The sequence below is a fragment of the Paramormyrops kingsleyae genome, chromosome 23 (assembly GCF_048594095.1).
Source record: "Paramormyrops kingsleyae isolate MSU_618 chromosome 23, PKINGS_0.4, whole genome shotgun sequence".
Taxonomy (NCBI): domain Eukaryota; kingdom Metazoa; phylum Chordata; class Actinopteri; order Osteoglossiformes; family Mormyridae; genus Paramormyrops; species Paramormyrops kingsleyae.
The window spans coordinates 18,328,383-18,444,604 of NC_132819.1; the positions used below are offsets into that span (position 1 = coordinate 18,328,383).

The 116,222-nt window shown below is 45.5% G+C and overlaps 3 protein-coding genes across 18 annotated transcripts; 2 read left to right on the forward strand and 1 right to left on the reverse strand.

Moving 5' to 3' along the window:
• Positions 1-377: 377 nt before the first annotated feature.
• On the forward strand, positions 378-54,542 carry nfatc1 (nuclear factor of activated T cells 1). 8 transcript variants are annotated; one of them, XM_072705441.1, is made up of 11 exons: positions 378-394; positions 1,651-1,768; positions 5,050-6,079; positions 7,598-7,757; positions 15,723-15,925; positions 18,951-19,123; positions 19,468-19,608; positions 27,325-27,380; positions 29,115-29,247; positions 35,898-36,557; positions 51,200-54,542. In XM_072705441.1, exons 2-11 carry the CDS (start codon positions 1,750-1,752, stop codon positions 51,253-51,255), a joined length of 2,631 nt encoding a protein of 876 aa, XP_072561542.1. In that variant the 5' UTR covers positions 378-394; positions 1,651-1,749; the 3' UTR covers positions 51,256-54,542. The 8 variants fall into 8 exon arrangements, 7 of the variants coding, with proteins under 7 accessions (XP_072561542.1, XP_023683947.2, XP_023683955.2 ...); XR_011984885.1 differs by lacking the exon at positions 378-394 and having other exon boundaries at positions 1,267-1,768; positions 35,898-36,194; positions 36,370-36,557; XM_023828179.2 differs by lacking the exon at positions 378-394 and having other exon boundaries at positions 1,266-1,768.
• A 594-nt stretch (positions 54,543-55,136) lies between these two features.
• Positions 55,137-62,522, reverse strand: LOC111852365 (ubiquitin carboxyl-terminal hydrolase 37-like). 4 transcript variants are annotated; one of them, XR_011984886.1, is made up of 18 exons: positions 62,339-62,522; positions 61,308-61,438; positions 61,118-61,220; positions 60,912-61,024; positions 60,712-60,795; positions 60,466-60,597; positions 60,182-60,296; positions 59,862-60,007; positions 59,572-59,671; positions 59,327-59,406; positions 58,935-59,135; positions 58,645-58,775; positions 58,231-58,274; positions 57,967-58,066; positions 57,560-57,699; positions 57,281-57,336; positions 57,157-57,203; positions 55,137-57,114 (listed from the first exon to the last, which is right to left on the reverse strand). XR_011984886.1 is itself a non-coding variant. In XM_023828240.2 (17 exons), the coding sequence occupies exons 1-16, from the start codon at positions 62,399-62,401 to the stop codon at positions 57,322-57,324; spliced, it is 1,698 nt and encodes a 565-aa protein (XP_023684008.2). In that variant the 5' UTR covers positions 62,402-62,522; the 3' UTR covers positions 55,137-57,203; positions 57,281-57,321. The 4 variants fall into 4 exon arrangements, 2 of the variants coding, with proteins under 2 accessions (XP_023684008.2, XP_023684017.2); XR_011984887.1 differs by lacking the exon at positions 58,231-58,274; XM_023828240.2 differs by having other exon boundaries at positions 55,137-57,203.
• A 14,752-nt stretch (positions 62,523-77,274) lies between these two features.
• LOC111851975 (chondroitin sulfate proteoglycan 5-like) lies at positions 77,275-94,669 on the forward strand. 6 transcript variants are annotated; one of them, XM_023827401.2, is made up of 6 exons: positions 77,275-77,694; positions 84,707-85,478; positions 87,711-87,899; positions 88,735-88,813; positions 93,173-93,229; positions 94,047-94,669. In XM_023827401.2, exons 1-6 carry the CDS (start codon positions 77,613-77,615, stop codon positions 94,215-94,217), a joined length of 1,350 nt encoding a protein of 449 aa, XP_023683169.1. In that variant the 5' UTR covers positions 77,275-77,612; the 3' UTR covers positions 94,218-94,669. The 6 variants fall into 6 exon arrangements, with proteins under 6 accessions (XP_023683169.1, XP_023683176.1, XP_023683186.1 ...); XM_023827408.2 differs by having other exon boundaries at positions 88,738-88,813; XM_023827418.2 differs by lacking the exon at positions 93,173-93,229.
• Positions 94,670-116,222: the final 21,553 nt, after the last annotated feature.

A 116,222-nucleotide genomic window follows, 5' to 3' on the forward strand; every position in this document is an offset into this window, starting at 1 on the left:
GTTCTATCAATGGTGAATTTGCCCTCGATTTCTGGGGTTTTGAGCTCTAATGAATGAGTGGAAAACAATATAGATTCATGGGGGGGGGGGGGGGGTCATTGTTCAGATTCACTGTCTGGTGAGAAAACATCTGTAAAAACGTTCCTTTCAGTGCCTTGCAAATGTCTTCATACCCTTCCAGTGCTGTCCAATTCTATAAAACTGCAAAACTGTGTGTGTGTGCTTTTTTTCTTTCTTCTTCTTCTTCGCTCACTTCCTAGGAAGCCTCGATCTGCAGACTCGCCCGGAGACTTGCTCGTGGACAGCAGTCTCCAGTCCATTCCTGACACCTGGTGTGGGGTGAACGTCACGCTTTGCAAACTGAAGGTCCAAGACTCGCTCTATTAGTGCTCAGGTGTGATCATCAGCACTTTACAACTGATTTACCTGAAGTTTTTCAAACGGATTTAGAGATGCGGGGTCTGAATATACACTATCGTGGAATCTTCACAGTTACCGTAATTGCAACCATGTAGCTACAGTACAGCAAACTATGCTACATATATTTGTTTTTATTTGGAGTATAAATGCTTCTGGTACTGGATTGAATCTCGGTGTTCACAGACAGGCTGCTAATGTGACGGTACTGACAGGAAGCATAAAAACTGGTTATTGGACCTATTTCATTGATTATTGTCAAATCTGGGATAAACTTTCAGGATGTCTGGATATCAATATCACAAGTGCACCTACGCTATTATTTAATTTCAGATGTATTAATATTAAATGTTTGTTTGTGCTGACATTCCTCCCAACCTCAGTAATAAATAATCAGACTTGATTGAGCCGGTAATTTAAAAACCAGTGGCCTGTTATTAAGGAAAACTTTGCTCAAACTATCAAAAAATAATAGTTATGGTTCCTTATAAAAAGCTTTATTCTCTGAATGTGTAATAGTATGTTTATCATTGTCAGTCGTTAGAACAATAATTAGTATAGATACTACGTCATTTATAGTAATCCAAAACATGAGCGCAGAAATTAATCTACATTATTAATCTCTCTTTATGTTTCTGTGTTATAAATGTATGCATAAAATATGTTTTATTTTCCGGCGTTACGCAGCAAAGACGGTAAGTGATTTGCTCCAAACCTCCAGCAGAGCGCTTGCCTCACAGCCGAGCTCCCACATCGCAGCCCTCTGAGCCGGTCGGTCGGCAGGGGGTGAGCGCGTCACCGCCGGAGGGGCGTAGCGCCGCGCGGGAGGTGTTTTCCAGCTTTATAAAGGCGGCTGTCCGCGCTCCTGACAGCCTGTGCGTCACTTACACCCAGGGACGCCGGAGGGAGCGCGCGTAGAAACCATCCCATGTCTGCCTGCCTGCCTTTGAAATAAACTTCGCTTCTATTGAAAAGCTCCCGATATAAGCTTTTATCGTACTCTTACTTGGATTGTGTCTTTCTGTATCTAATCGGTACGCGTTTTATTAATCACTCAAAATAGTATCTTGGTTTCGAAAACCTACTTTTTTATTTTTATTTTCTTTACTTTTCCGCTCCATAAATACCAGTAAGGGGATTTGGTCCCGCGCGTTTGCTTCCCAGAAAGAGGACAGTTTGATATTATCAATATTGCTTCATATAAAAAGGAGACTTGCTGCTTGTTGAATGCAGGAGGATAGGTGCCTGGGAATCTCTCCGAAGTCGGACTTGCTGCCGCACGTTTTCCCTGCTGTGGGGAGAAAAGCGCTGGGATTGCAGTTATACCACAACATGAAATCCGCTGAAGAAGGTAACGCTTATTTAAGTCTCGTCCTTAATGCCGCTTCTCGCTTTATTTATATGCTTCATGCAGTGTGTATGTGTGTCTCTAAAAAGTGTTTTTTTTTGTGTGGAATTCATTGAATTCATAACACTGGTATGCCCACCCTCCCTTCCCACTCTCTCAGGATGCTTTGGTCTCAGGAAAGTATTCTTCAGGTGGTAATTGTTCTTCACATGTGGCTAACTTTAGATCCGCACTGGGGCAGTAAACTACATCCGTGCTTTATCCTTTTTTAGTTATGACGAACGTTATCGTTATTGTTGTTCTTATAAGCAGCAGCAGCAACAACTGTAATAATAATAATAATAATAATAATAATAATAATAATAATAATAATGGGTGTTGTTGTGTAAGATGCAGGTAGGGATTCCTGTCTAAATAAACTGGTCTTGATCTTGATCTTGATCCTGGTCCTGGTCCTGGTCCTGATCTTGACCTTGGTTCTGGACCTGATGCTGGTCCCAGTTCTGGTCCTGGTCTTGGTCTTTGGTGACCCACTCTTTGCTGGTTCAGGTTCCACACAACGTCTTAAACATTTAGACCTGATTGACCTGACAGTTTGAAATTGATTTTCATTATAAAAATCCCGGAGTTGCAGATTTTTTTAAAGAAAACATAAAAGTGCTAAAAGTCAGCTGGACTTTATCTCCGTCTCTTAAACTCCTCAATCTACCCATGTTACAACATGAATCAAAAGAAGTCTTATTAATTACTTAATTGAGTAATGTCTTGGGAAAAAAATCTGTACTATAGCTAACACTTTCTAAATATGTGAGCGGACTGTAGAGGCACAGATGTTAAACAGTTTCTTTGTTATTGCTATTGATGGATTACCAGCAAAATGTTTGCCAATGTCTTCCAAACTTTCCGAGCCTCATTGCTAAGCTCTATCTCAATCAGCAGCTCATTTGAGCGCAGTTACTTAGGAGCCCAGCTGGGGAAGCACAGGTCTCCACGACCAGCGCAGGGCAAACCCTGGAATAAATGACGTGAAGCAGGGGTGGCCGAAACCAGTGCACTGGCCACCAGTGGCACAGCACGCTCCCCATATCCTGCTGGCTTCCTGTATAAGTGGTGCAAACGTTCAATGGCATGTTTCTGATATATATTTTTTTTTACTATTTTAAGTTATCAATTTTACATAAAAAGCAGTAAGCATGGGAAATCTTATTATCGTTGTGATATTCCACGATCTTGGCCAGAAAGGATGGAGTGATGGACGGATGTTATATTACCCACCGGCTTTTTAGCATTAAATTTGGGAGACTTGAGGAATATCCTAATCAGTCAATTCAAATCATTAAAAAAAAGATTTGAAAATGTTTTGAAATGTGTACTTGTGTCTTAATTTGACACGATCTGCTTCCTCAAACTATCATTTCTAGTCAGCGGAAGGGAAGCTGAGGTGGATCTTGTGTGGTTTGGATGTCTCTTGGATGATGCGTGCTCCGTAAGTGATATCATGTGTGAATGTAGTGGGACGCTTGCTGCCGTAGAGTTACAAGGGATCTTTAACTTCTGTGCTGATGTCATGGGCTTTGCGGCTCTGCTGCATGCCTATTGGTTCCTATTATTAATTCTGGTCTTGGTGAATGTTGACTCGTGAGTTCGGTAATGGGTTGCAGACTGGAGTCCAGGCGGCTGGGGGCCGTTCAGGCTGAGGGAGGCGAGTCGCTGCTCCACGTTCCCGTCGTGCCCCCCCACTCCCGTCCCCCCCCCCCCGTCCCCCCCAGCTCTCTGTGGTGCAATCTCCCAGCACCGTGACCAGATCGACGTGGTCGGCCGGCTCCTCTGCCGTGTGTATGTGCAGTGTGAGCACACGGGCCCCGGGGCTCTCGGATCCTGTTACGCCGAAAATCTGATGGCCTCCTCAGACATGCAGAGCCAGCCCAGAACTTCCCCCACAGTCTAGTGTTTCTGGAATGGTTCTTCTCAAGACCCACTGTGCAGTTTCCTATTACAGCCTGCGTGTGGCATTAGAGACAACAGATATATGATAAAACGCTACCGATAATTATAACACGGTGGCATCTGAGACGTGTGGTTAAGATGAACAAATGGCTCTCTTTCCCTGGGGGAGTGATTGTGTTATCATGCAGACCTCGAGTAGTGAGGCGTTTCATTGAGGAGGCTCCGCCTTAAACCTTGTGTTTCCCAGGTTACGTTATGGTCCAGTGGCGACCTAATTGGATAAGTGGCTACTGAAATTTGCTCGTTGATTATGTATTAATGATACTTGGAGGGAATATCTGGAGATGATTCAGTGTGGTCTGCTCACCAACCGTGAACCAACAGCATAACGTCTCTGTAACCACAACAACACATGACTCTTTAGGACTCTGAAGTGTGTACGATGTGTGTTTTGGTATATATAACTGATGGACGTTTTTACCGGTTGTACAGATTCCTTCGCAGCCGGTTTCCTCAGAATTTCTGATCTGAATTTCTGATTTTTCACTTTTAATCGTGCAGTCGTGGACACCTAAAGTCTCATAAGTCATTAGAGGAATCTGTCGGTCCATCACTTACAAGCATTGCCATATCAGCCACTGCAGATATCCTGTTATATATCAAGCAGTCCTGTGTTGCAGGAAATTTGTTACTCTTTGAGAAATAAACTGACAAGAAAGTACAGCATATTATGCACTTAGGCTGATAAATATTAATGAACAAATGGGAAACAATTCGGAAAAGATCTTTACAACTTAAGGGTACAGATGATGACAATCATCCAGAATAAATGGTATTTACTATACTCAGCATGGCCTGAATGAATGGGATGTATATTACTAGTAATTTACACAGAAACAAGAATGAGCATCTATTAAGTACATTGTGTGCCTTGAGGAAGAGGTGTATGAATGGTCCCCATGAATGGCTTTATGATATTATATCAGCTTGTAATATCTGGTAAGTCTCCTATCGGAATGTGCGTACCGCGGTGCTCAGGCGTGAGGTCAGGCGTGAGGTCAGGCGTGTTATCGCCATGGTGAGGTGTCTGCCAGGCCCAGATAATACAACCTCCAGCAGACGGGGCAGCAACAGACTTCCAGCAGGGATAAAAGGACGCGACTCCGTGAAATATGAAGTGCCGTCGACGTCCTTATCTGCTTATCTGAGTGTTTCGGGGGGTTTGGCTGGCTACTCGCCGCGTGGAGAGCCGTAAGATGTGTGTGGAAGTGTAAAATGATTATTTTTATGGGAAGGTCTTTGTATCCCATGACACGTCCCTTCTCTTTGCGTTTCAGATGCCTATAACTGTGCTCCGAATGCCAACATTTCGCTGCCGTTCAGTGTTGGCAGCTTCCTGCCCACACACAGCCTGCAGTATCACAGCCTGCAGACCAGTCCCGTCATCTCCATGCCGTCGGGCCACCAGACTGGCTATGGCATCAGCGAAGATGTCGTGCCCTCGGGGTACTACCTGTCCCCCGGCGCCCGTCCCAACGGAGCCCCAACCCTGGAGAGCCCCCGCATCGAGATCACGGCCTACGGACAGTTCCCCGAGGACGAGTCCGAGGAGAACGACGTCCCCGTGGGGAAGCGGCTGAACTCTGTGGTGACGCTCACGCTACCCAGCGCCGACGGCTACCGCGACCCCACCTGCTTGAGCCCCGCTAGCAGCCTGTCGTCCCGGAGCTGCCACTCTGAAGCCTCGTCCTACGAATCGGGCTTCTCTTACAACTACGACAACTCGCCGGCCACCTCGCCTTGGCAGTCACCCTGCGTTTCTCCCAAAGGCTCCTCCTCACTGCCCTCCTGCGCCCAGCTGGGATCTCCCCAGGCCTCGCCCTGCACCTCCCCTCGCACCAGCGTCACCGACGACAGCTGGATGGGCCTGCGCGGCTCGCGGCCGACCTCCCCCTGCGGCGGCAAGCGGAAGTACAGCTTCAGCGAGCGCCCGGCACCGTACTCGCCCAACCGCTCGGCCACGCCCTCGCCGCGGACCTCGCCCCGCGTCAGCGTGACGGACGACACTTGGCTGCCCAACACCAACCAGTACACCAACTCCGCCATCGTGGCGGCCATCAACGCCCTGACCACGGACAGCGCCGTGGATCTGAGCGAAGGCATTCCGGTGAAGTCTCGCCGCACCAGCCAGGAGCTCTGTGCTGGCATGAGTCTGAAGGTGGAACCAGGAGAACAGGAGCTCGGCCTGGGAGAACCTGTCCAGGATGACTGCTCCGGGCTCCGCGCACCTTTCAAGAAGGAGAGCTACTGTGGAGGGTTCCTGGACGTGCCCCAGAACCCCTGGTCCAAACCCAAGCCTTACGTCAGGTAAAATAATCCAGCTCTGCTATTGACGTAGTAGGAATTCTGGGATAGCATGTATCCCTCTGCATGCTGGGAAACGCTCCAGGTTCACTGTGACCCTATCCTGGATTAACGCTCACAGAAGATGCATGGGCGGTCTTAGTCATGGCAGAGGACAGGCACGAAATACCGCCAACAAAGTATCGCTTTTTGAAAGGGTCGGTTTCTGTGTTGTGTTTGTTCGCCGTAGATCTTGAAGCCGTTTCAGGAAAGCGAATTTCAAGCCAGGCAAAATGAGATCGATGTCACGGGTAAAGCTTTTCTCTTTAATGTTACGTGACTGGCTGGCCCTGTGAGCAGTGGGTGTTACTGGCACAGCTGTAGCTCCTTACCGCTGCTTTAGCGTATTACTGCTGAGCCTCGGTGAGCAACTGGAGCAATAAAGGTGGCTAGAGCCATCATCACTTACAGGCACTGATTACCAAAATATAAAAATTTAATAAGTATATATTCAGGGAATTATTCTTAACTGAAAATGTCCTATAATTATAATACATGAAATGCAATTCTACTTCTGAATATTTCATAAATCTGGAATTATTATTAGTTTTTAAGGTGCTCGCACATGGACAAACATAATATTGAATAATATAACAAAATATATTTTTTCTGTTTTTACAGTGCATAAGAAGTGGTATATTCTGTTTATTCTGTCTCAAGGTCTCTGTTGACCCTTTAAGAAAAACCAATGAAGAGATCAAGTGTATTTAAGTGGAAGAAAATGTACTTATTTCTATGGTTTGTAGCTATTAAATCCCAAAATAAAGTCAGAAGCCCATGTTAGTTATTGCGAAGTTCTAAAAAATGGTTCTCTGTGGAAATCATAACATATAATCAATATTTAATGGAGGACTATAGCATTACATGTACAGAGTGTTATGGGACTGGGCCAAAGATACACACATGCACACACACTTCCTTTTATGAAAAGTTTCTGTTTACCTTTTGATGGCCATTATCCTGGCACATTCTATTGTCTCCCTTTGGCCCGTTATCCTGGGAAAAATGAAACTCCTGATGATGTTAGAGGCAGGAAGTGGGGGGGGGGGGGGCGACCGGCGGACAGGCGGAGCGGGTCGGATGGGTGTCCGCGTCACCCGGCGATCTGTGACCCGGCCCATTCCGCTGGACTCTTAATGCCACAGAATTCTCAGGCAGGAGATGAAAAAATAGAAGCATTTCACCTAGTCAGCAAATTCACAAAGGATATTAATTCTATTTATCATCTGACAGCATTTTTATGCTCAACAACTATACAATACTGTGAAGTTACTGTACGCTCTCGTATTATACTGGTCATATTTTTCTTGGATATTCCCTTGGTTAAATTCTCTCTCAGGTTGTGGGATTGTGTTTTGCTGTAGCAAAGAGAGACATTTTCTTTTCTTTTTTTGTCCTATCCGATGTGCTTTGCCCTCACTTACTTTTCCTGGCTGCTCACGTTGCTCTTCCTCCTCGTCCTCACTGGTGTCCCCCCCGCAGCCCAAGCCTCCCGGCCCTTGACTGGCAGCTGTCTTCGTGCTCCGGCCCCTACAGCCTCCAGATCGAAGTGCAGCCCAAGTCGCACCATCGCGCCCACTACGAGACGGAGGGCAGCCGCGGGGCGGTAAAGGCAGCGGCCGGGGGCCACCCCGTGGTGCAGGTACTCGCCGCCCCCCTACATCCCGCTTCACACCTCAGCCTTTTCGACCAGGCTGACCCACGACTGCAGCACCGACCTGAGAACTACAAGTTCCCATCTCGTTATGTTTACGACGTGTCGCTAATGCTAAGCTTTACGTCAGGTTGGTAGATCTGGCCAGGAAAGCTCCCGTGCCGCCACTGCCCCCCGACTCTGAGGCATTCCGCGATGAGGAGGGTCTGCCTGGGACAGTCCAGCTGCTCCTCATATCTTCTCAGGCACATGCAGCACTGACAGCCTTTTGTATTGTGCTTGGCAGCCATTAAACAGCCCGCCTTGATTAAACGAATACCGATCGCATGATATCCATCTGAATGCTATAAAAATAGACAGAAAACACTGATATAAAAGCTGATTGAAGCCACGATACATTTAGAAGGTCAATTTTGCACTTGAGAGGGGCTTCATTGCATGGATGTGTAGTTTATACAGTCAAAGGCATCATCATTTTGCAGAGGATGAGCTAACATTTATATCGTAAGCTCCTGATTGGCTGGTGGGACGGCTCAGCACGTGAAAGTGCGTTCCGTCGGTCACATGGCGCATAACCACGCCGCCTACCGTTCGAGACAGAGACCCTGAGAACCCGGCGATGCGCTGTCTACGTGTCTTTGGCGTGTGGTGGCTTAGCTGGTGAAGTGCGCAGAGTTGCTGGCCTTACGCCGTGCTCGTCAGTCTGAATGGGGCTTCTGGGGGGCCTCTCAGCACAAACGGGGGGGGGAGAGATTAGCCTGACGGCGGGAGAGCGACTGAGACTTGTCACGCCGCCAGCTCAAGATAAATCAAGTGTCCTCTCCCACGGACGGTTTGAATTATGCTCCTACTAAGTGACTTTACAGCAGCCTTCTGTGGGATAAGTGTCGCGCTGCATAGACTGGAGTGTGTCTGTGCCGGATAATCAGCGTCTGATTACGAGCCAAGCGCTGACGTTTCCGTTCCTCTGATTCTGTGCCTTCTCTTGCGTAAATTGTCATCAGAGCGATTCTGTCTTTTAAATCAACACAATACTGACTCCAGAATGTTACATTTTCTGGGGTCAGGGAATTGCACAGTGGCAACAGCTCCCGCCTTTGACTGTCCGTCAAGCGGCCTGCCGCCCAATCAGAGGCTGCCTGGCCTCCGCACCACATTTAACCTGGAAGTGTTCTGTGATTGACCTTATTTGTAAATTAATGAGCTAACGGAGGAAGGTGGAAGGCAGACTGGGAACCGATGAGTTATTGCGGCATTGTTGCGAGAGCAGGCCGTCGTGCCAGGCGACTTGGAAGCCGTTCTACCATTTCTAAATGATTATGGGATGCCATCAGCATGCCTTTGTGTCGTACCCAACAGCCTGCGCCGAGTTTTAAATGTGTTGGACGATAATGAGCTCCAGGCCTGAAGAAGTCAGCTGGAGGAGATGCTAACTAGGGAGTGAGGGCGTGGAGGAGCAGCGGGCACCTGGAAGGAGAAATGGACCCCTGGATGGTATAGAGTAGGGGGCCTCTGGATGGTACAGAGTAGGGGGGCCCTGGAAGGAGCAGTGGGCCCCTGGATGGTACAGAGTAGGGGGCCCCTGGATGGTACAGAGTAGGGGGCCCCTGGAAGGAGCAGTGGGCCCCTGGATGGTACAGAGTAGGGGGGCCCTGGATGGTACAGAGTAGGGGGCCCCTGGATGGTACAGAGTAGGGGGGCCCTGGATGGTACAGAGTAGGGGGCCCCTGGATGGTACTGAGCAGAGAGCATCTGGAAGGAGAAATGGGCCCCTGGAAGGAGAAATGGGCCCCTGGGTGGTAAAGAGCAGGAGGCCCTTTTGATAGTACAGAGCAAAGAGATCCTGGATGGAACAGAGTAGGGACGGCACTGTCACCTGAGGCTCTGCATCCCAAGGTTCCCCTTGTCCCTCCCACCAGGGCTCCCACCTGTTAAGTTCTCCATAATGTGCCTCCATTGATTCCAGGGATAAAAGAGGCTGCTTACTTACAGTAAGGTGCTTTTGAGAGCAGCTTCCAGAAAAGGCCATGGATTTAGCTTCCTGAGGAGCTTCCTGCTGGATAATCGTGCATCGATACTCAGAATCTGTAAGTTCTGTAGGTGCTTCTCCCTGCCCGTGTGCCCCTTTGTGCCGGCAACACCCACCTACCATAAAGAAGTCCATTTCTGAACGCCCTCTCTGACGATGACATCATAGCTGGCGGCATCCTATCGAAGCCTGCCGTCTGAACCGCACGTGTCCCTGGCGAGGCGAGCGAGGAGATGTTGGAGGCGGCCCGGAACAAGCCACAAAATCATGGAAGGCTCCGGATCACAAGGCCGGCCTTGCAGCAGACGCTCAGAAACCGCGCCCCTCCTTGGCAACCCGCCAAGCTTACCCCTAGACTTCCATCGTCTATGGATGCACCTCCCTCACGCTGTAAGGCTTAGCTCCTCTTTTATAGCACGGCCCAGCGGACCGCAGAATCATTATGGCAGTGGCAGACGTGGTGCCCACACTGGGGATGAAGTAGTCTCCTCCTACCACAGTTATGTTCAGTGTCTACGCTCTGGTTTCAGCCTTTCTCGCCAGAAGAAATGTCCTTTCCAGGGGATTCTGCTTCACGCCTGAAAGGTTTTCTTCTCCCTTCATGACGGCGACGGACCCATGATGTGGCGAATTGGCTATTACTTAATAGTAATAATTATAGTAATTAGAAAAACAAACGTGGAGCGCAGTCAGAGGACCGAATCTATATATAGAACACAACGTTCTTCGGGGTGCCTGTTTAATATGGTTGAAATTTGAGTCTTTTTTTTTCATTTGTCTGAATTGGCACTTGCGTAATTTCATGTGTAAAATTACACATGGAAAATGCACCAGTACAACAATGGACCTTGTCTGTGCGGAGAAAGATGTCCAGCACAGATTATTGAAGTTGAGGGAATTGTTTGTGGGATTTTCAGCGGTACGCTAAGCTGTGAAACGCTAGGTGAGGTTGATCAAAACAAGAAGCCCTTCAGGTAGTCCTAGTTTCAAAAGCATACTTTTTAAAAAAGCAGATGAATATTGTATGCACAACATTAGATTTTTCTAGCTGATTTGTACAGAAAGGGTTTGGAGGTCACCAGGAAATGCTGATCATTATGCACAAAACACATTTTCCTCAGGGTGGTTTGCTTTGGTTGTTTTCTATGTTAGACATGTAATGTGGGTTTGAGGCGGGACTTTACAGAGGGGCGACAGGAGCCCAGGACAGGCAGAGGGGGCCATGGGGATGAGCTGGGGAGGCTCATGGTTTCATTTTGGTCACCACTGTGCCCCGTCAGCGTTTGCGGGAACATGTGATAGGCAGAAAGGCTTAACCCCCCCCCCCCCCCCCCGCCCTGTCAGAGCCCCGCCACGTGGAGCCAGGAATCCACACATTCCTCTACATGGTGATAAATTGGGCAGGGTGGAGGGTGAGTGGGGGGGGGGGGGAGTAGCCTCCCAGCATCAACCCAGCTCACCATTTTTGGTTCCCAGAACTTTCCAGGAACATTATTTTTTGGTTATGGGAACATTCCCTGAAGGCTTGTTTGGACAATGTTTCTGTTTGGTTGTAACGTTCCCCTAACCACTGCAATACAAGATACCTTTGGAAAACCTTATCACAACATTCCAGTTAGATTGTCTATAGGAACGTTCATGTAACGTTAGAGTTTTTAGGTCCTGAAATGTTTGGGGATCCTTCTGATGCTTAATAATCGGGATCACTCTTACTCTAAATGTTACGAGAAGGTTTTTTTCCAAACTAACCATAGGAGAACCATTGGCTAACGTTAGCTGAATGTTCCATGTTTGCTGGGAAGCTTGCCTGCACAATTTGAGTAAACCACAGGACAAGCGTTGGTCTTAAATGGAAATGTAGTTTGACGATTCTGAAGAGCACCGTAATGAGGAAGACGAGGAGCTGACCACCTGCCGGGGCCACGTCCCACTAAGTGGGGGAGACACTTTCCGCTAGTAAGAAATGACAGTTACTATACAGCCCAGCTTTCATCTAGAATGTTCTGCTGGGTCTTTAACTTGGATCCAGTAGCAGGATCCCCCCCCCCAGTGTATGAAGAAGAGTGATACATCTGGATCATTGTTAATCAGGAAATGCAAGACAGGACCGCATGCGTCAGACTAGTGGAACTGGCTGTTATCCATATGGAATGTAAAAGTTTTCAGCTGTTCAAACTTTTAAAATGACACTGATAGAAAACTTAGTTAATGATATAGAATAATGTTCAAAGTAGCTATTATTACTGAGGCCTCAGAGCACTCATACATACGATGTGTCTGTGTTATTTTGTGTGTGTGTGTGTGTGTGTTTGTTCTGTATTGTGCTATGCTGATGACTCCCATGTTGCTGGGACCCCTTTTAGATGTGGATGTAGATATGATGTCTTCATGACTTCAGGTGTTGTTGGTTTGTGGTTTGGTGTTAAGAGGTCTGTGCAGTTCAGGCTGCTGACCTCACTGGGAATGAAGCCACATGTGATGTGTTGGTAAGTGGAAGAGGCTGGCAGACTTATGATGCAACCTTTTTTAGTTTTATTGTTCATCTGCTGACAGAGATAAGCTATAGGTACCTTTTCATGGTACGGACCCCGTGATGTACATTTCTATATTTCACTTGTATGACTGTGAGATTTTATTAGTTTATATTAGAGAGTAGATTTTAAAAGCTAGCTGAACATATATTTCTTTTTGCATTCATATTTAATATGTGGTGAAAATTCATTACTCGACAGGACATTTTAAAGATGATGTGGTGTAATACATACAATAACTACTCACCAAACTTTAACTCCGCCTCCCAGCCAAACAAGTTAAATGTTCATTAATTACATCACTAGTTGCATGTGGTTTGTGTTGCATGACTGATTTTGTTAAATGAATACAGTATTTTTACTTTTTTTGATGGACACACTGTTTGAATTAGTCACAAATGTAGCTTTCTTACACTCCGCTTTAAAAATACACGCATATTCAAACTTAATTGAGTGTAATTTGTGGGATATGATTCAGAAATAAGCACCTCTTTTTTCACAACAATCTCACATGTGGTCAAAGGTTCCCTTTGTTCACTACCCAAAATGTCGTTCTTGGTTCCAAGGCTGAGTTTACGTTTAACTTGCGTGTTTAATGGGCCTTATTTACCCCCAATTTTCTTAATGTTTTGGCTTAGAGTGCATTTCCAACGGTTCTCACATATGTGAACAAATTTAGAATCTGAGGATAATTACTGTGAACCACGTTGCTCTTCCCAGATACATTTTGCTAGAAGCTTCCTGCATCTTCCTGGTTCACTTAGTAATCACCACACAGGTATCTGGCACCGCGGCTCCAAAGAAAAGTTTAGCCCTGCCAAATAATCCCCATTTTCCCCCGTGTTGTACTGCTTTCAGACAAACTGTTTTTGAACTTGCTGAATCATTCTCAAGCAGTAGTTGTAACTTTTTCTTTTTTTTTTTTGTCTTGGCTTAAAGACTGTTACCCATGATGCCCTATTTTCTGTGACACCTCTGGATTGCTTGTGCCATTCCCTGGCATGAACTAGACACTGCGATGCGAGAGGGACTCTGGGGCGTTGTGGTCAGGGAAACAGACCAGAGCACGGATTTGAAACCAACAGAAAGGAACATCTCAAGAAGAGTTATGTGTCCCTGTTATCATCCATTCTTAAAACTCTGTCGTGGGACCAAGAAAATTACAGTATGAAGATGGGATTATGGGATTTCTCATACAAATGGATTTGGAGGAAAAAAATAAGCAACCTGTAATTATGGCATTTTATATTTAATGTTCATTCCCACATAGTAGACAGTCCTTGGCGTAGAAGGAAAAAAATGATGAAACAAAATCTTGAAGAGGGGCTCTGTTCCACAAAAGGCCCATTCCGTCCATGTCCAAGGACACTTTTCGCCCATCAGTGGTTCTGACAGTTGAGTGAGACTTTATGGTTCTTCACATCATACATGGCACATGTGTAGTAAGATTCTATGTTAACCTTTCAGAAGTTTGGTTGTATTAACGTTCCCCTAACCACTGCAATACAATGAACCTTTGTCTAAACATTACACGAACGTTCATGTAACATTAGATTTTCAGTTCCCAAAACATTTGGGGATCCTTCCGATGCATAATAACCCACAGCAAGCTGCGCTTTTCAATCAAGCTGTGCAGCAGTGAGCTGGCTGTCGTGGTCCTTGTGGGAAGGGAAGATGGAGTCTGATCCGATCGGTGCGCAGGGCACGCATTGGGGGATACGTGGCGTGTGACGGAGCACGAACTTACGAGGTTAAGCGCTGCCAGCTCGTCAGCGGCAACCCCCGCTCTTCGAAGTCAGCGTAGTAAAATAAATGGATCTTCTTCAGTCGGCGTGAAGCTGTTTTTCTATATGCCACTAGATTAACACCAGCTTTGTCCTACTTTCCCAGCGTTTGGCTCAGACGCCGCCGGAGGACGCAGACTCGCATCCGCGTGTTTATTCAATTATTGGCGTCATTTTCCAGCCGGAGCAGGAAAACGCCAGCGCTAGGCTACGCGGCAGGCAGTTAGCGGATGCCGTTCACTTTGCCAGCAGATGTTATAGGTACCTGCGTATCTGCTGATACCCATCGACACCACCACACGAGTTTTACATTCTTCAGTCTTCCAGTCTGCCATCCTCTGTAAGTTGCGGACTCACTCAGTGCTGGATGGTCTCTCCTCCCACCTTGAGCGTCTCCCACACACCCAGCTGCGGAGCTTTTCCTCTGTGCCGCACTCCTTACTCACACATTTCCGAGTCCCGTGTATCTCTGTGCAGCGGCTGTTTATATTAGTCCTCTGAACTTCATATTTTGTTTCACTATATCATTTTTTCATATTTGAATGTCATAACCCTAACCCTATTTTTCATTGTTTACGTTCATCTGTAAGTTCCTATATATAACCCCAGAAATGGTTAGTACTGCGATATTATCTACTGTAATTCTGTTCATTTTATTATGAAAGCCCATTTGCAGTATATACAGTTTTGAAAGCTTTGAAATGAATAGGGCTGTTTATCTGGGCCAATAATAAACAAACGTCCATGATTTTGACTTGTTCCTTCTCACAGTAGCTGCTTACAATGCTTCAAAATCTTAGATTAACCACATCTGGCTGTAATCCAGTCAGTGCCCCATGTGAATGGTTTGGGCGGCGCTCATTGTATGTTGATAAGCCATATTTCCCATTCCTTTCCTGTTATTGGAGGTGACAGTAGCTGTTAAAGGTGATATATCAAAGGAAATCACACCTGCTTTTAAACTGGGGCCTTTTATCTCAGTATGACATGGAGGCTGGCTCCCGGCAAATGCTTTCATCATACATATTCTTTATGATGTCATAATGAAGCAGGTACAGTTTTTTGGGAAGCGCAGGCGAGTGTTTTACATACACTTCGTATGCAGTGAGGCCTGCAGAAGGTCGCCATAAATTGCTTTCAAATAAACAGCTGATTTAAGCAGGCAGAAAGGAATATCCTGTAACGTTAAAACATGTATGTTTCTATTACGTGATATTTCCCTGTAAAGGAGGTGTGACACGGCCAGTCCACCATTCGCCTGAGTTCATTCAGAAAATTAAGATGATATTTTGGTGCACGTCTGTGAATAAAATAGAAAAGACAGCCTGAAATATCATCAGATGCTGTAAGTAAAGTCAGGAACTAGATGTGGAAATATTGTACTGAGTAGCTTGTTAAACGATTTCTTGAAATCACTTCTAATGAATGCAGTCCTTCTTCAACTTTCCATTGCATACTTTGTTCTGTAATATTTGGACTTCCATATGTTCAAAAATCACACTTATTAATATGAATAAACTATACGGCGTGTGGGTATGGAATAACCTTCATCTTACATAGGTGTTAAAGATCACTGATCCTCATCCTGACCGGTCCTGTCTGTCTTCAGCTGCACGGCTATATGGAACGCGAGCCCCTGACGCTGCAGCTGTTTATTGGCACTGCCGACGACCGCCTGCTGCGCCCCCACGCATTCTACCAGGTGCACCGCATCACCGGCAAGACCGTGTCCACCGCCAGCCATGAGGTCATGCAGTGCAACACCAAGGTGCTGGAGATTCCCCTGTTACCGGAGAACGGCATGCGTGCCATGTGAGTGTCCCAGCCGACCTCCTGTCTCCTGCCTGCTTCTGTCCCATTCTGTCCAGTGTCCACCTGACTTGTTAGGACACAGAACTACGTCACATGTGCTTATTACCAAGAGCCAGCAGGTGGCCTAGTGGTTAAGGATTTCTAATCTGAAGTTTGTCTGCCCAAATCCCTGAATGGTCCTAGTTACAGTCCCAGGGTACCCGCAGTCATGGAAAACCTGGGAAAGTTTTGGAATTTTGAAATAATTTTTCCAGGCCCTGGATAAGTTTTGGAATTTTTGGATAGAGAGGAAGAGTTTTGGAAAAGTTTTGGAAACTGGCCTTGTTCATTTCTGTTTCCCGCTTCGTTCTGCAAAGGAAATGTACGAGCGGAAGTCAATAGTTAACTACCTTATATAAGCACTATTCTATCTACTTTAGTTTTACAAACTTGTGGGTTTTGGAAAATTTTCTTATGGTCCTGGAAAAGTTTTCGAAAAGTCATGGAAATGTATTCTGCCAGAATTGGGGGAACACTGCAGTCCATTACTGTCCATCCCTCATCCGTGCATCCATCTTCATAACTGCTTCTCCAACACACTGCAGCTAACATCAGAACGACCAAGACGCCTGATCTAAGGGATCTTAAATGTGGTATGATTATTGGTGCCAGACATGATGGTCTTTCGAGATTATAGAGAATGGTGCGATGAACAGAAAACCCCCAGTTATAGAAGAATGGCCAGACTCGTTAAAACTAACAGCAAGGCCAAAAGTGCAGAAATAACAGCTGAGTACAACAGTACTCGGCAAACCTTGAGGTGGTCCTCAAGCCAGAAGCGCCTCCTATGGAGAGGTACCCAATAAAACGGCCACTGAGTGTATTTTCTATTTCAGCTGTGTAATTATACTTGGCCAGCAGTCTATGTCCTATTTAAGGAGGAGCGTCGTTAATCACTCTAGATAGATAATGGGTTAAAAATACTTTTTGACTATGAGCTGTTTATTATCTTGAGTGGGATTTTACAGATGCACAACTAATCAGCCTCGGGTGAACTTTCTCCATCTCCATGACAATTAATCTTCTGTTATATCTGGCATATCTGTTACCATAGATACCATGCCTTCCCACGTGGCTGCAGTAATAGCAGTCAGGAACACAGATAAGAGCAGACAGAACGCTAAACAGCTTTCGCGGCATCTAAACTTCAGGCAGAAGCTTTTTTGGCCGTCGTTGCTCTCTCATCAGTCCCGTTCAGCTGGATCCGTCTTGGCGTTACTCACTAGGGACCAAATGTGCAAAGCCTATCTGAAGCTATCTGATTGTTTCACGAAAGCATTTCATTCACTTATTCAGACAACACTGTAGCGTCCAATAGAAATGCATTATGACAAGAATTTCCAGTTTATATTTTAGAATTCTTGCCTTCATACATAAATACAGAAGTGAACTGTTGGGGTTTTGTGGTTCAAGATTCAGTTCTTTATTGTCATTGTACACGACAGACAAACAAAACACGAGACAGGACAAGTAACATTTATTAATATGTGCAAAATACGAAACTGTCAATAAATATGTGCACATGGACAGGTTGTATAGGGTGGGGCAGTGTGTGGGGGCTAAGTCTCCTTAGTGGAGTCCTTCAGTGGCTGGTCCAGCCTTCTACGAGATATGATGCACCATCAAGAATGTCTGTGGCTCTGTAAAGACAATGGGAGATTAGTTATGGAGAGTTGTGGATGACTTGCACGCAAGGTAGCAGTCATCATAATGTTTGAGATAACTGAAACCAATATATAACAGTGGTAATATTCCCGTGTTAATTTCCATGAAGATCAATAAGCAATAGTTAGTTCGCTCTTTGCGTCCACTGGAATAAAGTCGCATTTAAAGTCCTACCACTTAAGTAAAATTGCGCTGGTGCAAGAAACGTGATCTGGTGGCTACAGATGGTCAGGTTTTCTCTCGTTTCATGCCATCTTCTTCATTTGTTTCTTCCCCATTTCGCTTGATCTCCAGGTTTTCAGTTTCTTAGAAAGAAGAGTCCTTCTGCCATGTTTCATTGCTTAAAATGCCTAAAATATATAATGACACAGCTTAGAATTAGTTCTACATCAATACTTGACTGAATTAGTAAAATTGGTTCTAATCTACTTAATGTAATACATATGTGATGTATATTATTATGCAAAAATATAATATTGTGCATTTAGTAATGCAGCTCAGTGACAGGGGTGAACACCGTAGGCTTGCATGTGAGGGTTTTGGGTTCAGATCCCACTTGTGGTACATGTGCATGGAGTTTGTGTGTTCACCCTGTGTAATCATGAGTTTGAGTCCACAAACATATATTTGGCTGGATTGTTGGCTCTAAATTTGACATAGTGTGTGTATGTGCCATGCAATAGACTGGGATCCTGCCTCCACTGTTTCCCGGGACGAGCCCTAGGCTCACGCTGACCCTGAACTGGTAAAAGGTCATGGGAAATGGATGGACAAATTAGGCAAAGCACAGTTTGTAGGAGAAACCGAACTTACTGAAAATAAATGACACTCTCATCGTTATCTTTTGTTGAATGTAAATGAACATAAAGAAGAGTATGAACATTCCAAGATGGCACAATGCAATGGAAGCAATTTTCTTTAATATTCTTTATAAAAGCTCAGAGTGAAGCAGTCTGAAAGCCAGAGTGAGCAGTTTTCCAACCAGAAAACTCAGAGACGTATGAAGGGGTTTTGGTGAGGACATTAACAAAGTGTTTAATGACCATCAGAGCTGGGTGTAAAAAGTACATTGAGAGCCAAGGAATAGAAAAAACCATAGAAAGAATGAAATTACTGGTCGTTCTCAGAAGTGCATATTATGTAGCATATTAAGCTATTGCTGTGCAGAACAGTACACAGTGTTAGGATGGAGCCTTGAGGTACCCCGAGAGAATGAAACGTCTGTGGGATTTGAGGATTTACACAGAGTTCAGTGCAGAGATCAGCCCTCACTGGAGCTTCAGCAGCCAAAAGCGTGACACGGCCTTTACTCCCACGGCAGAATCGACTGTGCCGGGATCCTGAAGCTGCGTAACTCGGACATCGAGCTCCGGAAAGGCGAGACGGACATCGGGCGCAAGAACACACGCGTGAGGATGGTGTTCCGCGTGCACATCGAGCAGCCTGGTGGCAGAACCGTGTCACTGCAGGCCGCTTCCAACCCCATCGAGTGCTGTGAGTGCTGCTCTCTGTCTCGTGCGGGTTACAGAACCCCGCCAGTAATCTATCTGTGCAGTTTTAGCTATCTCGAAGCCATTATACATGGCTAGTCACTTGTTAATGGCTGAATATGTAATTGCTATATTTGCTAGCAATAAGAACATTGTTACTTAGTGGTTGGGTCGTGCATATGGCTTCATTGCTCTGACATTTCCCAGTGCAAATTCCCTGCTTCTATAACCTAGCGTGTAAATAATAGCAGCATTATACCGCTGCACCTCCACGCTCTTCAGTGCAGTGGTGTCTGGCACGAAGCTCGAGGGGCTGACAGATCTGCCCCTCTGCCTTTCCTTCCACAGCCCAGCGCTCAGCACAGGAGCTGCCGCTGGTGGAGAAGCAGAGCTTGGACAGCTGTCCCACCACGGGAGGCAAGAATATGCTCCTGAGCGGGCACAACTTCCAGGCCGACTCGAAAGTGGTGTTTGTGGAGAAGGCCCAAGGTATGCAGCAGGAGTTGGTGGAGGTCAGCCGCACGCGGGTCTCTGCAAAGCCCAGTCAGAGGGATCACCCTCACTCGCTGCCTCGCAGTCCTCTGTCAAAACACTTATCGTCGTGCTGCGGAGGCACACATGGGGAGCATTAGGCCCCTGTATTTTTAACCGAATGTATTTACATTTTGCAGAGTTTCCACTGCCCGCCACAAGTTAAAGGATGAGTCACACAACGGGCATGTGCTGTTTCACGTGCGCCAAAATATTTGTTTTGATTTTTTTCCCTTTTTGCCCTTTACTGCCTTTCAATGGGAAGGAGGAGCTGCTCCAAGATGTTGATATTAAAGGTTTACAAACAGCAATTTCCTTGATTCAGTTTGTGGAGGAAACTTGGGCCTAACCTCAGTTGTGGAAATACATACAATTGCCTTCATTGCATGGCTGAAAGGGACAGGGAGAGCGGTAGATCCGTGCTCAGCCGTACGCGTGACTGTGTGACAGTAAGAAGCTTGTCCTCGCCCCCCCGCTGGAGAGAGGAAGTCGCCTTCCCCACGTCCATTAGAGAAGCCTGGATTTAACGGCCCGTCTAAGGGCCCTTGCCGCACGCTGGCCTGGCCTTGATTTGTGTGCTCCCTTGTTTTTGAAGAGGGTTTCCCTGCATCTGGCACCGGCTCTGGATTCCTTGGCCAGACTGCCATGGAAACGCCCTCCAGGCTCCTCCCCCCCCCCCCCCCTTCTCCCGCCCCGCCGGGCTCTCCCTCCCAGCCTTGCTCACTCTGGCCGGCTTGGCGAGCCCTCAAAATGCTCCGGTGCCTCAGCGTCCCAAACTAATTAGCCATCAGTGTTGCAGATCTCTTGGGGGGCGGGGGGGTGCACACAGTACTGCCTTCCGGTGCCCCCGCCTTGTTATTACACCAAGAGGCTCGATGCTGATGGATTCCGGCTGAGGGGAATCCCCGTGAGGGAACCCTCAGGAGCCCCCCTCTGTATCCTCCCCCTCCCTCCATTTTCCCGCTTTCTCCGCCAGCTGCCGACCTGCTAAACAGATTAGAGTAGCGCAGTCCGGAGAGCCTTAGGGAGGCCTCCCCCCCCCGCCCCCCCTGCTCCCTGCTTGCACCCGCCCCCCCCCATGCCCCGCCGGGTCTTTCACAGCTTGTTTGTCATCCCTGTGTCCTGAGAGACATGTGCAGCTTCCTTATGCAGAGTGTCTGTCTCCAGGCCACTGATGGACTCCACCCCATGTGGAGGGGAACAACCAATCACAGCAGTCACATAGCTGCATGCCCCGCCCCCAATGTTGTTTTTGTAGTAAAATTACAAGATTGGACCCCCTGTGAATTTGCTTCTACAGAGTGGTACACCCCCCCCCCCCCCCAATCAGCTATATCTAATGAGGGGGACCCCCCCCTTTGGTCGGTGAAACCTACTGAGCTGCCGGACTCCCCCACAAAATGTATTTTTGGCTGAGGGCCTGGAAACGACCTGTGGATGCTCATCTGAGCGAAATGAGAACCACACGTCGAGCTGCAACCCAAAGCCGTTACTCTCAGACGCAGTCATATTTGTTGTAAATATCTTGCAGTTTGTCGCCCCGTCTTTACAATTGTTGCATAATTTTTCAGCTTCGTCTATTAAATGTTTTGGAGTATTTTTGAAAATTTTCCATATTCTTTTTTTCCAGTTTCGTAATACGAAAACAATTGTATTAGCTTTGTGATGCACAACACTATATAAAAACCATTATTTCATATCATTCTCTGTCATAAATATGGAATAATTTAATCTTGGAAAGTTGAATAATACCAATAAATTGTACCTATCCTGTATAAATCATTGTAATTATGGCCTGCTGGACCTGCAGACAGCCATTACTAGCCCTACAATCAATGTAAGCATACTCTTATTTTTCCAGGATGTTTTCCAGTAAACACCTTCCAGAAGTTTCCTGGTTCTAAAGTAGTAACAGTCTCCTTTTCTCAGTCTTATGTAGACGTGAGAATATAAACTCCATCTTGAGCAGTGCTCTCAGTGTACCAGCCTGCGATGTGTATTCCAGTCATCAGAAAATCCAAAAGAAATGACTCCATAAGCTTCCCAGTACCCCCACCCCCCGCGTTGGGGATTGGGGATTGCAATTATTTCCCATGAACGAGGAATTCCCAGTAAGCGCGGGTCATAAGCTCGCGTTGATTAAGTCCCTGCCCTTTGTACACATGTCCAGTACATTTTAACGCCGCCTATCTATCAGATTATTTGTGCATCCTTTAAAAAAAAAAAAAAGTGGTCCCATCTAGAACACTGATCTAAAACGCAACATAGGATTTCAGGGCACCAAGGAAATGCTAGAATATTGTGACTTTTCGGTCACTCTTGACAATACGTATGAATCCATACCTACACTATATGGACAAAAGTATTGGGACACACCTCTTAATCATTGAATTCAGGTGTTTCATCCAGACCCATTGCCACAGGTGTATGAAATCCAGCACATAGCCATGCAGTCAGGTTTACAAACATTTGGGAAAGAATGGGTCATTCTGAAGAGCTCAGTGAATTCAAGCATGGTGCTGTCATAGGATGCCACCTTTGCAATAAGTCAGTTCATGAAATTTCTTCCCTGCTAGATATTCTGCTGTCAACTGTAAGAGGTAATATTGCAAAGTAGAAGTGTTTAGGGACAACAGAAGCTCAGCCAAGAAGTGGCAGAACATGTAAAGTAACAGAGCGTGGTCGCCGAGTGCTGAGGTGCATAGCATGTAAGAGTCACCAACGCTCTGCTGGCTCAGTAAGTGTAGAGTTCCAAACTTCCCGTGGCATTAACCCCAGCACACAAACCGTGCACAGGAAGCTACGTGGAATGGGCTCCCATGGCCAAGCAGCATGCAGGCCTCACATCACCAAGTCCAACCAAGTCATCAGATAGGGTGGTGCAAAGCACGGTGCCGCTGAACTCAGGAGCAGTGGAAACGTGTTCTGTGGAGTAACGAATCGCGCTTCTCTGTCTGGCAGTCTGATGGACGAGTCTGGGTTTGTTGGATGCCAGAAGAATGTTACCTTTCTGAGTGCACTGTGCCAACTGTAAAGTTTGGTGGAGGAGGGATAATAGTATTGGGTTGTTTTTCAGGGACTGGGCTAGGCCCCTTAGGTCCAGTGAAGGGAACCCTTAATGCTTCGGCATACCAAGACATTTTGGACTATTCTCTGTTTCCAACTTTGTGGGAACAGTTTGGGGAAGGCCCTTTTCTGTTCCAGCATGACTGTGCCCCAGTGCACAAAGCAAGGTCCATAAAGGCATGGTTTGGTGTGGAAGATCTTGACTGGCCCACACAGAGTCCTGACCTCAACCCCACTGAACACCTTAGGGATGAGCTAGAATGAAGATTGTGAGCCAGGTCTTCACGTCCAACATCAGTACCTGACCTGACAAATGCTGCTCTGGATGAATGGGCAGAAATTCCTACAGACACACTCCAAAATCTTGTGGAAAGCTTTTCCAGAAGAGTTGCAGCTGTTATACAGTAGCTGCAAAGGGGGGACCAACTCCATACTGATGCCTATGGATTTAGAATGGGATGTCACAAAAGTTCCTGTAGGTGTCCCTGTACTTTTGTCCATATAGTGTATATTTCACTTTGAAGTTGCTCACCAGTCAGTCTGGTGCCATTTATGTGTGAGGGTGTCAAGTGCCAAGGGACTGTAGGAGACATGCTGTTCTATTCATGGACAAGACATGTATGGAAAATGTACTATTTAATAAGTCAGTTTGTAGAAGAGGGTGAATGACTCAAAGCCACAAGCAGGAAAGAGCCACGGGATTCAATCCCACAACCTTCCAGACATGATTCTCTAACCTGCTGAGCCTCACACCACACGGCTGCTGTGCTCCAAGGAGGGCCGCAGTTAGGTGTTGATTCAGCTGTCCTTTTCTTTCCTTTATTTTGTTTCCCTTTGCTATCATTTTTCTTATGTTTTTTAGTTTTAGTCAGATTTAGGTTAGCAATAATTAATAGCACTGAAATGGGAGTGAGTGAAATGCGTGCATGTGTATACCCAAGCATGTGCGTCTCAGACAGTGATTCATCCCGAAGGGAATCCCGGCTGACTGAGCGCTCTAATGCTTAGCTGTCATTTGGAGTGCCCTCATTTTGACCTTAATATAAATTCCCTTTAAAAACAGCTGCACTCTCCAGCAGTATAGTACATTTGCTGTTCCTTGGTCCTTTGGCTACATACTGAACCGTGATAGCATGATAGCATCGGCGACTCCCATTTTATAGTTCCTTTCAGAGGATTATGGTAATCCATTAGCATTGAAATCGGAGCACTGATAAATCATTCTTTGAAACCTCCTTGACTTAAAATGTTGGATGGGTTGTTGGCCTCGTAGAGAAATAACACAAGAAAAAACGACTGAGTCACGCTTTAGCATTATGATTGAAATCATTGAGAAAGTCGCAGGGATTTCACTATTTTCAGGAAGTCTGAACGTACATAATTACATAATTACTGATCATTTTAGTGAACATCAGCTACTATTCTGTGGTCTACAGTAATTAGAGTATAGATTTATGAGCTTAACAGTCCTCAAAGCTAATCTGTAAAAAACATTGTCAGCCCTGTCGTTATGGGCAGAGAGTTGGGCTGAGAAGATCTCTAAACCATAAGGTCAGCCTCAGTGAACTATTGTGTTGAGGTATTTCCACAAACCCCCTCAATTTTGTTATAACTTGTACTTCATTGAGAACTAGACCTTTTGAGTCTCCAAGGGATTGAGCTTGACGCAGGAGGTATAGAGCTTCGTGTTTCTCCACACACCGCACTGTGCGTTGGGATGGCGTGTGGGAGGGAGCAGTGGGTGGGGGTGGTGCTTGGGGTGGGGGGGGGGGGTCTTTTCAGTGAATCAGACGAAGAGGAATTCCCTCATGAATGAGAGCGCTTTCGCATCTGGGCGTGTTGGACGTCTGCCGGGACTTCTGGAGGACGCATAAAAAGTAGAGCATCCCCACACCGTACATGGCAGCAGATCCCCCGGAGCTCACGTCCCTCGTCCCTTAGCGTCACCAGGGGCAATCCTCCACGTGTTCCCCCCTCCCCCCTTTGCCACATCCAGAGACGGAGGTGAGGTGGCTCTCTTGATGAGATGGACGCGTCAAACCCAGACGCTGAGGATTATTCTTGGCCGAGGGGTCTGTCTAGCATGACTTCCAAGTGTAATTTTCAGATTTTCGTGGTGAGGACTTGCAGCTGAATGTACACATATGTCCATAAATATATATTTAGTACATACATAAAATTTAATAGAAGAGATGGTTAAAGGTTTACTGGAAACAAAAGATGAAGTTAAACTATGTGTTTCTCTGATAATGATGGATAATCAGCGTTGCTGTTCCTAAGTGTCGGGTCCAGCAGGCCATTTGTAGGGTCAGTCGTGTCCACTGGGCTTCCTTGTCGTTATTGGCGGTTCACTTTCTGGGCGTGTTAGTTGCAGTCGCTGAACAATGGCGTCCACACAGCCGAAGAGAGAGGCTGTGTGAGTGAAGCCAGAACAATGGCCGTCTTCATGAGATAATCACGAGAGAATCTCCGCCGAAGTGCATTTAGCTGAAACTCCATGTCGTCTTAATGTAAAATATAAACATATGTCGGAGAGGACCGACAAACGCACATTTTCTCTCACAAACGCTAGGGGAGAAAGGTTCGTTTTTAAACTAAACGCCGAGGTTATTTTTCATCAGTGCCATTTTTATGTGCACGCGGCAGCGAATAAATCTGGGAACGTGCGTATATTTGATCATATTTCAGTTTGGCTCCGGCTGATTGCATGGGGCTCTCCGAGCCGAGGCCCCACAGTCTGCCATCTTCCCAGAGGCCTTTGCGGCGCTCCAGCAGGCAGTCATCTTTATGGGGGCTTCACACACAGACGCGCACATTCCTGGTGCTCACTGCGGCTCCCTACAGTTTCTCTGCCCTTCTTAGCCGCACAGGTAGCCGTTTTGTTTTCCTCGCCATGCCGAATGACGGAATCCGCCGTCTGATCCCCGCGGGCCGCCATTACGGCCCGAAGCCGCAGCTAGTCTCCAGCTACTTTGTGTTATGTCTATGAAGCTCATTATTTTGCTTTTCAGCCTGGCTGGAGGGAAAAAAAAAATAAAATAACAGCCCAGATCTGATTGAAAAAATCTGGGAAGACGGCAGGGGGGGGGGGGGGGGAGTGGGAGTGCGGGAGGCGGGGGTGCCGGTGATTTCAGAATCCGGAGCGTTCGGCAGATGTTGCCGAGAGCCAATGGAACAATTTGTGGTTATCGGCTCTCCAGCTCATTCGGACACAAGAAGGTATCTCACATATGTGGCCTCGGTCCAGCTCATCTGGAAGGGAGAGGAACTCACACTGCTTTGTGAGTTCAGTCCCAAAGAGCAATTTCCCTGCCTGACAGAGCCCCTGAAATCACTACCTTCTCATTTCTGCCCCTGTTAGTTAGTAGTATGCGTTGATTAAACCTCCAGATGCATAAATGCTGTATAGAACTCAAGAGGTGTGTGTGTTTTTTTTTTTGGGGGCTGAAAAACCATGTTTACTCCTAGATAGCTGACAGAGTGGTCCTACATTTTCCTGCACAGGGACAGCAAGGTCCCCTCTCTTGGTGTTACAGATGGAACGGTGCCATTTCACAGCCAGAGAATGACAGGCACCTGCAGTCACTGTCGGCCGGGGGGTGGGGTGGAGTGGGGGTGGGTCACTTTTCAGTCTGCACATCCTGGTCATCCCCTTGCCTTCAATATTTTACTTATTTCTTGAGAGATCAGACTCAGGCAGTCCCTAGAGCAATTTGGCTTAAGGGTCATGCCTAAGGGTCTAACTGTGAAATCACTCTGCCAACCTTGGTGTGTGAACCTGGGACCTTCTGAACATAAGTTCTAACTTACGCAAGGCTAAAGCGTTGCTTGTAAAATCTATTCATTCACTATTCATTATGTTGTGATGTCTCAGTCAGACTGTTCCAGTGAGTGACTGGTAAGACGAAAACGACCATTACAAAGAAATATGTCTGACCGTTCATTTTGCTGCTCTGTTAGGTAATATCCAGTCTTCCCTGATCAGTTTGTTTCTCCCGACAAGTTAAGGGAGAATGTTAATGGAATCAAATAAATAGTTTAACGGTCCTTTCATGGGCGCAATAAAGGCTATATGAAGTTTAAAATGCAGAATGTCACTTAATGATATCCTGACTGTTTATCGCTGTGGGATTTTGGCAGCGTTCGTGAAAGCTAAACACGGGTGATTTATGAACAGCTGATTGCGTGACAGAGGTAGGGATCTTCCTTTGGCCGCGAGATGTGGCCCAGACCTTTAGCCGGATCCATATGCTTGGGGTCCCCCCCCCCACGCCAGCAAGTCAGACAAGAACGTGGCAGGAAATTAGCTCAGAGCAGTCCTGGCCCCCCCAGGCTGAGGGGCCTGTGACAGCACAGTGACGTAATCCCATTTTCTCTTTCATTTTTAGACAGTGATGTAAGAAAGCAGCTCATTGAGTGCCTTCTGCTTGTAATTCGCTTCTCTCTCTCTCAGCGTCTCTCGAATAAATTCAGTGCCTCTGTAGAGGTGTTCTATAAAAGATTGGCCCTTTTTGTGTATTTCAAGAAACCGTAAATTTAAGACGCTTTCAAAAGTTCACCAGTCCTTTTCATTTGTCTCACCTCTGTGTTTTTCTGTTTTTTTTTTAGATGGTCACCACATATGGGAAACTGAGGCCAAAGTTGACAAGGATTCCATCAAATCGGTCAGTCAAATGAAAATTGATAATTAATCCTCTCAGTTATGTATATTCACGGTAATCCATGTGTTTTTTTTTTTACCAGTTGAGATACATTCTTAGTGTTGATTAATACTGATTGTGCTTTTCAAATGCTTATGGGAGTTTTACTTGCACAAAAATGTTCTGAAGGCAGAACGAAATATGATTGGCTCAAAGAGATAACCAATGAGATTGTAGAGGTGGGTCAAACAAATAGAAGATGCAGGACCAACCAATCAGATGTCTTGATGTTGCCCCCTGTAGTTGCTTTGATGCACCTCCTCTACAATCTGATTGGTTATATTTCTAAACCAATCATTTTTTGTTCTGCCCTTAGAACATTTTTGTGTAACTAAAACTCTCATGAGCATTTGCCTAAATATATTATTTGTGACTGTTAAGAGCGGTTGTTGAGGTTTATTGAGGTGTGAATTACAGTACAATCCCGTTATAACGGACTTTAAGGGATCTTGCAAAACAGGGCACGCACTCAGAGGAGTCCCTCAAAATGGAGTAGCTCCCTCTTCTGGTGCTATATGGGGGGGTGAGGTAGCTCTCAGGAGCAGAGCGAGTGCTGGTGAGTGTCCGTGTCTGGGGGTCCTGGGATCGCGTGTTTCTTCTCCGAAGGCCTGGGGGCATTTCCGGGCGCACGGTCCCCTCCTGTCATAGCAGTCTGCTGGGCCACTCAGCACCCTATATGGCGCCAGGCAGATTCCCCCCCCCCGCGACACGTGACTCCTCCACCTCCATCCGGAAAGCCTCCAGAAGACGATCCCCTGTGCAGTCTGCCCTTTAATGTGTCATTTCATATTGTGTGTAGCATTTTAATGTAATCCATTTTCTACACAAGCTGCTAGAACTGGACGTAATTCAAGCTGCTGCCACCTCATTAATTTTCACCTAAACTGGGTTTTATTCTTATAAGAAAGGAGAGTCTCACGGCTCACTTTCCAAGGGCTGTTTTTATTTTGGGAATAATCCTCCTACTCATCTTTCATAAAGAGGAGATTCTCAAGCCTTCTATGAAGCAGAGAGACACTTCATTGTTGCGTGCGGCGCAGAGCCATCTGTGAGGCAGAACAATCAGCGCTTTTAGCCTTGTCGCCAAGCTGCAGCTCCCTGCTCCTCATCACTTACTCATTTTATTCGTTTATTTTTTCCTTTCCTCTTTTTTCCTTTTTATAAATCGGGAAGTGTCAGCGCACGTACAGAAAACGTCTTTGCTCACTACGGATGCCTTGGCTAGAGTGTTAGGGTTATGGTGAGACTGTGAAAGGGTTAGGGTTAAGGTTAGGCTAAGAAAAGGTTAGGGTTAGCCTGGGTAAGGGTTAGGGTTAGGCTCTGGTAGGGTTAGGGTTGGGGTTGGGCAGAGTTTAGGTCACGCGAGGGGTTAGAAATTCGCTACTCGCCAGTGTCCGATAGTCGAGGCTGGGTGGCGGTCAGGAGGGGGCCTTCCTGTGAAAATAAGAAGCCTCCAGAAGAGTTTGGCTAAGGACTGAGCACATATGTGGCACTGTTCCTTGCCTAACCCTTTGACAGATATGTCCTTACGGTGAACGAGAGCCAATGAAATAGGCACCGGCCAGGGTGCAGACTGTGTACATCTCACACAGCCAGCTGAGTGGCCGAAGAAGGCAAAGGGCTCATTTTAAGCAGCAGTACATGCCGCTCTGCGTTTCCTGTGCGTACTCAGAATGGCATCCCTTCATTTCGTTGCAGAGCGTGATGCTGGTCGAACTGCCACCATACCGAAATCAGAGGATATCCAGTCCCGTGCAGGTGAACTTCTATGTCTGCAACGGCAAAAGGAAGAGGAGTCAGTTCCAGCGTTTTACATACCTGCCCACCAATGGTAATGTCTCCATCAGGGTAACCTTTCATCTAAATATCACAACAGATACATGTGGAGGTCAATATAGAAAGGGGTTGGGCGATCTTATCCGCCAAGGGCCGCTGTGTATGCAGGTTTTTAGGATAAGCTTTAGGTCAGCTATTCAAACCCAGGTCTGAGCACTCTTCAACCAATCAGTCCTCTAATTAGCAATCTAATTAAAGATTTGCAGCCAATTATCACACAACCAATGGCCCTTTCTGGATAAGACTGCTCACCCCTGATATAGAGTATATAGAGTTATTTCTTTAAATTCTTTAAGCATATTTATCAGTCTCATGTAACCAGTTTAATCTAAGGTAAGATGAATTGTCACATTGGTCTATATTGGTGACCTAGATCAGAGACATGTGGTGACCCAGGGTTCCATGCTACTAGTATAACACGGTTCACATGCTGTCGACCGTATCGTGTCAACCGCATGGTCACGATCGTCCCATTTCAGAGTCACCTTCAGAGTCCCTTGGGCCGTCTATCAGAGTCCCTTAGGTTCAAGAGTGTGTACGGCGTGATGCAGATCCCATCTTAACGGAACAAAATTTGCATTCAGGTTTTCCCCAGTAGGAAAGTTATCAACAGCTGTCCGCGGGGGCACTGATGTGGGGTTAGCATTCAGGTAATCTGGGAACCCTGGACTGGTATGAGTGTGCAGCGTAAATAATAACACCCGCAATGCCACGCCAGCAGGGCCCTTAGCAGCCAACAGAAGGGCAGCGGGATGCTTAAAATGAGATGGCTTGTCCGTTTTTGCATCCCAGGACTGTTTCCCTTTAGCATAAAATACCTACGCACTACAGATCTGAGCAAACCTCGGAAGCGTGCCATTTTCTTTGTCGTACTTTCCTATGCGGCCAAAGATAAATGCAAAGAATGGATTTTAAAACACATGACGAGGAAGGTGCAAGACATGTTAATTACAGCATTTAAGCCTCCTTACAAATGAATATGTAACAGAAAATGGCATTAATAGCCCACAAAAAATTAGACGGGGTGTCATCAAAACTACGGTCCGTCTGTTCCAACATTATTTTTCAGCTGTATAACGTACCAGCTGCCACTGTCGCAGTCTCTGCTGCCTGTCAGCCGTTTCGTGCCGTCATACCACGGGGAAAGCGAATGGAGGTTTGATGCAGCTGCTTTTCTTGCTGTCCTCATTGGTTTTTGGTTTTAGCACATATCCGTCAGTGTCACAGGGAACTGTGTTTGATTTGCGGTCGGCGCTTGCAAATGGTCTGCCGACTGCTCTTGGCATGTAGACTGCCGTGTTACAGTCACATCGACTGGTTGATCGTACTTTTATTAGTTTTATTAAATAATATGGAGTTTTTTATGATTGCAACATCTGCTGAACATAGTAAACATAGAACATAGAATCTTCCAGTTTAATATGCATCATTAGAAACCATATGTCTTTTGAATGGATACTTAACTTGATGTTTACCAATTAAAAAAAGATATTGCCTTTTCTTTGGTTTGGCAGTTGGTTATGAATTTTGCAATTTGATGGTTTTTTTCCACTGATGAGTTGGAGAGTTTTGGTGTTGGAAGCGGAGGATTCTGTTTCCAAAGCTGATTTTCAGGTCATTCATTTAACGATAAATCAGCTATTGGACGATTATTTGCATTTTGTGTTAGGAACAACAAAATAAAGGGTACACAAAAAGCCTGCTTTTACTCTTGGTCTATACTCAGCTTTTCCAGCCTGTTTCCAGTAACTGCTGGGTGAATAAAATTGTGACGTGGCGTCCTCTTCGTTTATTTGAAATTAGAAAAAATTCACAACCACAAAAAACACATCTTAGAGGGCCTGGCGGCATGAACGCCAGCCGCGTCGGTTCTGGGAACGCCTCGGCCTTCGCAGATGGCATCCTCCGTGAAGGTGAAGGGAACAGAAACAGAGAGAGCCCACCGTCTGTCGGGAAGCCCAAATGGAGGGTGTGTTACTCATCAGGTCCTCGTACTGCCTTGGCTGCAGAGTAGGACTGAGAAGGAGTGTTTTCTACACAAAGGGCTGGAGGAGCTTCGGTTGTAGGTGAAACGACAGAGAGGCCAGGAAGAGCCGGTCCAGGGTCCATTTGTTTCCAAGATGACTGAAGTGTTTGTTTCTCAGTCAGCATGTGGTACAAGAAACTTAACTAACAATCGCCACTCCCTTTTTCTGTATTTTTATTTTAATTATAATAATAATTAATAATAATAATACTGTAATAAGTACCTACATACGGTACAGTATTATATTTTAAGCCAACGAACAACTGGCGTGCAATGTTTTTACAAGCATCACAAAGTTACGTTTGTTATTACGAACCACTGTATTTAACCCAAATCTTTAATATATAGTTTTATGGAAGTCCATTCGTTAGTGTGAGTTGTCAATAAGTCAGATATTCTTAGATGTGGGACTGCCTAAATTATTATTATTAGAATTATTATATAGCTAGGGTGACCAGGTAATCCATGTCAGGGAGACACTTTGAGCTATTTCAGGTTTTACAAACTACTTTCAAACTGAAAGGCTCCTGTGTTTAGCTAAATAGTTCAGCTCTTCTTATGCTTTGACTGGTTTGTTTCCTTGACTGAAAGACTCATCCAGCTGTTTCACATTAGCATTAGTGACACGTGCACGATTATAGGAGACTGGCCAATTAGCGCACAGCGAGAACTCAGTGCTAAAGTGAAATCCAGGTCCTGTCTGTATCATTAGCTCCCCTCAGTAGCATTAGCTCCCCTCTGTAGCATTAGTTCCCCTCTGTATCATTAGTTTCCCGCTGTAGCATTAGCTCCCCTCTGTCACATTAGCTCCTCTCTGTAACATTAGCTTCCCGCTGTAGCATTAGCTCCCCTCTGTAGCATTAGTTCCCCTCTGTATCATTAGCTTCCTGCTGTAGCATTAGCTCCCCTTTGTCACATTAGCTCCTCTCTGTAGCATTAGCTCCCCTCTGTCACATTAGCTCCTCTCTGTAACATTAGCTTCCCGCTGTAGCATTAGCTCCCCTCTGTCACATTAGCTGCCCTCTATTTTTAGTTCATCTCACTGTTGCCTCATTGCTGTGAGCATGTTAGCAAATTTATAAAAGGAAGTAAAAAAAAATCGCTTACGATAAGGAACTCACTGGCAGTAAACAGGGCCTTAAAACAGAGATGGGTTGTGAGGTGTTTTTGGACTTCTTCTCTGGTTTGTGAGGGCTTCACACAGCTTCTTAGAAACGTGTGCTGTCTCTGAAGGCCGTGCGGCTGTGTGCATAAAGGTGGGGGGAGGGGGTGCTGTGGGCCGGGTGGCCTGGCAGGCAGTGGTTCCTGTAGCACTTATAGCCAGGAAGTTCCCTCAGCACTGGGGCCAGCCTGGGGGGAGCCACGTGGACTATTCCCTCACTCAGACCGATTAGCTTACATTTCTCCCAGCTAAGCCCCTTTACAATGGGGCAGCATACGTCCCAGGCTGCTTTTGCAGTGATCAAAAAGGAAACGGTCATCGGGGAGCATTGACTAAAACAGCCTTTTGATCTCATTCAAAAAATACCTGTTACACTTCTGTCCAACTGCATATCAGATGTTGAAGGGAGAAATGAAAGCTTCTCAGTTGAAGTCGAGTCAGTAAAGCTGTAAGCTGGCAAGAACCTTGCGTGAACCTGTAAACCCCCAAAAGAGACGCACACCTGGCACTTGCCACCCGGGGTATTTACAGAAGTCCTTCCTCTATCATAACATCCGTTTTCCCCCCTTGTTCCAGGCCCACCCAGTGCAGCTTTCAGTGCTATTAGCAGCCCCAAAACACGGCAGCAGGTCCTACGGGAGTGATGGCACTCTCCGACTTAGTCATCTCTGTCGTCGTTCGAGGGTGCTTCACGCGCCGATAGACACACTTCCTCTATCCGAACACAGAAATAGACGAACACGTGCTATTTTAATGCTGCCGTTGCTGGGACTTGCCTCACTGCGGTCGGCATCTGAACGCTGGATGCGTCGAGTGACTGAACACTGTTGTTCAAGAACTTCACGGACTGATCAGTGCACTCTAATGAGGCAGCTGGCGGGAGGAGTAAACTCTTCACATTGTCTCATTGATCCTGCCGCTTTAGCGACTATGGCTGCGGTTTAAGGCCGTCGAAAGAGAAACGCATTAAGCTATCAACATAGCTAGAGTACCAACCAAGGAGCTAGTTCCTTATATAGATGGGTATAGTGTGTAGTTGATGTGACTATAACGTTTTATAGCTATAATGTTTTAATTCATAGCTGTCCAGCTAGAGTTGGTACCAGTAGCAAGGGAGGATCTGTTTCGTAAATAAATGGTTTTACGATCCGGTAGCATCAGGGATATCCTTTCTATTTTCCATTACAATTTTTCATTTAGCCCAATTGCCGGACGTTGATTCCGATTAAATTTGGGTTGTAGCAGAGGGAGGCAAACCAGGCACTGTTTGAACGCAGGGCGGCCCTGGGTGAGTCAGTAACTTGACACACCCACTGTAAATGGAACGCAAAGTCGCACAGAACACTAACCCCTCTGTCTGGGCTAAGTTGGCCAGAGGCGTTCTGGGATGCCCTTGGCAGCGGTAAGAAAACAGCCGCAGCGGAACGTTTTAAAGGTCAGGGAGGAGGTGAAGAACAGCGGCTATCAAAGAAAATGCTGGCCGTTAATGAACGCGCCGCGAATTCACACAGCGGTACCGCAAATTAAGCCCGAAAGCAAGAGCTGCGGAGCGAGCGTAGTAGAAAGCTGAAGCACAGCCAAGAGGTCGGCTTCTAGATGAGTAGGGATGTGTCAGGGTAATCACACACTGTACGGCTGTAGGGATGTGTCAGGGTAATCACACACTGCACGGCTGTAGGGATGTGTCAGTGTAATCACACACTGCACAGCTGTAGGGATGTGAAACGTTTGTGAGTTGCCCATTCATAAATATCATGTCAGACATGGGCTGTTTTATCCATCCATACATTCTCTGTAATTACTTGTCCTATTCAGGGGAACAGAGCTTATAGCAGAATCTACAAGCACAAGACAGAGAACAACCCAGTACAGGGTGCCATAGCACAGCATGCTCACACTGGCAATTTGGTAACCTCAATTAACCTCTGCATGATTTTGGACTGTGGGAGGGAACCCGAATACCTGGGGGAAACCCCACGACAACAACATGCAAACTCCACACGCACAGAGCCAAGGCAGAGACTCGAACCCTGGGCCCCTGAGGTGTGAGGCACCAGTGCTAACCACTACACCATCATGCCGTCCCAGCTTGTGTTTATTAAAAGAATAAAAATCACCATAAGCATTTTAAAATCACTCCATAAATTTAAGGCCTAAGGCCTCAATGTGATTGGCTCACTCGTCCCTGTAGCCCCGCCCATAGCATTACCAGGGAACAAAGCCGTGGATTATATGGTCTTTTATTGATTTGGAGCCTGGCCAAGGTTGGAGTTTTGATCAGTGGCCAAGCAATCTGTGTTGACAAAAACTGGGGAGCAGGAGGGTAGGGAGGGGTCTGGGTGGTCTTGTGTTCGACTGGAGCCTCCGCTGGGTTAATTTATGTAGCCCTGTGTGCTGCTGTGCCCACCCAGGTCTGTCAGTGTAGTGTATCCAGACTTGGCTTGCGACCAAACTCAGGATAAAGGCCCATTACTCTGATTTTCATGTGGATCCTTGCGAATGATACCAGGCTTTGAGAACTGACCCTGTTTTGGTATCATGAGCCCAGTAAGAAGCATTACTGTGAACTTGCCTATTCTTTAATGTTTGTTTTTTTATTCGATTTGATACCCGACGTTTTTGTGAGAACCACTTATAACCCATAGCAGTAAGTGTCAGCTAAGTGAATGAGACGTATCATTCCTACACAACGGACTGAAATGCATACAGTTGTTTATTTTATCATTAAACTCTTTAGTAAAGACCTTGACCAAGGCAGGTCACAAAATTCTTATATTTATTTCTGTACTGCAGAGGTTATACTTTAAGTAAACTGATATCACCTATACAGAGCCCTAATTCTATCACTTAGCTGCACTGCGTTACTGTAAAGCTAGCTACACAGATTCCTTCAGTTAGATTCAGCCCACATTCATGCTTATAAAGTGCCTTTTCCTGAACATTTCTCCCAACTTGCTTGCATTTTAGTTGGGAATAAAATTTGTGGGACATCAATCCTGTCTGACCCCCCCCCCCCCCTTGCCCCCCCCCCCACCATGAGCTACTACCACTTTCACTCACTGATAGCCAGCAAGCAACATTTTATCCTAGCGAGCGGTAATTTGCTTTTAAAAAAGTGGAACCCTTAGGTCGAGATCTCCTGCATAAGAATATTTTATATTTCTCTTTAATAGAATATTAGAGCTGGGGAATAATCCAAGGATAATAGGCTTTTTCAGTATTAGAAGCAGCTGTGATCCTCTTGCGCTGATGACTCATCCGTTTTTCTTTTTTTCTGGCGTTTTCCGCAGGGTGGGTGAGCCCAGCCTCTGACACAGACTCTCATTCAGAGGCTGTTTATTTGGCTGAGGGTATCCTAGCCACACACCCACTTAGTCAGTCACATGAAATCAGGACGTGTGTTTGTTCACTTTTTTTTTTTTCTTCTTCTTCTTCTTCTTCTTCTTCTTTTTTTTAGTACCAATAATAAAAACGGAGCCGAATGATGACTATGAGCCCACACTGTGCAGCCAGGGGGAGCTCAGACTTCCGGTGACTTCTAAGGCCTTCTACAGCCCCCCCGTGGCCCCCTCGGCGGTAGCGGGAGAGCCCCAGCCCGGCCTGGGCGGGTACATGCCCTGTGCCCAGCGCCACGTGACCGTGCCCTCGTCCCCCAGCTCCAGCCCCAGGCTGCACGACCTGTCCGTGGCCTCCTACCCCAAATGCCTCTCCGCCGGGCCGCCGCAGCCCCCAGGGCTCCAGCCTTCTCTCCCAGGTGTGTCCCCAGGCGCCACCCCGGGCTCCCTTTGCCCCCTAGTCATGCTGCAGCCTCAGGCCACTTCCCAGCTCTCTGGGTCCTCAGGCGGCCGCCCTCACGGTTATCGGCGCTCCGCCGTTTACCCGGACAGCAGCCCCGCCTCCTCTCCCACTTCCCACCCCTCCACCCCTAGCACGGCGCCGGAGGTTCCGTTCGGTGTGGCCTACAGCCCGCCCCGGCCACCTAGCACGCTCGACCCTGTCACCCCCCCAGCCGGGAACGGCTCCTCTGCCCTGATGCAGGGGGCCGATCGCCCCCCCGCCCTGCCCGTCAGCGTCAAGCAGGAGCCCCAAGAGCTCGACCAGATGTACTTAGATGACGGTGAGTGACAGAGAACATCCGCCGTCCGAACCCACTCACGTTTCCAAACATAGATCCTTGCGCCACTGGCTAATCGCTCTGGGGTGTGTCCCAAACCCTAAGCCTAACCTAGTAACTTTATACTTAAAGAGTCATGCATGGATGTTTCTCCATCCAGATCAGTGCAAACAGAAGTCAAAACATGGTAAAGATATAGGCTTTATGCATTTGACGCGGAAATGGAGGGATTCATTTCTTGAAAAAAGAAACAAGTATGGTCTTCATAATATACTGCTCTGCAAAGGGAAAACGCAGTAACTGCGCTAATACTGAGAAAAAGGGATTCGGAGTTTTTTCGCTCTCCATCCATCTGCGTAGCAGGTAGGTAACTGATGGCGTTTTCTTCAAAACTGGTCACAGTCCAGCAGTGTAGGATTGGAAGTCTATGAATCTGCAGTGAAAAGATTAATTTGACGTGCAGTGCAGATTGTTACTCTTCATTTCTGGGTATATTACTATGTAGACAAAGTATTAAGACCAAATAAAGTAAAGCAGTATGATATTTTTCAGATGGCTCTTGCTCATAAGAGCTGCACCCACTGAAATCGCCAGCCTCTGCTGTCTTGCGTTGCGATGCGTTCCCAGGTTATTTTTCCGTTGTCATTAGTATTGAGTGATTTCAGACTTCAGGCCCCTTTCAGCCAGTGAAGAGTCTGCTCTGGTTTGTTTCAGGGTAACACCATTTCATCATCTCTCTCTCCGCTCTTTAGCGCTTATCCACAGTTTGCAGTGTGCGGCACAGCGCTTTTAATTCCCTTGTCAAACAGTAGGTGGCGATGCCCTAACACCCGCACTCTCCGGCCTGATTTCAGTGGCACATGTTATACTGTTTTTCTTCATCTGTTTTTTTCTGGCATCAGCTGCGGTTGTTTTTCCTGGCAGGCCTGGCTGTTACTGATTGCACACGCACTCCGCTGCTCTTTTCCAAGGGGTTCCAAGCTGCTGATATGACTGTGCACACTTTCTGTGCAATGGTTCTGACTGAATTCCTCTTTTCTCTCAGGGTCCAAATTGCCTGCTTTCCTTTCACAGCCATATTTCTGGCCCTGCGGCTGGTTTATGTCTGACTCGAAAGGCAAGAGCCAAGGTTAAACCCGTGAGCACATTCGTGGCTTCTTTAAGTGCACGACCGATGCCTGCTCATATGAAACACCTGCCAGCCAAGTGTCCCAATCCTTATTCTCACCTAATTTGGCGCCACTGAATACAGAAAGTGACATTATTCTAAAACGGTTAAGCATACACCCTTTAAATTACGTATTAATTATGATCTGTTTCTGCCTTCCATTCGTCTTTAAATCACAAATCCAAACTGTTTGATTATACACCAGAAATAACAAGCTAGATCTCAATGTCCCAATTCCTCTCTAAGGTACTGCTGGCCATCGTAAGCTCTGTGAAGGGCATGAAACCCAGTGGCGCACAGGAAGTGCGATCCACTCACACGAAGCTGATGAGGGAACAGTTTGGCTAATATGCTTCTAGGCTGCCGCTGCCTTTTGCGTTCCAAGATGGGAGACTAACCGACAGCATTCTTGCGACGGGCCGTTCTGAATTTCTCAGCTTGCTGTGGAGCTGGAAATCAGATTTCCAGGTCAAAGGTGGCCCTGGGTTTGAGCCAGACAGATTGCAGGGTGGGTTTCTCACCACCATAGCCTATTCCAGCCCTCATTCCAGGAAATCAGAAACGTTTATATGCTTGCATAAGACCTATAATTTGAATGTACATATATTAAATGTCTGCCATTCATATATAGCACTGTTGCCTCATATGTTCAAGGCTGTGGGTCCAAATCCCACCACTGCTCTGTGTGCATGTGGGGCTTGCATGCTCTGTCCCAGTTGCTTGGTTTTCCTCCAACAGTCCAAAGACACGCAGTCAGACTATAGTCCTGCATTGGACTGGCGTCCCATCCAGGGTGTTCCCCAGCCTGAAAGAAAGACAGTGTTATATATTAAGGTATAATACAATCATCTCACCTAACAGATGTTTAAACAGAGCAGACATCTTTGATCCACTAGACAGTTGTATTCATTGTACAAATAATGGATGCATGAAGAACTGTCTGGAATGCAAGCAGGGGACAGCAAGTGAATACACAGCTCTGTGGTTATGCTGGGAAATGAGGGGGTCACAGCAAACCTTAAAGGCACTTCTGAGGATAATGGAGGGCAGTGTGCACGTGTGCAGTCATGTGTGTGTGTGTATGTGTGTGCGTATGTACATTTGTGTGGGTTTGAATGCAAGTGTGTTTGTGTGTGTATGCATATATGTGTGATTATGCAAGTTTGCATATGTGTACATTTGTGCGCGTACGTGTGTGCACATGAGTTTTTGCACATTTGTGTGCATGCATGTGGATGTGTGCACTGTATGTGAGTGCGTGTCTGTCTGTGTGAGCGCACATGCATGCAATTTTGTAATTATTACATTTATGGGGACTGGATTTCCCCACAATGTGATAAAAACCTGTAACTGTTTACCTTGGAGGGACATTTTTTAATAAAAAAAATTATAAAGATATGTGAATGCAATCAAAAAACTAAAAATGCCAAAAGTCTTGTATTCTGCTTGGTTACTCATGGGTAAGGTAGGATTAAGGTTGCCATTGTTGAGATTAGTGTTTTTCCCAAATCAATGCATGGAGAGTTTCTATAAAGATACGAATATGTGGACTTTGCATGTGCATCGCATTTGTGTGTGTGTGTGTGTGTGTGTGTGTGTGTGTGTGTGCATGTGTCCGTGTGTGTGCATGTGTGCGTGTGTGTGTCCGTGTGTGTGCATGTGTGCGTCTCTGCGTGCATGAGCAGCCTTCCTTGTGGTTCCAGGTCCCTGTACTGAATGAAGGGATCTTCGGAAATGCAATTATATGAGCTCACTGCTCTGTGATTTAACGCTCACCGCTAAGAGTCCCGGCCGGCTGCGCACAGGCTGCCGCAGCGAGCAGGACACATGAGCCTCCCCTGAGCGAGACGGTAGCAATTGGCTCCATATTTCACCAGAAGGAAACAGCTTTAAAAGGGCCGCATGCGAGCACAGCACCGTGTACCTTCCTGGGCTGCTGATGCAGGAGTGTTTTTTTAAGGCTCCGCAGAGAGGTGCTCCCTGGTTTCGGAGCTCCGCCAAGTTCCTTCGTCCTTCCTGCTCCTGCCTCGGGCTCCTCTGACACCGGGTCGGCCGTGACGCCTTACTGTTTTTAAAATGTCTTTGGGGGGATGTCGACGAGCAGATTTATATTCCTTCTGATGCGTGTTTCTCGCCCAATATAGAGGCAGTTATATTATGTCAGGCACTTCTGTGCCCCATTTCGGAATTTCTGCCGTTTACTTAATGGATCTGCTTTGACACGGAGGACCAGGGGCTTCAATGAAAGGCTTTCGATTTTTTTTAAATCCGGACATATATTCTTAGACAGTTTTATCCTGCACACTCACAAACTTATATATCTGAATGGACTGCTGACAAAAAAATACTAAACTAAAATACAGAACCCCCCAAAGCCCTTCTGGCATCGCCTGTGAATGTATTTTTCTTGTTTTTCTGATTCATATAGTGAATCGAGCCGTGCTCAGATGAATAGATGTTTAGATAAACTGTTGTGTTCCTATCATGAGAAATCAGGAATCACCATAATTAGCTCCCAACGTGTAACAAAAGCAATGACCAACTGAACTGCATTTTCTCTGGATTGTCAGTAATATTTCTTTATCAAGACTGTGTCTTTTAACACATGATAATGCTTAGCACATTGTTTGACGTGTTCACTTGCTGCAAATCCATTTGCAATGGGGTCCTCTGCTTGCTACTCACTATGTTTATACGGGTATTTTTTTGCATTATACACATTTTTTAAAATTAGTCTTCTACGTTACATTGACATATGCTGAGAACTTTAATTACTGTTTATACATAAATGTGAATTGAGTTCAATCAGTTGGGCGATTTGGAGGAGCTTGTGGTCACTTTAAGCCGTCTAGACCAGTGTTTCCCAATCCAGTCCATGGGGAGCCACAGCCGGTCCACGTTTTTGCTCCCTCCCAGCTCCCGGAGCAAAAAGGCTGTGGGTCCCCAAGGACCAGACTGGGAGACATTAGTCTAGACACATGTTTTAAAAAGTGCCAACTGTCTCATCAAACTCCACATCCATCCATCCATCCATCCATCCATCTCCTAACCACTTATCCTGGTCAAGGACCCTGGTTCTTCTAATTCAGGCTTCTGAATGTCTCCTGCAGCCCTTTGGCAGAAGTGAAAGTCATGGAAAGTTTTACGAATGCTGGCCTCGTGCCGAAAGCGCCTAAGAAGGCCAGCGATGACGCGATGAGTCTCTGGCCAGGGGTGGGGGCTCCTCGCATTGAGGGGGACGGGCTCGCTTTACCGGCTTACTGCGGCGGTCGAGTCGCTGACAGCGGCCTCCCAAGCACTCTGCCTCTGATCTCCCTTGGCTCTTTCTTATTTGAACTATTTTTGTTTCTGACATTAAGTTGCATTTGCAGAGCTCAAAATTTCACAGTCAGATCGGTGCTTTGGAAAAAACAAAAAAGTAACTCATTGATAAAAAAGGCTTTTCACTCTAGTTTTCACTCCATCTCCTTATATTACAGTATGATTTTCTGTTTCCTGTGTTTATTTTGTTGTAATGCGGACTATGTGAAAAGGTAGCTGATTACGAGAAAGATCTCGGTGTGTATGTTGATGCTTCCATGTCCCACTCTCGCCAGTGTGGGGAAGCAATAAAAAAGGCCAATAGAATGTTGGGTTATATCTCTAGGTGTGTGGAGCTTAAGTCAAGGGAGGTGATGTTACACTTATATAATTCCTTGGTAAGACCCCACCTAGAATACTGTGTGCAGGTTTGGTCACCATACCTTAAGAAGGACATTGCTGCCTTAGAAAAGGTGAAACGGAGGGCTACGAGAATGATTCCTGGTCTTAGAGGAATGTCTTATGAGGAGAGGTTAGCTGAGCTGAATCTGTTTAGCCTTGAGCAAAGGAGACTAAGAGGGGACATGATCCAGGTCTATAAGATTCTAATGGGTCTGGATGCTGTTCAGCCAAATGGCTATTTTAATATTAGTTTAAATACTAGAACTTGTGGTCATAAGTGGAAATTAGCGAGAGAACATTTTAAAACAAATTTGAGGAAGTACTTCTTTACACAGCGTGTAGTTAGAGTATGGAATAGTCTTCCTGCTAGTGTAGCGGAAGCTAAAACCCTGGGTTCCTTTAAATCAGAGCTAGATAAGATTTTAACAACTCTGGGCTATTAGTTAAGTTCTCCCCAAACGAGCTTGATGGGCTGAATGGCCCCCTCTCGTTTGTAAATTTCTTATGTTCTTATGTTCTTAAATCCTTTAAAAGGTTATGCTGTTTACCACATTGCTACAGTTAGCAGATTTTCACAATTCTGAAGGCACAAAATTTCCAATCACTTGCCCATAAATTGTGTGTCTAGTATTTTTTTTTTGTTGTTGGTGTTTTTATTACGTCATTCTTTTCTGGGTTAAGCAACACTTGTGAAACTTATTTAAGACACAAAAATGGCACGAAGGAAGTGAAATTTCGATGGGGCTTTTAGTTATTAATAGAAGTAAATGATAAATCTGTGTTTCTCGCATGTGACTGTTGAACTAAATTTAAACCGTGGGCAGATTGAGTAAAAGTCACAAGACTACAGTAAGGCGTATGCCATGCGGTGACACGGAGAGTACCGATGGGTGCCGGGACACCTGTCACCTGTGCGTTGTTCCATTTCGTCTTCTGGTGCACGGACACTTTTTCTGGAGAGACGCGTGCCTGTAACTGCGTCTAACATGGTTTGGTGGGCTAGTTTTTGAAATATCTGTGTCTCATGAGATTACAACAAAAGTCCCTGAACGTGACACATTTTCACAGTTTAAAAGAGCTGAAAGACGTAAACAAAATAAAGAAATCTTAGCGTGCTTGTGATATTCAATAAGTTCCTTTCATCCATTGATCCTTCCATCTTCTCAAAATCTTAGAGGGGTGTGATACAGAAAGGCAGAAGGTTAGGGACACCCTGGATGGGATGCTCATCCATTACGGGGGGAGGGGGGGGGCACACATTCCAGTCCTTTCTGGAATGCTGTATGGAGATGCTGACAACATCTAGATTTCAGTTTTCATCCCTCTGAAATCCATCCATATTCCATAACTGCTAATCCAGTCCAGGGTCACTGGGACACTAGAGGTGGCTGGTCCATAGAGGTAGGCATGATAGAGGCAGGCGTGATAGAGGCAGGCGTGATAGAGGTAGGTGTGATAGAGGTAGGTGTGATAGAGGCAGGCGTGATAGAGGTAGGCGTGATAGAGGCAGGCGTGATAGAGGCAGGCATGATAGAGGCAGGCGTGATAGAGGTAGGTGTGATAGAGGTAGGTGTGATAGAGGCAGGCGTGATAGAGGTAGGTGTGATAGAGGTAGGTGTGATAGAGGCAGGCGTGATAGAGGCAAGTGTGATAGAGGCAGGCGTGATAGAGGCAGGTGTGATAGAGGTAGGTGTGATAGAGGCAGGCGTGATAGAGGCAGGTGTGATAGAGGCAGGCGTGATAGATGCAGGTGTGATGGCACCTGCACTGCTTTTGAGATTAAATTCTAAAACTTTTATAAAACTTTTGAAATAACGTACAGGTGTTACTATACTGTTATTGTTGTTTAAAAACACATTTTCTCTCTTCTTTGGAAACATTCACTATTGTAACATAGTGAAATTTATTATCTTCAATTTTTTTAGCCACCTGCTGAGTGTCACCCCAGATAGGATGTTATTGATCATATTCAGATGGATAAAAAATGGAAGAATTGGGCGGCACAGTGAATAGCAGTACTGTAGGTATGATACAAACCTGTTACTTTGACATTGTCCCCAGAAAGGGGAACTCGAGTTTATAAAAATCTGTGACTGCAGTCAAAAAACTAAAATGTCAGAAGTCTTGTATTTTGTTTTGTTACTTATGGTTAAGGTCAAGGCTGGGTAGGAGTTAAGGTTGTCTTTGCGCAGATTAGGATTTTTCCCCAAGAAATGAATGGAGAGTCCCCACAAAGATATAATTACAAACCTGTGTCTCCAAAACGCTGATATCGCTTACGAGGGTGGGCCCTGTGTTCCCTGGTATGGGCCCCAGTTTCATCATGATCCTATGCTGGATAAGTGATTTATGTATAATGATCGGAAAATATGATAGCATTCAGTGGCTCTCAAATGAATTTGCCGCTTCCTGTGATGCTCCATTTTATCAAACTGCAGTTAAAAACGTCAGTTTTTTTCTGATCTGAAATCCCGCCGTTCAGTATTCGGTGAGAGCACCTTAGACGGCAGGGATGCTGTTGATAGGTGATGCATTGTGCTGAGTCTGTATTAACTGCGTCATTTAGCCTCTCCGAGCCTATTGCTGTCTCCGCAGGTCCACTGTTCCAGGTGGCTTATTTTCCTCTTACCACCTAATCCACATTTTATCATACATTGTGAGAGGTGGGATTTTCTCCTAAGGTGCCTATGTACTTATTTGCTTGGTCAGTTTGTGGGGATGACGTGATCAGGGTGGTTTCTGGTTTCTGTAGTGGAGCACAAAGAAAGGCTGCAGTCCAAAGCAAAAGGCCCGAGCTTCACTGGGGTTTGGACGTCCTTGAGTGGTCCATTGAAATGCTGTCACAAATCCTAGCGAGAACCTGCGGGAAGATCTCTCCTTACGCAAATGTGCCAAAGAGAACGGGGGGGGGGGAGTGGTAGCCTTAGTTGCTGCCAAAAGTGCTTTCACCAAATATTGAGCTTAGAGTTTTTGAATATTTATGCAATCAACATATTTCACTTCCCCTCTTAAGTTACATGTAATTCCAGCCAGAATCATTGAAAAAAAAATCGTGATAGTGTGTGCATCATTTTGTAATTTCACAAAATGGAACACCATAACAAATAAGGCATCCAACAAAATCATTTTTCAGACAGAAAAATGGACAGTTGCCAGGTGAAACAAGACTGTAATCGATTCTGCTGGTGTGTTATTGCGATAAGAGTTTATTGAATTAGACACTGGGCCAGCTGAGCCCTGTGAATATCAGTGGGGGCAGTTAGTTTTTCTCATGAAGTCAGATGGACAATTTGACTTCAATCAAAGTGAGTAACAAGAATACCATCCTGTCTAAACAGACTTCATACTGTATAACATGATCCATTCAGGATATCAGTAAAGTCATTGAATTTGTGCCCAGTCTCACCAGCAAACTTCCTGCAATTCCTTCTGTCCTGTGAGGTTAAAGATCTCCAGTTTCTGCCTGAAGGTGGTTCCACTTCAGGCTGGATTAGGGTCAGGCTTTCAAGGACCCCTAGGCCTCAAGTGGTTGATACAGTCATCTGGAACTCAATGTTTGCCATGATGATGACAGAAATGTCTGTTTCATGTGCCCTTCGGCCTCCAACAAGCAATTCTGTCAACGCCGTGTGGTTACTTAAAAAATAATGTGAGACTTTTCTCCCAAAAATTGCAGCTTCGTGCCCTTTCACTTGGCTTTTCAAGAAGTTAGTCACAGATAAAACCATACATAACCATGTGTCTCTGTCATTCGTTGATAGTTCTTTTTTACGCTGCCCTTTGTCCTGGTTCTAGGGAGCCTGAAATCAAACATCTCCTTCAGCAATATCAGACTAGTGCAGCCGCTGACCTTCCTTGCTGGGCCGGACATAGCCCCCGAGTTTACAATGTTTGCAGGCTCACCTTTGGCTTCTTCATTTCCCCCCCTACTTTGTCAAGTTTCTGTCTTAAGGGGATAATAGAGTGACTTCTAATACAAGCTTTAAATATTGTCTTTGCTGTCAGTCAGTGACGATGCTGTTGTTCTGATGCGGGACAGTGTTGTTTGTTTGTGAAATTCTTCATTCTTTACTAAGTGTTTATCTCGAATGTTTTTCTATGGACTTGCACCCTCCCTAGCAGATCGGATCGTGAGAGATTTAATGGCACCAAACCCAGTGTGCTTAAGTGTCTGTGTAATGTGTTCAGTGCGAAATGCAACAAGTCTGTTTCTGTGTATTGTTGAGGGTGCAGATCAGGAGATGTCCATAAACATGAAGATCAACAGTTGTATTTTCAATTATAGTTGCCGTATGAAATGTGTTAGCACCATGAAACGTGTCCCTTGGCGACAGACGTCAGGGACAATATTTGGTGGGGCAGATTGGGAAAGGTTCTGTCTTTTTCTGCGTCTGGTCAGTTGGTCACCCTGCCCTTTCTGGGATCAAATCGGAACAAGTCATTGGACAAAAATAAGTCCATCTTGTGCTGTTGGCTCGTACTCTATGCTTAGCATTCGCATATAAATGCACGATCCTGCTAAAGCCATTACCGACCCCCCCCCCCCCGCCCCCCCACATCAAGACTAAAACCAAATTCTTGGTGGCGTTTTGAATCTCTCCGTCATCTTTATTTTCTCTAATCTCCATCTCACTCCAATTACCAGGGCCCCCACATTCCTCTTTGTTGACATTGGCGAGATGCAGTATTTGACGTAACAAAGTAGACTGTCGGGACAGTGCTGTAATTTACCGGGCTTGGGTGTGGGATCCGGGTCTAGGGCCAAATCGTCAGCACATCTCTGGTCCATCTATGAGCCAAGACAGTTTCATGGCAAATGTGGGAGCACTAAAATGCAAGGTGAAGCTTCAGTGAATAGCCCCCCTACCCCCCCCCACACACCAATGCATTGGTGTTGCTGAAGTCAGTACCATAAAAAGAACAGCGGGAAATACTTTTTGAACTCGAGGTTTTCATTTTATTAAACACCCTCCTGATCATGAGCGAGTAATTATGGAGCCCCGAGGACTTCACATTTAATGAGGATTCATAACCTTTCACCATTTTACTATCCAGCAGTGATTCCAAGCCATGTAAACTGTAAATAAAAGGGTCCCTGGTCTAATAAAAGTGTCGTCTTGCCTGAAGTTCCAGTACATCTTACGTTGCCACTAGTGTCCGGTGGAGCCAGAAAATGCCATTGTCTGTAGCTGAAGATGAAGTGTTCCGGGCAGACCAAGTAATTTCAGTGACTAATGGGTCGATTCTTTGGAAATAATTCAGATAGATGTGAGCCCCCTGTATAAATAACACTCTTTTTTCACTTAAAAAGTCACCATTTTCAACTGCCCTTGTAACATATATCCTGAATATATTTGTAAGAAAGATTTATTAGAAACGTGTGTAAATTCCTTTCTGGCAAATGAACATTATGCTTTTCAGTCCTTTTCTGGATGCAGTCCAACCTGGATCAGTTTGGAGATGTGCAGCCTTTCAGATTCGTGAGACAGATATACCATAATGTACGCAGATGACACAATGACGTTCGTGTAGCTTAGTTAGTAGTTCTGACTGATCGATTAAATTGTGGTGTGTCTGTGTGGGTGTCTAAAATTTGGTAAGAAACACTTTCTTTGTGGGCTGCAGCATTAAGATAGCGAGTGGCTGTTTCAGAAGTGCTGGATTAGAGGATGGGAGCTAGATAAGGAGAGATGTGCCACAGACGGAGACGTGTGGCAACCACCAGGAAGGGGATGTGAGACTAGACCGGCAGTAGGAAAAGGGCTGAATCTGTTGGAGTAATGCAGCTGGAGCCAGTTTGAAGACCACCCTGCGAAAGCGGTTTGATTTAAACCGGGACTAATCGTTCAATGTGCATATTTGCAGTAGCTGACTACTGCATGGTCACTTTTCTATCTAATAGCGGAAGCACTAAGGACGGCAGGTCCAATGTTCAGCGTCTAAGGATTTATTTCCCTTTATGAGCAAAAACAAAAACCGCCGCCAGTTTTGGAGGAAAAACGGTCGATGATTCTACCTCGCCATCTCAAAAACGCTGGCTTTCAGATTCCCTTATCGAGATTTCAGTGACGCATCCAATAGTCGCTGTGAGATACAGCAAACGTCTCTTCTTTTCTGAAGAATGTTTTCTGGAAGCTTTCCTATATGGCGCTGCCAGTAAACACTTCGAACAAATGTGAACATGATAATATAACATCTGCAGTTGTAGTGTAAGACCTCTGCTCAATATGTCACTCCGGAATTGGGTAATTATTCCTGATGTTTAATCTGATGGGCTCCAAAAACACTTTGGTTTGTTATAATCTGATACAGTCTAACATATGAAGTACAGTCAGTATTATGAAACATCACAAAAATTCAGACTTCTCTGCTTAAATTTTCTACATGTAGAACAGGTTTCCCCACTTCCGGCCCTGGAGAGCCAGAATCCAACACAGTCTGCAGATTTCCCTGCTCAAGGACACCTACTAAACCTGCTAATTAGCTGATTAAAATGTGTTAAAGCAGGGAACTCTGCAAACTGTGTTGCATTCTGACCCTCCAGGACTGGAATTGGGGAACCCTGATATAGAAGTTCAATAACCAAATGCGGAATGAAATTGACTTCTCGCTGTTCTGCAGCAGTAAGATTACAATCATCTTCGGTTTCTGGCACAATCGGTGCACTACTAGCAATTTTCATAGAGATGAGGGAATCGGAAGCCCATGCATTCATCTCAGTGGCTTGTGTTGCAGATGCATAAGTAAACAAATAAGAAACATAAATTCCACTACCAGAATTCATAAAACACTGATATTTAAAGGAAACCCATTAGTGTCTATCTGGGTCAAGCTGAAGCATGGGTACCGATCCAAAAAAACGTAATTTTATGGCTTTTTCCTCTCTCATGACACAAATGTTCCCTCGCAGCAGATGACCGATAAATTCAATATGGCCTAAGAATTTCCTGAAGCAGTATCAATAGGTTGTCCATTCTTGTTGCTCCTTAGATGTAAGATATGTTTAATGTCACGTATTTTCTTTGTCTTGGCACGACGAGATATTTGTGAAATTACATGAGCAGTTATTAAATTTGCAGCAGAAGATTCTTCAGTGTTTGCATGTTAGGTGGCTGATTGTTATGCAGTCAGAGTACTGGGGCTCGGTTTTGATCCGCCAGGAAAATGCAGCGAAAATTCAGGGATAAAACCCCAGAGATCTGTATTACTCCAGAGACCGGCTAACCGGGCCCACCCCAGGCCAAGCTGGCTGGGAAGAGAGGTATCTGGACTGGGCCGAAACGGGGAGAGTCTGTGCTTGGAATCACCGAGACAAAGGACGGGTTTCTTCTGTGCTTCTTCAGGGTGAAATCCAGGCTTCGGAGCGATGAACCAGCCCCTGACTGTGGGAGTCGGGGTCAGGGGGAATTCCTCCTTTAGAGCCAAGGCCTTCCCTTGCCAGCGTGGCTCCGTGCTAATTCACCCCCCCCCGCCCCCCCTCCATTCTATTGTTTCACTCCTTGGCGCAGTAGGAGTCAGCTTGGCCTGCGACTGGCCAAAGGAATAGACTGCAGCTGTCCAGATGGTGGAGGGCGGTAAATCTAGCAGGAGCTGCACTGTTTTCTCAACCCTATACTCCAAACAAATCACACTTTGTTCCCCTGCTTCTCCTACAGGCCGGAGCATGAGGGCTTCCACATGGGTGTCTGCTGCTGCACACCTTGCTTCTGCCTCCATCTATTTAACGGCGTCTGCAGAGCGTTTGCTTAGCTGCCTCTTGGTTCATCTGCAGCTTTCTGGCAGCAGTATATTACCGAGTTTTCGCCGTGGCTGTTTTCAGAAGAGTCTAACGGTCACCCTACAGTAATGATGAACTCATACTTTAATGCTCATGTTTAATGCAAAGATGCTATATTTCCACCAACGTACTGTAAGTGCCGTACTCAAATTCACTGAGGATCCAGGCCACTCTCTTGACCCCTAAGTCCGTCTCACCTTGCAATCCGCCTGCAAAGCAAGGCTTTATTTTACCGCCAAGTGTGGCAGGCCTGATCTGCGCTCACACAGCAGATGAGGCCTGCCACAGAACCGTGTTGGTGGCCACAGATCGCTCATGAACCACCTATGCCAAAACTTAGAGACTTGAAGGGTTGAAGTTCTAGGAAGCAAGAAGCTGTCTGACCTGGGAAGTGTCTCATTTTTCTCATAGATATTCAAGCTGATAAGACACCATGGTCTGTACCATGCTTGATGTTTGACTCTTTAAAGGATTAGTGCTTGATGACAGTGTGCGGTGTAAAAGTCCCACAAGAGCGAATCATGTGGCTACGCATTTCCTCCAGTCTTTGGTTATATATGAGTGTCTTTGTGCCTCCCAGATCGTTGGGATGTGTGTCAATCCCTAATCCCTAACCTTAACATCCATATATGTAATAGTATCAGTTAGAGGTAAATAACCACAGCCTGTGATAAAATCAGTGATGGTCTGAAACACTGAGATAAACATTTATTCTGCATGTTCATTGGTAGAAGCATTATTGATGTCACACATACTTAGGTGTATCCTGGTAGAAGGTTGGGGGTTTTTTTATAGGCTGCATCTGAAATTGGTCCTGCATGATGAGTCTGAACAGGATGGTTTTAAATTATAATGGTGACCTCTGAAGACTTCAGGCATTTCATTCACAGATCTTGGGTAGGTTAGCCTACGACACTGTCTGGCATCGCTTGTCCTGCTCTTGTAGGTCTTCACACAAGAAGCTGATCTTCTTGCAGCTAGGAGATATCAGAGCCAGTAGCCTGGGTTGTTTGCTTGGATGTCCAGTAGCTGATAAAGAGATTGAATGTGCTTTGTGTGGAGAACGGGGGACTTCCTCCCCTGACATGGCTATGGGCTACTGACGGATTCCTAGGAGCAGCTTGCTGGACAGCCACGCCCAATCCGTCCCTTATCACCAGGCTGTGAGGTGTACCCGGGCTCCCTTTGAGCCGCTCGGCCTCCGCTGGCTCGTCATTTCCATCTCATCTGCCAAAGAACACAGGCGATAAAGCGGAGATTGGGCTTCTCGAGTGTGGGAACGGTGTGGGCAGGAAAACAGGAAAGACAGGAGTCTTAGGCCGGCTAAAGTGACCTTTCTCACTCAGCTTTGCTATCAGATACAAACTCTGGACATTTTCAGACACCATATCCACTGTCTGCAAATTTTGGCATCTGAAAGTACGATGAGTCTCATGCCAATTGGTTTCTAATTTCTTTCAATGTGTTTCTGATTCATATAAATACAGAAATGTGTTTCAAATCAAATCTCATTGATCAGCAGTCATAAACACTACTGCCCTACAAAAGCAAAACACCATCACTATGCTGACACTGAAACTGAGAAAATGGGTGTTTTGCCTCGATTCTAGTGTATGATTTTGTAATCACTGTAATTCTCAAACTCCATTTTCTTAAAAACCAAGTATAATTGACCTAAGATAATTTGTCGCGAGTTTTGGTAAAAAAAAGAAGCTGTATATTTTTCCTTCACAAAGCAGAGTAGCTTACTAGAATAACTGCTCCAAACGTATAGGTGACAATTGTTTTCTTTCCTTTTAACTGTATGATTATATTTTAAATTCTTGTGTTTTCACAGGGTTCAGTACAGTATGTATGGTATTCTTGCACATTCATAATTCTGATGACTTGTTTGTGTCAAACTCATTCAGCATGTGTTTTATCCTCGAAGGGTCATTGCCCTTCTCTGTGCTGGCCGCCATTAACACGTCTGTCTCTGTCTCTGCCTTTCCTCCACAGTCAATGAAATCATAAGAAACGATCTCTCCAGCATATCAGTACATGGGCACGCGTAACCACTGCAGAGTCACCAGAGCAGGCGCAGACCCAGGAAGTGACAAAGATGTGATCTGGAAGAGTGAAAAAGTGTGTTTTTATTGACCCCAAGACAATGGAGGACTGCGTGCGAAGAGACTGTTATGTTCCACAGTAAATAGCGACTGAATCTCCGGTCAAAGAGCAGTGCAGTCTGCGGACCAAGAAGCTTCTTTTTTTATTGTTTTTGCAAAGTCAATCATTGTGTGAGAAAGAGCAGCAGGATTCTGGGTGAACTTACAGAGAGGGTCTCCCAGTGACGTGTGCCTTAGTCTACCAGCAAAACGAGGATGCTGAACCTTTTCATTTGCATTAAACTAAAATGTTTTCTCTTTTATTGCCATTCAGATTATTGGGTGTTTACATAAAAACAACAAAAAGTGTCATAAAAAGGGTAGATCATCGACAATCCAAGGCCTCTGTGGCAAAAGAAGCTACAGATTTGCAGAAAAACTGGAAGAATATTTTAGTGCCTTATTTTTTAACACTCTTTTGTAACACTGTGATGTATATGGCTTGGTTGTGGTGTTTTTAGCTTGCTTGCTATATAAAAATGGGATGTTTAAACATTAGACAGCACACAATTCACCTGTTTAAGTACAGTACCTAACAGTGTTGTAGAAGTACTGTAATGTATACAAAAAAGTAACAGACATTCTGTGAAAAATTACAATCAGTCGGCATTTTATTTCGCGGGATGCAGAATGAAAGATTTTTTTACAGCTTTACAACTGCATATATTTCAGATTTACATTAATGTTTTGATTTTTTTATATTCAGGCTAAAGTACAGTTTATCCAAAGAATAATCAGCCCCAAATTTATCCTGCCTTTAGAGATATTTAGAGGGCTTGAACTGGAGAAGTACACATTTTAGAAAATCAACAAACTGTCATTTAAGATAATAAATACAGTTGAGTCTAATCCAACAGATCTGCTGAAATTCAGCAGATTAGCCAGGGAATCATGTAAAGGAATGTTGGATTCTCGATGATCTACTGCTACCTTAAGCTTTTTACTTTCTTTGCCTTAATCTTTCTATTCAGCAGTTAGTTTGTAAATATCTACGGTCATTCTTACCATTTACACGATGCATACACACCTACAGTATAGTTATTTTTGATCTGCTCTTCACATACTCGTAAATTATTCCTGCTTGCACAAGGGGTGCATGCTCTGTTTGTGAAAGATTTGTTCCCAAAGTAGATCTGAAGTCACAGAATGTAGCATTTTGAAGCTGACTTATGTAGTTGTAATTCTTGAGGAGCTAAATCTAATGAAGACATTCAGTACTGAGTTACAGCAAAAAAGGGACTCAGGTATCCAGCTTCACAACTCTGAAGACTGGGGAAGACAGGTAGTGATCAGGAATTTCTCTGTCTTGGCAGAACTCTGCACTGTAACGGAATCAAATATCCAGATCTGATTAATGCAGCAAACTGACTAATGTTGTTTGAAGAGCAATCAGCAATCATCACATCAAGCAGAAATACTTCCACAAGTATTTATCACTTCAAACAAATGGCTTTATTTTGAGGTTAATGCTTTCTTATATTAAATCTACCTGTAATACATGATGTGTAATTTGGTGTTTCACAGAGGAAAATTAGTTACTCAAATCGGACTTTTTTTCTCTCCTAAAATGATGTTTTTCTTTAAAATTCATTGTTTTCTTAAACAAATTATGTGCATTTTCATGTTTTTTGTTTGTTTTGTTTCTTTTTCTGGGGGGGGGGTTTGCAACAAGATAGCAATAATAATTTGCTTGGAACCAAAGGTTTTTCCTTTGGGAAGGAAATAATTGTTTGAGCTTTAATTTCTAGCTGTTCTAACCATTAGCAGTAGCTATATGCCTTTTAAACTATGTAAGCACTTTAAATATTGATAGTAAACTGTTGTTCCTGCATCCGATCAAATGAATTTTGTCAAAGAAAAAAAACACAGAACATTTGACAAAAGTTAACCACAAATTTTCTTCTTGTAGAAGATCCATGATCTTCAGCATATTCTAAAGTTAATTGTGTGTATCTCCTTACAGCATATAGAATCCAAGCCTTTTCTATTATTAGCTTCCTGTAATGGCTGATTATATACAATGTATCCAGGCTGAATAGATGCCTGACAATCATATATTGTGCCTTATCCTTCATTGTCTCAGTTTGTCAGGATTGTTACTAGCTTTGCTTATTCAGGCATACGGTGAAATTAAGCCTCCTTAAATATGAAATATTTATGGGAATTCAAGGAGGTATTCTACAGGTCTTATGTTCCATAACATTAACATATACAACGTCACATAAGCCATATTGTCAATATTTGCTAATTTACTGTGAAATCATAACCAAAACGTGAGTTAAGATTTAACAAAACAATCTGATACATTGTTGTTGCTGTTACAACTGCTACATGACATCAAAAAAACCAAACTCAGCATCTCTGTGGTTTTGGTGCAAATGATTGACAAAAAATGTTTTGCTGATCTAATGTCCTCCCAGTCATGTCCTGGATAATGTAATAAACAAAATATACAGTTTAAAGAATGAAACGAAGACATTTCATTTATTTAAAGTGTTTAATATATTCACATTGCATCAGTCTATTTTCCATTCCATCAACAAAATAAACCATTTAAAAATTTGTGAAAACTACTCCTTAACATTCATACATAATGAGCTTTACAAAAAATAAATTGCAAGTTTCATACTTGACTTGCTTGTCATTAGGTCATGCAGCGATTTCCCTTCTAAAGCAGTAACTCCTGTTTGATTCTCAGCTAAATAGCCAAGTGCTTAGATAGTTTTTTCATTGTTGTTTGTTAACCTACTTAACTTATCCTGTCTTAATGTCCCTAATTTTAACTGAGACTTCTGCTATTCTGGAATGATTTTGCTAAGAATTTGACCACCACTGGTCAGAGGGAAGCACGAGGAGGGGGAGGGGGTGTCATGGAAGGGGGTGTCCGGCTGCTGTCGGCACACGCCGGCTCCTCTTTGCCACCTGCCAGGACCTCCCCACCTTTTCCGCCACCGTTAGCGGTGCTGACTGAGGACAGTGAAGGCAGGGCTCGTCCTGCTTTTTCAAACCACCCAAAAATAGCTCTTCTATTCAGAGCTGCCGTCACGCCTAGACTTTTTTGATGACTTCTCTGTCTGTCCCTCCCTATTTTATTCAGAATAATGTTTAAATGCTATGGTTACCTCTGTTACAGATATGTTTTCCAAATATGTTTTTTGGATATACAATAAAAAAAAAAAAAGCTGAAAAAGAAACCGCATGTTTTTCTTGTTCATATTTATGATATTAGTATGCTTGTTTTTTTTTTTTAGCAGTTTAGTAGAGCTTTGCTGGAAACAAATTAAACATCACTACTCCCTTTCAAAAATGGAAGAGCTGTAGTAATCTCTTCCAATCTGCGTAATAATTGTTTTTATATTTACTGTTATAAGTTTGTAAACTGATGTAATCAGAAATGCTACAGAAAGAAGTGATGTGCAATGCAAAGCTATTTTTTGAAGTGCGAATGAATTATTTCTCTAATTTTAAAGTTCCCACTGCAGTCACTGGCATTTATTCTGAAATTATCACAATAATACCTTCATACTTCACTTTCACATCCATGATCACAAATTAACAATAATATAAAATATACTATTTTCCCTAACAGTAGTAAAAAATGATGACCTCAGAATCCCAACCATTAAATAGCTGCAGTGATTTTTTTTAGTTGAAGTAGGTATTCTTGGGGGAAAACTACCTTTGCAGTGCATCTCTTTCTGGAAGATTCTATCCTGCCTGCAGTCAGCGATCTGCATCAGAGGGTAACCAGTGCCTTTCTGTAATAACTACGCATATTGTCACAAAGCGGTGATTCACTTTTTACTAAACCTAACCTGCTAAGTTGCCCGACGAGGGGTAGCTACAGGAGCCGCTGGCTCCCCGCCACACCTGGCACGGCATTATGGGAAGGGAGGGGTCAGGATGCAGCCAGAGGGTCAAGCTGGCCAATGAGTGGCGTGACAAAGCCAATCTGAGCTGAAAGTGAAAAGCTCTAACTAACTCAAGTGAATCCTCACGAGCTGGCAGCTGTATTCATCCGTCTTGCAAGCGCTTATCCTGGTCGGGGTAGCAGGGATGGACTGTAATGAAACATTTAATGTAATATTCTGCCCAGGAAGAACAAGGAAAACAACTGTTTTCCTAAAAGCAGAATGGCTTTTCACTGCCGGTAATGCATTCTTAATGGTGACAAAGAGCATAAGCCTGCTTTTTCATTTATTATGTCAGTACCAACGTCCCGCCTGGGGAGTTACCCTTGCCTTGTACTTTTCTCTATTTAGAATGGGTTCCAGCTCCCCCCTTTGTAACCCTGCACTGGATAAGTACTTGGAAGATGGGTTGATGGATGGATTTTTTTAAGTATAAACATTTTTTTAAAACTGCGCATATTACATAACACATAATATTCAATTTGTTACATACACTTTCCAGCTGCTAATGCTAGTTAAGACCTTGAAGGGCACTGTCCCTATTCCAGACAGCAATGGGCAGTGTTTCTGAACCCAGTCCTTGGGGAACCCCAGACAGTCCGCATTTTTGCTCCCAGCGCACCTGTTCCAGGTATGGCAGGGCACCCGCATGCATACTATGGGAACTACGTGTGCCCAGAGACAAGCCACACATCACAAAGAGAACAAGCGCTCCACACACACATAGATTCTGTGTTACCCACTGAGCCACATAAAGGAACTGTTGCAATATTATTATTTTGATATTTTAAATATCATTTTCCATGTAAATGTACATGACACCATTGCATACATGAGTATAGTACAGTAAACCTGTCAGTATGAATGGAAGTGTAGATTACCCAGCAGTCTTTAGTGTCACCTAGTGGTAATTTGGCAGTCATGCAGGATAATTGTATTGAAACATTTTCAAGATGGCATGTTGGCTAATTAAAAAGGCAGCAAGAGATGTTTGTGCTTTCACAATCAAATTAAGCCAATTATTTCATTTAGATTTTATGACATGTCTGTATTGGAGTATAATGATAAAAATGGACACTGAAAGAAGTGCATTTCATATGTGTCTTGCTTATCTCATATGTATCTAGGGAAACCTTCTGTCTGCAACTATATTGTCAAATTTGATTTGCGCACAATTATTGTGAATCTTTACTAAAGCTATTTAGTACTTCTCTCAAGGGTATCACGGCAATGTACAGACGTGCGCAGAATCTGCAAAATCAGAGAGGGACATCATTCGCCTAGCTGAGGGCGAGATGGCAATTTCTCGTCATACTAGTGTAATCGTGTACTTATTTTACGTGCATTTGTGCTGTTGTGACAGGAAATTACCGGGCATTTTAACCTTTATGCCATGAATAAAGCTTGCATTAGCTACGGTAGTGTTGGATTTTAGGGTTTTGGGTTACAGCTAGGATAAGATTTACAAGATTTACGGTTAATATTAGGGTTAGAGTTAACCCTGAGAGTAACCCTAACCTTTAAAGGAACCCCAACCCTGCTCGTGCAAGATCTAATTGAAAACCCAAGGACATTAATAAGAAGGCGGTCTGCCCATTGCTGCTATGACAGCCAGTACTCATCGGATGAGGCTGTCCATTAGATGCGGGAACATGGCTGACGGGACTTGCTGCCATTCAGGTTGGTTTTGCTGTCTGGCAGCTCTAAGTCTGGCAACTTCCCTCAGGTTGGCAGCTCGAAGTCGATTTGGGCAAACAGTCCTCTAAGCTGAAACCATGACGCAGGGTCATATAAACGTGTGCTTCTGGTCCTCTTCCGTGTCCTTCCGGTCCTGTTCCGTGTTCTTCCGGTCCTGTTCCGTGTCCTTTCGGTCCTGTTCCGTGTGCTTCCGGTCCTCTTCCGTGTCCTTCCGGTCCTCTTCCATGTTCTCCTCTATGTCCGTACCTGTAATCAGACACTCATTGGTACCGTTTCCTTCCTCTTTTGGCTCAACAAAACCAGAAACCACAGCATTTACCTACTTTTTAAGACATGGTCCCCAGTATGGAGGCATCAGTGGTCTTCAGTATAAGGACTCCTACAAAAGAGCACATGTACCACATTACAAATGCATCAAGTGGTACAAGTGGCAGGCTAAAGTGCAGCATAAAATACAAAGGACTCAGTTTTACGTTTCTGAAGGTCTGACATATTGCAGTGAGGTGTGTAACTGTGTCTTGGGTGGGGAATACAGTATGTATCCACTGTATTTAGCTGCTGGATGCAGTGTAACAGAGTGTATTCTGTGTTTCTCCGCTTACCTGCTGGGTGTAGAACAGCATGTACGCGCTGCTCTCCCTCTTCCTCAGCACCTGCTCCTCCTCTGACCTGGTCACTACGTGGTCGCTGAAAGACAGCCAGCCCATCTCTTCCACGCTGAAGGTGTCGCTGACGTAGTGACCTACGAGAAAGACAGGCAGGCCGTCCTCTGATTATACGGGTTAAAATATGCCAACCAGGTCACAGCACTATTTAGCTTCTTTACAAACATCACATTTGGGCAGCTACTCGAATATGAGCATTTCCACTGCCTGAGAATTATGTTACATAAATGAATATAACGGTAAAGGCAGTGGGTGGTATTATAGTACTCACACAGTGACTTCTTGGGTAAGAAGGTCTTACTGAGCTCCTTTCTGAGCTCCGCTTGTGTATTTATGTATCTTACCAGAGGTGGCCCTGGAGCCAAGGTGGCTGAGAATACCAACAAGCTGGTACTGGTGTCCGGCTGGCTGCCCTTCCGACGTCTCGGAAACCGCCGTCTCCTCCTGATGGGAAAACTCACCATGAGCTTCATCTACCTCTAAGGCAGCTCCACCACTCTGCGTTCCTCCAGTGTCTCTTACTCTCCGTTCTTACTAAACTTTACTAATGTCCTAAGCTCACTCTCTCTTTCCCTCTCACTCAGGTGTCTTCCTCTAACTCTCCCTACCCTCAGCAGTGCAGATGTTTGCTGCTCTGTCTCTGGTCCAGTTTCTTAAGAGAGGCGGGAATCACAGGAGAAACCAAACACAATGAGATGGGAGATGAAATGACATTTCTACTGGAGACACTGATAAAATAAGTGGTCTAACCAAAATGACAGTGTGGTGGGTAACTTTCTTTTGCCCAGTGACAGGGGTCTGTCCCGGAACGTCCCACTACCTTGGCACCAGGTTTTGTGGGGAGATGATCTACTCTTACTGGTTTCACCACTACCACTCTGAAATTCTTTGAACTGTAGACTACCTCTATATAGTTTGCTGAATAGTACAGTATATTATGATTATGTATACTGAAGTGCACCCTAAGGTACCTCTTGTGAACGTGTTCACCAATGCCCATTGTGTGTTTGAGGCCAGTGTACCTGCAGGGGGCAGCGAGTCCACTGTATGCAGGTTCTCGCAGACGGTGTCACTCTCTCCCTCCAAAGCATCATCTCGTTCTGCATCTTCAATTAGCATCCGTGAGGCATCACCGGGTTGTTCTTCAGCTGGCCTGCAGAGGATACATACAATCAGACTATTGTTCATTCATTTGCATAAGTAACCTTTGTCTATTTACAGCGATTCCCATTTTCAAAAGGATTTACATTGTGTAGGAGTATGTCTGCTCTAATTTTGGCATTCGCTGTACATTTCCATGCAGATGACCTACATTTGTGCCTCCTCTGTGGTCTGGCTCTCCGTCCCGTGAGCTTCTGGGAGCTGTGCTGCCTGAGGTGTCCCTGTCAGCTGGGAGATCTCCCTGAAGTGGGGGAGCAGGGAGATCTCCCTGCGGAGGAGAACTGGGTCCTGCACTTTGACCAGTTCAAACTGTGGCGTGAAGCTGAATCTCTTCAAGTGCAGGACCAGTACACTGCAGATGCAGAAGGAGAGTCAATGAGAAAGGGGAGAGGGACAGCACTGAACGCACACACCTCATTGTCTATCAGCAAATTAACTACATACAGCTCAACCCAAAAGCATCAGTTTGTCACACTGTGCACATTACTGAGCACCATGTATGCATACGACTGTTCCTCTTTGCTGGGAAAGTAATGAACTCACCGAGGCAGTGTAATAAATGCCCATGACAGGACAGCATGGCTCCCCCTGCAGGTGGCACATCTGAACTCTACCTCACAATCCTGTAATCAGCACACAGCAGAACTCAGCCATTACTGCCTTTCACCAGGACCATTACAACACAACAATTCTATGTTTCAGAACCAGCTAGTAAGGGGTAGGGTGAGCGTGTGTTTCTCTGGAATACAGCTAGATGTGAGTGAACCTGTGTGCAAGATTACAGACACCTTGAAGTAGATCTTCAGCAGATCTTCCACTGACAGATGTGGGAGGACGTCCAGGGAGAGACTGGTAAATTCTTCCATCCTGGATGATTGTGCTCCACAGCTGCAGGAGACCAAGAAAGTGGAAAGAGATACTGAGAAACTGAATATTTCTTATATTCCCAATCACTAACATTCGGAGCTTCAGTAAGAACTAAATCATCCATGGTGTATCACTGCTTTGTGTCTTTGTGGCAGCATCATGTAATTCATTCAGACAGGCGTGCAAAACCAATAAAACCAGCAGGGTCTACCTGGTACACGTCCTCTGGCACAGCATCTGGAACGACAGGTTTCCTTCCACAGGACAGGCGTACATTGCTGCTCCATCCCAGGCCTGAATTAGCGTTCCCAGCTCGTTTAGCTGGGACATCAGGCAGCTGAAGAATTCATGAGCATCCTAGATGACAGGAGATAAACAGAAAATGCTTGCAGACTGAAAATGTATATATGAAACAGATCGCTTACAATTATTCAGGATAAGGCGTGTTTTCATCATTGTATATTCCTTAGTCAGCCATAATATCCTAAAGAAAACTTTACTGACTTCAGAATAGTTTAGTGATTCACTTACATTCTGCTCATCTTCAGCAAACTGGTCAGAAACCGTATGAATCAGGTTTCTCAGCAAAGTCTTCTTCTGCCTTGAGCTTGAACCACATCTTGCAGACAGAAGATCAGAGAAATATCTGCAAGTCAAGAGAGGCAGAGAACTGGAGTTGGTATCGCCGCTTTCAAGCAGATCATTATAACTTTTTGTGATTAGGGCAGCAACACATGTGGACATAGCAATAGAAAATTCACATGTATGTAGTTGTGTGAGAGAGATTGTATGATGTGGATGCTTGTGTTGGGTACCTGATCAGGTTGGCATACGGGACCAAACCCCAGTGTTCTTCCTGCCTCCTGACGTCCTTGCAGAATGTTGGCAGGTGGAAGAGACACTGCAAGGTGGCATTCATGTAGCAGGTCTGTCCCAGGTTTGGTAGCCTGAAAGACAGCGAAAGATACGTGCCTCAAACCCTCGCCCACCTATATCTTTGATGCTGGTTGTAGCAGTTAGGGAAGCCTGTTCCAGAAGGTTCACAGGAGCTTAGCACTTACCCGAGGCAGACCAGCCGCTGGTGCTCTCCATCCCCCACGTCACCCCTGTCTGCCATGCAGAGGAGAATCTGCCACTTGGGGATCCTTAAAGAGGAGCCGACGCAGGAGAAAAAGAATTAAATAAATAATAAAAAGCTTATCGCACATCTTAATAGAGTTCATTACAGATTTGCCACTGCGATCTTACATATATTGGTTACCTTCTCAGGGACTGGGAAGGTCCCTCATTAGGTGTGATGTCACATGTCACCACTGGAGGGGACTGCTGTTCCTCTTCATCGCTTCCAGTAGGGGAGGTTCCAGATGTTAGTGACTTGGAGGAAACAAAAAAATTCTGTTTTAGACGGGAAAACCGAGATGCAGCTGTATTCCAGAATCACACTGGAAATGTCTCTGATCTATGTACCTCTGAGTCCACAGAGAAAAGGCTGGGACTCTGGCTGCTCGTGAGGGTGTCGCTGTCTCCAGAGTCCCTGCAGTCAACTGACACATGTCCATCGTCGTCTGAGCTAGAAGAGCCAGGAGTGCGGCCATGAGCAGAGAGTTCAGCTATGATACTGAGAAAGCTAGAGCTCAAAATAAATCTTGGGCCTTACCTCTCCTGTGCTCTCGACTTCACGAGTTTCAACCATGGAAACTTCCGTCCAAACTTGATCCTCTTCTTCTGGGGCTTCTCCTTGGTCACTCGATCGTCCACGGCTCCTTCAGTAGCGGCGATGTCACGCTGCTGTTTTACAGAAATCAGGATGTAGAAATGAGTCACAGGGCTGTCAAGTTTTGAAGGCAAGAGTGACATTCCACAGGATGCCTTTTCATTGGTTGTTGTGTTGTATTTTACCCAGATACAGTAGTACTATTTTCTGATTGGCTATTGTGTAGGCCCTTTCGTTTTTTTTTTTGATTGGCTGGTAAGTGACAGGCTCTTGGGGCAAATCTTGTCCGACTTCATAAAAGAGGCGTGTTTCCGACGGGAAGCGACGTTTTTCTTGACGTTTCGTGACGTTTTCATCCGAGTTCCGACTTGGAGAGAAATAATCGAACGCACCATAATGTCACTCAACTCAGAATTTCCGAGTTCCGAGAGAAAAACGGAACGCACCATTAGACTTCAGCGGAGACACGCTTGTTTTATAGTGAGGCGCTACTGTGCCGCGGTCTGGGGAAAAATTGGGCTCTGCGGCATATTAGCCTACAAATTATTTTTCCGCGTGAGAAATACAATGTGTGGCGGGAGTGCGTGACAAAAGACTGAAAAGAGTGACTGTCACTCTCAATGCGTGACACTTGAGAGCCCTGGAGTCATTGAATACAGAGACAGATATCAAGAAAGAAACATGTTGCAGAAGAACCGTGATCAAAAATCACCATCTCAATTGTGAGTGAAAAAAAAATTCGTGATTTATATTTTATACAGAATCCTACAGCCCTGCTACTCTTAACTTAAACGAGGGGAACAAATAAAAATCTTAAAGTTAGTCAAACTACAAGTCTAAATGCCAAGGGTAGGCGCCCATGTTGTGTTAATACGTTTCTCGACACATTTCCACAAATTCGCCCTGTTTTATCCCACCGTTAACAACAAAATTTGTCAGGTCATAAAATTTAAACTGGAATAAAAAAGGCATACCTTTTTCTTGGTCCAACAGCAAAGGAATCCGCACGAGAAATACATTTTGTGATGCGCCATCATCTAATTTGCTTCCGTGAAATTGATTCACAAGAAGTAAGTGAATTTCGAACGTAAATAAAGTTAAATGTAATCGCGCTGGATAGCGCTCTCTGATTGGTCGATTCAGCATAACAGGTGTTACTGTGGAGTTAATTTTGTGCCAAAAGTATTATTCAAAATTTTGAAAACCGCAAGCAAATCATTAAGTATCAGAATGAAAATATGTTTTACAAATATCAAAAAAATTGAATAAAATATTTTTTTTCCTTCTTCTCTAATTTGTTTTGCTTCTGGAATGCTTTTCTTTGCTTTTGAATTTTTTTTTTTTGCTTTTGAATTTATTTATTTTTTGCTTCTGCAATTTTTTTTTGCTTTTGGAATGCTTTTTTCTTCTGACTTTTGGCACTGTTTAACGGGTGGGCGGGCCTTAGCAGCTTACACGTCTATTGGTCAGCTGGAATTTGGAGTGAACACGCCTTTAACCATCTGAGCACGGCCACTCCATGACGCTTCAGAACATCGCAACATAGCGGGAAGCTCCGGAGCCAGTTTACAGCATGGAATTGCATCTTTGTAGTTCTGTAATAGTGTACTTTTATTAGGAATCGGTGTATGCAACACATATTTCGCGTTCATAAAATGTCACCAACCCATCCAGTTCAGTAACTTTCGGTATTCCACCATGACATAACGATAGAAATGATGTGTATCGTGGCCTCCGTTTAATATATGATGGGAATGGATTACAGTATGGTCTCCCTGTATCCGCTGTTACAGCTGACCGCTCAGTTGCTTCTGACCGCTCGGTCAGAAAAACAGTGATACTTTGTTTTTTCATAAATCCCTCGTCCTTTTATGGGTATTTAAAAGCATGATTTATATTGGATGATATTTTTTTCATTGCTCCATCATCTCTTGAGACTTACGCTAAAACGTCAGAATCCCATTTTTTTCGAGGGAGTACAGTGTTGTACAATAATGTACAATGTACTTTACTATTACTGTATTTAATGTTGGTAATATTGCTTCTCTTCACCCAGGCTGCCTGCTATAACATCTGCAATCCACTAGATATCGCTGTTTAATGTATCGAAATAGCAACACTTTTCCCGACACATTCACATAATTTTAAATAAAGATTTAGAATAGGGAGAAAACCAAGTAAACTTACTGTTAGAATGAAAATGTATATTTCTTATCATATTAATTGTGTGAATGTAGGCAAATAGTTTATCAACCTTGACGTAGAGACCTGTTAGAACAGGACATCTTCTGTAACTGTGTAAGATTGTGAAAAAGGAACAATCACCCTGGGAGTGGAAATAGACTCTGTCGATACATCGAGGGGGCCCACTCTGAGGAATGCAAGGTCCTGTGTTTTAACCCCTTCGCAAGAAGCACAAACAGCAGTATAGCTTTAGGATACTCCCCATTGTAACCACTCCCCTCCTGTATAAATAAAGAAGCCAAGGGATTGCCCGGTGTGACACTGAACTGAGGTGCAGATATTGTCTGTGGCATCTAAGTGAGTGGGCACCCTTGCGCAAGTAAAAGATTAGAAGTGTGCTGTCTCATTATTATTATTATTCCTGAGTCCTAGAAGTGCAAAGTGTGGAGTGAGAAGCCAGTACGCTTTCTCCACATAGATAACGGTGAGAGGAGGTCAAAGCTACGGCGCTTTCCTCCTGCTCCCCAACACTTACGCGTCTACATATAGTACAAATAGTATTCTCTATTTGGTGACGTTTTGAAACCATATCATCCCATAAAGTAAATGCCATTTGCAAATAAGTTGCCACTGCAGTTTGGTTAGCCTACATTTTGGATAACATTGAAATTGATACTAAGGTGTACATTTGTAACAGTATCCAGTATAACATCGACAATCCACCAGATGTCGCTGTTTAATCTATCGAAATAGCAACACATTTCCTGACACATTTTCGTCGTTGACAAGTCGTTGGCAGATGTATTGAAATGGCTCGCGAGGACACTCAGATTTTTTGAATGAACTGTGCTGGAAACAATAACAAATAAAGCTAAAAATAATTTAAGCATTTGCAGTAAATTCAAAAAATCTTGCCTTCATGGCATCTGGCACGGTTTCCTATTTTTATCTTAACTTACGAAACAATGCCCCTCCCACAGCGACACATACACACTCACGTCATCGTTCTACCCTTTTGGCACCAAGTGTGAAGTCAATGCAAGACGATTTTTGGTGGTACCAATGTGAGATCCAGCCGACAGAGGTGGAAATTTCAGGTCCAGAGAGTACAAATCCAGACTAAGATTGAATACCAAATGAATATAAAGCGTCACAGTCACAGAAGGTGATGTGCATTATTCTCTGTAGCTGCAGAGAGGGGAGACCAGACCCACAGTTTCGTTGGCACCATTAGGTATATCACTGTGGGCCTACCTCCTTGACCTGAACAATCCAGGTTAGGGTTCATATTAGGGTTAGAGCTAGGGTGTCATGAAATGAGGCCAGGGGACACAGTGGACTCAGGTGCAGGAGACTGCAAGGTTTATTAATGAGGGCCAAGCAAATAGGATCCAAATCGTGGGGCAAGAATCATAAACCGGGAAGCTGTGCTAAGAGGGTCAGAAGCCAGAGGAATTAGTCCTACAGGTTGGGCAGGAACAGGCAGGGCAGGATCAGGTCGGACAGGAACGGGCAGGGCAGGATCGGGTCGAGCAGGAATGGGCAGGATCAGGTCGGAGTAGGAACGGGTGCCAGCAAGGGATATAAATGTGCTGTTACGTGCATGTCCAGCAGGGGGCATCAGCAGCAGCCCAGTCACAAAATGCCTAAGCGTGAGGGTTATGGAACCAGGGTGAAGCCTACTGACCTGAAAACTGACTGACCTCTTATTAGAGTTTTTGATACCACTCAGAGATGCTGGTGTGGGTTTGGGGGTGGGGGTCAGGTGGCCTTAACAAGGCTGGATTAGAGCGCCTATGGCAGATGGACCAGCGCTGGGGGGAGACAGGCAGAAACTGGGTCAGTCCTACACCCCTAGATAAGGGGCAGGCCCACAGGGAAGGGATACTCTAGGGATGGTAAGATTCCCTGATTCGCATCGGTGCTCTGGCATAAAAGTTCACGATAGGACTACCCCGGTTAAAAATATGTGCACCGGCTACTGTGTAACTGGAGATTAACTCGGGATGCATAGTTTCTAACGCCTTTGCATAGGTAAAATCCACTTTATTAATGTGGAATAAACCTTTTTTAAAAAAACTAATTTGGTTTTCACCACAAATGTATGCTTCCAGACCAGAGGAGGGCGCACCTTTTATCGGGTTCTGCTTGTGAATGTAACCTGTTGTGCACAAAAAACAAGGTCTTTTTCGTGTCTGTGTTTGAAAACGCAGGGTATGGCTTCAGGCTCATTTGACTTTTAGGAGAATAAAATTGAGCCATCTCTATGTTTAAATGTGTGTTCAAAGCACGTTTGGTAATCAGGAAGTTAATTAGCAGGGAGTTAGTTAGCTCTGTATAACTAACCAGCACCTAGATAAACATTACTTGTTATAATTTTGTTGTATTATATTTTATGTACTTTGAAACATTTATTCTGTGGCCATCCTAAACTTGCGCACCAAAGTAATTTCTGTATTGGGTCTGTTTGTGGAGGGAGAAGAATCACCAGGTAAAAGGCTGCACAGAAATGGGGGGGGGGATGCTGGGTGTTTTATTGAATTTTCCTACCTTATCAGAATTTCCCTATTTATAGCGACATCTAACGGTTTTTGCTGTGCTACCAAACAGTCCTATAGTCCTGTAGCCTAATTCCTGCTATTTTGGCTTAGTTAGCAAAATGTCACCCAATAGTTCACTCAACAACTGTGATGTGCAAATGATACTCGGTAGCTCTTACACCATAGAAAGAATATTGATATAGGTATTTAACCTGTTTAGATATTAATTGTGACACTTTAATGGCCATAAACCACAGGTAGCATATATTTATGTATAGCGTGAGTATGTGAAATATGAATATTCTAAGAGTAATAAGTATTGATGTTATCATTTGTTTTTTCATCCAAGCCATTTGTTTGGGGATGATATGCTGCTGTGACTCTCCTTTCTATGGAAAGCATTTCACAAATCCTTTGGTTGATCTTTATGCAAATATAAGTAATAATATATAACTAATATTATATGAACAAATATTGTTTGCGGCAACTGGACAAATATATTCCCTTTAACCGTCCCAACTTACTTCATTTACAAATTCTCTACAGTGACCTGAAAGAATTCATTTAGGGCATCGATGTATATAGGTATTAAGTATCTACTGTAAGTGTGCACAGACATCTGGTAACTTCAGCAGCAGACTTGGTTTTCAAGGGAAAGGCTTCAACCCACTTTGAAAAATAGTCTGTTGATGTTAATATGTACTGGAATCTGTCTGCTGTTTTTGGAAGCGGTTCAGTTTTATCGATCTGAGTAAGTTTCCAGACCTCAGACACCCATCAAAGCAATAGCATGCATCAATGCATATATTTCATACATTATATGACTGCTATTAATTTGATGTCTTGGAAGTGTTTACCTAAATACACTCCAGCGGTTGCACATCAGCCAGAGGTTTTCCAACTATCACTATTCCAAAACCTTAAAACAAAAACACATTTTAAACATGACATACGTTGCTCATGTAATTATTTTCAGGGATAATACAGACCCAATTTTCAGTGTCTACTGACATGCCTTGCCAGTAAAACCTAGAACATATGGCCACTCTCATATTTAATATGCCTGTACGTCCAGCAATTGGGGGCGAATGAAACTCCTCAAACAGCTTCTTGCGTCCTGTTTTTCTTACCCTTATGTTACCGAAGAGGAGTTCATCATCTATATAAAAAATTTCATATCAATGTTAGTAGAAACACAATATTCTTACCATGATAATACTAACCTTTTATCTTGAACCTTGACACATAACTCCGCCGATTTCGTCTTTGGGATTTATCATATCCCGGAGGATTTTTTAGTCATAGACATCATTTCACATGTCATATAAGGCACGTCATACATTGTTTTTCAGTGGGTCTTAATGGGAAAAATACCAATTTCAGAGGGCATAATTTTTTAAAATTCTATAGTAAGATATTTTCAATCTCTGGGTATAGTAAATGTAATGGTTGCTGTATCACATGATATTAAGCTTAATAACAGACGTTTTTCTTTTGGCTAGAAAAATTGCTGTGAATGAGGCACGTTGTGTGAATTTGTCTCAGTGTTTTTCAATGGGTCTTAATGGAGAAATATGCCAATTTCAGAGGGCATTATTTTTTAAATTCTACAGTAAAGTACTTTCAAACTCTGGATGGAAAAATTCAATGGTTGCTGTATTACGTGCTATTAAGCTTTCGAACAGGCGTTTTGATTCTGACCAGGTAAATTGCTGTGAATATGGCCGAACAGGCATTATGTCAATTTAAGGTGGAACGGATTTCGCAAATAAGAAACCGCCGAATAAGAAACCAACGTCAGCCTCATGCTGAAACAGTACTTTTCAAGTGGTGCCGGTGTGAAAACAGTGTCTAAACTGGTACATTTAAGGAAAAAAGAAGCACTAAATGAAGGTTGAGGACATTAAGGAATTGTTTTTTTATTTCTGTTAGGTCAATTTTAACTTAGAATCCAACAGTAGGCCTCTATTAACCGAAATATCTAAATGTAAATATCTTAACAGATTCACATCATAAATAAAACCCAACTACAATAATTTAACATTAAATAACACCTTAAATGTTGTATACATGGAAGTTTCACGAAACAACATGACATACTTTGGGCCTTTAACATTTATTAGAGACACACAAGCACTCATATTTAATCAAGCCAGAAATAACCATAATTTCAAACTTTTATTGAATTCATCTTCCCTGAATAATAAAGTTTCATGACATATTGAACTTTTTACATCATTGTAAAATAATTTTAACATTATGAAGATAAAACTTCAGTTCCATTTAAAATAATTTTCCTATCGAAATAACATACAAATAATAATATTGTGTAATGTTTCATAATGTTTGACAGGCAAAATATTGTCTTTATGTTTATTCAGATATACTGCGAAACATCCACCTCTCAAAATATGCTGACATTGATGTTTGTACCTCCACTGCAGTCCAGTGATCAAAATTCATTGGCGTTATTTATCCACAAAAAAAGCTGTAATAATTGGGCATACATTACTAAAGCCACCACCAGATAATGCCCCCCTGTAGATTGGGGACAAAGAGTGGGAGTGGAGGTGAAAGGGGTGAAAATTCAATATGAACAAACTTCCAATATGTTATTGCTTCAGTGATATTCTAAGTGATTCTAACTCGGGGAGATGAAATTATGGGAAAAAGTTTGTTTGAGTGCGGTTTGCAAAGTTCAGATTTGAAAAGCACAATTGTACTGTTTTTGGTTCACTAGGGACACTATCTTTTTGACTAAGAAATTACCATAACACATGCATTTTAAGATATTTTGACATATACAGTATTTGATGATAAATTCCAGCTATGTGACATACCCTGGGAGGCCCATGTATGTATACTTACATACAAATATATATACTTTCGTGGTCCCGAAGGAAATGTAGGCATCCAGCAGCTTAAATACACACAGATGCACAGCATAAAAAGAACCATTAAAGGATTGCGCAGGTAGAGAGTGTGTCTATGGATGCTGTGCAAATGGTCAATACCCTGGAAAGTTGTATTGGTCAAAATGATTATCAGTGCAAGAATAATAATTGCTACTATACATAATATACATAATAAAAACTGTGAATTTGAAAAATATAAAATATAAAAGGTATATAATATATGAAATATATAATCTTTATACTATTATATGTAATATAAAATATAATATACATGTAATAAAATGTAAATATTTGTGATATATATATGTATGTGTGTGCGTGTGTGTGTATGTATGTGCGTGTGTGTGTATGTATGTGTGTGTGTATGTATGTATGTATGTATGTGCGTGTATGTGTATGTATGTGTATGTGTGTGTAGCACAAGTCGCTCTGGCTAAGGGCGTCTGCCAAATGCTGTAAATGTATATGTATGTGCATGTGTGTGTATGTGTGTGTGTATGTATGTATGTGTGTGTGTGTGTATGTGTGTGTGTGTGTGTGTGTGTGGGTTAGCATAGTTCACATATGGGGACCAACCCCCCCCCCCACCCCCCAGGGTTCTGCGGCCCCTGCTTCCCTGTTAACAGTACTTCATGTAAACAGGCTGCGCTTCTTCCAAGAAGTGGTGCTTCTTTATATGATCAGTAAATTTCTGTAAGAGGATAAACAAGCCAGTAAATTTTACAGAGCTGCATAACATGTATACAACCTAATGATGAGAGTTATGTCTGGCTGTTACAGTGGCACAGGCTCTACATGCAATCAGCACCTCCTGGCCCTTTTGAAAAGTGGCAGCAATGAAGCTTTTCAGTACATTTCTTGTAAAACGTACACAAGCTAGCTAGTTAGCGGCTGGATACCCCATGCTATGGAAATGTTCCTAGTACAAATAAATTCACAAAATTCTGCGGGGGCAGAATTTCACCTAGGATACCCAGGGCCGGCCCTGCCAGAGAACACCTACACCAATGGCGGGGGGGGGGGGGGGGGGGGGGGGGATATAGGAACTCTATATAAGAAGAGTCCCCAAATGCAAACCCCAAATGCTGATCCATGTGCTCTGTCACCATGGATACTCTGCACAGTCGTTTTGGTGAAAGATCAGAAACATGTCAGCATAAAAAGCATTAAAGTACAGCAGCAAACCGAGGAACAGCAGCTAAGGAAAGACTGCTCACTTTAGCGATTAATCCCACCCTCCCGTCCAGAGCGAGGGCAACCGCCTCCGTGTCTCCTGGAACGGAGCCAGTGCTGGCTGCTGGAACCTCCTGCCATCTGGACCAAAACCCACAAAGAGCAGGACAACCTGGAAAGGCTCTGATGGGTCAGCCTCTGCAAATCGTTATGTTCCCCTCAGCCTGAGGAGATCCATAGAGCTTCCAGCCTTTGTAGTTTCTGTAGTGTCGACATCGGTCAGTTTCTCTCACTTAATTTGACAGCATCCTGCTCCATTAGGGGTTATTTCAGAAAGAGATCAGGACACTGTGTGTCGACACAGACATCGAGCAGCACTCTGCAAGGGTCTGTGAAGGGTTGTGAACTTACTGAAGATGCCATCTTTAAAGCTGATGGGAGATTGGCATTTACGCTCCTGCTCTCTGGGCCTTGATCCCTTTGTCTGGATCAGTCCCTCCGATAAATAAAGAAGAGTCCCCTGCTTTGGCAGCGTAGAAAACATGTCGGCCTCTGATTTTACTTCATCTAAATTTATCTGCTACGTAGTCAAACCTCAGAAATCAAATGTGCGATGCGGACGCAAGCCTCCCTCTCAGAGAGACCAGCCGGCAGAACCCGTGGCGTGTGGCAGTTGGTGGGTCAGCCTGACAGACGGAGAGGGCCGGGGGGGGGGGGGGCTTGCTGCCGCGACATAGCCACGCTGTGCTAATCAGGCGGAGTGCACAAAAGACCAGCTGACCCTTAATCCACTGACATTGGGGTTACCACGTCCCTCACCCATGGTAATTCACATAGTCCTAATACATATCTGTGAGGAATTTATGGTTTGCAGTATTGCTCCGGTAACCTCTTTGTTTAATCAATTCCCAGTATTCTCACCTAGTTCCCGTTAAATACAGGCAGTCTGATCTTTGTTTATTTTTCGTCTTGCCCTGAAATGTACTGAAAAGAATGTCGGCTGAAAATTGGGTGTGGAGTGCCTCTCTGTGGTAGCAGGGGAATGGACTGTGTGGCCAGAGGGCTCCCCCTGCAGGCTGGCACCAGACAAGAGGAAACGGCTTATTGGCTGCTGATGCGGACGGACCTGTGTGACCCACAGGATTCCCGGGATCTTATGGAGACTCCGTCTGCCAAACCTGCCACCATTTCCTCACCTGCTTGTGGAGCTCATGCTTCTCTCTCTCTCTCTCTCTCTCTCCCTCTGTCTCTCTCTCTGTCGTTCTTTTCCTTCAGTGGTTTTTCTCTTATATGTGCTCTATCCTGGACTTTCCACCCAAACTGCCAGGGATCTGGAATGATGAACTTCTAGTACCAGATTGGTATTTTTCTGCTATACCTTTGAGAAAGGTACCTGTTTCAGTAAAAGTCCAGAGAGTACAAATCCAGACCAAGATTTTGTTTCAACCAACCAGTTGAGTACTCTGTGACTGTGACTCTTTATGCTCAACTGGTTGGTTGAAACAAAATCTTGGTCTGGATTTGTACTCTCTGGACCTGAAATCTCCACCTCTGATCACGATCACCTTCTTAACGATACCAGCAGACCCCATTCACGTTGCTATACAGTCAGGTTCACAATTCTCAAGATCAGATGACCAATTTGGCTCAACAGCAATGTGTGATCATAACAAAAATATGACTCATAATCTGGAAACATTGCATACATGATATTCTGCTGGATGTGCCAAAGAATACTCATAGGGTGGTCCTGCGGAAAGCTTGTTTGGTCACATTTGTTGCTTCCCATCAGCAGATGGCAGACAATTAAATGTACCATAAGCCTGCCGCGTCTCTGCGTCTTCATCCGCCCTCCTGGCCTCGTCTCGTTGGCCAAACGGACATCATTCAGAGAGACTTCAATGGATCATTTTAATCCCTGAGCCCACTTGCATTTAGTCCCTCATTTACATTCTCGTGGTATGCCTTTACAGTCTACTGTTTTTATCTATGCACCTCAAGTAAAGCTGAAGTTCAAGAGGATTATCCCCCAGTGTGGGGAGCCAGCAGTGCTCAGACGTGCCTGGCTATCCATCCTGTTTCTCTCTCTGTTTTTCAGTGGTATGCTGGTGTTAAGCTCGTCCTGCATGTCTGAGCAGTCAGACAGACCTTTAACCCAACCGCTCACCAGAATTCGAGTGAAACCGTTCCACGGCATTCAGATGAATTCATGTTAGAACATGGGAAATAATTCAAAGGAGAGGAAGTAAATCATCCCATCCTACATGATGGATATTTATTATATAAATGGCGATAAATCTGGCATCTTGAAGAAACCCAAATCTATTGTGTGATGAAATACTGGCCACTTTGTGGCCACTTTATCTTTAATCGACAGTGAGAAAGTAACCAAGATTCACTCTGTTCTCCATAATACTCCAACTCTGTGAGTGTATTAAGATTAGACGGAAAAGGTACATTGATCATTACATTAGATAGATGGATGATAGATAGATAGATAGATGATAGACAGACAGACAGACCTTTACATGTCCCCCCCCCCCATAATGAAACTCTCTTCTATGCCTTATGATGGATGGATGGACAGATGGATGGATGGTTATTCTATCCTGGAGGAGCTTATGCTGAGGTTCTTTATTTAATGCCAAACAACTGTAATTAAGCTAACGATGCTGGCCAGTAATTAGAGTTTAAGTTCAAATTAATGAGAGTGATATTGGCAAGCAGGCGGTATGCTGATATACACAATAACAGAGAGGATGCTGGGGGTCTGTGTGGGGGATGGGAGTTTTTTTTTTGGGGGGGGGGGGGGGCTGCCTGTGCACAAACTGTTTAGTTCTGCTCTGGTTGGCAGCAGCTCCTGCTGCATTTTCCCCATGTAGCATCAGGAATAGCAGCGCCGTGCTAATGGCATTTAATCAAGGCTAGTTGAAGTGAACGGTGAGGGGGGGTGGGTGGGTGGCGGGGAAAAAGAGGGACTAATTTACTGCATTAGTCCTGTTTCCCACGGGGACGGGCACTATTTAGGTTAACGGCACTGGACCTTTTTGCAAAGTGTGGTATAGGGATGGAGACGGCTGTCGAAATGGGGGGAGGCCCAGAAATGGGTAAAAACAGCCACCTCCCCGCCTAGTGGTGCTGTTCATAATGGATGATGCCTCCGGGGCCGGGGGGGGGGGGGGGGGGGGGGCTTTAAGGCACGGCTCTCTGCCCTTGGAGGGCTGTGTCTCCATCGGTTTCTGCTCCAAACGTTTCTCCCAACTGTGTTCAGTGATGCCAGTTCAGACCAGCAGAATTAGCAAAGTTTCTCAACACAGTTTCTCAGCCTCAATGTATGACGGCCACGGTCAGTCATGTGGGGCGACACGCGTGGCCCTCACGCGAAGCTGATGCAGGTGAGGTCTTTAAAATAAAGCAATATGTCAATGTGTCAGGTATCACGGTCTCCAAGGAAACGGTAAAGCAGTCAGACATGAGATTCGGCCAACTGACGATATCTGTGAGGACTCTGCAGACTCAGGAGGTCACAGAGCCATTAGGGGCTGTCACTGACGAGATGCAGACCCATAACTGACACGAAACTGGACCAGTCGATAAATCGCAGTCCACTCCAGTCGAATCACAGTTGCTGCCTGCACTCCATTGACACAAAATGGCCTTGTGATGTGGATGGGGGGGGGGGGGGGAGTGAGTCCACTGGCTGGCAATGAGTATAATTAATGGCTATGGGTACAGGAAGACCCCAGCCGCGCTATAGAGAGTGGGCTCCATCGTATATCTCCGGGGTCACTGACATATGTGGGGTTCAGTCAATAGAATAGTAAGATTTGGTTTTAATTATATGATTTTGATCATTAAAGGTAGTAAAAACTCATTTATTCAAATCTGATCACTGTATCACGTGCAACCAGCACCTAACCACGCAGAATATAAATGACAGAATATTTCTGTCTGCCTCCGCAGAGTGGGACAATGTCCCAACCTTGGCACTTGAAACCACAGGGCTGCATCCAAGAAGACAGATTTCAGCAAAATAGGGATTTAAACGACCTAATTGTGTCTCATTAGGTTTTTTTTTTTTTTTTTTTACTTTCATTAGAATTCAAAACCTGTGGCCAAATGGTCCATTATTCTGAAAAGCATGTTGTAGAAGCTGCCTTTAGATTTGGATTTGGATACAGGGCCCTGTAACAGTCACGTCACGTTTTTGTAAAAAAAAATTCAGATCCTTTCCATTCCCAGCCGATAGCTGAAGCAAATTAAATGTACGTCAAATTCATTTGGTGTTTGTTCCAAATTTATCATCACTTTGCATCTTTTGCACACGGGCTGAAGATGGAATTCATATCCTCATGCACACTGCCGAAAAATAGAAAATCAGTATGTGAGCAGATAATACAGGTCATAATTAGCAACCCATTTTGCGCGTCCATGGGGGGAACACACACAGCAGGCCGTGACTGCGTCCCTGCTGCCTTCACCCCAAGTCACATGACGTCTCATTATATTTGCATAACAAGTCGTCATTGGTTCTGGGGGCACAGTGCCAGGTACAGACACTAGGGGGCTCTGCTTTCCCACTTCTATATTGCTGTAGAACTTAAAATATCACAGCAGCTGAGAGATGAGTGTGTTTGCAGTCACACCCCCCCCCACCCAAGGGACTCCCCAACCCCTAAATGAAAATATCCACACTTTGTCAACACGTGCCTTCTGTGGCTGAGAATACATCAGGGACATATAGATCAAAGTCACAGCATTCTCTCAATGTTGTTGCAACCTTGAGGCAACTCACTTCTCCTTGGCAATTAAAATTAAATTTGACAAGCCCAATGTGACAGAAAGTGCTGTCTGTATTATGGGCTGGACGTACCTAGCACGTCAACCTTCCTGTGCTTCTGCTCGGCTTGGTGGTCGGAGCGGTGCGGGGGGGGGGGGGGGGCAAGGTGTATCTTTACAAAGCTTTTCACCCGCGAGCAGACTGTCATGGGGGTGAACGGAAACACAGATCGGCATTGACAGGTCACGGCCGGCGCGAGTGTCACTGTGGCAACCGGACGGACGGCACCAGTGCCCCACTCGGCACTGGTATTTATGGGAATCCTCATCGACATCCCATCCGAAGGTTCTGCCTTTCTCACGCTGGACAATCTGAGCTCCATTCAACAATCATCTCAGTATAGCCACCCCCCCAACTCCTGAGCCAAGGCGCGGAATCGGCGCAGGCGCTGTGTGTGCGTGCGTGTTCCTGCCTGTGAGGTCATCTCTTATTCCTTTTTTCTGAGAGTGAGGACCCTCCCCTGTGCCATGAATCATGATGAGAGGGTCCTATTCAAGGTCTGGGGGTGTCAGTCTGGCATGGGGGGAACACGGTGCGTTTTGGCAGTGTTGTCACGGATCTGCACCACCCCCCCACACACATACACACACACACACACTCTCATGCCCTAGAGGGCTCAAATAAGTCCCTTTCTGTGTGAAGACTACAGGGGGAGAGTTAAGGGGTGTCTTTGAAAAGCTCAATAGAATCCTAAGCTCTGGTTCCCAGTGAGCTCGATTTGAGAAAGGCACTTCAACAAGGCTTCACTGCTGGGGGGTCACTTCCTATTTCCTCTTGGGGTCGTCCTGGAGACACACAGAATTATCTGTGTTGCACATGAGCCGCTAGGTAATTGGCAACCTTTGTCGGGACCAATCAGGTGACCAATCAGGTGACCAGTCAGGTGACCAATCAGGTGATGGGACTGTGTGCTGGGAAGTGGAAAATTCCAAGAGACACATAACCTCTGCAGGACTGTCACTGAGCTGTCATGTGTGTAACATCTGCCGTCGGGCGTGCGGCATCTGCGGGGATAAATTCACGAGTGACGCTACACAATTAGCCTGGGAGGCACTAAAACCAGCTCAGAGCCTTCGTCTCATCTAATGCACAAGAACACCAGCTATCCATACTGACAAAATGGAGTTAAATGTTTTTTAAAATGTTTTTTTTTTATATAGAACTGTACCAGGGAACCTTGCCTATTAGCGCAGAGACCAGATGTGGGCTGTCTCAACACATGTGTTGTTCAGCATGCTATAAATAAATGGAGCAAACAAATCATCATTGTGGCTTTAAAATGACCAACGGCGATACAAGAACCGGGTATTTAACCCAAATGTGTTGTTTTCAAGCCCAGAGGGTGAAACGCCAAATGTTACCTAATTTGATTTTAAAAATAATACAAATGGGTAGAACTGTAAGCCAATCTTGCTGTTCTGAATAAAATCTCAACCCCCGCAGTGCGTTGGGGTAAGTTGGCCACCTGTTTTTTGTCTCAGTTTGAGAGCTTCAGCTCTGAAAAGGCAAATTAGTGCCCTGTAGTCTCTAAGGATCTTTAAATGACCAATCCAGGCCAGGACACCCACTCATGGGTTGAGCCCACTGACACTATAGCCTAAACAGTCATCGGTGGACACATTAACATTGAGTACGGTCTCTACAAACCACAGGGCCTGCATAAGTTATACACAGACTACTACTGCGAATGAGTATAATATCGTGATATGCATTTATTTGCACTGATGCTTAGTGGACAGTAATAGACAACGGTGAATACATCACTGGAGTGGAGAGCACTGGGTATTCTGGGTAATGCTGCTCTCCTGTTATAGTGGGGGAGGGGTTACGCTAAGGTTTGACATAACTGAAGTACAGGGCTGCCTGCAGGTGCAAAACATTCTAGCTGCAAAGGAAGCTTCCAAATTCACAGGAAAGGAATGGGTAATCTGCTGAAGAGTTTTACTTAATAATCTGCTGGTTCGTGCTGTAAAATGTGTTAAGGACAATTACAGGCATTATATACTTTAAACTAGTACATTACTGGTACAGTTTAAAAAGGAAATTTGGGGTCTGAGTTAGATGCCATGTCCATCACCACACGCTCAGTCAGATTGGGCACCATTTTTAAGACGGATCGTCGTCATTTGGCTCCCTGAAGTACGTTAAAATGAGGGCGAGCCTATTGATTCAATGGCACTATTCTGCAACTACGGGGGGGGGGTTGGACGGAGGAGAGTGAGAGCAGGAGCAGCACCCCCCCCCCCCCCCCTGGAAACGCGCACATACACCGCCGGTCCCCCTAGCGAAGCGTCGAAGAGGCGGGCGGCGCTTGTCGGGCTCTCGCAGCGCTGGGTCCTCCTTCCCTGCGTGTCTTCACACCGTTCCTGCGGCCATGGCACCTCGGCGGAGCGGGCCGATGTGAGCGCACCGCGCAGGGGACAGCGGAGCACTGCAATGCACGGCAGATGAGCGGTGATGGCGATGCCCCGAAAAGATTTGTAACTTATAAAGAAAAGGACTCGCATCTATACAGTCTGTACTAAACACACGGTACTTTAGATTAAGAGGGATCGTACTTTTCTTGTTCTGTTTTAAAACACCACTGAAATCAAGAATGGGCAGCGGGAAAACACGCTTTTATTTGGGATGTTGGGGACTGTCTTTAGTCCTGTGCTTGATCCCATTGTGTGCACACGGTAAGTAAACGCTTTACTATGATTATTGGAAACGGTGAGTAGTTTGCACAGTATAAGTAAAGAGCCGCAGCGTTCAGTGACTCCGGTGCGGCTGATCATTTAGGGAGGGGGATGCAGCGACGTGAGGTAAACCTGGTGCGGGGATTTAAACATCACATTTTAGTTTACCGTCTCTGATTTTAATTCCCGCGGGGTGGAGAATAATATCACGCCACGCGCTTTGATGCAAGGAGCGTATTAATTAAATGCCTTTATTGCATTTTAGTGGGAAGGCAAGATTAACACCGCTTTTGCCGTGCAAATTGGTGTATTTTGTCAGTTTTGACATAGGTGACAGCATGCGAGGTTGTGGGGTTTCTTTGCTTTCCCTCCCGCGGTGTGTTCCGCTTGGGGTCCACGCATTCCTACACAGACGGCTTTGCTGGGGACATCTGGATGTCACCGACACGCTGCGGTCCCTTCTCACCTCCAAAGGGAACACAATTTCCTCCCACCTTTCCCACCTATGCAGTTTCTTCTCTGTCAGGCTTTTCACTTACCGTTCGCGGTGTTTAACCTAATTGCGGGCAATTATACTAGATGGCTTCGTGCCCCGTGCAAATAAAGGTGTTTTAAAATATACTGTAATGCTATTAAGCTAATAAACAGTCAGATACCGTGGGAGACACAAGCGGGGGTGGCGGGGATCTTCATATCTGTAGTATCGTGGAACCCCGTTTTCTGCCAGGTAGCCAGACAGCTCAGCCCACTTCCGATCAGCCGGTTAATATTCAATTTGAGGCGGATCGACGGCTTGCAGCCCCGGGTTGGTGGGCAGCCGTCCAACCGGCGGGAATCTGCGCCGCTTGCGCACCGCCGCCCAGCAACAGGACGCTGGATGTGGAGGCGCTGCTTCGCACCTGCGCTCAACGCTCCTCATCCGTCAGATGAAATGTCAGTATGAGCAGGATCCCAGACGGTGCACAGCTGAGGGTGCGGTTCCAGTGTGTCGCAGAGCATGTTAAATGAAGCGTCGAGCGACACACCAGTAAAAGCCAACACCTCAACCTTCATCTCCATCTTTGTACTGAACCCCAATGTTCATTTTCCTTATTATTTTCAAGCCATCATTCACATCTACATAGCGGTAGGAATAATGTCAGCGTTTAATGTCAAGTGTAAATGGTTAGCAGCTGAATCCTTCCTGCACAAGAACAAAACTCTCCAATTGGTCGCTGACTTACAACTGGTAATTTTGATATTTAATTGCCAGCAAACTGTAAGGCAATATGGAGAGTCTTACTAGAGGGTTTTGGGCACAGTGACAGATTGAGGGCAGAAGACAGACACTGTCTTAGCCTCTGTGAAAATGTAATGAGCTGCGGATGAGTGAGGGGTTATATTCGTGTCAGTTAGCATTGTGTCACTTTGGTGATTAGGGGAGACCCAAAGGAGGTGTGTTCGCTTATGTCACCTTCCTGGGGACTGGTACATGTCTGCAGGGTGTCTGTGTGCCTGCTTCTGTCCACCAAGGCGGTACCTGTATGTGGCACTCAGGCACCAGGGAGGGTGGGGTGTACCAGTGCAGCACAGAGGGTCGATGGAGTGTGACATGGCACCCCTGTTGGGCCCATAAAAATGGTTCAGTCCTCTTCCTATGATGGGAGATAGGAGCAGCACTATGAACACATGAATCGTCAAATGATTGCAAACTCTGGGCGAGTGTGGGTGTTTTTAGCATTCATTTTTACCTTTATATTTAAATATAGTTTACAGTTCTTTTCCACGGTTTAGACTGCTGGATATTTTACTGGAACAATTCGGATTCAGGACATGGAGCAAGAGTTACCACAGCTAGTTTCCTCCTACGACTCGAATGAGCAACCTTTGTGTTATGATTTCATTTTCAGATCAGCTTTGTTAACCGCTGGGTAATATGAATCACCAATATTTTGCTGAAAAATCTTGATTTTTATGTCTTTTTGCATCAAAAACAAAAGTATGGTGACGCTTACAAGCTGGCTTTCGTGCAGACGTTATGTTCTGGCTCATCGCCATGAAGCTAACAAGAGTGTTACACTGGGGAGGATGGTGCATGTTCTTTGCATGTTTCCATATTGGGTATGTGAGCTGTCACAACAGCTCTCCACATATATACAGTCTACATTTGACATAGTCCAGTTCAGTCACCTTAGACCAAAGTTAACATTCCTCAGGTGTTGATAATTACAGCAAACTACAGATATTATAAGAACATAGTTCGTATTTCTCAAGACTTTTGTGAAGCTGAGAACGTCAACAGATCAAACAAGGTCTTGTGATGTGATTCTGGTGAGGCTGACTGATATACTGTAGAGATTGAGCTGTCTATAGGGAGACCTCTTTCAGAATTTACTCCACAAGCATGTTCTGACTTGACTATTGTTCCTAATTTAGTATTTGCTGTTGTTTCACTGCCTCTAGGGTTAGGTTCATGTCCGATGTCCCACACTGAAATACGATATCATAAGCTGTCCGTGTATTACTGCAAGAACACCCCATCATCTGTGACTATCCTCAGGTGGTTGGTTAGGCAGGAAATGGCTAATCCTTAAGAGAGTCTAACTGCAAACATGACCACACAAGTGGATTGGTTCTTTGTAAGGAAATACTGGTTTATCTCTTCCCAATATGCTCACCAGAAATTGATGTGTCGCACAAAGCCCCTTTAAACTCTGAAATGTCCACCACAGTGTTGCAGGATGACTCTGGAGCATAAAGGGTGAGTCCTTAGCTCTGATTGTTCTACATAAATGATCCCATATATGCAGAATGAACGAGAAGATCCTTGCCTTTAAATAGCTGTTGAATCGATGGTCCTCGGACTATTTGGAGGAAAACAAACTTGATATTTAAAGAAGCTTCATCAGTGGAGACCTCTTCCAAGTAAGTGATGTCAGGACATTGGCTGCGATTCTGGTGCACAGACGCGCCCTTGCATTCCTTATGTCCCCTCCCAGGATGTAGCTCCATCCTGGCACAGACGTCTTCCATAAAAGTCCCACGGAGAAGCCCTCACGCCGACTGCCTGTTGCGAGCAGCGCACCACAAAGGAAACCCCAACATAACCTGGCGGCATCGCTGACTCCTCAGTAGCCGGTCCAAGATCAGTCATGCCAGTTCTGTATGTGCCCCCCCTGCCTGGCTGGCATCTGCCATTGAGCCGAACCATGTACCCACACCCTCTGCGGGGAACACCACAAAAGCAAACGACAAAGCCAGAAGCCTGGAGTTTACAATCTCAGATGCTGTAACCAAACTGTGTTATCCTGTTGTTCTTTTTTGAAAGACCTCTTTCATCTTCTCCTTTTCTGATTTTGAGATCCCTCCCCCCCACCCCATACAAGCCTAGAAAAAAAGTGGCGGATCTCGATGGAGCAGAAAGCAAACCCAGCAGCCTTTATCTTGTCATTTGTGCAAGTCCCTACCACTTTAACCTGTGTCTCTTGTGGGACAGCTTAATGCGTGGCACTACCAGAAAACAGACCTGTAACTCTATCGCTATACCATTGATCAAGGTACTTGATACTGGTGGGCAGTATGATGATAATTTATTGTGACCACTTGTAATTCCATGATAAGCGTTTAAGAGTTATAGCAGGAATCGCCATACAGCACTACTTAACACTATAATTATAACGACACAGGATGCCTGTGTGTTTGGAGGTTGTGAGAATACTACAACAAAAACAGGTTGTTGTGAAACAGAGTGTAACATCTCAGTGCTGCCTGTATATCACATCTTTTTCAGTTATCTGTCTTTGTGGATCTCAGCTTAGTGAATCGATCTTGAACTAAACTTAATCTTAGCTGACTTGGTTAAAAAAATAAAACTTATATACTTTCAGACTGCTAAAAATATTTCATTTGTGTCAAGCAAAAAACAACATGTGGTTCATTTTCGAAGTACACAGAGTGTACTAAGGGTCGAGCAAATCATTGACAAGGGCCAAATCATTAAGGCCATACTACTGGGTCAGAGCATCTCCGAAACTCCACGGCTTGCGGTTGTGATGCGTATTCATGAGCTCCCCATAAGTCTTGCTGTATCGGAGATGCTCTAGCCCAGTCATCTGTCCACAGTGATCTGGCCCTTGTCAAAGTCACTCAGATCTTCATCCCTGCCCATTTCCTCTGCATTCCACATTTCGACTACGAGTACCGAATGTTAGCTTACCATCTACACGCACCATTTTTACGAGATATTCAACACTGTTTGCTTCATATGGGAGTGATCTTAGTGGTTTGACTTGTCACTGAACATTCCAATTTGGTTGCTTTCTAAACAAACAAACAAGCAAACAAAAAAACGTGATCTGTATCGTGGATCATGATTCTAACCAAAATTTATCACCTATAGTATTCAATCCAAAACACTCTAGTATAAAACTAGACAAATGTAGACTAAATGAGTAACTCAGTGTTAGTTTTTTCAGTGGTTGTAGTTTTTAATCCCCTAAGTGAATTATTAGTGTGTTTTTTCTGTGAATTATGGGTGAAGGATTATGGGTCCTACTTCTTCTGACACCAGGAAAAATCCTGATTGGTTAATGATGCCAGTTAAGGAAATTTACAGCCACTCTAACGCCCTCTGCGTGTAATATATTCACATGCATTCTGACACTTAAAAGGCTAATCGATTGTGCTGAGTAGGTAATAAACTCCCCTTGGAGTGGCAGCTTAATTAGGATACCCACCTCCTTTTCTCTATAGCTGTCTACCACGTAGGACTGTTGCCAATAGATTCTCGGCATTTGGGTGGAAGTCACTAATTTTGTCTTAAATAAGCTCCAGGATGACAGGCACCTTAATACGGCCTCTGTGGTAACTCTCACAAGCTTGGTAAATTCTGGGAATGGATAGATATGAAGCAGGCCCTTCGAATTTCCTGTCCCGATCCAAAACGTGCCATGATACTTTCCTGTTTTTTGGCCATACTCCAGATAGTCTTAAACGCTCTGTTTATCTAGCATGATTCCTCAGCCAGCTAGCTGCATATTTTCCATCACGTACAACCTGAAGGCGAGCAGATGGGTACAATTATGGCCCGCTCTCTTTCTCGCCATGCTTCAGCAGGCTTCAGAATGGAGAGCTGAGGTTTGCACTAAGCAAAGGGAGGTTAATAAAGTCTGGGAGAGGGAGCCTCAGCCTCTCACCATGTTTTTTGCCGCCGAGTGATATGACGCAGTGAAGCGGTAAGAGGCACTCGTGCGCGGCCTGCACCGATTGTCTTGGCGTAAAGGACGTGGCGATGGCCTGTTCCCGCCAGACCAATCGTGGCAGGGGTGCGCTCGATGAATTGAGGGGGTGGCTGAAAGAAACGTCAGAGGGGGGTGTCGCACGGCACCTCCAGTGGCCTCGCTGACGATGTCAGGAGAATGAGCCAAGCAGGCCAAATGAAGGGGAAAGGGGGGGCGTCTCTTCACGACAGGAAGCAGACAGGTGGAGGACGAGAGGACACATGATCACTGAAGCGGGAAGCTTGGTGTTTATTAGCACCAATTACTGACAGTGGCTTCGTCTACTTTCTCAACAGGTGCATCCAAGACATTTTGTCTTGCCTGTAAGAACATAAGAAATTTACAAACGAGAGGAGGCCATTCGGCCCATCAAGCTCATTTGGGGAGAATTTAACTAATAGCTCAGAGTTGTTAAAGTCTTATCTAGCTCTGGTTTAAAGGACCCCAGGGTTTTAGCTTGCGCTACACTAACAGGAAGACTGTGGAGGTTCGACGTCCATGATAATTTGTGGACGGGAATGATGGCTTCCCCTTTAGGATGGAAAAGCCTCTTTTCAGCATATAGTAATTAGTTAGTTATCAAACATCCAAAGCCTCCATGTTAGCAGCTGTCATGGGTTTTTGCTTGCTTGCTCTCCCCGCCAGCCGCTCTGTCCCTGCCGTTTGTTTTACAGCGAGACTGTAAGCAGAGGGCTCTGAACAGGGATTAACCCAGAAACGCTCCACAGAAAGGGTCACTTTGCCCAGATTGGTCAAAAACAAATGTGATTCTCTCTTTCTTTAAACTTTTTTTTTTTAAAAGGGAGACTCAGAATGTAGTTGGGACTCACTTTTCCAGGCTTTCACAAGAGAAGGACGTCATATTTTAAAGACTGAGAGGTAACACTGGGTTGTGTTTATGTTTCACGCATTTGTTTTCACACTGTGGAAAATTCTTAGACTGAGTTTGACTTTGACGCTCCTTTGTGTACAGGAGGCCTTAGTTACACCAAAGCATGAAGACAGTTTGTACTCTAAACGTCAAGCAAATGATGCAATATCAGGGAAACTTCTGACTGGTGTGTCGTTGCTGAAAATGGTCGAGTGGTGATATATACTTACTTCCTGCTGTGAGATCTCAGGGAAGTTTTGACTGAGACCTTCTCTCAACCCTGCCCCCCACATAACCCCCCCCCCCCCCATGCCAGCAAAGAAACATTAGTAAATTGGCAAAATTAATCCACTGAAGCAGCTTTGGAGATCAGCATGGCCGCTCTGGGCACACAGTTAAGTGGAGACTAAGGCGATCGGCCCTCTGTCTCCTAATGTGTTTTGTCTTGTCTGAGTGACTTTTTGTCAGTCCCAAGTTGGCTGTGGGGTCTGTTCCTTACTTTAAGATGGGCCTCCTTAAAAGATCCAAGGTTTAGTCTCAGCAGGAAGTCCTGCTACTGGCTGAAGTTGGCTGAGAAGGAGCCGCTTACAGAAAGAGAACAAGGCATGGAAATGCAGCTTCGAAGCTACAACGATCCTTTGTGTCCCCTAATTGCACATAGCGGGTCAAAACAACAACAAACAAAGCATATTTTGTGATCAAAGTGGGATTTGTTTTTACTCCGGATTAAAGCATTTACCTATAATCTGTTGTGTAAAACCTTCTCAGCTCCCATTTAAAACATTTATTATGGATCTTACCACAGCAGTCGTGCTGAAGCATAATATCTTATTGTATATATGAAGGGCAGGCAGCCTGCTAACCAGAATGGCGTCATTTTCAGGGATCTTGCTTGAGGCCAACGTCACTGAGACGGGAAGCCAGGCAAACTCGTCCCGGGCCGCACGCAGGCCCCGTGGCTGGGAGGAGGCCGGTAGCGGGATGATGGGGGACAACGTGCTGGGCCCCGACGGCAGCCCCAACGTGGCAGAAGACGACCACCTGATGTCAGCGGCGATCACCGAGATGCCGCCGTCTCACACCCCGACTGGCATCCCGCCCGAGAGGGACGAAGAGCCCATGCTGGACCTGGATGACAGCCGTACCCCGCAGCAGTCTGGCCCCCTGCCCGTGCAGCCCCACCCGGTGGTCTTCACCGTGAGCTACACGGACCCCGAGCTGCAACAGAGAGAGCTCCATCCCTCAGCCGCAAAGCCTACCACTCACGAACTACGGGGAGTAGAACCCAAGTCCTGGCTGACTAACATTTACGGCTACTTGGATAACTACTCCACCACCAAGCCCTACGGCGAAGACGACTCTGTGTCCACCACCGACATGATGGACGAAAACCTCCTGCACTCCACTCCGCCATCGGTGCCCGTGTACCCCCGCGGTCCACGCCCCATCTCTCCTGTTGACACTCTATCCAGTGGGTCTGGAAGGAATGAGGTTCCTCGACACCCTCCGAGCAGCACCAGCACCAGCGGGTCCGACTGCCGGCTCGGCTACGTGACAAGCAACGGGACCTGCCGCTCGCCATGTGACCTCTTCCCCAGCTACTGCTTCAACGGTGGCCAGTGCTATCTGGTGGAGGGCATGGGCATCTTCTGCAGGTAAGGGCTTCAAGGTCTTTCATTGGCTTTGCGACAGATCAGGCAGGAAGGGGTTTTGCAGTGCCAGTTGGCAGAATGACATCACATGAGCTTCATGGTGTGGAATGATTTCCACATTCTTTAGCTTCTAATAAACTTGCCGAACCTATCCGAACTTTGCAAAAAGAAAGGAATTAAAGTCTAGCAGGGACCTCATGCAGGGACTGAATCTGAATGGGCAAATAGGATTTCACTGCACTGAGCCAAGCAGTGTAGACAGCAAGGCCCAGACCTGTGTTCTGAGGTCACATCCCAGTGGAGAGCTCGTCTAATATGGGGGGCAGGATTGGATTAGACAAGATTATATCATCTGTGGGAGTGGGCTTCAGGTCTCCCATTTCCTCTGGAAAAGCCAGATTGCATTTGAGTCCCCCCCCCCACCACAGTACAGACACACACACACACACACACACACACACACACTGGCCTGTAACCCAAAGGTTGCTGGTTAAAGTTTTGTTGTGGGAATTTGCTGTCGTGCTCCCAATTAAGGTTTGTCTGGTGGTAAAAATGGGTTTGACAGTAAGATGGTCTTGATAACACTCTCAGTTGTATCACTCATTAATGGTCAGGAAGCAGACAGATAGAGGAATGATGAGGAATGTTCTGGAATTATGTGGCAACCCGCGCCTCCCCCACTACCAGCGTCACACTCATGCACATTTGCCGACTGCACCTTGCATTGTTCGGGGCAGAAGTCATTTGCTGGTAAGAACATGACTGAGGGACACTGATGGTAATACTGGCAATTTGTGTGTATGTGTGTGACTGAGGGCTGGATAGAAGGCCACCAGTGGTAGGTGTCTCTGTCTGTTCCCAAGAAGAGTCTGCAGTGGTTGGAGGTAACCTGAGTGGGTTTCCATGGAGACGATGGGAAGGAGGGATTACTGCATGCAGTCTGAGAACTTGCGTGTCAAATCACTGGCGAGAGAAACGGCTCTATCTAGGAAGGCTTCAGCTCCTGTGAGTCCACTGTGTCTGTGCTGATAATCTGTGCTGATATGGTCACTTGTGTGCCCTCTGTCCATAGTGATGGAGTAGCATAGCGTGCTCATACTGTCAAGCCACAAAGTCGACTTCCGTCAGTGATCTGGTGTACTGACTGGTGCTACAGTCAGAAGATCCCCTATCTGAGATCTGTAGCAGGACTATGAGTTGAGCTTGTAGCTGCCAGTTGTTCCTTGTACGGCATTTTGGGAGCCAGCCCAATTCTCCACAAACCTCATAATTAATCACGCACACGGTTCATTTACATTTACTGAGCTGTTATTTACAATCCCAGAGAGAATTTGTAGAGGAAATGTAGAACAGGAGAGAACATGTCTGACTGGCATACAGAACACACACACACACACACACACAGAGTTCCAGTCATAACTCAGGGCTGAGAAGCACGTGGCCCCCTTCAGCCCCCATACCGTCACCTGGGGGCCCTCTGTAAGTGGCTGGGATTAGATTATGTTCTTACCGACAGACCGTGGATTAGTTTCAAAATATAGTTAATAATGGATTATGCAGGAATGGGGAGCGACTGTTTTGTGGGGGGGCAGTTCCCGTCACCTGGGGTAAGCCGCCAAGCTTCATCAACCCTGTCAACAATGTTACTCCTAATTTCCATCTACTCATTAAAAATAAAAATCAGTGGGAGTATGATCACCAGATCGCCACACAATCTTTTCAGGTGCCTCTGGGTGACTCAATTGTGAAAGGTGCTGTGTAGAAATAAATTGAATTTAATAATGAGTATTTAATTGAGTATTTTATTTAATTAAGTCCCGATGAAACTGTTGTTCACTGCATTGGTTTAATGTTGTGGAAACTATATGGGATCGGTATCGACGCCGATCCAGGCCTATTTGAAGGATCGGGTATCGGAAAACACCACTAAACAACTTGCACGCAATTGTGCAAGACAATGCAAGTAATATGAAGAAAACAAGGGATGGTTTGGGAGTCGCTAGCTTGGGCTGTTCTGTACCGGAGGGGCTGTGATCGCAGTGAAGTGTAAGTGACGATGTTGACGATGTTGTTGTGTATAAAAATTGGATCGGAACTGAAAAAATGTGGATCGGCCCGCCCCTAATCGGAAGATAGTTTTGTGCCCCGAAGTCCAGTCCAATCACTGAAGTTCCTCCTGGCGTTGCTTGATTTCTTGTATCCCCCCTTCTCTCCCACCCCCCCCCCCACCCCCAGGTGCAATGTGCAGGACTACATCTGGCACAAGGGGTCGCGCTGCGAGTCGGTGATCACGGAGTTCCAGGTGATGTGCATCGCCGTGGGAACCGCTGCCCTGCTGGTGCTGTTGCTCCTCATGATCACCGTCTTCTTTGGCAAGAAGCTGCACCTGCTGAAGACCGAGAACCACCGGCTGCGCAGACGCAGGTGCGACTGGGGGACGGGCCCATGCCTGCGCGGGGCCGGGGACATGCGGTGCATGGGCGGGGACAGGCAGGGAACGCAGGCAATGAGGGTGGGCGAGGAGGGGTAGGTGGAGGAAGGGTGAGGTATAGGGGAAAAGAAGAATGCGGAAAAGGAGGGATATGGTGTCTAGGCGTGGGAGAGAAACGCATGGAGCAGAACTGGACAGAACAAGAAAGAGTACGGCAGAGGTGTGCAAAGGGTAAAAGGAACTGTGTGAAGCAGGAGCGTCAAATCACTAAGGTAAGGATGATGATGGAACAATGAAGATGCTATCTGGTGTGAACACAGAGCTGTGTGTGTGTGTGTGTGTGTGTGTGTGTGTGGAAGATAACCTAGATATGGCTCTGTGTCTGTTGGAGGTCAGGTCTTGGAGCAGTTCAGGGAGAGAGAGATTCCTCATCCATGCCGCATGTAGGAGGCATGTGGATACATATACATTTACTGGGCTGTTATTTACATATTACACACTGACATGCTCATCACTGCATGCCTCGCAGGCTACAGAATGAGTGACGATAGTGGACAGAGACCCAGAGGCCTCTGAAAAGGCTGCACTTTGAGGCGGACTCAGAAAAATTATTAGCTGCTTTAGTTGTTCTTTTCTTGTCCAGTTAATTTAAACGAGGCCGTCTCCCTGCGTACGACCCACAGATCCACTGACTCTTTCACTTTTTTTTCCCGCTTTCTCTCTCTCTCCCCCTCTCTCTCTCCCCCTCTCTCTCTCTCTCCCCCTCTCTCTCTCTCTCTCTCTCTCTCCCCCTCTCTCTCTCTCTCTCTCTCTCTCTCACCCCTGCAGCAGTAAGCACCGCCCCACGTCGGAGCAGCACAATGATAATTTCTCACTGTCCACCATCGCTGAGGGCTCCCACCCAAATGTAAGGAAACTGTCTTCCCCCTCCCCCGCCATTCCCCATGCTCGCGCTTTGGCTTACTATGATGACATTATCTGTCAGGTAACGTGCCTCTCGTCTCTGTTTCTCTCTCTCCCTCTCTCTCTCTCTCTCTCTCGCCCTCCGTGCGGGCTTGCATGTCCTCCCTGGAGTTCTCTCTCCCTCTCCGGGGCGAGCCCGCCCCCTAACACGGGTATGGGTACAGGGCTGGGCGTACTGCCTCCCCTGTGCCACTAGCTATAACGCCGTTCGCCAAACGGGCCTCGTTCCGAGCTCCTGTCATTAATGCTGGCGTGTCCCCGGCCCGCCCCTGCTACACTGGTTGGTGGGGCCGAGGACCAGAACCATCCCGGGCTCTGGTATTCCCAGTTGGATGTTGCTGGCGTGCTGCCCGGACCCCCCATCCCATTCCTAGATTAGATGCAGTTTACTGAAACTGCATTGATGTAGGGCTAAGGCTACATCAACCTGGCACATGGCCATGCATCCGAGTTTCACTGGCAGCCAGGAGGGGCCATCTTAGCCCCCCCCCAGGGCTGTGGAAACTCACACCCATTGGTCACCCAAGCAGTAGAAACCGGCGAAACTCCCCTCATCTCAGTGTGTGCCAGCCTGCCCCTGGAGAGACGCCCCGCCTCCTTTGCATGTGATGCTGTCCTACTTGTGTGATTGGTCGCCCAGGGCCCCTCCCTCACCCGCTGGCTCTGGGGCGCACTGCGTCTGGCTTGTGTCACCGCCGCCACTAGCATGCCCGTCCGTCTGCCTCGCCGGTTGTTCCTGATCTTCCGCTTGATCGTGGGTCGATGGCTGGGACTCGATAATGAGGGCGGTTTGGAGGGTGGGGTGGATGGGGCTGGGAGGGGGGGGTGGGCGGGACACTGGGGGAGGCATCACATGCTGATCCCACAGAGTATCCAAGGTGCTGCACCACACCTTGCCCCCTCCCTTCTCCCCCAGACTAAAAAAAAATTCTAACGGTCAACAGAGAGGGCGCTGTAGAGCAGCCTCACCAGACCTAACACAAATGTAGTTCCCTGCCTGGTCTGGTACTGTTCCTCCGGGCCCCAGGGTACAGCTCGGCATTGTCTGTTCTGGATTTGGGTTCCATACCTCGGTCCATCTCACTTCTGCTGGTAATATGGTACCAAGTTCTACCGGTTATGACCATGCTGTGAACCGTGGATCAGGAGGACAGACCAAAATGGATCAGCCAGCTTCTCAAACAGCAGGTGGAGAGCCCCGGGGCCTCGTTCTGACCATCAGGGGCCCAAAAACAGGACAGCGCCAGATCTGAGAGGGGTACCGAGATGGTGCCAGGCAGGGTGTGAGACACAGACCATGGCACACAAAATGAATATCCAGAGGAACCTGAAGAATGCCATTAAATGCAGCAAAACACTACTGACATATGGTTTGTTACTCGGTGAGTAACAAATACACGCAGCTGAGTAACAGCTGGGGGGGGGGGGGGGGGGTACATGTTTGCAGATGAGCTAGAAAAAAAACCAGCAAGGTTGTTGCCTTGGTACCTAAGGACAGCAGTCATGTTCAGTCCAAAGGACGTGTTGTACAGGATTTGGCGGAGTCAGGCACCGTGTGCATACATACATACAGACACACACACAGACACACACACAGACACACATACAGACACACACACACAAACACACACACACAGACACACATACATACACACACACAAACACACATACATACACACAGACACACATACATACACACATACAGACATAAAAACACACACACAAACACACACACACAGACACACATACATACACACACACAAACACACAGACACACAAACACACACACAGACACACATACAGACACACACACAGACACACACACAAACACACACAGACACACACACAGACACACACACAGACACACACACACAGACACACACACACACAGACACAGACACACATACATACACACACACAGACACACAGACACACACACACACAGACACACATACATACACACATACATACACACACACAGACACACACACACACATACACAGACACACACACAGACACACACACAGACACACACACACAGACACACAAACACACAGACACACACACACACAGACACACACACAGACACACACAGACACACAGACACACACACAAACACACACACAGACACACACACACAGACACACAAACACACACACACAGACACACACACACAGACACACAAACACACACACAGACACACACACAGACACACACACAGGCGCTGTGCACCACCCCCTGTCATGGATTCCTTTCCTCTCTCTCCCCTTTTCTCTCTGAATGATGTTATTTATTCTCGGGGAATTATAACCCTGTCCCAAATGCCCACCCCCCCAGAAAACTATGAACAGATACACCTGGGAGTTTAAGACCAAAGAGGAGCCCACCGACGAGGTAAGACCCCCCCCCCATTCTTCAGACCCTCACCTTAGGCCCGGATGGCTATTTCTGTTCATTGTTCCGTTACCATGGAGACCTTGAGCAGCCCCTCGACCCTGAGTGTCAGTCTGTTGGATCATCATAACCCTGTTGGAAAAATCGAGCCAATCAGCAGTCCCCCACCACCCGCCTCCCAACATGACCCCCCCTGTGGTCCACTTCAGGTTTATAAACCTTCTAGCTAAGATTTAGGACATCCTGAAAAGACCTAACCAAAATGATAGTTATACCAATGGGATATATTTCTTTAAAATATTAAGCATATAAGTAAAGTAGAATGTAAAATGTAGGAAGGTAAATATCTTAACTTTTGTATCCCATCCGGTTCATGAACTTTACTCTGTATCCCTGACAGTGAAGCTTCACAGATGTTCGGTGAAGCTTCACAGATGTTCGGTGGAGCTTCACAGATGTTCGGTGGAGCATCACAGATGTTCGATGAAGCTTCACTGAATCACTGGGACTATCATATACTGTAAATAGGGCCTTTTAGCCTTTAGCCTAGCCTCGGCCTAGGAGACAGCAGTCAGACCTTTAATGGGTTTACCAGCACCTCTCTGGTATCATTCACGCAGAGAGAGCAGGTTTCACTGATACTCTTAAAGGGCTCTGGTCCCACCCTGAGCAGTTGTGGTCTTTCCCTTCTGTTTCTACTTTCAAGGAGCAGATTGTCTTGATTGGCACAGATCAATATGGTGCCAGAAGGGAAGGAAAAAAAAACGCGAATCTGTGCTAGACTCCAATCCCCAGCGACCTTCACACACCCTGTATGGCGTAGCTGGTCGATATCAGACACTGTGCCCCCCGCGCTTTGTTCAACAGCTCCGACCCAGTTTGCAGGGCTGGTAAAGGGTTGATCCAAGTACCAGAATTGGAGATCATTGGGCCCTGCTTGCCTGGAGCATAAACTGTTTTGCTCTGGGGTGGTCTGTGAATGGGGGTGTACGTAGACCCTTCCATATCCCTAATCTGGGGGGGCCTGGACCCCCTCTTTCCCCTGGCTGTTTGAGTTTCTGTTATGCCAGAACAGCAATCGTAGATGGTCACGCAAATCCATTATTGAGAATCTCACTGCTATGGTGGGAGATGACTGGTGTGAGGGTATCAGAACAGGCTTAGGATCTTTGTAATACCTGTTCTCAAGAGGAGCACCAGCAGGATGCAGACCATTCATGCAAGAACTTGAATCAGGGTGATGAGATCCAGCCATCTAAAGCTCGGGAAACAGGGTGACAGCAGGTCCAACCGTGGGCCGTTAGCTGTTTTCTGCTCTAAGTACCTCCTTCACAGGACACCACTGGTGAGAACCAATCACTCTTGAGTCCAAAGTAAGTCATAAACTTTGGAATGGGTTGCATTTACATAAAGGTTATGCAATGTTCCACATCCGCTCTCTACATTCCTGGGTTGTTACTGGAATCATGTGATTTGACCAGTTTAAACAATTGATTGGCTCCATAGATTTTAGGCAACATTTTTTGGTTACTTAATTGGTTACCTAATTGGGTGTCTTTATAAACCCAGCACACCATCTCCCATTATGACCCCCACGCTCCATGTGTAGGGATCACTTATTTACACCCACTTTCACCAAACCTCCTGTTGACACCGAAGCAGAATGCATGACGTTTTTTTCATCAGCCAAATTCCAGCCATTGTGCTTGAATTAGTCATCCCAGTGAAACCTGCCTCAAACCTGAAATCAAAGCTTCCCACTCCAAACTCTACCATGGTATCCCAGTAGCAGTGTAGGCCAATGAGCTGGAATGCATGGAGGCACAAGGCCCTCGCCTCACCCACATCCTTCTTGAAGTTCTAACATAACGGCATCCCAAGGGCTTGTCTCATGTTATCTCTCCACCAGACGAACGGGAAGATTGTGGAGACGAAAACAAAAGCTTCAGAGCTTCCCAGCATTTCGGCAAGTGTCGGGGTTGGGGGGTTGGGGGGGGTGGGGTTCAGATTCACTGGAGGCTCTACCTCAGAACTGAGAGTTTTCATGAAAGGTAGCTGCTTCCCTTAACAGGAAGTATGAAGCCGTCAGACTGTACTGCAGCTAAATGAGCAGGATGATGGTCTGTGTTTTAAACAAACCTGAGTTGTATGCTAAGGACCAGCCTCACATACTGAAACTGTCATTTCTCTGAGTGGCTTTTGTATGCTTTTGTTTTTGTAAGGGCTTTTATGCCGATGTCAAAGGCTATTAATCTGCAGCATTCTGATATCACTCTTGTGGTCACTCTGGGTACTGAATCATTACACACGTCTCTTATCTGGGTATGAAGGTAATTTCAGGCACGAGTCAGGGGCAGATTTCCGGGATGGGGCTGCATGGGGAGACAGAGGGGGTTTCAAGCGGGTTTCCTGCATGTGAGAGCATGACTGCATGTGTATTTTGGGGATTGTGGGTGGGGCATTATTGGGTGGGTGGGGCTGTGGGTAGCATCTCACAGTTTAACTTTCCACACATGTTGTACCTTCCGTAAGTGTCTGTAAACAAATCAGAGGTCACACTACTTCTACTAAATCAGTCAATCAATAAAACAAGAAAATTGTATTTAGTATATGACTTTTTACAGTTTTTTTCTGATATTTTTTTAAAAAGAATAAACTCAAAATATTGGCTACATTTCTGAACAAAGCCTATAGGAGATATAGATTATTATGTTGCGGCAACCTTGATGTGACTGTGGAAGGTATGCAAGCAGGGCTAATTGGGGGGGGGTGTCGTCCCACAGGATGATCCTAATGCCCAGAATAAACTGGAGGACCCCGTGAAAGCCCCCCCGCCTAAGGAGGATGAGCCCCTCAACATCCAGAACTCGCTCACCCCCAAACATGAGAACAACAAGGTGGCTGCTGAGGAGAACTCGTCCGACGTGAACTCGCTGCAGAACAACATGATGTAGTGCCACTGCCCCACCACAAGGTGGCATGCTCATCCTAATTCCCCCATCTCACCCTGTCAAGAACAGGCAGTCCATGTGCCCACCTTCCCCCACATCCTGTGCTCCCTGTGTCATTTCCCCCTCCCCACCCAGCCCTTACCCTACTGCATTACAGCATGCGTTGGTATTTTTTGTACAGATATAAAAAAAAAAAGATTTACAAAGCAAAAAACTTAGAAAGACAAAAGTTTTAAATCTGCAAGGTTTTAATGTTTGACTAATTTGTTGAGTACGTATAAATATATGGAAAACAATGTGAATTGGTATAAGAGAACATGATGTGGTTTTTTTCATTGACGTGTTTCTAATCCTTTGATGTATTTGCAGTTTTTTTTTGTACTTTTTTTGGGAATACAGGCTACGTCAGAAAAAAACGTTTGGACAGTTGTTGAATAAACCTTTTTAACACTGAAGATCAGCTTCCCTGACTCGTCCTTTGCTGCTCTTCCTGGGTTTTGGCAGCTGCCAGCAGTGCATAGGTTCAGTGCCCCTTACCTCACCCCTGGGGGAACACGTCCACTCATTTCCTACCCTGTAGTCTGGGCAGATACACAAACACGCTGCTCACTCACTTCCTGGCATCAGTGGTAAAGTTCATAAATTTTGCGTGGGCGTGGCCATGGTTTATTTTGGGGGAAGGGGAGGCACAGTGGCGGTGTTTACCAACAGAGGTTGTGGGGCCCCCTATTGGCCACAAACAGGCACTACACTAGGGGAGGCTGGAGCGCCTGAACTGATTTCTTGATTGTGGGACCCCAGAAAGAAGAAACCACACCCTGGGGCTACATCACATACAGAAGCTAAATTGCTTTTCACTGAACTTACATTCAGCAATATGGAGTTAACATGCGCGGATTATGATTTACACGGTTCCGTTTACACGGTTCCGTATTCTCAGAGCTGCAAGGGAAAAAGGGGTGTGAAAAACGATGAAAATGTCTACATTCGCGAGGATGGCGGCTTTCTAGGCCACCCCCCCCCTCCCAATAATCAGGTACCATTAACGAAAGGCATACTTGCAGGATTCACAATTGTCAGGCATCATATGTATTAGATGCTGCGAATGGCCAGGAAGGTTTGCATCATGTCTCCTCCTATCCCCCCCCCTCGCACTGCCTCTTCGGCGTGTCACATGTGCACAGTCACTATTCACTGCTATTCATTTGCCCGTCGCTGACATGTCTGCTCACCCACACCGTCAGCCTGCCGGCTGTTACCCTCCACTCCGTGATGTGCCTGCAGACAGGGAACCTCGCGCTGATGCTGGTTCCTTATTATTTCTGATGCCATGGTAACTGTGGCCGTGGAACGTTGACGTTCTGGAAGAAAAACACAGGTGGCTGGCAGGAGGCGTCCTCGAGCTTTCCCACCCCCGAGCCTCTGCGACCATTTTGAGAAGCCCATGATAACGGGATCTGCTTCTCCGAACTGGGATTGGTGGCTAACTGGGATCATTCTTAAATAGACTTCCTTAGAATGGTAGTATTCCTAATGTACGGATGGGTGACACACCTAGAATGATGCAGAATTACCATGCAGTATGACTTCCTTGTGATGCTGGTTGACTTTAAAAAGCTCCTTGTGTTCTGGCTGTTAGAAAAAATGACTGAGCTATGACAGCTTGTTCGTGTGAAGTTCCCCTCGCAGTGCTCAAGGGAGCGTCTTTAAGGGAGCGTCTTTAAGGGAGCGTCTTTAAGGGAGCGCTTTAAGGGAGCGTCTTTAAGGGAGCGTCTTTAAGGGAGCGTCTTTAAGGGAGCGTCTTTAAGGGAGCGCTTTAAGGGAGCGTCTTTAAGGGAGCGTCTTTAAGGGAGCGTCTTTAAGGGAGCGCTTTAAGGGAGCGTCTTTAAGGGAGCGTCTTTAAGGGAGCGTCTTTAAGGGAGCGTCTTTAAGGGAGCGTCTTTAAGGGAGCGCTTTAAGGGAGCGTCTTTAAGGGAGCGTCTTTAAGGGAGCGTCTTTAACAGCAAGCAACCCACCATCCAAATAACCCTCTCTTCCTCTCACCGATCAACGACTCACTGAGCAAACATTTATCTGGCCGCTCCCACATCCCACATTCACATCCACCTTGCCCAGCCTCCCACCTCTTGTCCAGGTTTAACATCTCCAGATGCACAAGTGATAGAAGTGATTGGTGAGACCTGAGTCCAGGTTTTCTCGGATCAGCTCTGATTGGTCGGATTTGCCGCAGGACATTCCCAGAGGACATTATTGTCTCTCCCACAAGGAGGTGTGATCATCGACTTGGAGCTACTTTTCCCTAAGCAGGCGAACCTATGACCTGCATCCAGCCCCCCCCCCCATTACAGCATCTAGCTCTTCAAAAAGTCGACGGAACTAGGGAGGGCAAGGGGTCACACCACCACTGTCTCACCTTGTCCAGGCTACCGCAGTACCCACTCACTGCCACTCCTGTCCCCAGCATCTGAGAAGGCTGCACCACTGCTGGACAAGGCGTGGACCCACTGACGTCTGAGCTGGACACACCTTACCTTCCTGACGGATACGCAGTATAACACAGAAGACACATCATTGCAGTCACCGCCAGACACACGGGCACACCATATAACACAAAAATCACGTCATTGCAGTCATCAGCAAACACACTTACACAGTATAATGGAAAAATCACATCATTACAGTCATCACCAGGCACACTGACAAACAGAATAACGGCTCCACATTCACTTTCATACTGACATATGTCCACAGCGTCACTCACACATATCAGCAGCACAGAGTAGCAGCTGCCCATGGCATGGGCTGCACGGCAGCTGCAGGGTATTGGCTGGACGGCAGCTGCAGGGTATTGGCTGGACGATGGAGCTGTTGGAGCAGAAGCCAATCAGATTTGCAAAAATACGGGAGGACACGACTAGACACTTCATGTCCATGTGATTTTTTTGCATGGGTGAGCAATGAACTATGGTGAATCAAATTCACTGCTCTTGTCAGGGTGAGCTTGGGGAAGGGAAAGTATTGACTGACTACTTAGGTCCAAAAACAAATTAGCAAATTTTCATATAGCATAATATTATAAATACCAAACTATTTTAATCACTGTTTTTCTTGTTTCATTTGTCTTGGTTCTTTCTCATCTGTAAGGCACTAACTATGATATGTGTGTAGGCAATAAACACACACACACACACACACACACACGCATATGCACACAGGTTTTAATTAATTTGTATGGACTCTCTATTCATTTCCATGAGGAAAACTCTAATCCTAAAATGACAACCTTAACTCTGACTCAGTCCTAACCTTAGCCATAAGTAACCAAATATGAGATGCACACACACACACATACACACACACACACACACACACACTAACCCCATGCCCAGCTCCCATTACTACTCCTAGCCAGTTCTAACCCCCCAGTTGCAGCCATCCTCGGGGGGCAAGTTACCTCAGATCCGGGGGACTCAAAAGGTCTAAATAGGCTCTGGGGGGCTGCCTTTGGCACAGGGTCCTCTGTAAAGGGAAATTAAATCATTCCGCTCCATTAGGAGCCACAAGACACAAAGGCTTAGACGGCCGTGGGGAGAAAGGGGGGGCCGAGGGGGACGTCCCACCCAGATCTCCCGGCTGGAGAGGCCGTCAGCCAAGGCTGGGGAGTCACCTACGGACTTGACCCCATACCGATATTGTGGGAGTAAAATGCATGTTTAGGGAGATTCAGGGCTCAGCAGCCCCAACACACACATTCCGAGGTCCGCTGGAGATTAGCTAAGCTGCTAGCAGATGGGGGGGGGCTGACACCAAAAATAGAGGGGCTACACCCCCCTAAATAGGGTCTAGAACCACCGATATTTTATGCCCTGTATTGGGAATATAAGCAGTTCTAAAGTGCCCCCTACTGGTGAAACAAGGCAAACTATAATTTGTATTGCAGTTTAAATTAAAGTTACGTAATGGAGTTCAAGTCAACTGTTCAAAAAAGTTTTCTTTAAAAATGATTTACATAAATGGATATATCTGATAGACTGGATTTTAAAATATTCTTGTATTTAGTTACCTAGGCAGCATAAGTGCTCTTCAGGATAGATAAAATATGACATACACTGCCTGGCCAAAGAAAGCCACTGATTGAATTTAAATCAGAAAGTACTGCCAGTGATTGGATCATTATTAGAGCTCAGCAATGTTACGCAGCAATAAAGTGAAGTCAGTACCTGAATCTACCGAACGGCCAGATTATCCCATCAATGGATTTTTTCTTTCCTAATGGCATGAGCTTATTCCAGGACGATAATGCCAATATTCATAGTGTGAAATTGTGAAAGAGTGGTTCAGGGAGCATGAGGATTCATTTTCACTTATTAACCGGCCACCATAGTGTCTTGACCTTAACCCCATTGAAAGTCTTTGAGATGTGCTGGAGAAGACTTTACGGAGTGGTACAACCAACCTATCATCAATACAAGATCCCAATGAGAAAATAATACAAGTTTGGATGAAAAAAATGTCGAGATGTTGCACAAGCATGTGGAAACAATGCATTGACAAATGTGCACCATAATCAAAGCTAAAAGCGGTGCAATTAAATATTAGAGTGTGTGACATTATTATTGGCCTGGTGGTGTAATTCAGTGCATAAACAGATGGGTGAGCCAGAGGTAGACAGATCAGTAAGGGGGGGGGGGGGTAATGTAGGCTCCACACAAAGAGCAGGGGTGGGATCCAAACCATCATCTTGGGGGGGTTTGAGGCTACAGAACCATCCACTGAGCACTATGCCAGTAGCCCAGTGTGCGTGTGGCATGACATAAGCGTGTGGGGCCAGCAGGGGGCATAGAGGCTAAAGGCTAACAATAGAGACGTGCCAGTTGTTACCCCAGGAGAGGTCTGGCTATACTGGTGTAGTTCCAGTTTAATATGCAGCTGTGTAAATGGGAGAGGAAGTTCAAGCTGAATAAAAGTATCACTCGGGTAAATGTCACTGTGAACCACCTGAGGCAGACAGATGACCCACAGCACACAGCAAAATGACGAGTGGCAGGGAGATGGTCTGCTCCACCGCAGGGACACATTCTGCCTGTTCTGTGTTTCCTGTTTGCATATCACTGATCAGGCGCCTTTGTGTCAGGTACTGAACATGACACTAACCAGGAGCCTACAACCTTACCATATGTTCCAGGGAGGTACAAACAACATTTACAATGTAATATCAGATGTGGGATGACTCACTCCTGGACCCACGTGTTCCCAGTTGCCCCAGTTTCATCCAGCCTATCTGTGTCCCTAGATAGTCATCTTGTGTTCTTAATCTGGTCAGTGACATACCTATTTATAGTTGCTCACCACCAGCAGCAGAGGGCGCGATTGAGGCCAAAGTTTTTCTCCAAGAGTTTTAGGTAAAGAACCTGAAACATAATAAACATGTTGGTGTCAACATCATACCAAAACAAGGTTTTATGGTAAAAGGAACTTCCGGTCGTGTGCTGAAAAGAGACTGTTGAAGTGAATTTGGTATTTGTAAGGCGCTACACATTTTGGCCACTGGATGGCAGTAAGGATCTTTTTTGAGCTCATGCTTTACCGTCATTGTAACTGTTGTCCCCTTCCACCTGAGTATACTTCAATAAAACTGTGATCAAAACAAATGAGACTGTGAATGCCCATTACACTCACACACATTCATACACAAACACACGCACACACACACAGCAGTCATACACTGCAGTGTACAGTCTACAATTTGTCTGTGTTACTGTGACGGGACATCGTGAGGACTGGAGGAAACACACGAGAACACGGGGAAAACTCACCAAGTCCAGGAACATAGGGAGGACATGCAAATTCCACAAGCATGGGGAGGACACACCAACTGCATGAAGATGGGGACTGCAAGGGCCCCTCAAGGGCCCCCAGAGGGAGGGCAGAGAGCCACCTGTCACTGTGCATCTACACCCCACAGCCCCCTGTTATGAAAGAAGCCACTGTGATGTCATATTTTTCCATTTCACTTTGCTTCCTGTTTGCTGTGACCTCTGGTGACACGTTGATGAATGACTGTCCCTTTTGTGAGGGATAAATGTCATCAGTGCAGACAGATCTGTAACCTGGAGAAGAGTGAATTCACACACACACACACTCACACACACACACACACATACACACACACACACACAAAGTCCTGTACTCATATCTTTGTGGGGTCCGTCCATTCATTTCTAAGGGCAAAATCCTAATCCCAATAATGACAACCTGGTCTAAAAATAAATTTTTTTTATCACATTGTGGGTACATTCGGTACCCACAATGTAATGTATATCTGACACACACACACCCCCCCCCCCAACAGAAAAACACGCACAGCACTCAGACGCAGACACACAGATACAGACACATACATGCCTTTGCATCGCAGGCCTTTTTCGCCTGCTCTCATTTTACTGTATTAATCATCCAAAAGCCAGATCTGTTTACTCAGTTTGTGTAACATTTTGCACAGACACAAAGCTTATTCTTCAAAGATATAATCATCTTTTCACACAGACATTGCACACCCCCCGTTTCCGAGAGACCGGCCCGCACTTGGGCCTCGCTCCGGCTGTGCTGCCATAAGGAGCTTCAGTCGCGGTGACATGTGTCAGAGGTCTCAGCTACTCCCCGCTTCACAGCCCCATGCTAATGCGAGCTGTCACTATGGAGCCCCGGCTTACGGTGGCGGACATGGCGATGGGGCAGCTGCTAGCTTAGGCCCGGATTTTCGCTGCGCTGTATCTCAGAAAAGTCTTACCAAACTGCTAAACTCAGTACATTAAAGCTATCAAACACTGAAAGTGGCTGAACTTTTCATTCTCAAAAGTACCAGAGCACTTGTTTAACTTCACTCTGTAACCCCCTTTACACAAGCATCACGCTAATAGTTATAACATTTGGCTAACGTGCTCCATTAGACTAACATTAAGATAACATCTGGGACTTCATGCTAACGTTACGTTAGCATCTATGACATTAGGCTGTCATTAAGTTCGGACCTAGGAGATTAAGTTAACACTTAAGACATTAAGCAAAGATCTAGGACGTCACGCTAAACCAAACTTAGTACTGACGATCGCTCCATTTAGAGGGTTTATTAATACGTAATCAACAACACGGCAGAATCATTCTTAGCGCAAACTGAGAGCTTGGCATCTGAGAACTTAGGAGTCAGTGGAAATACTGCTGACGGTCGTACCAGGGGTCTGACCAACCTGTATCGGCATTGATTTTATAATACCTGCCCTTTGCGATGGTGTCTCTCTTAGTGCACAGAAAGCAATAATCAAATTCATCCGGCTAATGCGTCACTCAAAATGGAGTGTCCGTGGAAATAGATACAGCGGGAAGGACATCAGGCGCTAAACTGGCTTAATGCCTCATGTTGCTTCACTCACAGCTCATCATTTTAATTACTTCAAAATGTCTGATTTCTGGACGCTTTGTGGATCTGAATTCGGCCATCGTGAGATAAATAATGCAGCGGTTCCACCTACAGCCCATAGTTAACATGGCCGACAATCAAGTTGTTAATTTCGAGCGGCTCTGCCCCGAGCTCCTCTTCCCCTGGTCCGTCTGCTTATGCCTCCATGTCCTCTCATAGATTCCCTGCTTTCTGCTTAATCTCTGCTCCTCCATCCCCCAGAAAACCCCAAAGACCTCATAGGGTCAGAAGCTGCGGGGGGAGGGGGGTTCGTCACCTTTACTGCAGCGGAGAGAAGCTTCACGCTTCGCCTTTGTTTCTCCCCAGCTGACTGATACGTTTCCAGCTGACGCTAAATAATTACCGGTGCCGCGTGTTGGGTGTTGAATGTTGGATGCGAGAGCCCAGGGAGATGTTCTGAGGACCGGGCTGGATGTGACCCGGGGGGGGGGCATGGTGCCAGGATAAAGATTAGGCAAGCGGAAGTGGTGGGGGGTGGGGTGGTCTTTAGCTGTGATGGGGTCACTTGGATAAAGGTGTGCGGGGCCGTGTTATTATGCCAAATATTAGAAGTTGAGGATACAGCGCAGGGGGAACGGACTGCCTACACAGGCTGAAGGGGGCGCAGACAGCAGGCGTCGAGCCGCCCTTAATATTAATGCATGCTAATAGATCCTTATGGAAGGCAGTGCATGCTGGGAAACAGCGTGGCCCGTGGGAGCCGCTCTGGCTCGCGGTGACTCCTCTCCGCACGCCTATTTCCGGATTAGACCACTGCACAGAGAGACGGAGGGCACGCCATCAATTATTCATGGCAGGGTTTTCAATGATTGATGATTTTTTTATCACCATGATTGCTTTGGCTGATAATCCGATGCTGCCGGATCTCAGACCCCAGATGATGACTGTAATGGCTGTAACTAATTATGTTTTACACAGGGGAAGATCTTCGGAGATGTAACAATAATTAGGTGCAATTCCAAAATGATCCCATTTCCCCTCCTACGTACTTTGTGATGTGATTCAGGACAACGTGGATTGTGGGGTGGAGGGGAAGGTGACCACCAGGTGTGGAGGGGTCACACCTTCCTTCATCATCGTCATCTTAATCACAGTTTTCCTGCAGTCTCATTCAGAGCTTCATAAAATAATCATTAAGGAAAAGTCATCTCAATAAGCTTCATAGTTATCTTCAGTCTCAAGAGACATTTAGGAATAATGAAATGAATCTTTTGTCTATATCGGAAGTTGCTTCAAGCCCTGCGCTCACCCAAGGGTCCCTCACGCGACCGCGATCCTGTGTTTCTCTGCTGTTTGGTTAGCTCTACGCCTGCTCCGTGTCGTACACACCGTACAGAGCTGAAGATTTCCCTCAGGGATGGCTGGCCTTTCATTTTGAACGCATCTGAGGTGTTTCCTGTTAATTAGCCGTCTGTCACAGCATAATTAGCTCACCCTTTGGCTGCCTGCTCCCGCTGCTGAGCGTTTGGTCTCAGCTCGAAAGGTCACACTTCTGTCTTCCGAGTGCAACACCGGTAATCTAGAATTTTCCGGCAGATTTTCTCCTTCCGGGGAGCTTGGCATGTGAACTATACACTGGTGGCAGGTCGAAAGCCAGAGGTGGGAGAGAGCAACTGGGGGGGGGGGGGGGGCTTCTTTGGGATCTTAGGTACCACATCAGAAGCCTTTCAGGAGACAATCAGGAAAATTAAAAAGTGACATATAATATTAGAATTGGTTTTCCTGGTTTGCTAAACCTGTCAGTACTCTATTCATCTTTTGGCAAAAAATATATCACATTAGAGACAATCTGTAGTTTTAACTGAAATATTCATTTCAAGTAGTAATAAACTAAAACCAAAATGATAGTTCAATTTGTGGCTGTTAAAAAGTTCATTGACAAGCTGTCTTATTGGGTGCTTTGTAATGAGTAACACCTCTGCAATAACATAAAACGGCAAACGTTTGTGTTTAGTATCCCTTTGGGAGCCAATAACTACAAATGCAATTATTAGTGAAGCGCCAAGAACAGAACTGAATGAGTCAGTCAAAAAAAGTACGAAAAGAAAATGTCTATGCGGAAGATATGTGCAGATTTGTTAAACATTGCTTGTCAGTGGACTTATGATGAAAGCAATATATTTGCAACATCTTTACAGAATTAAGCAAGCATCCCAAAACTTTCTGCGAGCGCTGCATATTCTCAGTGCCCCCATATCTCAATGGTTGTAAGTGTGACATTTCTCCCGGGGTCAGAATGACCCTTGGCAGCTTCACATTTGCTATGCCAGTGTCTGTCAACCTGGTCCTCGGGGAGATTCAGACAACCCACATTTTGGCTCATTCCCAGCTCCCAACATCGCCTATACCAGGTATTCAGTGCAACCTGGAAGGGAGCAAAAATGTGAACTGTCTGGGGGTCCCCAAGGACCGGGTTGAGAAACACTGTGCTATGGGATGCACTTGACAACATCCCATAAAATCATTCTTAGTGTGAGCCAAGGCGATGACACACATTGACTTCCCCTTGTTAGGTACCTGGCATTACTTTAAGCAGCATGTCCGAATTTGAATAAATCACAGCCCAGCCCAATTTGCACAGCTAACGATTTTCACCGGCGGAAGTTTCCAGATCGCGTGAGACGGCTCCCCGAAAGGGCCTTTTGTCAGAATTGCTGTGTTTACTTCCTGTGAATCCAGCACGTCCTGCGAGTTTTAATGATCGCCGGAATCTGATTTAATGAGGGCACATTTGTGTTAATGATGTTACTGCTTTCAGAAACAGACATTGTAGGTGGTTAAATATTTGGATTAAATGGTTTTGGACTAAGGGGTTTCTTTTTTTTTTAAGAGAAATGCTTTGAATTACAAAGTTTTAAACTGGAAGGTCACCCATTTGACTTGTTTCTTGTAAAGGGTACTTAAAAAAAATCCAGCTCTGTAAACTGGGCCTTGAAATGTTTTTAGCAGTTTTGTTGCTTTGAATAAAAACATCTGAAGGAACCGAGCAAAGTCACTACAGTTCGAACCCTAGGTCTGCGGTTGATCATTACAGCCGTTTTGGTGTGGAGCTGCTCCGGTCCATCCATACCTGTCCTTAGGGCTGGATTAACTCCTCTCGACTTAGGCTGACTTGGCTAGGATGTTCCACAAGTGGGCTTGGTAGGCAATTTTTTATGATGTAATAGTCAATAGTCCACAGGTTGCTGGCGAAGGAGCACTGCCAGGACCACTGGCCATTTTATGGATTTTAGAGGCAGTGCGGGACTCTACTTTTTTGCTGGGGCTTTGAGTAACACATGCATTAATCCAACCCCCCGCCGTGCTGCACACCAGTATTTCTCAAGCCGGTCCTCAGGGACCCAGAGACAGTCTATGTTTCTGCTTGGGAGCTGGGAGGGAGCAAGAATGTGGACTGACGGTTTGTCCCTGAGGACCGGATTGGGACACACTGCTACACACGGTTGGCTAATATTGCCTGACATCCAACGCTGCATCCTGGCACCTCCATTATGTTATAGTGGACAATCTCCTAATTTTTCCATCACTAGAGTAAGTTATGTACTAAAAATATTCAGGGCGGGGGGGCTCTACCCAAGACCCCCCCAAAGACATACACGTCCTGTCCAGAGTGTGTCAGCCTCATGTTCTGATCTGCCTGGATTAGAAAATGGATGGATGATGGAAATTCATGTATTTCAACAGAAACTGAAGACTGAACCTCCCCATTTGAACTTTCCAAAACCCCCACACCCCAACACCAATAGCAGGGGGTGAACCAGCTGAACCAGGGCAAGAGCACACGTCGCACATCCTGGGTGCTTTTCGATGGTGGCGCGTCACTGCTGCAGGGATGTCCAATGGTGATGTGGGTTTGAAGGCTCATCCCACGAGGCTGATGTAAACTATGTGTTTGGAACAATGATGTATGTACAACACACGTCAGGGCCGTTGGAGGAGAGCAAGAACACAGGGATTTTCTGCATCATTTCTAACTGGCAGTTGACTGCAGATGCATGAAACCGCTGATCTCCTGACCACCTCTCTCCAGGACCCCCACACCCCCCACCAGGTATAAAACCACATAAATACAGAGTGCATGCTGGCTCTCTGAGTCGCCAAGACACTGACTGATGTTTAAAAGGACTTGTAGCCCCCGCTACAAGCAGCTGGAGTTCGAAAATGACGTCGGTAAGATAATGAGGTGAGTTGTTTCGTCGGATTACGGGGCTCAGAGAGGTATCCTTTATTCCTGGGCCACGCATCTACCAGAGATTTGTGCAAATGTGATAATGAGAACACAGGCAGGCAGGCAGCTGGCCACCGGAAATGCGATGACATCATTCATGACGATCGCTCTCTTTCCTGTTCAGCTCGTTACCTGAAGCTTTCATGATGTGTCCCCTGCACCCCCTCCAAAAAATAAAATTACATTCACTGACTTGGACTTTTTTTCCTCCTCCAGCCGAAGAGAATCTGTTGACGTTGCTGAAACCCTTGCGATTTTTGTGAATCCGAGCTCGTTAAATGAGGAAGACACTCCCATTGCGTGGGTGCAGAAAGGACTCAAGGATATGGGGGCCGGCGGTGTTTGAACTGCACGTGTGGAATGTGCTAATCAGGCAAATGGTCGCCTATCGATTTTGACTGTCGTTGGTGACAGTCACCCACTTGACTCTCACTCTCAGTAGCAGAAAGCCTGATTCGGTGGCGTGTTATGGTATACACGCTTTAGCACAGAGGATCTGGCTCATTACGGAGTGGATTTCCCAGGATAAGCATACATACATGTTCACACAGGAGTTAGCAGTTAGCAGAGTGGCAGAGAGGGCTTACACTAATAGTCGCTGCTCTGATGTGACGGCAGAGTCAGGAAGTCATGTTAGCAGGGTGCTAGGAGGTCCAGGGCTCACACCATTAGTCAATGGTTTGATGCGATGGCAGTCAGGAAGCCATGCTAGCAGTTAGCTGGGTGTTAGCGCATCCAGTGCTCACAATGTTAGTCACTGCTCTGACGCGATGGCAGACTCAGGAAGCCATGCTAGCAGTTAGCTGGGTGTTAGCGCATCCAGTGCTCACAATGTTAGTCGCTGCTCTGACGCGATGGCAGACTCAGGAAGCCATGCTAGCAGTTAGCTGGGTGTTAGCGCATCCAGTGCTCACAATGTTAGTCGCTGCTCTGACGCGATGGCAGACTCAGGAAGTCATGCTACCAGTTAGCTGGGTGTTAGCGCATCCAGTGCTCACAATGTTAGTCGCTGCTCTGACGCGATGGCAGACTCAGGAAGTCATGCTAACCGTCAGCAGGGTGTTAGCTGATCCAGGGCTCACGCTGTTAGCAGTTAGCAGCGTGTTAGCACTGCCAAGGCACACTGTCACACTCTCCGCCTTGCAAGCTCTTAGTTCATGGCAACCCACAATGACCCTGCTCCTTCAAGGCACTTGCTAAGCTGTCCCTGTGAACTTTACAGTCAGCGCGTGACTCCTCTGGCTCACACTGTGTCAGTAACACGGAGGCCACCTGTAGAGCGAGGAGACTAAGCCAGACTGTGCTCGGCTGAAAATATTCACTGAAATGGTCATAGGTGACATTTACAACATGAATATAAACAGTGATGTCCTAATCCGATAACGAAGATTCAAATATACCACAGCCTGATCCGAAACCCGATCTATTTAATTTCCTGCATCCGCCTGATTTCCATCGCTTGCGCAGATTGTAAGGTTCTGTCGCATGTCACGGTGAGCTTGAGGCACACGGCTTGAAACTACAAACTATCGAGATGTCAGCTGTCTTTAAATCTGAAACCCAAAGTAGCCCAACATCTATCTGCAATGCCATTCCTTTGAGAGGGAGTAGCAACAGAGTGCTGTTTAATACAACAAATCTAATGAGGTACTTGCAGAAACATCATAAGGAAAAATACTGACAAATCGCGAGGCTTACTCAGATGAAGAATTCACCGATGCCTACTGTATGTGTACATATATTTAAATATTTATTAAAAGATCATATCAGGACTCGGAATTGGCATACATAAATACTGAATAGATTGGATTGGGTACCAATACTATATTCATTATACACATCCCTGTATAAATAAATAGCTAGCATGTTTGTGTTTGCCACATTCCTCACTTAGGTCTGGGACAGAAGCACATTTAGCACATAAATCAAGTCTAGACTCAATCAATCAATCAATCAATCAATTAGTCATTCAACCAGATTTGTATATATGGCTGCTGCATTTATGTTACAACCTCACTGTTCATCTTCTTTTTTTTCCAACTAGATGTACATTATAGCATCTTTAATGGGGGAATAATGCGGAGAAAATCCCTAGTGTGCCATCCCACTGCAGAGGCACTGTGAGCATGCCCGCGGTGCCCCGTCCCGCTGCAGAGGCATGCCCGGGGGTCTGCCATACTGTCTGTATGTGTGGCACCAGCTGTCCCCAGAACTGGGGGCGTTTGTGATTGTAGGTTATCAGCACTACACCCAATCAGACTGGATCCCAGCAGTACAACCCGCCTCCATGCCAACACAGTTAATAAGCGTCTATTTTTATGCATATCTACATTTTTCAGACATCGTGTTCCTTTATTAAGATTCGTCTGTTAGGTCTTCATCAGATGTAGCACTGAGGTCTTTTACCAAACTCTCTGTACCAGTGTTTCCCAATCCGGTTCTCGGGGCCCACAGCTAAAACTGTGGGTCCCGACTGAGGAACCCTGCTCTATCCTGACAAGAATCCAGTTTCATCTTACAGCCTGAGCGGCATAGCAGCTACTAATATCATTTATAATGTGATTAGAACAAGACAAGGTTGTGTGTCACCCAATCCCTAATAATACCTTAGCTAACTAACCCACTGTTTCAGAAATGGAGTGTACACCAGTTAAGCTTCTGTGGGGTCTTTGGTGGTTCCCCTTGCTGCCCTCAACTAGATGGACAAGTTGGAGGCCACATTTTAATTTGGGAGGAATATTGACAGAGCTGGTAGAGTGGATCCAATTTTCACAGACTTAACGGGACCACCAAAGCTCAGCCCATCACTTTCAGCTAACTCCAACATCCATTTCAGCAAATCCCCTGCCTCATTTTAAGTAAATTAAAAACCTATTCAGTCATCTACAGAAGATTCAGGGCACTCCACAGGCCGAACACCTGAGGTGTTATTATGAAGAAACGTACAGCATGGGAATTACAGTGAGAACACGTAGCTCTCAGTAAGGGTTGTTGTTTTCAATCACATTTCCCATAATCCCCCAAACAGCGAGTAGATGTTTTGTTTTTTTTTCCCCCTCTGGCTCAATCACCTCAAAAGTTGGAGTAAAAGCCAAAGTCATCCACATTGGACTCCGCAGAAGACCAAATATTTCATTTTTTCAGAGGAAAAAGAAAGGTTTTTCTGGAAGCGAAGGAGATCGAAAATCCACTAATGAACCGTGGCTGTGTGTCACGGAGAAGGCAGCTTGCTAACTGCTGTGATGAGAGCAGCAAAGGGGGGGCTCCTCCTGTGAGCTGGGGAGACGCACGGGAGACCTCTTCCGTCAGCAGCTTCAGTGGTATATCCCCGTTAATTAAAATCAATGCTTCCCCATTTCCAGAGAGACAGCCTGAGGGAGCTTACTTCTTTAATTGCGCTCTGGGGTCATTATTGGACTGTCTTAGAAGGCTTATCCTGTAAATTGTTTTTAATTATGCATTCAAGGATTTAAATAACCTGGGACTGCGATTATGTTCAGCGACTGCAAAGGTCGTTGCTTGCATATTCATTTCTGCCCAGTGACGGCGGGCGTGTGCGGGCCGCTGCTGGGCCACGAATCATAAGCACAGTCTCATCAACGCTTGCGCCCTGTTCGGCGGTTATTTTCTCATTTCCCAGCACTGGAATCTGCTATTTCTTGGTAACATTTAAAATTGTTCAGCAAGCACAGTTTAAGTGGCAATCTGTTGAAATCCCGGCTTCAATCTGCAGGAACAATCTGTCGCTATCGACAGCTAACCAGATTCCTGGCTGCCAGTACTGCCACCTAAGCTGTGCTGTTAGCGCATGATTACTCAGAGCTTGAGGGACTTTATACAGCACTGTGTGCCTTGAGGAAGGAGATTCTAAAGGGGATCGCCACCCCTGATCACATACCAGACCCATCCATCCATGCATCCATCCATCCATAATCCAATCACTTATCCTAGTCAGTGTTGCGGAGCCTGGACGGGATTCTGGTACATATTTAACCCATGGCACACAAAACTGCTGTGGGTCTGTTCTGCCATGAGGTGTAAGATCACTCCCAACAAGAGCAAAGCACATTCTGATAAATCCTTTATGTACCATTTGCACAAGTACATTTTTCTCTTCGTCCAGCTCCATCTTGCTCTCCCACCCCTGGAGCCGGGGGTTAAGGGCCTTGCTCAAGGGCCCACGGACTCTTCTGGCGACCTGCCACTCGCGGGCACAGAGGCTTAGTCACTGAGCCACTCACCGCCCCTGGCTGCCATCTCAGTGCCAGGATGGCCGTCTCTCAGGAAAGTTTCATTATGATTCTGCCCCACATGAAGAACGGGAGCTACGTTACCAGCAGGACCAGCTGGGGGCAGCGCAGAGGCGGCTCTGACAGCCTCTGAAAGCCAAGCTGGGCCCAGATGTGGCAAATAAACCTCTGACTCTAGGAGAGATTTTAATAAACCACCATGGAGTTTGAATTCTTGCTTATTGTAATTCCCTGAATAAGCTCCCCCTCCAACCCCCCCCCCCCCCCCCACCCTCGACTCTCAGCTCATCCTGAGATTAATCAGCGTAACCCTTTCCCGTGGCTCAAGACTCAAGGTGATGGAAGTCAATGACAATACTCAACATGCTCTTGGATTCACCTACTCAGCGTGAAGCTTTCAAGAAATTATACACATAAATATAGCAAAGGGTTCTACAGTTGAAAATTGACATTTTTAGTTACATATCATACAGTCTGGAGAGAAGGGCATCCATTCACCCTGGACTGAAGCACAGTATCCAACCAAAGGACATTTCTAGAAAGCAAAAACAATTAAATGATTGAATTACCACCATGCTCATAAACTTTTACCTTAAACGTATTAACAGTTAAACGACTCTTCCACACTCGTCACCCTGAATCCGCCCAGCTGACTGTAATTAACCATTACAGAGATAAAAACTCACACACACAGCTTGGTTTCATTCTAATTGTGTCATGATTGACAGCGATATCGACAAAAACAAGAGCATTAACCTCCACGGTCAGCTGTACAGTTCACATATTGTCTGCAGTATGCTGAAAATTCAGAAAATATAGAGGAAATTTATTTACGCAGAGCAGTTAGAGTCACATTAAGTTGGCTGTTAAACAGACGGCCAGCTGTACGTCATCGTGCTGTGTGTCGTGGACGTGAAGCGATTTTCTGCACTCCTTCCTCTGTGAAGATGCTCAGCAGATGCTACTGTAATTAATCCATCCAAAGCATGCATATAAACCCGAATCCGACCCCCTCTAAAAGCCAACGGGGGGCACCAGAGAGCTGAGACGTACATCTTCAAAACAATTATCACAATTAAATGAAAGCAATAATTCACAAGTGCTTGTTGCATTTGGCATTAGAGAGATGGATAATGCTGCTTCTTTCAAAAATATTTATGACCTAAAGGTCAAAAGGTTACGGATCAAGAGTTTACTGGGGGGGGGGGGGGGGGGGTTGGGGTGGAGCCAGGTGACGTCACGACTAGTGACGTTGTTAATTATTTGCATAAGTTGGGAAAGGGGTGGTTTTTAAAAATTATTTATTTTTTAAATTATTTATTTATTTTTATTCATTTTTTAATTATTTTTTATTATTATCATTATTTATTTAATTAATTAATTAATTAATTTTTTACTTTTATTTTGACTAGTTTGGAGAGTGAAATGAAGTCGTGGGGACAGTAAACTTCATGCGCCTATGCCAACGTGTGTTTAAGTATAGCTACAAACATGGATGCTTTCTTTAACGTAAAACAGTTAAAGGCTCATTCGGTTTTGTTAAAATTCTTAGCCTCTAATCACCTTACATTTGTTCTGATTTACTGTAGTCACCAATCAGAGTATTTTAAAACAATGGCACTGAAATGTCACCACATGTTAAAGCTAACAAGGTAACATGATTATATCAGTGGAACAAACCAGTCGCCGGTATGTATAGACAAATCGACACATTTTGAAATCTATTTGTATTTAGACAAATATATTGGGAATAAAGCGTTGCATTTTAAAAGGCAGACACTGAGGCCGAATTTAAATTGGTCACAAATGTATTTTTTTTTCTGCAACTAGAAGTGTCGGCTGAGCCTGATTGGCATTTAATTCTTGCAGTAGAAGCTATGTAGTAAATTGCGGTACTCTGAAATGAAGTGATACGTGTATTAGAATCGTGAAGTGTCATCTTCCTTTGTTTTAGGTTCACCCCAGGCATTTTTATGAACTGTAATGTAATATCAGACAGTGTATGATGAATTTCTGAAGGCATTTTAAATATGACCATTTCGTGGAAACGTCTCATGGAAAAATGTAAAGGACTAAAGACTGTTTGGCTAATATGACATGGTGAACAAGTCCTGTGGTTAAAGAATGCCTGCCTGCTGCTTAAAACATTGTGTTGTATGCTGAATGTTTCTTGCCCGTAGAGTACATGTTGCTATATTGTTCCTTTATTATATTTAAGTATTATTTTTTAAATCATTTAATGAAATAGGTAAATATCTCATCATTGATGACTGTGGTCCACCTGAGTGACATGAGGTAGTTAAATGATATGTGGCAGAACAAAGCAGCAGCATGAAGTGGAGCAGTGGGTAGAATATAGAGAATGCAGCAGCAGTATCACAAAATTAGCAATTCACTGTGGAGGCAGCGATGTTGAATGTTACACTATATGTTGCTGTATATCTCAAATCACAAGCTATAACTATAATCCTAAACACACCCTCAGTGCTTATGTAACTCTAATCCAACTGAGATTATGCCCTATCGAGTGCACACAACAAAGTGTACACTATGTAGTGCACACTACGAAGTGTACACTGTAAAGTGCGCACTGGAAAGGGCATACTCGGTCCTATCCAGTTGTGTGCACTCGATAGGGCATACTCAGTAGTGTACTTCGTAGTGTGCACTGTAATCCAACTGTAAGCCTACTAAGTATGCCCTATCGAGTGTACACTACGTAGTGCGCACTACGAAGTGTACACTATGAACTGCAGACTAAGTCCTATCGAGTTGTGTACACATCGTAGTGCACACTTCGTAGTGTACACTTTGTTGTGTGCACTGGATAGGGCATACTCAATAGGGTTACAGTTGGATTAGAGTGTGCACTACGAAGTACACTACGAGGGACTGAGTATGCCCTTTCCAGTGTGCACTTCGTAGTGCGCACTTCGTAGTGTAGGATTATAGTTATAGCTTGTGTTAGAGATAGAATAAGGGCCAGGGTTACTGTTATGTAACATGAAGCCATAAGATACCCTCAAAACAATTATTTATTATTGAATTATTTATTATCCAATTTGTTTCTTACCTCTTGGTTACCTTGTTAGGCTTGCTTATCCATGAAAAGAATTGTTTTAATTTTTAAATTAAAAGTTGACCCGGGGTTTAAGTTGACCGGGGTGACCTATGGGGATGTAAATAACAGGTGCATGAGAAAAACCCAAACTTCAAACAAGAAAAAAAGGGGGGACACCCTCACTCCTTACCACTTTCACACGCTCTGGACCGACCGGGACCTTCCCACAGTACCGCACCACAGGCAGACCCAGCGTACGCTCACGCTCCATCAGGTAACCGACCCGCTCAGCTCCGCGCTCAGCTCCGCGCTCAGCTCCCTGCTCAGCACCGCGCTCAGCTCCGCGCTCAGCACCGTCAGCCATCACCCTCATAGCACGGGGCTATTCCGACAAATCACACTCATAAGCACACAATTCACTGAAACTTCATTTCACTCTCCAAACTAGTCAAAATAAAATAAATAATTAAAATAAATAAATAAAAATAATTATAATAAAATAAAAGTAAAATTTTTTTTTAGAAAAATAAATAAATAAATAAAAAAACCACCCCTCTCCCAACATATGCAAATAATTAACAATGTCACTAGTCGTGACATCACCTGGCTCCACCCCCCCCCCCCCAGTAAACTCTTGACCCGTAAACTTTTGACCTTTAGGTCATAAATCTTTTTGAAAGAAGCGGCATTATCCATCTCTCTCTGGCATTCGCGTCCGCTGTAGATGCCCTCCCACCATCTGTGAAATTCTCCGGGACAAAGAACTTTGTTTATTCAAACCAGCGCAGAGTCATCAAGGCCGGCGATAGCAGCACCTGAGCTCCTGGGTTGGCACCACCTGTATGGATGTGGTCCAAGACGACCTGGCGACGTCTCTGCTTTGTGACGGGCTGCCATGATGACCTCCACGCCACCCCTGCTCAGCCCAGGGGTTTCTCCTGCTGTGTCACACTGTTAGCATAAGAAGTGTCACAGCTCCATGGAGGAACTTCTCGAACCGGGGGCCTGAACTCTACCATTGTGGGAGTTTGTGGCATGTTATCACGTAGCTTCGGGGAGGAGCTCTGGAACAGTGAAAGTTCTTGTCCAAAATTAATATCTTTTACTCAAGGGCACCACAGCAATCACATCCACACCCTTAACTACTGCGCCACCTTCTGACGAATCCAGATCAAGGTGATTTAGTAGGTAACACTTTAGTTTAAGGTCTGCTCCTTAACTATTAATAAACTGGTACTAGTCATTCTATAATATATTAATAGATAGAAAGATTGATTCACAAACAAATGTAGAAATGTACTACAATCATATCTTTCTCTTGGAATTTACAAAACAGCTTGTAAATTATGAGCAAATATAAAACAATGGGTTAATAAGCATTAATTGCAATTCGGGAATGAGTTTTAATTGGGCATTTACAAGCTCTTTAGTAACAGGAGTAAGACAGCTTTGTGAGACATTTCTAAATTTGATAGTAAGTGAATCTTTTTATCTACTAATATATCAAACGAAGGCTGCGCAGTGATTAGCGTTGTTGTCTCACACGTCAGGGACCAGGGTTCGAGTCTCCCCATGGCTCCATGTGAGTGGAGTTTGTATATGTTCTCCCTGTGTTGTCATGGGGTTTCCTCTGGATTCTCTGGTCCTCACAGTCCAAAAATACACTGAGGTTAATTGGAATTACCAAATTCCCCATAGGTGTGAATGATGTGTGAGTCTGTGCCCTGCGATGGGTTGGTGCCCCACCCAGGGTTGTTCCCTGCCTTGTGCCCTGCGATGGGTTGGCGCCCCATCCTGGGTTGTTCCCTGCCTTGTGCCCTGCGATGGGTTGGCGCCCCATGCTGGGTTGTTCCCTGCCTTGTGCCCTGTGATGGGTTGGTGCCCCACCCAGGGTTGTTCCCTGCCTTGTGCCCTGCGATGGGTTGGTGCCCCATCCTGGGTTGTTCCCTGCCTTGTGCCCTGCGATGGGTTGGTGCCCCACCCAGGGTTGTTCCCTGCCTTGTGCCCTGCGATGGGTTGGTGCCCCATCCTGGGTTGTTCCCTGCCTTGTGCCCTGCGATGGGTTGGTGCCCCATCCTGGGTTGTTCCCTGCCTTGTGCCCTGTGATGGCTTGGTGCCCCACCCAGGGTTGTTCCCTGCCTTGTGCCCGGTGATGGCTTGGTGCCCCACCCAGGGTTGTTCCCTGCCTTGTGCCCGGTGATGGGTTGGCGCCCCACCCAGGGTTGTTCCCTGCCTTGTGCCCTGTGATGGCTTGGTGCCCCACCCAGGGTTGTTCCCTGCCTTGTGCCCGGTGATGGCTTGGTGCCCCACCCAGGGTTGTTCCCTGCCTTACTCCTGTAGCCTCTGGGACAGGCTGAGGGCCCCCTGTGACCCTGAATAAAACAAGCAGTTACAGAAAATGGATGGATGGATATTTTCAAATGACAGTTTATTAACAGCTAAAGAGCAAACCTTTAAGCCTCAATTATAACTAATTTCTAAGGGTGCGTCCAAATGTGTTGATTTTTAGTCGCAAGTGATTAACAAGCTCTTTAGACGGAAACTTTGTGAGACACAGGTAAGACATCTTTGTAAGACATTTGTAAGCGAATCTTTTTGCTTACTAAAATATTATCAATTTATTAGAGTTTCTTAATAACTGTTGTGTTAGCATTTAGTAAACAGTTTGGGGGATTGCATTACAATTAGTCTGGACTTAGTCCACAATCAGCTTCAGAAGCCAGCTGAGAGCAGGACCAGCCAATGGAGGCCATATCCTATTAGACACTGGAGTCTGGGGTCGATTTTCACCACATGCTGTTTGCAGCAGAGACAGAGAGAGGTGAGCTATCCCCATACACTGGGCGAGCCTACGTTGGGGGATTGGGGGCAACCGCATGTCACACGCTCTCTGATACAGAGAGGGGCTGAAGCTCAGGCACATAAAAGCATGAGGATGCGTGCTGGACACACATATGGGTGGCAACATTAGGCATTCTGGAAGCTTCTACTA

Bases quoted from the DNA above. Each gene is read 5' to 3' on its own strand.
- nfatc1 (XM_023828179.2), top strand. From the start codon at position 1,645: ATGCAGGAGGATAGGTGCCTGGGAATCTCTCCGAAGTCGGACTTGCTG. The intron at 27,381-29,114 runs GTCAGTCAAATG...ATTTCGTTGCAG, and splicing joins ACAAGGATTCCATCAAATCG to AGCGTGATGCTGGTCGAACT. The intron at 36,558-51,199 runs GTGAGTGACAGA...TTTCCTCCACAG, and splicing joins CCAGATGTACTTAGATGACG to TCAATGAAATCATAAGAAAC.
- LOC111852365 (XM_023828240.2), bottom strand. From the start codon at position 62,401: ATGATGGCGCATCACAAAATGTATTTCTCGTGCGGATTCCTTTGCTGT. The intron at 58,776-58,934 runs GTAGGTCATCTG...TATCCTCTGCAG, and splicing joins ACCACAGAGGAGGCACAAAT to GCCAGCTGAAGAACAACCCG. The intron at 57,700-57,966 runs GTAAGATACATA...TCTTTCTCGTAG, and splicing joins TGGCTCCAGGGCCACCTCTG to GTCACTACGTCAGCGACACC.
- LOC111851975 (XM_023827401.2), top strand. From the start codon at position 77,613: ATGGGCAGCGGGAAAACACGCTTTTATTTGGGATGTTGGGGACTGTCT. The intron at 77,695-84,706 runs GTAAGTAAACGC...CGTCATTTTCAG, and splicing joins GATCCCATTGTGTGCACACG to GGATCTTGCTTGAGGCCAAC. The intron at 87,900-88,734 runs GTGCGACTGGGG...TCACCCCTGCAG, and splicing joins CACCGGCTGCGCAGACGCAG to CAGTAAGCACCGCCCCACGT.